Source organism: Azolla caroliniana, unplaced genomic scaffold (genome assembly GCF_043228905.1).
Source record: "Azolla caroliniana isolate FFs.n. ecotype wild unplaced genomic scaffold, voAzoCaro1.0.p SCAF_17, whole genome shotgun sequence".
NCBI classification, from domain to species: domain Eukaryota; kingdom Viridiplantae; phylum Streptophyta; class Polypodiopsida; order Salviniales; family Salviniaceae; genus Azolla; species Azolla caroliniana.
Genome location: NW_028230452.1, coordinates 1,899,535 through 2,034,661, shown reverse-complemented (window position 1 = coordinate 2,034,661; position 135,127 = coordinate 1,899,535). Strand labels below are relative to the sequence as shown.

Here is a 135,127-nt window from a genome sequence, read left to right as displayed (position 1 = left end):
GTTTACACATTGAAACTTTGTGCTTCAAAGTGTGAATATTTGTTCTTTGGAAGGAGGTGTAGGTCAAGAAACTACTTCTGTACTTAGGTACTTAGGTCCCCTTAATCAATATCGACTCTAAAAAATATCTCTCTTTCTTTTTTCCATAATTAGCTTACCTTAGTGGCAAGTTGTTACACTACTAGCGTAATGTCTTGGGCTCCAAACATAAATTTTTTACTTCAAACATATCTCTTAATTGACTAGATGCCATTGTGGAATGTAGGGGTTGAACCCATGACCTTTTGGTCTCCATCTCTATGTGTGGATGATATTTGTTCTCTCTCTTTTTCTTTTTTTCTTTTTTCTTTTATCGTAATTACCTGACCCTAACGGCAAGCTATTACACTACTACATTATGTCTTGAGTTCGAAACCCAAATCCATCTCTCTATTATGTTGTGTGTGGATGATACTTTATTTTAATATACCCCATTAAGAAATACAATCCTCATGATCAATAATCTTCGTCAAAGCAACAAAGGTACTAGATAAATTAACACGTGCAACATCAAAGAAAATGCATGATTCATGCTGGTAGTGAATGACAAATAAGGGCTCCCGCTTCCATGAAAGCAATGTATATGTCACAAAAAAACATTCATATATAAAATTGGTTGACATAACATGGACACCTTTGAGGATGAGGTTGCTTCCATTTGGTCTACATGCCATGAATCTATGGAGTGAATGTTTTGAAAATAGCCTTGACCTACTTGGAAAAGTTATCACATGTTGGAGAATAAATGGAATGTGACACTCATGAATGAGAATTCTAGTTAATGAAATGGTGGCCCAAGTCTTGCTCTATACTAGAAATGTGGGGTAGCACTATCTCACTAAATGCATGGAATGATTTGAGAAGATTCAGAAAATGTTTGTGAGTAGACAACTATACAATTGATACCAACACAAAATATTGTTTTAAGGCATGCAAGTACATCATCGCATTTAGGAAACTGAACATTAGGTTTCATATGCCTCCTAGACACGGCTATAGTTGGTGATTACTAAAGGCAGTGCTTTCTTGTGAACCCTATTTCAGGTTTGATGGTAGATGAGTTGCGGAAATTTTGCTTATTTGACGATATTAAAAAACAATCGGTGATGCACCCCAATGATGCATATCATAATTTGATTGAAGATGGAGCTTGGTTAGTGATGAATGTTTTACATTCATAGCGTATTACTTGTGGTGAGGTTGGATGGCATTCTTGTCTTCCTTCCATGCCAAGTGTTTCTTTGGTGGATGGGTTGCCTTACATTGGGGTGTGTTTTATCTGTCCAGTGATTGAGGAAGATGCCAAGCATAGATTCATTACATGCCAATTGGCTAACACAATTTGGGTACTTATGCATCATTAATTCAAGATGTTCTATCACCCTTGGTTTTTTCTTCGAGGAGCTAGAGTTTTACCCTCATCATTAAAGAAAGTTCCTTTCTACTCCATTAAATATTGGGATATGTGGTACAATTGGAGCTGGCAAAATGGATTATTATGATGGTCTCCATGGGGTCTATATGTCCTAACAACACCTAGGGTGTAATTAGGCAACATGTTAGGGAGACAATAAGCATTATTTGGATTTCTTTGACCACAAGGCATATCGGTCACAAGGCAGGTTTGAGCCCTTCTTCTAGGATGTGACCTTATTCCCCTTGAACATCAAACTTCTAAACCACAAACTCTACAACACATTGTGCCCAAGGACTTGTGTGAATATAGAATATGTCTTCTCCTCCACATAAACTTTTGAGATTATATTTACATTGATTTTACATCTTCTCTTTCTCCCCTCATTTCCCTACATTCTGCCTTTGGTTTCGCCACGTCACAACATCCACCCTCCAGACCTGCACGTCCACTTGTATGTGCCAAGAATGGCAATTGGGTTATAAGGAGAAAGTTCGCACTCACATTCTTTCTTTGTTTTGTGTTTGTTTATCGAATGTTGAGCATCGTGGTGTCGAGGGAAGCATGTATTCTAGATGCACATGTTGTACATGTAAAACTTGCCCATCCGTGTGCTCGACTTTTTGAACAACCCTTTTACATGTCGTGCATTATACTCCATCTTAATAGAAAGCGTGTTGTGCATTATCCACCCTCGAGACATGCACGTCCACTTGTATGTGCCAAGAATGGCTATTGGGTTATAAGCAATTGTAGGGGAGAACTCAGCTCTTCCCCCCAACACACGCACGCATGCACGCACGCGCACGCTACGCAGAATTGCTTGGTTGGGAGTAGATTGAAGGAAGGCAGAGTATATCTTCTAATATATAAATACCCCTGCTTGCTCAAAAAGCTTTATATCTTCATTGGCATGAACTCTCCCATGTCTACCACTACATTCCCACACACTCATATCGGCATATGACGTTTTCAAGCAAGAAATTGCACACTATATTCCCCCCACACGTATTGGCATAGGACAATAACAACAATTCTAGTACCACTTATTAGTACCAACAATTCTATATTCCCCCCACACACATCACTATTCCACCTTGACTACATCCCATTATAATACATGGTTGTGCAACAATCCAATGGATGCTATTCCTCTACAATTTGGGATTGATAGTATTCCACATGCCTCAAATGTTGCATCCAACATTGGACAATTTGTCAAGGGTCAAAATAAGGGAAGTATGAAACCGTATGATTTCTTGAATGAAGAGTTCATCCACATAAGTGCACCAATGCTAATAATCAATCCAAGGCGTGGATCCAAATTGTTAGATTTTTGAAATTGGAACTCGTTCGTGTTGTATACAATAGTGGTGGTGTAGGAGGTGTCAGGTCATGGTGCAAGGAGAGAAACAACATGGAATGGTTAGTAAAAGTAGTACTAGTAGTAGTGCGGAGTGTGTCACGGCAAATGAAGATAGATACAAAAAAGAGCAGAAATGGAAAAGTGTGGAGTGTGTGTCTGTTTGTCCCACATAGAGAGGACGGGGAGGAAGGGAGGTATAAATCGAGTGCTTTGAGCAGCAGCAGAACATACTTACCTGGGCGGGGTCTATCGGTGATCAGCAAGGCCGATGGCTTAGGGCCGGCGCCTCCATTGCACTACAGGAGGGGCTGTTTGCCCTAGCATCTCCCCAATGTGGGAGAGTGCACGTCATAATTTGTGGCAGTGGGGGCTCGCGTTCGCGCGGCCCCCTTCTCAATCAACCAAATCAAATTCTGAATGCCATACTGAAATTTGGGTGTTGCATCTGTGGACTACGTTATGTGTGTAAATGACATTAAGTTTATATAATTCAGATGTATGTGATGTAAATATATATATATTAACTATTGCAAATATGTATTAGACATAGCATGTGATGCTTCCTGCCCGACTGATCTATAGATATATTTATGCCTCCATATCCAATCCATGATCAGTCGGGTAGGAAGCATCACATGCATGTCTATACACTCATAGACATGCTAGATGCTGCCAAATTCTTATCATGATACGGGTGCGGAAAATCATGGGTATACATACCCCAACCAATAGGTGTAAAGAGAATGTAGGCAAACAGGAAGTTATCTACCAGCTAGGCCTAAACTAGGTTATTAGTCATGGCTTGTTTAGGTTCAGGTCCGCCTTCGTGGCCCCAATCAGAGAATAGAGAGCGTCCCATTGTCAAGTCTTTGCCGTGTGAATGTGACGGTCTTGGTCAGATCTATGTATATATATCTCTATTATGGGCCCTTCCCAGCAAAATACCATATTTTCCATGTCTGTCCATCATTAACCGAATGAATACCCCAAACGACTTCGAAGGTCAATTAACTTATCTTACGGAAGGAATTCTGAGAATAACCGTAATGACTACGGAGGTTCAAGTAACCTGTATTACAGAAGATAATGAATCCGGAAACACTCTCGCATTATTTATTTATTCATCATTTATCTTTCCAAGAGAAGGACAAGGACGAACATTTCGGTATTGATTGTAGTGGGGGGGCGCGCCTGTATAACCTCGGCGTTAGTGCAATACCAAGGCGACGCACGCAGCTCCCAGAGACAGCAAGCTGCCTCGAACGGGTGCTGCCCCCATGAAAGAAATTAGGTTAATATCATGTGGCCTTCCGAGAAAGGTATGATTTCTTCTGTGCTTCTACTTCCATACTTATAGGCTGAGCGTGAGCAGGATTCCCTATGTGGGATATCTTCCCCCCTCTTATTTACAGTTACGTATGTTAACCTTTTCTCTTCCCACATCAAATAACAATACCATGTATAATAACAACCTTCATGAAAGGTTAGTTACTTCTCGTGCACCTCTCTCCATACATAATCCACATTACAAAGCTCAATGTCGCCTTGCTTCGGCAATGCTTCCCCAACTCACTCCATCTCAAATCCACGTGCACCTATCCATATGTACGCCTACATAACCCCAAATCGCTTCCTCTTATCCTTGCGCTAAGTTCTTGACGATCGTTGACTTGCAAGGGACTCGTACAGTAGTAGTGACCATGTTGGTTTCATTCCCTCCCATATCGAATGTTGAGCATCTTGGTGTTGAGGAAGTTTCCTACCTCCTCTTCTTTAGCTTCTCCCCTATTCCAACTAAATGAGAAAGTTCGCACTCACATTCTTTCTTCGTTTTGTGTTCATTTGTCGAATGTTGAGCATTTTGGTGTTGAGGGATGCATGTATTCTAGATGCACATGTGCATATAAAACTTGCCCATCCATGTGCTCATACTTGATGACAATGTTGTGCTCAACTTTTTGAACATCTCTTTAACATGTCATGCATTGTCCTCCATCTTAATGCAAAGCGTGTCTCGACCAATACGAGCGCACGCAAAGTAAAGATGGACTGACATCTACTTCACCTTCCACCAATAGAAAAGATACATATTCTCCCCAGAACTCGAGAGGCAACAACACGTGGGCTAGGCCTCGACCCCATTCATCGATGTCTTAAACCACAACTACGTTTATATAGGACGTAAGTGCATCACAACCTAACATAAAGCGTTCATTAGACGACGCGACCCTTGTATGCAATTGATAGTATCGCTAGGCCTTCTTGAGCTAACATGCTATTCGGACCATTACGCATGCATAGGGACGTGACACACAACCCTTTTTATTCTCTGTGTTGTGGTTAATCATGCCCAAGACAAAACCAATTTGGGACTCAACTATGGGGCAATCCTTCGAGTTCACTTCATTATTGAAACATTCTTCCATTAAGTAATCATTCATGGTACAACACGTGATGGCATATGTCTCTTTCCTCTCGTCGTTCGGAAACTTGTCGATGCGTTGCGCAATGCATCAAATACAAATTTTGGTGTGTGTGTTAGCTGATCGAAAAAACGAGTATCGAACGCAAGATAGGTTGATCTGTTGGTCCGAATCCTAGCATTATTCCTCATCGACATCAACCATCTACGTCATGCTTTGCACGCATGTCCAACTACAACAAACTATCAATGGTGGGCACAAATTTGGCTCTATAGGTCTTAACAACCCCCGGGCTATAATCGTGCAACATGTTAGGCAGTCAATACCTATTATTTGGATCATGGATGTATGGCTTCTCTCTGACCGCAAGGCATATCGATCACAAACACAAGTTTGTGCCCTTCTTCTTAGACGAGATCTTATTCCTCTCGGACATCATACTTCTTCACCACCCGCAAACTCTACAACACATTGTACCCAATGACTTGTGTGAAGATGGCAATATATATTGGGTGGGAAGTATGTTGGGACCGTATCCCTTGCCAACGCATCAACACTAGCTCCATTCAAGAGAGACAACACTCGAAGGAAGCCATAAGGAAAACAATAAACTACCCCCATAGCCACCAAAACTTGTGCTTGCGAGGATTTTCCATATACATCATGGAGACAATGGCATAAAAGGAAATGCTTATTTAGGAATTCACATTCTTCATGGACATTGTAAGCCTTCGTTAAATCTATCCACTCAACAAAATGTGGATTGTTAAGAATAGGTAGTTAGAAGGACCATGGGTTAAGGCCTTTTGTATAACGACAAACAAAAATGACTCAAGCATGCTAGTCGTAACCCGATTTCACAATTGAAAACATTTTGGAACCAATTGTTTTACATGATTCGCTTCAATGAGACCTATCAACCATTTTTGTGAATATGATTCATTTCTTAATTAACACTACCTATGAATATAATCAAGCATCCTCGATCTTATGATATAACACCTAAAATGTCTTAGTCGTGGGTTTGTCCCCATGAGGAGTTTCCCAAATTATTCTTATCCATTCGCCCCTTTATAGATAACACCGGTGTGTAACTTTGGACATGACATATAACAATCTCATATACGCAAAGATCGACACTCGAACTAAAAAATTGCACTACAAAGAATCGGGAATTGGATGGTAAAAGCCTCAAACAATTGCATCATCAATCAAAGTCAGGTCAAGATAAGCCTTCATCGAATTCACGTCTTCGATGTGGTTTACGAGGGCACTGGGCAAATACTTGCCAAACTTCTATGTTTGATGTTGATCTTTACCAAAAGTATGGCAAGCAAGGTCAAGATAGGAAACCAGAGGCAAAAACATGAACGATCTCACCATCAATTCTAATATTGGAATATAGTTTTATGTATCAGCCTTTGGATTTTGAGCCTGAGGTAAACATGATTGAAGCCCATGTAATTAATTTGCATACAAGCCATTTTCTTTGTCTTATTGACTACGCCTCAACACACACTATTCTATGTCATAAAGAATTATTTCATCATATTAAAGATGAAGCCCCTTTCGACATCAAGATTATATTTCGTTCTTGTATTGGACAAGGAAGAGGCCCCGCCACTATCCAACTTCCAAGTGGCACTTTCCTGGAAATATGTGATGCTAACTATGCGCCTACCTCACTAAGAAATCTTCATGCATTTGCAGATGTGCGATGCAATGGATACCACTAGATCCTTATACTGGAGAGGGGGAGGAAGAAGATCAATGAATATTACATCTACAAAGTATTGCCAACAATGCACCATTTGCTTTTGTTGACATTATCAATATCAAGGTCTCCGACATTAATACTGCTATGAATGTGCTTACTCGAATTTCGATTTGAGAATCATCGGCACACGTCGTTGAATCTCAAAGGAAGCGTGGACGGCCTATTGCATCAAAAGATAAACAATTAGGAAGAGAAAACCAACAATTGAGGCTAAAATTTAGGTTCCTATAATATCAAATAGGATCATTCGTGAAGAATCTTTTATTGCTAATTATGCTAATTCTAAAGTTAATACCACTACAAGAGGTTAATGATATCTTCATTTTCTATGTCGCAACGACTTTCATGAACGAATCAGATCCTCAAACTATTCAAGAAGCAAAAGCATCTCCTTTTTGGGATAAGTGGAAAGAAGCTATTCAGGTTGAGCTAAATAAATAGTCTTCTCAAACAAGGAGTTTTTGGTAAAATTCAAGAGACGCCTATTGGTCATACACTCTTTTGAGATATCAAGCTCAACTAGTTTAATCTAGTTAGTCAACACATGTAACTTAGTAGTTACCTAGATCGAATCTAGTTAATGTGTTGACCTTAAGCCTTTAAATAGGACCTTGTACTTAAGTGGGATATTCTAGATCCTCCACTCCTTAGTACATTTAATGTAGGACTTACACATAAGTACCTATGTTCTACCCACACATGTGCACCTTTGCACATGGGTTGTATATATACCTCATTGTGGGTATTTTTTATGTTGATGACACTTTTCAATATAGTCAATCATCCCCCATTTATCTTCGCGTTCATAAGTGTAACTTCCTCTCTCTCTCTCTTCCTCTCACACACTCTCACGCGCATATCATACTAATCTCCCGTTGCTTAACGTAACCATATAATTAGTCTCTAATTAACCCTAGTTAATCACCTAATTACTTAACACACTTATTGGCTATCGTTAGGTTTTTGTGCAAAAGCGTCACGATAAAGTTATGGATGCAACAAGTTTTCGTTGGCTGATTCATTTTACTGTTCAACGAAATTGTCATATGCATCTCAGGGATGTGGTTACACCTTATCTTTATGGTGATTTGGATAAAGATATATACATGAAGATACCCGAAGAACTTTGCAACTGTATGCAGCTTGGAAAATTTCGCAATTCATCGATCAAGTTATCATAATCTTAGAGAATTTGTCATCATCACAAATTATGTTGATGATCTCAATATCATTGGGATATCCAATGTTATTGAAGACGTTCTTGTTATGCTTAGCCGCCAATTTGAAATGAAAGACGTCGGTTTAACGACATTCTACTTGGGTCTTTAGATCGAGCACCTATATAATGGAATTCTTCTTCATCAGAGCTCTTATATCCATAAAATATCAAAACGGTTTTCCATGGATCAAGCTCATTCTATTAGAACTCCTATGGTAGCGCACTCTCTAGATCCTTCTCGTGACCCATTTCGGCCAAGATCTTCTAACGAGTCAACATGGGACCACAATATCCTTACATGGCTACTGTTGGTGCACTTATTGTCAACTGTTGGGTCGTTACAAGGAATGTGAGCGACATAGTAATAGGGCAGATAATCTAATAGGAAGAAAATAGATTGTGAGTACCAAGGAGAGAGAGAGAGAGAGAGAGACTCAAGAAAATATCATTCGAATGAAAAGAAAGACCTTATGCAGCAAATTCGATGGCAAGATCTTCTAACGAGTCAACATTGGGACCACAATATCCTTATATGGCTAATGTTGGTGCACTTATGTAATTGGCCTAGTTCGGATGTGTACCCTGCCTCAAGGTGGCACAAATTCAGTGGCACACATGGTGAATGCGATGAACAAAGTGCTGAGGGATTGCATTATGGGCATCACCATGCCATTTTTAGATGACATCCCGATAAATGGGGGTTTGGAGGACAAGAAGGACGAGTCAGTAAAAGAGGATGGATGCCGGAAGTTCGTGGCCAATCACATCACCGATTGCGAGAAGATATTGCACAAGCTCAAAGGTGCGCGACTCACCTTCTCGGAGAAGTGGGAATTCAGACACTCCGAAATCTTGGTGGTCGAACACCTGTGCGAACCATACCGTCGGAAACCCCGATCTCTGGGATGGTTTCCAGATGCACGACTTCCAACCTGGCAATGCTCAGGTGGATCGCGTACATTAAGTCCCTCGATCTGGAGATTCGGCACATCTCTGGAAAGGATAATGCCATGGCCAACATGCTATCGAGAGCATGATACGACGACGAGAACGACATGGTATCAAAAGACGAGGATGTCGGCGTGGACTTCTTCGAGTCAGCTTAATTGTCGGTAAATAGGCGAAGCACTCCAACCTTGAACGAGTTCAACGAGGATGATTACGATGGGGAGTGGCTTCGTATAGGACGGTTCCTAAGCACGATGACGATTGATGTAGCGTGGACAAAGGAAGAGGTCGGTCGAATACGGAAGAAGGCTTACAAGTTCTTCTTGCAAGACAGGGTGATTTGGCGGCATTCGAAGAGGCGGAACAACCCACCATTCCGGGTGGTGACGCAAGCGGAAGACCCGTCATTGTTGTTGGAGATCCACGAGAGTCCTTGGTCCGGACACCGGGGAACGTGGGTGACTTTCGAAAGGCTGAAAGAGAAGTACTGGTGGTCGGGGATGTACAAAGATGTGCATCATTTTGTGTCAATGTGCGACAGTTGCCAGGTACATTTTGGAGTTGGCATTGGGACAAACTGCACCCGACCTACCTGTCGACCATTCACTTTAAGTGGATGGTTGATATAGTGACGATGACGATGGTGTAGGATAGATGCAGTACATGGTGCTAGCAAGAGAAGACGCGATGAACCAGGTAGAGGGTCGAGCATAACTGAACAAGACGACTACAACGGTATGCCTGTTCCAGATTGAGGATGTGAATTGTTGGTACATGTTAGAGTGATGATCTAATGTAAGCATATGATAAGGATATAAGATAGATAAATAAGAAAGGAGAGAGAGAAAGAAGGGTGCCAATCCACCTGACCACCCTCGAGCGAAGGGATCGAGACAAACTCGAGCCTCGATCGGGGTCCCTTACCACCGTCTTGGCGTCGAGTCATACCTAGTGTTGCGCACTCGCTACAAGAGTTGACCCACCACGAAACAGAGTATCGACGTAGTCAAGAGATGATGAAATGAGGGTAGCTAGGCCTCATATTTATAGCAAGACCCAAGGCCCCCAAGCAAATTCACACTTGGCCTAATGGGTTGTCTCAATCCCGAGGATTAAAAGTAATTCTCCGCATCTTTACTCTCTCGTTTAACCCTCACACTTATCCACGTGTATAGAATACTACGGTAAATTCTCACCACGGGATATTATATGTCATGCCCGTAACAGTACGGTGTCGTGTGGTTTTTCACACACGATATGAAAACTAGTAAAATAATTATTTATGATTAGCTTAATATATTGATATGGAAAGATAGATGTGTTCAAGAGCTTCATAATATATTTTACTACGCATGAATTGGATAAATATGTATCAAGTTATGTGAGTGAGAAGTTTGAAGAGTAAACGAAAAAAATACAAAACTATGAGATATCCCACATAGATAGGTCAACATTGGAACGCAGGATATATAAGGGAAACCAAAACATATTAAATCAATCAATGTGTGGAGCACAGAATGTTCAAGGTGACTTAGGCTACATTGTGTGGTGTGCACGCTTCGGTCGAACGCGCGTATGCACGGTTGCGAGGACGTTTTTGGGCGTATGAGTGTATGCACGGTCGCGTTGATGTTTTCGGGTGGCCGCATGGACGAGCGCACGGATGCGTACACGGCGTGGTTGGGACGCGCGTGTGTGCGGATGCATACATGGTGCGGGTTGGATGCACGCGCGCGTGGATGCGTACACGGCCCGTCTTGATGCTTCGGGCGTACGCGCGTATGCACGGTTGAGTGGACGTTTTCGGGCGTACGTGCGTATGCACGGTCGTGTTGACGTTTTCGGACATGGTGCGGGTTGGATGCACGCGCGCGTGGATGCGTACACGGCCCGTCTTGATGCTTCGGGCGTACGCGCGTATGCATGGTTGAGTGGACGTTTTCGGGCGTACGTGCGTATGCACAGTCGTGTTGACGTTTTCGGACATACGCGTGCGTGCAAGTTTCGGGCATACACGTGCACGACCGCGTGGACATTTCAAATGGACGCGTGTATGCGAATGCGCGCACAGATGCGTACACGGCACGGTCGGGATGCGCGTGTGTGCGGATGCGTACACGGCCCGTCTTGACGCTTCGGGCGTACGCGCGTATGCACGGTTGAGTGGACGTTTTCAGGCGTACGTGCGTATGCACGGTCGCGTTGACGTTTTCGGACATACGTGTGCGTGCAAGTTTCGGGCATACGCGTGCACGACCGCGTGGACATTTCAGACGGACACGTGTATGCGAACGCGCGCACAGATGCGCACACGACACGGTCGGGACGCTTCGGACGTACGCGCGTATGCATGGTTGAGTGGACGTTTTCGGGCGTACGTGCGTATGCACGGTCGCGTTGACGTTTTCGGACATATGCGTGCGTGCAAGTTTCGGGCATACGCGTGCACGACCGTGTGGACATTTCAGACGGACGCGTGTATGCGAACGCGCGCACAGATGCGTACACGGCACGGTCGGGACGCGTGTGTGTGCGGATGCGTACACGGTGCAGCCGCGTGGATGTTTCAGACGGACGCGTGTATGCGAACGCGCGCACAGATGCGTACACGGCACGATCGGGACGCGTGTGTGCGCGGATGCGTACACGGTGCAGCCGCGTGGATGTTTCAGACGGACGCGTGTATGCAAACGAGTGCGCGGATGCGTACACGGCGCGGTCAGGACACACGTGTGTGCGGATGCGTACACGGTGCAGGTTGGACGCGCGCGCGTGGATGCGTATATTGCGCGATCGGGACTTTTGCGCGCGGACATGTCTACGGTTTGGTTGCGACGCATCTACAGATTGCGCACGGGCTAAACTTTATGGATGATTGTGTTATTTGGCCGAATTATACGAACAGTCACATGCAACCAAAACCCAAGGCCATGCAACTAAAAGTAAAAGGCATGCATCTAAAAATGGAAGCATGCAACTAAAAGTAGAGGCCATGCAACTAAAAGTGGGCATGCAAAGTAACATTGGGGAGGAGGATCAACAAAGAGCTTGATATATGTCCCATTTTTTCCCACTGGTTTTTTTTTCTTCCTTCTTCTTCCCTCTCGGATTCGAGAAACAAATTATCTCACATATTGATATCAAACTCCTAGCTTTGTTTACTGGATCTTTCTTGTCAAAAATTATCTCTTGTATTCATATAGGACCACTCCTTGCATGGTTGTTTGCTCCTTTCTTTGAAAAATTAATCTCTCATTTCCATACCCAACCCATTCTAACACGATTCTGAAATTATAAAGAATCGATTTTCTTTTGCAATAAACTATGATTTGTCTCTCCCACTTGTCTTATGCTTAAAACTTGCTTGTGTTGTACGTGTTGCACTAAATCCTTCTAGTCCAGAACCCCGACGGTTCCGTCTCACAATCCGCACATAGTGACGGATTTTCACGACATAATAAAGTGGTGAACCCGACGTGAAAGAGGCGGTAGGGAGGATATCAAGTGCAACAATGGCTTCCACAAGCAGAACTCAAGGAGAGGAATTAACGAAAGGCATGGTGTTCGTAGTGGAATACATGCTGAAGGTGAGAGATCGAGAAGCTTTAATCGACAAAGCTGTTGATCGTACGGTCGAGATAGCTGGACGATTTGGTGGCAAGAACATCACGGATTTTCTTGCTACCTATCAGAACGAGATGCAACAAAGGGATGTCAATGATCTCAAACAAATTTCTAGCTTCAAACATGTGGTGGAACCAGGGATCCGCGAGCGCGTCATGGAGATCCAAAACGAGCATGCAACTTAGGTGGAGTTCGAAAAGGCGCTTCTCGCTGAATACATGCTTGAAGACGCATCACGGATGACTCGACATACGCTAATGTCTTGGATTGAGAAGAAAGGGAAGAATATGTGTGCGTCTGGAGTTTATGCCGAATTCGACCAGAAGTATAACCGACTTCCGAGTGTTGATCAACGAGTTCTCGATGGAGATAAAGTCCTACTATTCCTTAAGGCAGTGGATGCGAAAGATTGGCGTGAATTGGGTAACTTTTTGGAGGATGAAACACAACCAAATGGCTTGGTAGCGGACTGGGCGGCGGTGAAGAAGGCTTGTAGTCGTCTTGATAAGCGTCGACAATGGCAAGAGGAAACTGATATGGAGAATCCACAATCGTGGAGTAGGAAGGTACCTGTGACGATCGAGTCTAACAAGCCGATCAACAATTTCGACAAGAAAGCGATGGAGGAATCTATAATCGAAGAGCTCTCCAAGAAGTTTGAAGCGGTATTGCTGGCCAACTTAGGTCGATGCGGGCCGAAGGGAAAAGAAGCGTATAGATGTGTGTGGTGCGACAGCTTTGAGCACTCGCGAAGGGAGTGTACTGATTTGCAAGACGCAATTCGCAAGAATGTCGTCTATTTGGACGGCAACATGATCCACTCAAGTGAGACCCGAAAGCCACTACGAGTGAACTTCAGAAGAGGCGGGCTGAAAAAGATCGTGGAAGAGGAAGATGCTAGGCATGTGGAAGCCATGCACTACGCCGCATCGACGGGAATAAGAGTCGGAAGAGAGAATCTAAAGATGATCAAGTTGGGAGTTGGGTTTTGGCCAACAGTATTCGAGTGTGAAAAGAAAGGAAAAATAGATTTGGAGGATCTAAAACATGTTGATCAGAATGTGTGACAAGTTACCGGATGGTCGGATCCAGTTGACGAAACTCTTGTTGAAGAGAAGAGGAAAAGAACCGGTGAAGAAGATGGCACATCAAAGCGTCATAATACGAGGAATGCATGGAAAGAAGGACAAGCCCAACCTACGCCACGAAAAGAGATAGGAGAAACAAGCATGAAGCCCGATGGATCGAGCCAACCTTGTCGGATGGAAGTCGATGAATCTGTGAAGAAAGGAAAGGAACGAGTGGCACCGACTTACAAGCTAAGGTCGGACATAGAACAAACAACCAACTTGCGGAAGGTCCTTGAGGAGAAGGTTTTAGATAGTCATGTTGACCTTACTTTGAGAGAGCTATTTGGGATTGCTAAGAAGGAGTTCCACGATACTATTGCGGACTTCATTAATCGGAAGCGGCAACAATCGGATGAAGAAGAGGTGAAAACAAGTGTCATAACCATGGCAAGATCCGAAGAGGAGGAGGAAGAAGAAGTGATGGCGGACAACCATTACTCTCGGCCTCACTGGGCAAGAGCGACAACAGAGACGCCGGTGAAGATCAAAGAGAAGAAGGAGATCGTGGTAGCCTTGATTGACCATGGTTTGGAGATCAACCTCATGTCGAACGAATTCTACAAGAAAGGAAGATGGACGATCAATACAAACCACGGATGGAAGATACGAGTGGCAACGAAGGCCACAGAAGACTTGTACGGAGCTTGCCCCAATGTTAAAGTCACAATTGGAGCTGTGGAGATGGATCAACACTTCTTTGTGCAAGACTCGGCTTCACATCCCGTCATCCTAGGACAACCATATATCACATCGTCCCGGATGGAGACTAAGGTGTTCGATAATAGAGTGGCCTTCGCGCGAGTCAAGAGCCTTGACAATCAAAGATCTGTTCAATTCCTTACTGTGCGGGCTAATCACGAAAGGAACCGAGATAGCCTTGGAGGCGAATCCTCGGATTTTTAGAGCGGACTATTGAAGCGTGGGGCACGAATAGTTCGAGCAATCATAAGTCCCCACAAGGAAGCGAAATTAGTGGATTGCAAGGAGAAGCAACATGTGTGACACCTAGTGGCGCATGTAAACTAACACTACTCAACAAGAAGGACAAGCGTAAGATACAAGACTTCGAGAAGATGCTGAAAGAAGAAAGCATAATCGAAGAAGAAGAATTCGTGTCTCATATTCTAGAGGAAGCCTCATTTAATGACATCATCGGCGAAATCGAGGAAGTCGTGGACTTGAGCTACCCTCACAATCAAAATGTGATTTTGGTTAACTCCGTCAACGTGTACACTATCATCGATGAATATCATCGAGACATCTTGATGGAGGAAGCTGAAGTCAACACAAAATATAAAACGGTGGATAAGAAGATCAAGCCAGTTGCGGTTCCGCTACCGGAAGATAGCTGGCAGAAGATGAAGGAAGTTGCTAATGATCCGAGCTTAAGGGATCCAAAGGCAATAGGTCATGAATGTCTTCACCAAAGAGACAAAAGGGAAGCTACAAGTTGGAAGGGAAGATTTCCTTCTCCCTGAAGAGGAGAGAGTGTTTCGCGGGATGCTTGAGAGACATGGGAAAGCCTTCGCCTTCTCTCCACAAGAGATCGGATGCGCCGACCCAAAGATAATAGAGCCGATGGTGATTTTTACGGTGCCGCATGTACCTTGGAACCTCAAGCCGATACCGGTTCCAAGAGCTCACATTCCAAAGATGATTGAGCTTCTAAAGGAAAAGGTTAGGATGGGAATTCTTGAGCCATCCAATGCTCCCTACTCTAATAGATGGTTTACGGTGTTGAAGAAGAACGGGACCTTACGCTTTATACAAGATCTCCAACCCATCAACAAGGTGACGATCCGAAATACCGGAATTGGTCCAAGCGTGGATGAATTTGCCGAAGCCTTCGCGGGAAGATCGATCTATTCCATTGGTGATCTCTACTCGGGCTATGATCAGTTTCATTTGGCCGTCGATAGTAGAGACATAACGACAATGAGGACGTTGATCGGGTTGGTAAGGATGTGCACCTTACCCCAAGGTGCGACAAATTTCGTAGCCCACATGGTGAATGCCATGAACAAAGTGTTGAGGGATTGTATCCCTGATATCACAATGCCCTTCTTAGATGATATTCCAATCAAAGGATGCTTGGTGGAAGAAAAGGATGAATCGAAAGATGAAGATGGTTGCCGAAGATTCATCATCGATCATATAAAGGATATCGAGAAGGTGTTGCAAAAGCTTGAGGATGCAAATCTCACGTTTTCGGGAGAGAAGTCTGCATTCGGTCAACAAAAAATATTGGTAGTAGGACATTTATGTGGGTCTTATGGCCGGAAGCCATCTCCATCCAAGGTGAACGCTATTCAAGAGATGAAAGAAGAATGTGTGTCTCAAACAAAGGTGCGAAGATTCTTGGGAGCATGTGCATTCTATCACATATGGATTCCACATTATGCTCATGTCGCTAAACCATTGTATGGATTACTAAAGAAAAGGAAGAAGTTCGAATGGGAAGATGAGCATACCTACGCGGTTCAAAAGCTAAAGAAACTATTATTGGAAGCTTCGGCACTGCGAAAAGCCGACTACACCGAAGGTACCCCGATATATGTAACGGTGGATACAAGCCCAACCGGAATTGGATGGGTGATAAACCAAGAAGACAAAGAAAAGAATCGGTATGCAATCTGATTCGGTGCAAAGGTGTTAACCGAAAGACAAAGGAAGTATGCCCAAGTAAAGAGAGAGCTATGGGGAATAGTATCCGCGGTTAAAACCGATCGTGACTACCTTATCGGAACAGAGGTCATAATTGAGACTGATTGTCTGCCTATTCTTGGAATGATATCCGGTTGTGCTACACCGGATATTACTATGCTGCGATGGATTGCCTATATCAAGTCCCTCAACCCTGAGATTCGGCATATAAATGGAAAGCATAATGTGGTGGCCGATATGTTGTCAAGGGCGAGGTATGAGGGTGAAGAATATTTGCACTCCGATGAAGAGGATGTTGGCCTAAACTTCTTTACGATTTCTTGTGCTCGGGTGCTAGCAGTGTTCAAAGTAGAAGATTATGAGGGTGAATTCATCGAAATTGGCAAATACTTAAACTCTCTTACAAAAGATGAATCATAGTCAAAGGAAGACTTCTACTGAATTAGGAAGAAGGCCTACAAGTTCTTCCTCAAAGAAGGACATCTATGGAAGTTTCCAAAGAAGAAGAATGGAACTCCACTTCTAGTGGTGCGCAAGAAACAAGATCAACAAACACTGTTAGGAAACATGTCCCTCCGGATGGGAAGTGAGAAGAACAGTACTGATGAGCAAACTCGGCCGAGGCCGAAACCGGATGTGGGAGACCCGGCTACGGAAGACTCGGTGAGAACCGGATGACAAGTACTCGGCAACGGAAGACCCGGTGAGAACCGGATGACGAGTACCCGGCAAGAGCCGGATGGTGAAGACCCGGTGAGAACCGGATGACAAGTACCCGACAACGGAAGACCCAGTGAGAACTGGATGACGAGTACTCGGCAAGAGCCGGATGGTGAAGACCCGGTGAGAACCGGATGACGAGTGCCCGGCAAGTTCCGGATGATGCAGGCCCGGTGAGGAGCGCTCACTGGATGAAGGGACATATTCGTAAATATGTCTTCTGAGAGTCCATCGGGGCTATATTTGTAAATAGCCGAAAAGTCATATTAGTATAAATATGACTTAGGGCAAACTTATTGAGAGAGTGTTGTTGTCATTCTTGTTGGCGCAAGATTAGAGCGCGTAACAATGTGCAGAGAGAGAGAGAGAGAGAGAGAGAGAGAGAAGAAGAGGTCGTTGCCTCTGTTGTAACCGCCGCCTGTGGTGAAGATAGCAAGCTCGAGGTCGTTGCCTCAATGCTCTACTATTGTACATTCTGATATAGTGATAGTTTGCAGTCTATGGGCTGTCGTGGTTTTTCCCTAGTTTGGGCTTTCCACGTAAACATCCTGTGTACTCTTCTCTCCTTTGTGTCGCGTGTATTCATTCCCGTTTTCTGTGTATGATTCTAAGCTCGGTTGTGGCCGAGCATTGCACATAGAGAGCGTGTAGTTCCTGTCAAACACTAATTGCTGAATTTCATGATAGTGTGTGGGCAGGTCATTGAGGTATATGGGCAACATTTGCAAAGCTCAAGGAGAAGTATTGGTGGCCGGGTGTTTACAAAGATGTAGCAAGCTATGTTGAAACATGTGAACAATGCCAATTATACTCGAATATTCAACATAGGGATGAACTTCATCCGACATATCCATTATCAATGCACTATAAGTGGTTGGTAGACATAGTGGTTATGCCGATGGGATTGGGGCAAATGAAGTATCTCGTGCTAGCAAGAGAGGATCTCACCAACCAAGTAGAAGGATGAGCGCTAAGGAATAAAACAACTTCGGCAGTTTGTAAGTTTCTCCTTGAAGATGTTATTTGTCGATACGGATGTGTTGGCAAAATAGTAGTTGATAGGGGAGAATTAGATGTGAATGAAGCTAAAGAATTCTTTTCAAGAATAGGCGTCGAACTATCGCTCACCATGGCATACAACCCGGACGCAAATGGGAAGGTGGAACGAGGACATAGTCCGATTGTAAAAGCTCTAGCAAAGGCTTGCGACGACAAGATGGGGAATTGGCCACGATTACTACCTGTTAAGTAATTAGGTAATTAACTAGGGTTAATTAGAGACTAATTATATGGTTACGTTAAGCAGCGGAAGATTAGTATGATATGCACGTGAGAGTGTGTGAGAGGAAGAGAGAGAGAGAGGAAGTTACACTTATGAACACGAAGATAAATGGGGGATGATTGACTATATTGAAAAGTGTCATCAACATACAAAAATACCCACAATGAGGTATATATACAACCCATGTGCAAAGGTGCACATGTGTGGGTAGAACATAGGTACTTATGTGTAAGTCCTACATTAAATGTACTAAGGAGTGGAGGATCTAGAATATCCCACTTAAGTACAAGGTCCTATTTAAAGGCTTAAGGTCAACACATTAACTAGATTCGATCTAGGTAACTACTAAGTTACATGTGTTGTCTAACTAGATTAAACTAGTTGAGCTTGATATCTCAACATGCCCCCTCAAGCTCAAGTGTGAGGCGTCCAACGTCCGATTTAGCTTCCTTCGGCTTCGTCGACATCGGTGCGGCTTGTGGCTTTCTTCGCGGTGTTGCGCGACTTTCTTCGTGTTGTCGTGTTATTACGCGTGTGCGTGTAGAAGGGGCGGGACCACAGGGGTCTCGGATGAGGGAGAAGAGGGAGGCCAAGAAAACTGACACCGGACACAACCCGGTTGCAACCGAACACGAGAGGGAGAGAGAGAGAGACAAAGGAGAGGGAGAGTGTGCGTGCAACACCGACTCTTATGTATAGGAAACAACGGAGGGGAGCTATGCACTCGACACCATCAGAGACACCATTATGCACAAACAGACACGAATATATATATATATATATATATTAAGGGGAAGATACAACCCCGGCTTCGAGCCAGACCAAGGTAGGTTACGTTACAACAACAGTCTGCCATCAAGCCGCCGTCGGGGGAGCTCTCGGGCTCGTCGCACCGAGCGGGGTCTTGCACAAGAGGCCGAGTAGAAGTAAACCCCCACAGAACATACAAGCTCTTCATTGGGCCAAAACCCTAAACAAACATGGAGGGGCAAAAGAAGGAGAAGAGAGGATGAAACCCTAAACGAAATAGGGCGAAGACCCAAGTACAAACCCTAAGGGAACAAGAATAAGATGAAGAGGAAGAACTCTACCAAACCTTAGACCTAAGTGGTATACCCTCCTAACTCAAAATGGGCAACCCCTCTACAAGGGACCATCCCTTTGTTTTATAGAACAAGGAGAGGGATGCGTTACAATGTGGGATAAATCCCAACTTACATGGGATTCTTTGTCTCGACTTGAATCCTACTATTCACACGTTTTACAAGGGTAAGTGCACATGGTGCACTCTGCCGATTCTTCTGATATCCCCCGGTTTCTCACTATGGCCCGGAATCTTCACGACATCCGCCCCCACCAAACCGCACGTCCATCGGTACGTGCTGAGTCTGGCGAAAGGTGAAAGATTTGGGCCGGTCAGAAACCGGTCCTCCGTGACCTGCATCCCGGCTCGCCGCGTCGACCGTTGCTGGTTTGAACCGTCTGCTCCGGTTTATCCTTCGCGCTTGCCTCTTCGTAGGCTCGTTCGACATAGGTCGTCCACCGCGATCTCGTAGTACGCAGGCCTCGTTGTTGGTCCTTCTTTCGACCGCATGCCCGTGTTCTCGTTCTAGCACCTCCGTGTGCCGCACCTTCTCCTTTCCTTGTTCGGCACTGCCTGTGCCGAACGTCGTCCCGTACTCGTGCTTCGCTTTGGCCCTGGACGGCCACACGCACGTCTTCCGTTCCGCTTCCGGGTGTGCCCCTTTTTGGCTCAACACACTGCTCCTTAACCGGGTGCCCATGGCAGCTCACCGGGAGATCACCCTTGCCGTGTCCTGGCCCGCATGGCCTCCTTCCACGTAAGGCCTTGGCTGGTCGATGCCTCTACTGTTGCCGCCCTTGTCCCCTTGCCGCCACCTTCCATTACCCTTGGTGGCACGTTGCCACGTTGGCCGAACAGCCGGGGTCTTCGGCAGGTGTGAAGGATCGTTCTCAAGCCTCCGTTTTGTTGGGTCACCGACTCTCGTACCAAACGCATCTGATCTTTGTCTTGCGGACTCTGCCGGTTGGGTCCGTATCCGGTTCGTGGCCGCCTCACCGGCCTTATACCTCCTTTCGCTCTATTTTTCGTCGTCCGATCACGTTCTCCTGCCACCATCGATCTCTCCTATAGGACTCACGTGGGCACACGGGCCAACCGCCGGATCGGTGTGAGGATCTTCGTGGGACCTTCCCCGTTTGCAGTCTCGGTTGCCCGCCTTGCCGCCACCACCATTCTTCCATCTCTAGGTCTCACGCCGGCTCTCGTTGCTGGCTGCCGGAGTGTCTAGAACCGGTGGCTAAGGTCGTGGCAACACCGCTCGCCGTTTTCCCCGACCTCCGCGTCGGCCTCATCAACTGGTCACGTTCACCTGCCGCCACCGATCTCTCCTATAGGACTCACGTCGGCACTCGAGCCGATCGCCGGATCGGTGTGAGGATCTCCATAGACCGCCCTTTCCTCCTTCGGTTGCCTTCATCCCCTCGCCGCCACCGTTAGTATCTTGGTCTTACGTCGGATTCGACGCCGACCGCCGAAGTCTCTAGAACCGGTGTGAAGGATCCTCCTCGGGCTCTTCATATCTCAGACCCTTATCCCGGGTCGTCTCTCTCCACATGTCGAGAGGGTGGCTCGCTCCACACCCTCTCCCGTGGTACCGACGTACCGTGTTCCCGGCCTCTTCGTAGGCCTGCTCTCTTCCTCCCTTCCGGAATGGTTATCCAGAAGTCCGCTCCGCTCGGTTCTCATCTGGGTTTGTCTGTCATTCTCTGGATTGCCGGGTCCTGTTCTCTTGCCACCACTGTTAGTATCTTGGTCTTACGTCAGATCCGATGCTGACCACCGAAGTCTCTAGATCCGGTGTGAGGTGACCCATAGGACCGGTCTTCGTTCTCCGCATCCGTCCTTTGTACTTCTCCCGAACTCGTTGTCACTCTCCTTGTTGCGTTCCCGCCTCCATCTTCCATCTCTTTCGGTCTCACGTTGCCACGCCGACTGAACTGCCAAAGTCTCCGGTCAAGATGTGGGGACACCGATTTCGTAACGACTCCCGCCGACTCATCCAGGGCCACCGACCCTTTTAGTGGTGTTGGTGGATAACATCCGCTCTATGATCGATCAAACCCCGCATGGGCTTGATTCTCTAATGTCCGGAGTTAGAACTCCGATGCCGATCCTGCCAAACTCGTTTTGTACCCTCGATCATCTCCTTCCCAATTCCCGACCTTTGCCCGATTGGTCTTTCTCCCCATGTAAAAGAGGGCGGCTCGTTCCGCACCCTCTCTCGTATCGGCACCCTCATGCCGATTCTGGCCCCGGTCGGAGAATCCACGACCGGATCGCGCTCCAACTGAATCAGAGTGTCGCGTTGTTCGGTCCCCGGTCGGGTCGTTTCTTGGTCGACCTTCTCGCGGGCCACCTCCCATCCTTCTTCGTTGGCATCATGCCAGGACTCCTCGATACCGTCATCCATCTCTTCGGTCTCACATGGGCGTAAGGGCCCGAATGCCGAGTTCTCCGGAATCGGTCCCGAGGGCTCTTGTCCGTTCCTTCCCCGTATCGTCTCGCCGGTGATTCTCGGTCTCTCACCGCCACCTTCCTCCTCTTGGGACTCACGTGGGCACTCGGGCCCGACTGCCATCGTCTCAGGAGCAAGTGTGGGAAGACGCGTAGAATCGCCCGTCCTATTTACGCCCTTGTCCGTAGCCACCGGCTCCTCCTGTTCGGTGGTCGTCTTCTTACCGATCACGCAAGCCTCGCCTAGGCTTGCTTCTCCAATGTCCGGAGCCTCGGGTTGACGCGCCCGAAACCGCCGGTCCCAATGTTCCGATTCTGCGATCGGTATCTCGACCTTGTCCTCGGCCGTTCTATCTCCACAAGTCGAGAGGGTGTTTTGTTTCGCACCCTCTCGCCTGGTACTGTGGTACTGATCTTCTGCCTTCTCGTGGGGCAAGTTCGTCTCCTCGGCGCCGGCTTGCGGCCTCGATCTTCCCTCTTCCTCGAGCATTGCCTCGTGAGCTGTGTACGCCTCTGCAATCCTGGCCGCGAAGCCAAGCCTTGCCGACTCTCTTTGTCGTTCGGCCTCTTCCTGCTGTGATGGCGCGCCGTCGCGCACCTTCCTCCTAGACGTTTCGGCTCGCTCATCATCTAGCCGTTGGCATACCCTTCCGACCTTCGACCAGTCCTCGGTAAGGCCATTCGCTCCATCCTCGTCTTTGAGCTGAACCCCGATGGCCTCCCATTCCGCTTGGTTGATCGACTTAACGAACAACAAGACTTTGTCCGCCCCCACCAAACCTTGTTCCTGCTCCGGGAGCCGAGCAAGCCGTCGCTCGAACTCTCGGAACGCCTTCGTTGCGCCCTGGTGGGTCTTCACCGATGCAAACCACTGGTCGAAGTCGCGTCGTCCCTGGCTCTTCCGCCGTCCCCCATATGCCTGTAGGAACGCCTCTTCGAAGGCCTCCCACGAACTATGAGCTTCTCGGAGCTCCTTCACTTCCGCGTGCATACAGACGACTACTACCCAGCAGAAGAACTCCAACCTCAACGCCTCGTCTACGTCTCGCTCCTCCATTTCCGTGTTGTAGGCTTCCAAGTAGAATGGGACTTTGTCCCCATTGAAACGACCGACTCTTTCGACCACTCGCTCAACCACTTGCTGCGCTGTCTCTCCTCTTGTTGTTGCTCGTCCAAACTCCCTCACCGCTTCGACAAAAAGTTGCGCGAAGTCGTCTTCCTCCACCTCCATTCTCCCGTGCCGCCCTTCACGTCGGGTTCACCAAATATGTCGCGTTATTATGCGCGTGCGTGTAGAAGGGGCGGGATCACAAGGGTCTCAAATGAGGGAGAAGAGGGAGGCCAAGAAAACCGACACCAGACACAACCCGGTTGCAACCGAACACGAGAGGAGAGAGAGAGACAAAGGAGAGGGAGAGTGTGTGCGCAACACCGATTCTTATGTACAGGAAACAAAGGAGGGGAGCTATGCGCCCGACACCATCAGAGACACCATTATGCACAATCAGACATGAATATATATATATATTAAGGGGAAGATACAACCCCGGCTTCGAGCCGGACCAAGGTAGGTTACGTTACAACAACAGTCTGCCACCAAGCCGCCGTTGGCGGAGCTCTCGGGCTCGTCGCGCCGAGCGGGGTCTTGCACAAGAGGCCGAGTAGAAGTAAACCCACCCCCACAGAACATACAAGCTCTTCACTGGGCCAAAACCCTAAACAAACACGGAGGGGCAGAAGAAGGAGAAGAGAGGATGAAACCCTAAACGAAATAGGGCGAAGACCCAAGTACAAACCCTAAGGGAACAAGAATAAGATGAAGAGGAAGAACTCTACCAAACCCTAAATGGTATACCCTCCTAACTCAAAATGGGCAACCCCTCTACAAGGGACTATCCCTTCATTTTATAGAACAAAGAGAGAGATGCGTTACAATGTGGGATAAATCCCAACTTACATGGGATTCTCTGTCTCGACTTGAATCCTACTATTCACACGTTTTACAAGGGTAAGTGCACATGGTGCACTCCGTCGATTCTTCTGATATCCCCCAGTTTCTCACTATGGCCCGAAATCTTCACGACAACGTCTTCGCGGCTCTCCGCAGCTTTGTTGCACAGCTCTTCGCGGCTTCATTGCGCAACTCTCCACGGCTTCGTGGCGTGGCTCTTCGAGGCTTCGTTGCGCGGCTCTCTGCGGCTTATTCTTCCCCTCAAGCTTGTGACGAAGGCTTGGATCCTTGGGCTCTTGTTTGGCGACTACCTTCATTGCGAGGGCATAGTGATGGGCCATATACTCGTTGTAGGCGTAACGAGTGACTTGGGTCTTCGCTCGTGATGAGTGGCGGAGTTTCTCGTTTGTCGATGTGAGCGCCTTCTTTACTCCGGGTGTCCTCATGATGGGTACACTGAACTCACTGTCTAGTGAGCGAGCCGAATCATCCGAATCACGGTCGTTGGGGTGGACCTTGACTTCGTATTCGAGCATCTTACCTTTGCCTTTGTCCGATGTCGAACTTGGCCGCAACGTGTTTTCATCACGTGGAGGCTCTTGTGGGCCAATTAGCTCAGTAGAGCTTGGATTGTCCTTCGGTGGAGGGCTTGGCCGAGTTTCATCATCCGTGTTGGCATTCAACTCTTCCTCGATTGGGTCGGATGGAGTCGCATCGGGCTTATACCAAGATGCTGATTCGTCGAAAACGACGTCGCAAGTTATCCGCACCGCTCGGGTCGAAGGGTTGAAGCACTTGTACGCCTTTTTCGAGGACAAGTATCCTATGAGGATACATTCTTCCGACTTCGCGTCGGGCTTCTCTCGACTTTCGTTCGGGATGCGTACATTCACAATGCTTCCGAACACCTTGAGGTGCGAGTGGATGGGCTTTCTTCCAACGAAGATCTCGGATGGGGTAAGCTCGTGCACACTATTTGTGGTTCATCGATTCATGAGAGAAACGGCCGTGGATGCCACTTCCGCCCAATAGAAGTTCGGCATGTGCTTCTCATGCATCATGGCGCGTGCTACCTTGAGTATTTGCCGATTCTTCCTTTCGGCGACTCCATTTTGTTGGGGACTGTATCGGCATGAGAATTCTCTACGAATGCCTTCACCTTGGAGGTAGAAGGTGAACTTGTCGGAGAAGTACTCCTTTCCTCCATCCGATCGTAGGCATCAAATGTGCCGACCGGTTTCTTTCTCCACTTGACTTTTGAGCCTTTGAAAGTGGGAGAGCACTTCACTCTTCTTCTTCATCGGGTATATCCACGCGTAGCGCGAGTGGTCGTCGATGAAGGTGATGTAGTAGCGGCATCCGCCAAGCGTCTGCGTTTGAGCCGGTCCCCATACGTCCGAGTGGATTATGTCAAGGAAGCCTTTGCTTGCGAAGCTCTCCTTTGGGAATGGGAGTCGATATTGTTTGCCGAGTTGGCATGCTTCGCACACTCGGTCGACTCGTTTCGATTCGAAGGCCAGAAGTCCGATTACGACTCCCTTTGATTGCATTCCGCGAAGCCGTTGGAGGTTTATGTGGCCGATTCACTTGTGCCACAACTCGGTCTTGAGACCTTTGGCGTACATGGCTGATTTTACCTCGTTTGAGTCGAGGATGAACAAGCGACCGTCTCTCCGTCCCTTGGCTATGAGTCGGTCGTCTTTCTCGATGAATCAACCTTCTTTGTTGAAGCGGACTTGCATGCCTTGCTCCACGATTTGGCCGACCAAGACCAAATTCTTTGTTATTGTGGGCACGTGCAAGACATTCTTGATGTAGGTTTGCTCGCCTTCTTTCCCGAATGGGACATCACCAATGTGCCGAATGGGATGCAGAGTGTCGTCTTCGGTCTCTATGTAGCCGGGTCGATCCGGCGTTCGCTCTTGGTGCGACATCATGTGGTGCGAGGCGCCGGAGTCTACGAACCACGAGTGTTCAGAGTTGGAGGTGCTTGCGGAGTTTGCGGGATCGGAGGCCATCATAGAGTTCGCTCTATGCCTCATCACGAAGAGTCCGTCGTAGTCTGCGTATTTTGCGTTTGCGACGTAATTCGTGAGTTGCCGGCTTGTTGAAGTCGACTGGCTTCATCTTTTTCGGCACTCCTCTTCGCGATGGCCGATTTTTACACAATAGTTGCACGTAGGTGGCATCGTTCGCTGACCTTGTTCGGCGTGGAAGCTCCCCCTTCTTGTGAATGTTCCTCGATGGCTTCCGTTTCTTTGCCGAAATTGTGAATTCCCTTTGTGGGATAGGTCGAATTGACCTCTTCCGCTTCGACCTCGTCTATGGGCACCATCCATATCGGAGAAGAGCATTTGTCCTTCTGATGTGTTGGTCTTTGATTGAACGTGGTTTTCTTCGACCAATAACATTGATTGGAGGGTGAAGAACGAGGGAGGGGTATCTCTCGCCAAGATTGCCGTTCTCAATGGGTTGAATCGTTGTGTGAGGCCGCCCAAGCATACTTGCACCATCTCGTCTTCATCGATGTTGACGTTGATGGAGCCAAGCGAGTCACAAATGCTCTTGATCTTGGCGGTGTACTCCGTCACAGACATTTCTTTTTGTCGCATGTTGTTCAACTCTTGCCGGAGTTGAAGCTTGCACGCGGATGTGTCTGCGGCGAAAATCTTCTTGAGATTTTTCCACGCCTCTTTGGGCGTCTTGGCGTCACAAATGTGGCTAAGCATGTGGTCGTTTACACATGTTGCCAAGCAATACATTACCCGACTCGCGCCTTGCTCCCACGTTGGGTAGTTGGCGTGTGTGATTTCGGGTTTGTTTTCTTGTGCGCCATTGATGTAGTTCCAATACCCTTGGCCGACGAGGTATTGATTCATCTTGTACTCCCAAGATGAATAGTTGCTTTGGTCTAGCATTTCGCTAGGGAGTGAGCTTCCCATTTGTGTGTTCATGTTAATTGTTGTGTCTTCCGTTTTGTTTTTCTTCTCTTGGTCACGTACACGTCCTTCGTAGCACTACGGTAGCGGATAGCGAATAGCCGAGATTTGTCGTCGACGTCTCGAACACACAATCACGAATAAGTGGTGGGCTTAGTGGATTTCCTAAACCACGCGCTCTGATACCATGTTAAGTAATTAGGTAATTAACTAGGGTTAATTAGAGACTAATTATATGGTTACGTTGTCGTAGTGTAATTCGCACACTACGTGAAAAATTACATTTTTGGTTTCTCCGAATAGGATATGGAGTACCCAGTGAGAACCGGAAGGAAGAACCGGTGAGGACTGAAACCGGTAAGGAGACTGACAAGAGCCGGATGAAGAAGGCCGGTGAGAGTTGGTGAGAAATGGACGAAGAGGACCGGTAAGAAGGATTCGGTAAGAACCGGATAAAGAAAACCGGCGAGAACCGGATGAAGCAGAACCGGCAAGAGCCGGATAAAGAAGGCCAGTGAGAGTCCCTCACCAGATGAAGAGACATATTTGTAAATAGAAGAAAGTATAAAATTATATATTACATGCATAGGGCAAGAATCGAACCTTGCACCTCCATGTTAATAATGTAAAGCCTTATCATTATACTAGCGTATTATGAATTTTAAAGTTATACTAAACTTTATCCCATGTAAAATTTCTAGACATGCATGGTACAAAAAGTTATTCATGCATAGACACTCGAGTTAAAAGAAAAGATGAGATAGAAAGCTAATCATGCACATGCAATGTGCATGAAAACTAAAAATAGGAAAAGCATGATGCTTGCATGTGATAAAATTAGACTCTTCCAACACTATATAAGGAAGAGAAAAAGATATATAGAGTTGTTGATTATTTTACAAGGGTTGATTAATAAAATATAATCGTGGGATCCACGAGTTTGCTAACTATTTTTCTCTCTTAATTTGAGTACTCACTAATACTCTATACTCGTGGGATTCACGAGTTTTTCATATCTTCCTTTCTTACAATATATTTCATATTCTTAATTGCCTTAGAATTTTCTTTCCTCCTAGTCCAAAACCCCAGCGGTTCCCACCCGACTCACGCAACGATCCGGAGCCGTAAGGCACGACAACGTTAAGTAGCGGAAGATTAGTATGATATGCACATGAGAGTGTGTGAGAGGAAGAGAGAGAGAGAGAGAGAGAGAGAGGAAGTTACACTTATGAACACGAAGATAAATGGGGGATGATTGACTATATTGAAAAGTGTCATCAACATACAAAAATACCCACAATGAGGTATATATACAACCCATGTGCAAAGGTCCACATGTGTGGGTAGAACATAGGTACTTATGTGTAAGTCCTACATTAAATGTACTAAGGAGTGGAGGATCTAGAATATCCCACTTAAGTACAAGGTCCTATTTAAAGGCTTAGGGTCAACACGTTAACTAGATTCGATCTAGGTAACTACTAAGTTACATGTGTTGTCTAACTAGATTAAACTAGTTGAGCTTGATATCTCAACACTACCTTATGCATTGTAGGCAGATAGAACTACAGATAACATGACTACGGGATATATGCCCACCGAACTCATATTAGGACAAAAACCAATAATGCCTATTGAGCAAAGTGTTGCTTCATGGACATCTTTGCCATGGCAATAGGAAATGAGTCGGGAAGACTTGCTAGCCACAAGGATTCAACAATTAGAACGAAGGCCCGAAGATGTCGAGTTGGCAATAGAACGGTTGCGCCAAGCTCGATTGAAGAACAAGGAGAATTTTGATAGAAAGCATCGTCTTCGACAAAGAAAAATTGAAGAAGGAGATTGGGTTCTTGTCTATGATAGTAGTCTCGATAATCAATATAGCATTGCTCGAAAGTTCGCAAAACGATGGTTTGGCCCGTATATGGTCAAGAAAATAGAAAGCAATGCAACCTATTTTTTAGTGGAGTTAGATGGAACTCGACTTGTATTTTACTACGCATGAATTGGATAATAAGTATCAAGTTATGCGTACACGACGCGGTCAGGACGCGCGCGCGCGTGGAGGGGTACATTGCGCGCAGACGCATCTACAGATTGCACACGGGCTAAACTTTATGGATGATTGTGTCATTTGGCCGAATTATATGAACAGTCGCATGCAACCAAAAGCCAAGGCCATGCAACTAAAAGTAAAAGGCATGCATCTAAAAATGGAAGCATGCAACTAAAAGTAGAGGCCATGCAACTAAAAATAGAGGCCATGCAACTAAAAGTGGGCATGCAAAGTAACATTGGGGAGGAGGATCAACAAAGAGCTTGATATATGTCCCACTTTTTCCCACTAGTTTTTTTTTTCTTCCTTCTTCCCTCTTGGATTAGAGAAACAAATTATCTCACATATTGATATCAAACTCCTAGCTTTGTTTACTGGATCTTTCTTGTCAAAAATTATCTCTCGTATTCATATCGGACCACTCCTTGCATGGTTGTTGGCTCCTTTCTTTGAAAAATTAATCTCTCATTTCCATACCCAACCCATTCTAACACGATTGTGAAATTATAAAGAATCGATTTTCTTTTGCAATAAACTAATGATTTGTCTCTCCCACTTGTCTTATGCTTAAAACTTGCTTGTGTTGTACGTTGTCGCGTTGTTACGCGCGTGCGTGTGAAAGGGGCGGGACCACGGGGGTCTCGGACGAGGGAGAGAAGGAATGCCAAGAAAACTGACACCGGGCACGACCCGGATGCAGCTGAAAACGAGAGAGAGAGAAAGGAGAGGGAGAGCATGCGACACCGACTCTTATGTACAACAAAACAAAGGAGGGGGTTATGCACCCGACACCAACAGAGACACCATTACGCACAAACAGGTATGAGCATGTATATTACAAGGGAAAGAATACAACCCCGGCTTCGGGCCGAACCAAGGAAAGTTACAGCAGCAGTCTGCTGCCAAGCCGCCGATCGGGGAGCTCACGGGCTTGTCGCACTGAGTGGGGTCTTGCACAGGAGACAGAGCAGAAGCAAAACCTAAACAAAACGAACACTCAACCGTCACGACGAGGAAGAAGAAGAAGAGAACCTCCAAGTTAAAACCGCTAACCCTAATCTAACTGTATACCCTCTAACACAAAATGGGCAACCCCTTTCACAAAGGGCGCTCCCTTCCTTTTATAGAACAAGGAGAGGGATGCATTACAATGTGGGATAAATCCCAACTCACATGGGATTCTCCGTCCCGACTTGACTCCTATTATTCACACGTTTTTACAAGGGTAAGTGCACATGGTGCACACCGCCGATTCTCCCAATATTCTCCAATTCCGCATAGGGACGGTTTTCTCCACGACAACGTGTTGCACTAAATTCTTCTAGTCCAGAACCCCGACAGTTCCGTCTCACGACCTACACATAGTGACGGATTTTCACGACAACGGGTGCGTGTGGAAGATCGTAGCCAAGGGGAGCTTGATGCACAAGAAGCCAATGAACTATTCGACCGACTAGGGGCCAAGCTCTCCCTTACGATTAGGATGTGATTTGGCGAACGGGAAGGTCGAACGAGGGCACGAGCCGATTGTCAACAAAACGATAATACGAGCATGCGATAGACGAGTCACAAATTGGCTGAGACTTCTTACATATGCGCTATGTGTTGGGGAAAGGGTCGTCAGTGCAAAAGAACAAACAACATCTGTAATGTTGAAGGACCTGTGTATGAGAATGAATAAAATACAGAGAGAGAGATAGGCACAAAGAAACGCTTTATTTCTTAATAGCAACAGTTACAAATGACCACCACCTTCACTAAAGGTTACAAAGTCACTTTATATAATGACTATCCTAGGGCAACTGCCCTTTATGCTATTTACAAAAATAGCCCAAACTTGGGATGTGCAAAGGAACAATGTGAATATGGCCATTATACACTCGTATTCAACACTACCTCGTAATGGGCGTATACATGGGTTATCTGAAATTACAGGTATATAAAAGGTTTATCGGACATATCAGTTTTGTTCGAGTCGGCAAGATCTGAAGACAGAAGACTGAACCAGTCGGGTTGGAAGAGCTGAAGCCAATCCTCAAAGAGCCGATGTTAGTTGTCCGAAACCATCATGTGCTGTGTGTCCAACTTTAACCAGACCGATTTTTCGTTGCGCCCATTTGGTGCCGAAAGGACCGAAAGCGATCCGCCGAAAGACACTTGGTCATTCCATCTGCGACATCATTGGTTGTGGATATCTTCTCGAGACCGATTTTCCCTGAAATGACGCAGTCCCGAACAAAGTGATATCGAACGTCGATATGCTTGGAGGCATTGTGGTGAACCAGATTTTTTGACAAAGCAACAACACCCTGACTGTTGTTGTAGACAACTGGAGCCGAATCGAAGTTGACTTGTCGAAACGTGTGCACCAGCCGACCGAGCCATAAAGCTTCTTTTGCCGCGTCGGACGCAACTACATATTCCGCTTCGGTCGTTGAGGTGGTTGTGCACTCCTCAAGTTTCGACTTCCACGAGATTGCTCCATTGCCGAATTTGAAACAGTATTCGGTTGTTGATTTCTGATTGTCCACACAGCCGGCGAACTCCAAGTCGGTCTAATCGACTCCGCCTTAGGTTGAGTTCGGGCCAAAAAGAATGTCGTGGTCTTTTGTGCCAGTTAGATATCTGAAAACATGCTTGACTGCGTCCCAATGCGATTGGCCTGGATTGTGCATGAATCTGTTGACGACTCCTACGACGTGAGAAATATCAAGTCGTGTCGCGACCATCACATACATAAGGGAGCTGACTGTCGGTGCATACAGTACTGATTTCATATCTTCCCCCTCCGAACCAGATGTCGGACAGTCTCGTTGAGACAGTCGAAGGTTAATGGGGAGTGGGGTCGAAGTAGACCTGGTCGAGTGCATGTTGAAGCGTTCCAAGACACGTTCGATGTAGTCGGTTTGAGATAAGAAAAGTTGTCGTTTATCGCGATGCCGACTAATCTTCATACCAAGTATGTGTCTTGCCGGACCGAGGTCCTTCATGGCAAACTTCAACCGCAGTTTCCAAACGAGTTCGGTGAGCTCTCCGGCATGTCGGCCGGAGAGTAGCATGTCTTCCACGTAAATGATGAGGAAGACGGGAGACCCGTCTTGAGCTGTTTTGGTGAAGAGATAGTGGTCCTCATCACTCTTGGAGAAGCCGACCGACTGGATGAAGTCGTCGAACTTCTTGTACCACTGTCGGGGTGCCTGTTTCAGGCCGTATAAACTCTTCCTAAGTCGGCAGACTAGATGTTCCTCGCTGGATGGCACAAAGCCTTTCGGCTGCTCCATATAGATTTCCTCCTGTAGGTCACCGTGGAGGAATGTCATTTTTACATCTAGTTGAATCAGCTCCAAGTTGTCGGTGGTCACGACGTCGAGCACGAAACAAAGGGTTGTCATTTTCACCACTGGTGAAAAGATTTCATCGAAGTTGATGCCATGTTCTTGTCGAAATCCCTTCGCAACTAATCTGGCCTTGTACTTTGGGTTGGTCGAGTCGGACGTCTCTTTTAGTCGATAGACCCACTTACACGGAAGAACACGTCGATTCTTCGGTAATTTGACTAAGTCCCAAGTCTTTTGCACGAATGGAGTGCAATTCCGACTCCATCGCCAAATGCCAGGTGGCTGAGTCGGCAGATGCCGATGCTTCTTCATAAGAGTACCTTTCTAGAGGTTGCGGCAGTCTATCGGAACTTCAAGGTATGACTGGATTGGTCGCACCGGGTATAGGTGTCGGATGGTTGGAAGCTGAGTGGCTCGGCTGTGCTGAATCGGTGGATTCAGGACGGGAGGTGTCGGTTGCCCGTGGTCATGATATGGCAAGACTCGAACCCATGACCTTATGCTACATGGGTCGAGCTCTTACCATTAGACTATGAATTGTAATACGTAGGATATTATTTTCATTTATGCTTTATCATAGAAAATTGATGTATATTCCAGATCTCTCTGGAACATTCTAGAAGCTTCAGGATTATTCCTGAGAACACTATAAAAGAGGGCACTAGGCATTATGTTGAACCAAATTGGTTCAACGCCAGTCTTAAGCCTCTTAGCCATTTTGTACTTATCCTTCACATAATATATTGGATGTTATCATCATCTCTCTCTCTCTCTCATCCTCACTATCTCTCTTTTCGCTTCTCTCTTTCTCTCTCTTGGGAGTCTTACGTAGTCCCGTCCTCTTAGTACTAATAGTACTGCTCTTCTTTAGTACTAGTTCCATCTCTGCTTAGTACTATTCCTGACAGTTTGAACCAATTTCTTCCTCCAACCTACTTGTCATTCTCCCTCATCCTCCTACCCTTTTCCCTATACTATGGCTAATGTTAGCGCCCAAGAATATCAATCCGTTTTCTCCGAGCTACAGTGCTTAAAAGAAAAATTTGTTGCCTTGGAACAAGAAAACCAACGGCTAATAGGGGATCTGCAACAAATCGCTCTAGAAAAACAACAAACGCAGCAACAACATGGGGAGTTACCATTACGGGTGCAACAACTCGAAGCGGCATTGCAACAACAAGGATCAAGTCCCCAAGGATTTCATAAAGAGCCAAAGATTGGACTTCCTGTGAAATTTGATGGAACGCGATCGCAATTCAGGGGATTCCTTAATCAGGTACGATTAGTCCTCCAAATGCATCCTTCCCGATACCCCACTGATGCATCCCGAGTCGGCTTAATAGGCACGTTGCTTAGCGGCTCAGTCTTAGCATGGTTCGCTCCGTTTCTAGAAAAACAATCGCCCTTGCTTAATAACTTTGAAGATTTTATTAGTGAGTTTAAAGCCTGCTTTGAAGACAGCGACAACATCAAGACGACGATCAACAAGATCCGGCGATTGCGTCAAGGCGATCGTCCAACCTCTGCCTACGCGGCGGATTTCCGCCTACTCGCTTCAGATATACCCTGGGATGATCAAGCACTAATGGAGCAGTTTCGCTATGGCCTGCGAAACGATGTCAAAGATCTACTTCTAACTTTCCCCGAAGAACCAAAGTCTCTTACGGAGGCAATCAGTCGAGCGGTCCGATGTGACAACCGCCTTTTCGAACGACGTTCGGAACGTCAATTATAGATACCACGCTCTAGGCTGGAGCCCACTTACGTCGCAGTCGCGGGTTAAACCGTTTGCACGAGACATACCTCAAGCAAATACTTCGACACCGATGGAGATCGATACCATGCATCGACTCGGCCCGTTATCGGAAGAAGAAAAGCAACGACGACGTGCAAATCGATTATGTCTTTATCACAATCAATTGTCCCCATAGGCCAAGAAGACAGGTAAATCAAATTGTAGCCTGTAATAACCCGAGTCAATTCTTCCCTTAGGAGTGTCTGATAGTATTAATAGTACTAATAGAGTGTTTGATAGTATTAATAGTACTAATAGCCCAAGTATCTCAAACAAATTTGAAATCCTTAGTCAATTAGATGAAGAGTTAAACGATTGAGTCCAACCAAAATAGGAGCCGTTTGGTTGGACAACCCTAGATCTGTACAACCCATTAGTGGTTCCATTCCCTCCAAGCAAGTTACCAATGTGTTTCTAGCCCGATTCATGGTTAGTACTAAAAGTACTCCCCCAGTACATGTCCTAGCACTTCTAGATTCCGGAGCTAATTCTTGTTTTCAAGAACTACACGCTCCCGATGAACAACGCTCGGTCACAACCGAGCTTAGAATCAAAACACAGAAAAACGGGGAATGAATGCTCGACACAATGGAGAGAAGAGAACACAAGATGTTAACGTGGAAAACCCAAACTAGGGAAAAACCACGGCAGCCCACAGACTACAAATTATCACTATATCACAATGCACAATAGTTAAGCACCGAGGCAACGACCTCGAGCTTGCTATCTTCGCCACAGGCGGCGGTTACAACATAGGCAACGACCTCTTCCTCTCTCTCTCTCTCTCTCTCTCTCTCTCTGTACACAATTACGCACTCCAATCTTGCACCAACAAGAATGACAACAACTCTACATACTAAGTTTGCCCTAAGTCATATTTATACTAATATGACTTTTTGGCTATTTACAAATATAGCCTGATGGACTCTCAGAAAACATATTTACAAATATGTCCCTTCATCCGGTGAGCACTCCTCACCGGGCCTGCATCATCCGGCGCTTGCCGGGTACTCATCATCCGGTTCTCATCGGGTCTTCCGTTGTCGGGTACTCGTCATCCGGTCCTCACCGGGCCTGCATCATCCGACGCTTGTCGGGTACTCGTCATCCGGTTCTCACCGAGTCTTCCGTTGCTGGGTACTCGTCATCCGGTCCTCACCAAGTCTTCCGTAGTCGGGTACTTGTCATCCGGTTCTCACCGGGTCTTCTCACTTCCCATCCGGAGGGACCTGTTTCCTAACAAACTCCCCCTTCACTTCGGCATAGGATGTCTTACTAGTCCGATCCGCTTCCGGCATGCATCCAGCTTGTCGGGTATCAGTACTTTGGTCAACATATCTGACCCATTCTCGACCGTGTGGATCTTCGTCAACGCGAACTCCTGGTCATCTACTCTTTCCCGGATCCAGTGATACCTTCGCTGGATATGCTTTGTCTGGGAATGGTAGGCCGCATTCTTAACAAGGTGGATGGCACTTTGACTGTCGCAATAGAGCCGATATTCATCTTGCCGGATACCGAGCTCACCGATGAAGTCCTTCATCCATAATATTTCCTTGCCGGCTTCCACAACCGCCATGTACTCCGCCTCCGTGGTTGACAACGCAACCGTCTTCTGCAGTCTCGACTGCCACGAAACAGCTCCCCCTGCATATGTCATTACATACCCGAATGTAGACTGGCTGGTATCCACATCGGCCGACATGTCCGAATTAGTAAAACCGTCAAGTTGAGATTTTCCGGAGCCGAATCGGAGATACATATTTGAAGTGCCCTTCAAGTACCGGAGTATCCATTTGACCGCGTTCCAATGCTCCTTGCCGGGATTGCTCATAAACCGGCTCACCACTCCGACTACGTATCCTATATCCGGTCGGGTACACACCATTGCGTACATTAAGCTCCCGACGGCAGAGGCATATGGAACCTTCATCATGTCAGCCTTCTCTGCTTTCGTCTTCGGGCTTTGCTTACCGGATAATCTGCAGTTTGCCGGGAGTGTCGATCCGACCGGTTTCGCTTCTAACATGTTGAACCGTTGAAGCACCTTTGTCACGTACTTCTCCTGTGACAGCCACAATTGCTTCGTTGACCGGTCCCGGATGATATGCATCCCTAGCATCTGTCTTGCCGGACCCAAGTCTTTCATTGTGAAAGTTCGGTTTAGAGCCTTCTTCAGCATCCGTATTTTGGCTTGGTTTCGTCCGACGATCAACATGTCATCCACGTACAGAAGGAGTATCAGGAAGTCGCCTCCTTCGAACTTCTTCACAAACATGCAGTGATCGGCCTGCGTCTTGTGGTACCCTTGATCAGTCATGAAGGAGTCGAACTTCCGGTACCATTGTCGGGGAGCCTGCTTAAGTCCGTACAGGCTCTTCTTCAACCGGTAAACCAGGTGCTCCTTCCCTTTCTCCACGAATCCTTCTAGTTGCTGCATGTAGATCTCCTCTTCGAGGTCACCGTGAAGGAATGTCGTCTTCACGTCCAGCTGCTATACCTCGAGGTCCATGCTTGCCGCTATACTTAGCATCGTCCGGATGGAGGTCATCTTTACTACCGGGGCAAATATCTCATCGAAGTCCACGCCCTTCTTCTGTTGGAACCCCTTCACCACGATCCTGGCTTTGTATCTCGGGGGGTTGCCGGCATCTCCCGATTTCAACTTGTACACCCACTTGTTTCGGAGTGCCCGCTTTGCTTTCGGCAACTCCACCAATTCGTACGTATGGTTCTCATGCAGGGAATCCATCTCATCCTGCATGGCACTTAACCATTTGCGGTTGTGGGTGTCATCCTTCGCCTCTACGAAGCTTTCTGGCTCCCCCTCATCAGTTAGCAGCACATGCTCTGCATTTGGAAATCTCCGGGGGGCCCTTCTCTCTCTGTGAGGATATCTCTGTCTTTGGGCTTCGGTAACCGGGCCCTCCATTCACTCTTCATCCAAATCCGATTCGGGGTCTTGGCCGGTTCCGGTTTCAGCTTCCTCTACTTCTTCTTCTGCCGGTTCGGTATCCTCACCGTAACCGGCTGGTTCCTCGAGTGCTAACCGGTTTCTTGCCGGTTGGGTCTGCTCATCGTAGAATTGATCCTTACCGATCGACTCAAAGTTCATTATCTTCTTCTCCGATTCCTAGTCGGCGACCGTCTTGTCCTCCATGAAGATAATATCTCGACTCTGGAATACCTTCTTGTCGACCGGGTCCCACACTCGGTAGTCGAACTCATCGTCGCTGTAACCGAGGAATATGCATGGACGGGTCTTTGGATCTAACTTTCCTCTCTGGTCCTTAGCTACATGCACGTATGCGAGACACCTGAACACCTTCAGATGCCGGTAGGACACTTCCTTACCGGTCCATACTCTCTGTGGCGTGTCTCCGTCCAAGGGTACTGAGGGTGATCTGTTTATCACATATGTCGCCGTCGACAGTGCCTCAGCCCAAAACTTCTTGGGTAGTTTTGCATGCGCCAGCATACTCCAGACCCTCTCTATTATGGTCTGGTTCATCCTCTCGGCCAACCCGTTTAGTTCCGGCATCTTCGGCACAATAAATTTGAGCCGGATTCCCTTCGAGCGACAGTACTCCTCAAATTGCCCCCAGTATTCACCTCTGTTATATGCTCGAACCCCCTTCAGCTTCCGGCCGACTTCTCTTTCCACTCTCGCGTGGAGCTCTTTGAAGACGGATAGCACCTGATCCTTCATCTTCAACGGTGTGACCCACAGCTTTCGGTTGTGGTAATCTATGAACGTCACGAAGTACTGCGATCTTGCATGTGACTTCGTGCCCACTTGACACACATCAGTATGCACCAACTCCAGTGGTGCATTACGTCTCATTGGTGGCCTTGGTCGGAAGGAGGTCCGGTTTTGCTTACTGGCCAGACAATCAGTGCACTTCTCCAAGTGCACGTTCTTCACTGGAATGAGGTTGTCATCTGCAGGCCTCTTCATCCCCTTCTCGCTCCTGTGACACAACCTTTTGTGCCACAGCTCATTGGCAGTGTCGGATGCCACGTTCACTTCCTTCGGACATAACCGGGCATTCATCAGGTACAACGTGTTTACTTCCGGGCCCGAGCCACAATCAGGCTCCCTTTGCTGAACTTCATAACGCCGTTCCGGATGCTACCCGTGTAGCCTTCATCATCTAGCCAACCGGCTGATATCAGGTTCAGACGAACCTCTGGAACGTGTCGGACATCCTTCAGCAGCATCTTGCATCCGGTTGGTGTTGTCAGCCACACGTCTCTTATGCCGACAATTCGGCATGTACCTTCATTCCCCATACGGACACTGTCGTGATCACCGGCTAAGTAGGATGAGAAGCATTTCCGGTCCGGGGTAAGGTGGAACGACACTCCGGAGTCGACCACCCAGGTCATCTCGTCGCCGGCAAGGTTTAGCTCACTCTCCTCGGTGATGAGCATCAATTCTTCTTCACTTGCCACGATTGTCGTCGTTCCCTTCCAGTCCGGCCCCCTACGGTCTTTACCGTTCCGGTCCGGTGTCCGCTTCGAATCGGTACCGTCGGTTTCCTTGTCCTTTCGGAAATGCCGACAGTTCTTCTAGAAGTGACTCGCCTTGCCGCAATAGAAGCAAGTAGGCCTCCCCCTTGACTTTGACCGTGTCCTCGACTTTTCCCGGTTCTAGGGACTATGGTTCCTTTGTCTTCCGCGTTCCGATTCGGTAAGGAGCGCTTTGGAGTCGGAGCTCGTATCCTTATCTTTCCGACGCGCCTCCTCATCTAGCAAGCTCGACTTCACTCTTGCTAGGGATAACTGTTTCCCTTCCGGCCCGGCGTTGCCCAAGGTGACAACCAACGTCTCCTAGCTATCTGGGAGGGAACCGAGCAGGAGTAGTGCTAGTACCTCATCGGAAAGAGGTACTTCCAATGATGTTGCCTAGTGGATCAGCCCCTGGAAGGCATTCATGTGCTCCGCCATGCTGGAGCCATCTTGGTACCAGAGTCTTACTAGCTTCCGGAATACCGAAACCTGGTTAACAACATTTTTGTTCTGAAATATAATGCCGATCTTCTCCTAGAGCTCATGAGCCTTGCTCTCTTCATTGAAGTTGTTGTATAGGCTCATGTCGATGAAGCACCGTATGTACGCCGTTGTCTTCATGTGCATCACCTCCCATATCGTGGCGTCGATTTTGTCCGGTCTCTTGTCCCCGAACTGAACCGACAACCAAAGATCTTTAACCACGAGCATGTCCCTCATCTTCGACTTCCACACTGAATAGTTGGAGCCGGTGAGCTTGAACATGCCTCCCAACGAATCGTCCATTTTCTGTGTCGTTTCGCTCTGATACCACTTTGGCAGGAACTACACGCTCCCGATGAACAACGCTCGGCCACAACCGAGCTTAGAATCAAAACACAGAAAAACGGGGAATGAATGCACGACACAATGGAGAGAAGAGAACACAGGATGTTAACGTGGAAAACCCAAACTAGGGAAAAACCACGGCAGCCCACAGACTGCAAACTATCACTATATCACAATGTACAACAGTTAAGCACCGAGGCAATGACCTCGAGCTTGGTATCTTCGCCACAGGCGGCGGTTACAATAGAGGCAACGACCTCTTTCTCTCTCTCTCTCTCTCTCTCTCTCTCTCTCTCTCTCTCTCTCTGTACACAGTTACGCACTCCAGTCTTGCACCAACAAGAATGACAACAACTCTACATACTAAGTTTGCCCTAAGTCATATTTATACTAATATGACTTTTCGGCTATTTACAAATATAGCCCGATGGACTCTCAGAAAATATATTTACGAATATGTCCCTTCATCCGGTGAGCACTCCTCACCGGGCCTACATCATCTAGCGCTTGCCGGGTACTCTTCATCCGGTTCTCACTAGGTCTTCTGTTGCCGGGTACTCATCATCCGGTCCTCACCGGGTCTTCCGTAGCTGGGTACTCGTCATCCGGTTCTCACCGGGTCTTCTCACTTCCCATTCGGAGGGACCTATTTCCTAACAGTTTTATGGATCGAAATTTTGCCCAAGCTTCTCAGATACCCTTAAGAAAACTTCCTTGCCCCGCATCTGTAGTAGTCATTGATGGTCGTCCCATTGCTTCCGGGAATATTGTAGAAGAGTCTGAACCCATTCAAGTTGTCCTAGGTAGTTTTGTGTGTGTAGTAGCATTTGATATAATTAGTAGTCCAAAGCATCCCATTGTCCTGGGATTACCTTGGTTTGAATTACATAATCCAGACATAGATTGGAGAACAAGAGAAGTCCGACATCGACAGCCCCAAGAATCTACTCATCGAGTTTCGACCATTTCACTACGTCAATTACGCGAAGAAGGACATAAGGAGGCAATGTTCCTATTTGCAATATCAGTACATCCTTCCAGCACTATTAAGGAGGAATCCTTAGTACAACTTCCGGTGAAATATCATCCTTATGCTGATGTATTTGACAAGGTAAAAGCCAGTACTCTTCCTCATCATCATCCCTATGATTGTCCCGTCGATCTACAACCGGGAGCAGAGCCACCATGGGGACCCATTTACAACTTGTCCCCCACCAAGTTAGAAGTCCTTCGAGCCTACATAGAGGAGAACTTGGCAAGCCGGTGCACCCATCTTCTTTGTCAAGAAGAAAGATGGCTTACTTCGTCTCGTCGTTGATTACCGCGGCTTAAATAAAGTCACCATCCGTAATAGGTATGAACTTCCTCTTATATCAAGTCTTTTAGAGCGAGTTAATGGTGCCAAGTTTTTTACAAAGATCGATCTACGAGGAGCGTATAACCTCGTGCGGATCCGACCGGGAGATGAATGGAAGACCGCCTTTCGCATGCGGTATGTGCATTTCGAATATACAATTATGCCGTTCGGTCTAACCAATGCATCCGCAATCTTCCAACACATGGCAAATGATATATTTAGAGACCTCTTGGATATCTGTTTGATGATCTATCTAGATGATCTATTGATTTATTTGAAGACCCAAGAAGAGCACAATTCTCATGTACTAAGCGACTCCGCGAGAATGGTCTTTATGCCAAGCTAGAAAAATGTAGCTTTGACTGCAAGCAAGTGGAATTTCTAGGCTACGTTGTCGCGTTGTTACGCGCGTGCGTGGAGAAACGAGGCGGGACCACCGAGGTCTTGAACCGAAGAGCAGGTGATAGAAGGGGAAAGAGAAGGAGAGAGACGCCCGGTCACGTATGAGCAAAGAAGCACAGGGGCGTGGGCCGTCAACACAGAAGACACGAATGGACACAGAGACAGGGAGAGACAAGTGTTTGTATATTAACGAATAACAAGTACACAGCAGAACGCGCGAGCAGCTACAACCGAACAGGCCGGCGAACAGATGCCGATGCCTATTCGTCTGCGCACGAAATGGGGATAGGATGGAGGTGCTGCCGGAAGCACACGGGCGTTCCTCGAAGCAGCGCGAGCCTCCCGAGACTTGCAGAGAAGAGCAACAGAGAACAGATAGAGGAGAAGCGTTCGGTTCCGGTCCGACAACACTTCGTCCTCCTCAATGCGCGATCCCTTCTCCCTGCGTCTCCCTCTCCTTTATAGCGTCAAGAAGGGAGCCGTCTCCCTCATTTACTTCCTACCTACCGAATCTAACTACCCCGGATCTCTCTCTGTACCTAATTCTTATATTATATACACTAAGAGCGCGCACACGTGAAGGGCCGGTTCATGTGCGCTATTCACCGATTGCGCCAGGGCACGGTTTTCTTCACGACATCCGCCCCACCTGACCGCGCATCCACCGGTATGCGCCAAAATTGGCTTCTGGTTGGAGAAAACCGGTCTGGGTTCCGTTTCTTCGTCCATCGGTTCACCCTCCGTTTCGGACTGCTCATCTTCGTTGTCCAGGCCTCTTAGATCCGGTTCGTCGTCGTGGCATTTCTTGAACGCTTTCACTCGCTTCCCTGCTACCGGCATCGCCATCCTTGTACCGTCGAGTTCCGCCAGGTGATACGTCCCGTTGTCATTGGCGCTTGTTACCACGTAAGACCCGAACCACCGCTTCGCGAACTTCCGTGTTGCTCGGTGCTGGTTGTCGAGGCTGCTGTCGTAGACTAGCACCCAGTCGCCTTCCTCGATTTTCTTTGGTCGGAGCCGGTGCGTCCGGTCGAACCGGGCTTTGTTCTTCATCCTCGCCGCCCGAAGTCTCTCCGCCGCTCGTTCCACGTCCTCTCGCCTCCGCTCGAGCTACCGTATACGCGCCGCTAGCAGTTCTTCCCGACTCATTTTGTTACTCCAGTCTACTGTCGCCCAAGAGGAGATCATCCGTTCCATCGGCATGATCGGCTTCTGTCCGAACATGAGCTCTGACGGCATGAACCCGGTTACCGAACTGTGCGTTGTCCGGTCCGCCCACAAGGCGTAAGGTAACAGCCGTGGCCAGATCCCGACCTGGTCTCCGCAACTCCGCATGCCCGGACTAGCGCTTTGACGATTGGCCCGTGCCCGCGCTCTACCTTCCCGTTTGCCTCCGGATTGTACGCTGTGGTGAGCGAGAGCTTGACCCCCAACCGGTTGAACAGCTCCTCGGCCTCTTCGGTGTCCAACTCCCCGCAGTCAGCCACGATCTTTCCGACGCACCCGTACCGGCATATCACGTCCTCGATCAGGAACCGACACACGGCCGCGGTCGTTTTGTTTTGCAGGGCTCAGCCTTCCACCTGGTTCGTTAGGTCCTCCTGGGCCAGCACCAGATATCGCATCTGTCCTACGCCCATCTGCATCGTCACCAAATCTACCATCCATTTGAAGTGGATGGCCGGAGGGTATGTGGGGTGAAGCTCGTCCCGATGTCGGACTATGGAGTGCACTTGACAGCTCTCACAAGTTGTCACGAACCGATGCACGTCCCGGTACAGTCCCGGCCACCAGTACTTCCCCTTCAGCTTCTCGAACGTGGCCCACGTCCCACGGTGCCCAGCCCAGGGGCTGTCGTGATAGGCCTTCAGCAATTCCTCTTGTTCCTCCTTCGTCGCCACTACTCGGAGCGGGATGTCGTTCCTCTTCTTCGGGTGCTTCCACAAGTATCTGCCCCAGAGAAAGAACCGGTACGCTTTCTTCCGGATCTGGTTGGCCTCGTCCCTTGTCCACGATGCGTCCGGCATCATTGTCCTTAAGAATCCCCCAATCTGCAGCCACTCCCCGTCGTACTTGCTCTTGTTAAAATCGTTAAGCGCCGGGGTGCTCCCCCCTTCGGTTGTTACGTAAGCCGCCTCGAAGAAGTCTACGCCGACTTCCTCGTCCTCCGAAACCATGCTGCCCTCGTCGTTGAATCGCGTCCTCGAAAGCATGTCGGCCATGGCATTGTCTTTCCCCGAAATGTGTCGTATTTCCGGATCCAGGGACTTGATGTACGCTATCCACCTGAGCATCGCCAGGTCCGGGGTTGCGCATCCGGAAACCATGCCGAGGATCGGCAGGCAATCCGTCTCGATAATCACCTCTGTCCCAATCAGATAGTCTTTATCGGCCTTTACCGCCGAAACGATACCCCAGAGTTCGCATTTAACCTGGGCGTATCCTCGCTGTCGCTCGTTGAGGACCTTCGCGCCGAACCAGATTGGGAACCGGATGTCATCCTCGTCTTCTTGGTTGACGACCCATCTGATCCCGGTTGGACTCGTATCTACCGTTATGTAGACGAGAGTGCCCTTCTCGTAGACAGCCTTCTGGAGTGTCGGAGCCGCAGCAAGAGCCTCCTTCATCTTTCACACTGTCTCCGTATGCTTGTCTCGCCACTCGAATTTTCGCCCCTTTTTTAGCAACCCGTACAGCGGCTTGGCAACGTGGGCGTAATGTGGGATCCATATGTGGTAGAACGCGCATGCTCCCAAGAACCTCCGTACTTCCGTGACCGAGTTACAGTCGGGCTTCATTGCGGAGATGGCTTCCACCTTTGCTGGAGACGGTTTCCGGTCATACGGTCCGCATAGATGTCCGACGACCATGATCTCTGATTGCCCGAAGGCCGATTTTTCCCCGGAGAAGGTGAGCCTCGCGTCCTCTAGCCTCTGCAGCACCCTCTCGCAGTCGTCAATGTGTGTCGCCACGAATTTCCGGCATCCGTCCGGTTCGATCGTTTCGTCCTTTTCCTCCACCGGACATCCCTTGATTGGGATGTCATCCAAGAATGGCATGGTGATGTCCGGGATACAATCCCTCAGCACCTTGTTCATCGCATTCACCATGTGGGCCACCGAGTTCGTCCCTCCCTGTGGCAGGGTACACATCCGCACTAGGCCGAGAGGAGTCCGCATCGTCGTAATGTCTCTGCTTTCTACGGCTAGCTGGAACTGATCGTATCCCGAGTACAGATCACCGACCGAGTAGATCGACCTTCCGGCAAAGGCCTCCGCGAACTCGTCTATCGTTGGTCCGATTCCTGCGTTCCGAATGGTCACTCTGTTGACCGGTTGCAGGTCTTGAATGAAGCGCAATGCCCCGTTCTTCTTCGGTACAGTAAACCACCGGTTCGAGTATGGGGCACTCGACAGTTCGAGGATGCCCATATCAACTTTCTGCCTTAATAGCTCCATCAGCTCCGGGATGTGAGCTCTCGGTACCGAAATTGGTTTGAGATTCCACGGCACATGCAGTACCGTGAATATCACCATCGGCTTCACGATTGTCGGGTCTACGCACCCGATCTCTCCCGGCGAGAATGCGAAGGCTTTCCCGTGCCTTCCGAGCATTCTCCGAAACCGGTCTTCTTCCACCGGCAGTAGGAACCCGCCCCCACCGACCTTGAGCTCCCGTAGCGTTCTGTCGGTGAAGGCGTGCCCTATGCAGGCCGGATCTCGTAAACTGGGGTCCGACGCGACCCCCTTGATTCGTAACTCGCTGCCCTCCGGTAAGGGTGCCGCGACTAGCCTTACCTTCCGCTCCACAGTTTTGTACTTCGTGTTAACCCGGGCCGTTCGATCCGACTCGAGCCCTCGACTGAAATCCGCGATGACTTCATACATCTCTTCTGAACAAACCGGTATCATCCGGTCTTCTTTAAGGCCCTCTCCGACCACCTCTCGTAGTATTCCGAAGGTATCGTCGAAGGAGACCGCCTCCACGGCTCTGTTGATTTCCTCGCTGGGCCCGAGAACTCCGCACGCCCGAAGTCGCTTTTCCGTTCTTGTCTTTTCTCGGCCTACGACGCCAACTATCGTACACCCTCCGTTGTCGGAGAAACAAAACTTCCTACTTATGGTACAAGGTTTCTTCGGTTTCGCTTCTATCGTACATTTGTGGGGTTTTCCCGGAGTGTCCGGACTGTCGCGGCCCCACGCCTTGGCAGCCCTCTCTAAAACTCCTCTTGGTTCTCGCCACCGAGGGACTCGCGGTTTCGCTCGTGGTTCGGTCGCACCGTCAGGAACTGGACCGAATGACGCCCGTCCTGACTTTTGACCCTCGCGTAAGCCGACCTGTTGTCCAGCACCTTGGTCTCCATTCGTGCCGCCGTAATGTACGGTTCCCCTAGAATGACCGGGTGCGAGGACGTTTCCTGCACAAAGAAGTGTTGGTCTATTTCGACGTCGCCGATCTTGACTCGCACGTTTGGGCAGGCCCCGTGTAGTTCCTCGGTGGCTCGCGTCGCTGCCCGTATCTTCCACCCGTGCTTAGTGTTGATCGGCCATTTCCCCTTTTTGTAGAAGTCCATGGACATCAGGTTTATTTCCGAACCGTGGTCCACCAGTGCCACCACCGGTTCCTGAACATCTCCGATCTTCACCGGGGTTTCCGTGGTCACTCGGGCCCAGTGTGGCCTCGAATAGTGGCTCTCTGCCCACTCGTCTTCCAGCGCCATGTCCTCTATGTGCGTCGTCCGCACTTCCACCAGCCTTTCCGGTTCTGCCTCTGTCGACAGCCTCTTCCTCTTCACCAAGTCCACGATGGAGTCGTGGAATTCCTTCTTGGCTATCCCGAGCACCTCTCGCAATGACAGTTCCACCTTGCTGTCGAGGATTCGTTCTTCCAGGACCTTTCGCAGGTCCGTGGTCCTTTCGATCTCCGTGCCCAACCGGTATCCGCCCTTCTTGTGGTTATCCCGGGCACTGGACTCACCGGCCTCGATCCGTTTCCGGTCCGACAACACTTTGTCCTCCTCAATGCGCGATCCCTTCTCCCTGCGTCTCCCTCTCCTTTATAGCGTCAAGAAGGGAGCCGTCTCCCTCATTTACTTCCTACCTACCGAATCTAACTACCCTGGATCTCTCTCTGTACCTAATTCTTATATTATATACACTAAGAGCGTGCACACGTGAAGGGCCGGTTCATGTGCGCTATTCACCGATTGCGCCAGGGGACGGTTTTCTTCACGACAACGTCATCTCCTCAAAGGGCATCGCCATGGATCCAGCTAAAGTCCAAACTGTACTAGAGTGGCAAATTCCACGGTCGGTACGAGATGTACAATGTTTTCTAGGTTTTGCTAACTTCTACCGTAAGTTTATACAGGATTACTCGAAGATTATTTTACCTCTCACACAACTTACGAAGAAGGGACAAGCATTTCTTTGGTCCATTGAAGCAGATATGGCTTTTCGGCATCTTAAGAAAGCCTTTACATCAGCACCGATTCTAGCTCATGCGGATACAAGCAAACCATTCATCATGGAGGCCGACGCATTAGATTTCGCCCTCGGTAGCATCCTTTCTCAACAAGGAGATAAAGAAGAGTTGCATCCTGTGGCTTTCCATTCGCTCAAATTCGATGTCGCGGAAATCAACTACGAAATACATGACAAGGAATTATTAGCCATCGTGAATTAATTTGTGCAATGGCGGCATTTCTTAGAGGGCTCTCCACATCAGGTCATTGTCTTTAGTGATCATAAAAATCTTGCTTATTTCCAGAACGCTCGCGTACTAAATCGATGGCAAGCTCGGTGGGCGCAATTCCTCACGCGTTTCGACTTCAAAATCACATATTGACTGGGGAAGCAACAAGGAAAAGCAGATGCACTATCACGACATTCATATCTTGCACCTCGTCCTGGTGATCCAGCATTTGATAATCAAAAGCAAGTAATCTTGGGACCAACACGACTGCACACGACGTGGATTTTTCACACCCCGATGGATTCACGGATTACCGATGACATACGTGCAAACTTGAAGACGGATAGTTTTGCTCAAGACATCCTGGCGCACATTGATACTTCTCGGGCATCCTGTTCTCGGTCTCAACAACCAGGTATTGACTACCGACAATTCGAATATCATGATGGTTTGTTATTCTTTAAAAAGCGCGTATATGTCCACGATTGCTCCTTTCGCCTTCAAATCGTCCAGAATTGTCACGACACCCATACGGTGGGACATTTTGCTAGTACTAAGACGTTGGAGCTAGTGCAACGATTTTTTTGGTGGCCCCACATGCGCCGTTTTGTCGACGACTATGTTCGGACCTGTGATGCTTGTTACCGAGCAAAGATGCCACGACACCATCCATATGGCTTGTTGGAACCCTTACCGATTCCAAGTAAGCCGTGACAGTCTATTTGTCTTGATTTTAACACAGATCTGCCGGTCTCGAAGGGGTTCGATGCTATCTTAACCATCGTCGATCGATATACAAAGATGGCACATTTTGTGCCGTGTACTAAGGCCATCACTAGCGAGGAAACCATCGCCCTTGTCATGTGTGAGGTATTTCGGTGTCGCGTTGTTACGCGCGTACGTGTAGAAGGGGCGGGACCACGGGGGTCTTGAACGAGGGAGAAGAGGGACGGCAAGAAACCCGACACCGGACACGACCCGGATGCAACCGAACACGAGAGAGAGAGAGAGAGAGAGAGAGAGAGAGAGAGAGAGGAGAGGAGAGGGAGAGCATGCGCGCGACACCGACTCTTATGCACAGGAAGCAAGAGGGGTTGTGCTCCCGACACCACCAAAAACACCAATATGCACAAACAGATACGAGTATGTATATGACAGGGGGGGAAGAATACATTCCCGGCTTCGAGCCAGACCAAGGTAGGGTAGGTTACAACAGCAGTCTGTTGCCAAGCCGTCGTCCGGGGAGCTCTCAAGCTCGTCGCGCAAAGCGGGGTCTTGCACAGGAGACCGAGCAGAAACAACCCTAAACAGACATGAACCCTCAACCCACACGGCGAAGAAGAAGAAGAAGGAAAAGAAGAAACTAACCCTAAATCTAACGGTATACCCTCTAACACAAAATGGGCAACCCCTTCACAAGAGGCGCTCCCTTCCTTTTATAGAACAAGGAGGGAGACGCGTCACAATGTGGGATAAATCCCGACTTACATGGGATTCTCTGTCCCGACTTGACTACTCTTCAGCGCCATAAAGGTGCCCTCGTTATTCACACTAAATGTACAAGGGTGATTGCACATGCTGCACCCCGTCGATGTAGCCAATATTTCCCGGTTTCCGCCTCTAGCCGAAATTTTTCACGACATCCGCCCCCACCAAACCGCACGTCCACCGGTACGTGCCAAATCCAGTGAAGGGTGAGAGATTTCAGCCGGTGAGAAACCGGTCTTCTGTAATCCGCATCCCGGCTCGCTACCAGTTTGAACCGTCAACTTCGGTTCTTCCTTCACGCTTACCTCCCCGTAGGCTCGTTCGACCCGTCGATGGGTCCTTCGCCGCGATCTCCGTAGTACGCGTACTTTCGTTGGCCCTTGTTCGGTCGTATGCACGCCCTGCTCTCCGCCGTATGCCCGATGTCCTCCGCTTGAGGAACGCCCGTAGTGGCCCGCTTGGCCTCCGTCGACCATTCGTGTTGTCCTGATTGCCGTCCCATGTTGTTTCGCGTTGCCTTCATCCTCTCGCCGCCACCTTCCTTCTCCATGGTCTTACGTCGCCACGTCGGCTCGAACCGCCATGGTCTCCGGAACGGTGTGGAGGATCCTTCTCTGGCCTTCTACGCGCTACCTCCGAACCGCGCAACCCATCTTCGCGCTCGCCTTTCCGCTCTGGCACCTCCGTGTGCCGCATACCCTCGTCCGTTGTTTGGCACTGCCTGTGCCACACTTCGGTTCATTGCACGGCTTGTCGGCCCCTTTCCCAGCCAAATCATGCATCGCCGCTCATCCGCATACCAGTGTCATCCGCATCTGAGGAACACCCCGTAGTAGCCCACTTGGCCCTTCTCGTTTTGCGCTGCTGCAACAGGTCCTGAGTCTTCAGCTTGCCGTCGTCCCCTCGCCCCCACCAGCTTGTCATCCCAGGCTTGCCGTGTCAGTCTTCGCTACTCTTACTGAGCTGCTGAGATCTACGAAGCGAGTGTGGAGGATCCTCCTCCGGACTCCCTTGTCATCCCCTGACTCCGACCATGTGCAGTCCACTATGCACTCGTCACCTCGTTCCCGGCACCTCCCTTGTGCCGTCTTCCGCTTCCTTTGTTCGGCACCGCCCGTGCCGAACACCGTCCCGTAGTCACGCTTCGATCCGGCCCGCGATGGCCACTTGCGAGACTCTTGTTCCATCCCAGGTGTGCCTTTCCGACCCGACACACCTCCCCGTGTTTGCCCCTACCGGCTCCTTCCGAACCGTAACTGGCCGGTAAGGGTTTCGCACTTCGTTCGCCCCCGTCTTACCGACTCCCGATCCGCTATCTCGTGTCGTCGGGTCTCATTCCCTGCCGCCACCGTCCTTCTCCCTAGGTCTCACGTTGCCACGTTGGCCGAACTGCTGGAGTCTCCGGATCGGTGTGAGGGTCCCATAGGACCGGACTCTGTTTCTCTACTTGCCGAAATTTGGGTGTCTTTTGTTGGAGTCCTTCGCGACTCTCCTCGTGTCTTCCGCGTAGCCGGGTCCCGTTTCCCGCCGCCACCAACCTTCTCTCTCGGTCTCATGTTGCCACGTTGGCCGAACTGCCAGAGTCTCTGGTTCGGTGTGGGGATCCCGTAGGACCGGACTTCCTTATGCCCACTGACCTTCCTGGAAGATCCGAGATGGTCCGTAGCCGCATCGCCGGCCTAATACCCTCCTTCTCTATTGTCCGTTGTCCGATCACGTTCACCTGCCGCCACCGTCCTTTCCTATAGGACTCACGCCGGCTCTCGGGCCGACCGCCGGAGTCTCTAGAACCGGTGTGTGTAAGGTCGCTGCAGCACCGCTCGCCGTATGGTCACGTTCACCTGCCGCCACCGACCTCTCCTATAGGACTCACGCCGGCACTCGGGCTGATAGCCAGATCGGTGTGAGGATCTTTGTGGGACCGCCCATATGTAATTCTTTGCCTTCGTCCCCTCGCCGCCACCGATCGTCCCTCTTGGTCTCACACCGGCTCTCGGGCCGACCGCCGGAGTCTCCGGAACCGGTGTGAAGGATCCTCCTTAGGCTCGTCGTATCTCTGACCCTTATCCTGGGTCTTCCTTCTTTCGCAAGTCGAGAGGGTGGCTCGCTCCACACCCCCTCCCGTGGTACTAACGTACCGTGTTCCTGACCTCTCCGTAGGCCTGCTCTCTTCCTCCCTCCCAGAGTGGTTATCCAGGAGTCCGCTTCGCCCAGTTCTTGTCTGGGTCCGTCTGTCTTCTCTGGATTGTTGGGTCCCGTTCTCCTGTCGCCACCGATCTCTCCTATAGGACTCATGCCTGCACTCGGGCCGACAGCCGGATCGGTGTGAGGATCTCCGTAGGACCGGTCTTCGTTCTCCTCTTCCGTGCCGGCACTATTATATCGAACCGAGCCCTACCGATCGGGCCCTATAGCCCGTCCTTGGTCTTTCGCACCTTGGGCCGGTTTCGGTCGAGTCATCCACATCCAGATCACGCTCCATTCGAATCGGAATGCCGATCTTTCCGTGCCGCCTCTATCCTTGGCCTCCTCGCAGGCCGTTTCCCATCCCTCTTCGCTAGCATCGTGCCAGGACTCCTCGTCGGCGCCTTCCTTCTCTCCGGTCTCATGTCGGCACATGGGCTTGACCACCAGAGTCTCCGGAATCCGCGTGGAGGGCTCTTCTCCGCTCTCGACCTTGTCCTCGGTCGGCAATTCTCCGCAAGTCGAGAGGGCGTTATGTTCCACACCCTCTCCTGTGGTACCATGGTACCGGTCTTCCGCCATCACGTGGGGCAAGTCCGTCTCCTCGGTCTCCGCTTGCTGCCTCGATCTTTCCTCTTCCTCGAGCATCACCTCGAGAGCTGCGTACGCCTCCGCAATCCTGGCCCCAACGCCGACCCTTGCCGACTCTCTTTGCCATTCGCCCTCTTCCCGCTATGATGGCACGCCGTTGCGCACCTTCCTCTTAGCCTTCTCGGCTCGCTCGTCATCTAGCCGTTGGCACACCCTTCCGACCTTCGACCAGTCCTCCGTAAACCCATTCGCTCCGTCATCGTCTTCGAGCTCCATCCTGATGGCCTCCCGTTCCGCTCGGTCGATCGACTTAACGAACAATAGGACTTTGTCCGCCCCCACCAAACCTTGTTCCCGCTCCGGGAGCCGAGCAAGCCGTCGCTCGAACTCTCAGAACGCCTTCATTGTACCCGGGTGGGTCTTTGTCGATGCTACCCACTGGTTGAAGCCGCGTCGTCCCCGGCTCTTTCGCCGTCCCCCATACGCCTGCAGGAGCGCCTCTTCAAAGGCCTCCCACGAACTATGAGCTTCTCTGAGCTCCTTCACTTCCGCGTGCATACGGACGACGACGACCCTACAGAAGAACTCCAGCCTCAACGCCTCGGCTACTTCTCGCTCCTCCATTTCCACATTGTAGGCTTCCAAGTAAAAATGGGACTTTGTCCCCGTTGAAACGGCTGACTCTTTCGACCACTTGATCAACCGCTTACTGCGCCGACTCTCGTCTTGTTGTCACTCGTCCAAACTCCCTCACCGCTTCGACAAAAAGTTGCACGAAGTCGTCTTCTTCCAACTCCATCCTCCCTTGCTGCCCGTCACGTCGGGTTCACCAAACATGTCGCGTTGTTACACGCGTACGTGTAGAAGGGGCGGGACCACGGGGGTCTTGAACGAGGGAGAAGAGGGACAACAAGAAACCCGACACCAGACACGACCCGGATGCAACCGAACACGAGAGAGAGAGAGAGAGAGAGAGAGAGAGAGAGAGAGAGAGAGAAAGAAAGAAAGAAAGAAAGAAATTTGGCCCATGAGACAATTGGTTTACAACAAAAGAGTATTTATCCAGTCATCATAACTAAAATAAAATTAAGTAAAAAATAGAACTTAAACTAAAAGAGTTCTAGTAGTGTACAATATGTAGTATAATCGAAAGTGACTATACACTAAGCCTAATTTTATTTCCACCCAAGCATCTCGAAAAGAAGTGGGGGGTCAAAGGGTCTCGATGTGGGTTCCAATGAAGAGAGTGCCCTAGCCATGGCTTCTAGGCGGTGTAGCTCACGTTCCCTTATTTTCAATATTGCTTCCACATCACGTCGAGTTGCTTTGAAACCCGGCACCCGAGGACGTCTGGTTCTTCTCTGGTTTTTTGCCTCATCAATGGAAAGGCCGAGTGGTGCAAGTGTGTCGGCATTCGTTGTCTCCTCATGTTCCTGAAAAACTTCATTTGTTACATGTTCGTGATCATTAGCAACATTATTGTCAACATTTTGTAACTTATTCTCTCTGTGTTGTTTTAGCTCTAGAATGTATTTGCCTAATTTCTTTATATCTAGAGTATCTAATAGTTTGGGGAGGGTGGGAGACGAACCAAGTATGTCTTGGTATTTTGCCCTTATCTCGGCATAGGTTGGACACATGCATGTAAAGTGTTACTCATCCTCTATCTCTATGTGACATAACCTACATATCCTTTCCTCCCTAGGGACTCCACTAGTACGGCCATTCTCAATCTCAAGTTGGTGAGATGATATTCTAAGTTGTCCAATGGCAACCCTTAGTGCATGTGGTAAGAATACATCTAGTGATGGAAATAATCGAAACTTTCCAAACTTCACCGTCTTCGGCCACAACCAAAGAAAACACACGAATCGTTGTTGCAGAAAATGGGAAATGCAGTGGACACACGATTTAACGTGGAAAACCCTGTACGGGGAAAAACCACGGGAGTACAAGACTCCGAACCAAAACTATGCACAGAGAAGTATACAATGGCGAGCTGCAAGGCGACGACCTTGAGCTTGCTGTCCTCGCCACAGGCGGCGGAAATACACAGAGGCGTCGACCTCTTCCTCTCTCACGCTCTATCTCTCTCACGGCTGCTCTCTCTTCACTCCTCTTGAGTGGAAAAACAGAAAAATGAGTAGCAACAACAAACTATTTGCCCTAAGTCATATTTATACACATATGACTTTCGGGATATTACAAATATAGCCTCAAGGGCCCTTGGCAAACATATTCACAAATATGTCCCCGCATCCGGATCTCTCTCCGGGTACATTCGTCATCCGGCTCCGTAGCCGGGGTCTTCAGCATCCGGCTACGTAGCCGGGGTACTCTTCATCCGGCTTCATGCCGGGTACTCTTCATCATCCGGTTCCGAAACCGAAACCGGGCTCGTCGGCATTCATCTCCGACATCCGACCATCCCATCCGAAGGGACCGTAATCCCAACAAACTCCCCCTTCACTTCGGCATGGGATGTCTTTCCAATCCGATCCTCTTCCGGCATGCTTCCAGCTTGTCGGGTGTGAGCACCTTGGTCAGCATATCCGACCCGTTCTCGTCCGTGTGGACCTTCGTCAGCACGAACTCCTTGTCTTCTATTCTTTCCCGGATCCAGTGATATCTTCGCTGGATGTGCTTCGTCCGGGAGTGATAGGCCGCGTTCTTCGCAAGGTGGATTGCACTCTGACTGTCGCAGTAGAGTCGGTACTCCTCTTGTCGGATACCGAGCTCTCTAATGAAGTCCTTCATCCATATTATTTCCTTGCCGGCTTCAACAGCCGCCATGTACTCCGCCTCCGTGGTTGACAAGGCAACCGTCTTCTGCAGCCTCGACTGCCATGAAACAGCTCCCCCTGCATACGTCATCACATACCCTGATGTGGACCGGCTGGTATCTGCATCAGCCGACATGTCCGAATCGGTGAAGCCGTCGAGTTCGGGCTTACCGGAGCCGAATCGGAGGCACACGTTTGTCGTGCCCTTCAGGTATCGGAGTATCCACTTGGCTGCGTTCCAATGCTCTTTGCCGGGATTGCTCATGTACCGGCTCACCACTCCGACTGCATATCCGATGTCCGGTCGGGTACACACCATTGCGTACATCAAGCTTCCGACGGCAGAGGCATATGGCACTTTCATCATGTCCTCCTTCTCAGCCTTTGTCTTGGGGCTTTGCTTGCTGGACAGCTTGCAGTTTGCCGGGAGGGTCGATCCGACCGGTCTTGCTTCCGACATGTTGAACCGTTTAAGCACCTTTGTCACGTACTTCTCCTGTGACAGCCACAACTGCTTCTTGCTCCGGTCCCGGATGATGTGCATCCCTAGTATTTGTCTCGCCGGACCCAAGTCCTTCATTGAGAAGGTTCGGTGAAGAGCCTTCTTCAGCATCCGTATCTTGACCTGGTCTCGTCCGACGATTAACATGTCATCCACGTACAGGAGGAGTATTAGAAAGTCTCCTCCTTCGAACTTCTTCACAAACACGCAGTGGTCGGACTGCGTTTTGAGGTAACCTTCGTCGGTCATGAAGGAGTCGAACTTCCGGTACCATTGCCGGGGAGCCTGCTTCAGTCCGTAAAGGCTCTTCTTCAACCGGCATACCAGGTGCTCCTTCCCTTTCTTCTCGAATCCTTCTGGTTGCTGCATGTAGATCTCTTCTTCGAGGTCGCCGTGAAGGAATGCCGTCTTCACGTCCATCTGTTCTACCTCGAGGTCCATGCTTGCCGCTATACTCAGCACCGTCCGGATGGAGGTCATCTTCACTACCGGGGCAAATATCTCGTCGAAGTCGACGCCCTTCTTCTGCTGAAACCCCTTCACCACGATCCTGGCTTTGTATCTCGGGGGGTTTCCGGCATCTCCCGGTTTCAGCTTGAACACCCACTTGTTTCGAAGTGCCCGCTTTCCTTTCGGCAACTCCACAAGTTCATATGTGTGGTTCTCATGCAGGGAATCCATCTCGTCCTGCATGGCACTCAACCACCTGCGGCTCTGGGTGTCATGCTTTGCTTCTTCAAAGCTCTCCGGCTCCCCGTCGTCGGTTAGCAGCACGTGCTCTGGTTCCGGAAATCTCCGGGGGGCCCTTCTCTCTCTTAGAGGATATCTCCGTTTCGGAGCTTCGGTAACCGGTTCTTCCGATTCTTCTTCATCCGAATCCGTTTCGGGATCGGGGCCGGTTCCGGTATCATTTTCATCTTCTTCGGCCGGTTCTGTTTCTTCACAGTCTTCGGCCGGATCCTCGAGTGCTAACCGGTCCCTTGCCGGTCGGGACTGCTCCTCGTAGAGTTGATCCTCACCGGTCGACTTGGAGCTCTTCATCTTCTTCTCCGACTCCCAGTCGGCGAGTGTCTTGTTCTCCATGAAGATGATATCACGACTCCGGAATATCTTCTTGTCGACCGGGTCCCATACTCGGTAGCCGAACTCGTCGTCGCCGTAACCGAGGAATATGCATGGCCGGGTCTTTGGATCTAGCTTTCCTCTCCGGTCCTTTGCCACATGCACGTATGCGAGACACCTGAACACCTTCAGATGCCGATAGGATACTTCCCTACCGGTCCACACTCTCTGCGGCGTGTCTCCGTCCAAAGGTACTGAGGGTGATCTGTTTATCACGTATGTCGCCGTCGACATTGCCTCAGCCCAAAACCCCTTGGGTAATTTCGCATGCGCCAGCATACTCCGGACCCTCTCCATTATGGTCCGGTTCATCCTCTCGGCCAGCCCGTTCAGTTCCGGCGTCTTCGGCACAGTAAACTCGAGCCGGATTCCTTTCGAGCGACAGTACTCCGCGAACTGCCCTCGGTATTCCCCTCCGTTATCCGCTCGTATCGCTTTCAGCTTCTTGCCGGATTCTCTTTCCACTCTCGCGTGGAGTTCTTTGAAGACGGACACCACTTGGTCCTTTGCCTTCATCGGTGCCGTCCACAGTTTTCGGCTATGATCATCTATGAATGTTACGAAGTACTGGGCTCCGCCATGTGACTTCGTTTCTACCTGACACACATCAGTGTGCACCAACTCCAATGGTGCGCTACGTCTCGTCGGTGGCCTTGAGTGGAAGGAGGTTCGGTTCTGCTTACCGGCCAGGCAATCGGTGCACTTCTCCAGGTGCACATGCTTCACTGGAATAAGGTTGTCTTCTGCAAGCCTCTTCATCCCCTTCTCACTCATGTGGCACAGTCTCTTGTGCCACAGCTCACCGGCAGTGTCGGCTGCCACATTCAACTCTTCCGGACACAACCAGGCATTCATAAGGTACAGTGTGTTGACTTTCCGGGCCCGAGCCACTATCAGGCTCCCCTTGCTGAACTTCATTACGCCGTTCCGGATGCTACCTGTGTAGCCTTCATCGTCTAGCCTCCCGGCCGAAATCAGGTTCAATCGAACCTCCGGAACGTGTCGGACATCCTTCAGCAGCATTTTGCATCCGGTCGGGGTTGTCAACCACACGTCTCCTATGCCGGCAATCCGGCACGTACCTTCATTTCCCATCCGAACACAGCCATGCTCACCGACTGTGTAGGATGAGAAGTATCTTCTCTCCGGGGTCAGGTGGAACGACGCTCCGGAATCGACCACCCAGGTAGTCTCATCGCCGGCAATGTTTAGTTCACCTTCTTCGGTGATGAGCATGATTTCTTCCTCACTTGCCGCGAGTGTCGTCGTTCCTTTCCGGTCCTGCCCTCGCCGATCCGGACCTCTCCGGTCCGTGGCTCCCCGGTATGCACCGTTTCTCTCCGGTGACTTCTTCGAATCGGTGTCGTCGGCTCCGTTGTCCTTTCGGTAATGCCGACAATTCTTCCGGAAGTGCCCCGGCTTCCCACAGTGGAAGCATGTGGGTCTTCCTCTTGACTGCGACCGGGTCCCCGACTTCTCCCGTCTTTGCGGACTCCGGTTCCATTGTCTTCCTCGTTCCGATTCGGTAAGCAGCGCCTTCGAGTCGGAGGCCGGTTCTTTATCTCTCCGACGCGCTTCTTCGTTCAAAATACTTGTCTTTACCGTTTGTAGGGACAAGTTATCTTCCGTGCAGGAGGTGCTGAGAGTCACCACCAAGTTCTCCCAGCTTTCCGGCAATGTACACATCAGAATGATGGCTTGCATTGCATCCTCCAGCGGGAACTTGATCGCCGCAAGCTGGTTCACGAATCCCATGAACGTGCTTACGTGTTCCACCATACTCTCGCCGTCCCGGTACTTGAGGTTCACTATCTTCCTCATCAGGGAGGTTCGGTTCAACGCATTCTTCCTCTCGTAGAGGCCCGACAGCTTCCGCCACATCTCATATGCGTTGATGTCGTTCGCCACATGTTGTAGAACGCTCACGTCGACGTATTGCCGAATGGTTGCAACGGCTTTCCGGTTCAGAAGCCTCCATTCCGACTCAAGTACCCCCTTCGGTATTTCCGACCTGTCAATCGGTTTGTACAGGTCCCGAACAATCAGAAGATCCTCCATCTTGATCTTCCAGTCGGCGTAATTCTGAGCATTCAGCACCATCATCCCCGGCTGCCCGCTGCCGCCGCCTTCCATTTTCTGCAGCAGCTCGCACTGATACCAAATTGATGGAAATAATCGAAACTTTCCAAACTTCACCGTCTTCGGCCACAACCAAAGAAAACACACGAATCGTTGTTGCAGAAAATGGGAAATGCAGTGGACACACGATTTAACGTGGAAAACCCTGTACGGGGAAAAACCACGGGAGTACAAGACTCCGAACCAAAACTATGCACAGAGAAGTATACAATGGCGAGCTGCAAGGCGACGACCTTGAGCTCGCTGTCCTCGCCACAGGCGGCGGAAATACACAGAGGCGTCGACCTCTTCCTCTCTCACGCTCTATCTCTCTCACGGCTGCTCTCTCTTCACTCCTCTTGAGTGGAAAAACAGAAAAATGAGTAGCAACAACAAACTATTTGCCCTAAGTCATATTTATACACATATGACTTTCGGGATATTACAAATATAGCCTCAAGGGCCCTTGGCAAACATATTCACAAATATGTCCCCGCATCCGGATCTCTCTCCGGGTACATTCGTCATCCGGCTCCGTAGCCGGGGTCTTCAGCATCCGGCTCCGTAGCCGGGGTACTCTTCATCCGGCTTCATGCCGGGTACTCTTCATCATCCGGTTCCGAAACCGAAACCGGGCTCGTCGGCATTCATCTCCGACATCCGACCATCCCATCCGAAGGGACCGTAATCCCAACATCTAGATATTTTGGCCGCGTGATAAAACCTAACTCAGAGAAGTGCATGAAGTGTTTCTTATAGTACAACATTTTAGATGGGAGTGGCTCTAGTGGGGTGATCCATTTACACCAAGTGTAAATTTGCCATATTTCTTGGCGTATTACTTTATTGCGGTCCTCATGAGAGATTAAAGTGTTATCACTCGTGTGGTTGTACCTAAGGAGAGGTAGGTTATTAATGTCTAGACCATTCGCAAGAAGCTGTTACCGGCCGGCAAGAAGTCCAAAATACGGAGTGAAGGAATTAATTAAGTATGGTTGTAAATAAGCATAGTATGGACAGACGGACTGGAAACGGTATGCCGTTCCAGATCCGGACGGATCCCGAATAGGTGCGATAGGCACCGTTTTGTACTATGGACCGGAAACCTATTTAAAGGCCCGGAGCCCATTGTAATCGCAGCGGATAATTAATAGAGCGTATGGTGTTTATACTTCTGTGTTGATTTCCGTTCTGTAATTACTGTTATATCTTACGCGTGTAATTAACAAAAGCGCTCTAATCGTGTAACCTACGTAAGTCGGTGTAATCGTTGAGTCATAATCCTATGCCGTAACCACCCTTTGGTGAAGTGTCTCCGCGACACCTTGTGTTAGGCCTTGTCCGGTCAGAGAACAACACAGTTTTGGCGACCACGATTCCTGCTTTCTCGCAGCGAACGACGGCTTAATGGATGACGAGACCAACGCACGACCTGGTTACAGACCGAGCTCGACGCCTCGCCGAACAGCAAAGACGGTGTGAGACTTTCCAGCAAGCAGCGCACGAAATTCGCTCGGATCGTTCGTTCTCCAACGAGATCCGGAGAGTCGCGGAGGAATCTCTTCGGTTACAGCAAACTCGCGACCAGGACGACGGAAGCGGTCTAAGTAGTCTCCGGGAAACCGAACGCCTCCTCGAGGCGCTGGCAAGCGGAGAAAACGAGGCAGAAGCCTTTTCAGCCTACGAATCGGATTCCGAAGGGGGATACAGTGTGCACACGAACTACCGGAGCAGCAACGATACCCCCGGCGGCCCGGAGGACGACGGGTCGGATACCGTGCTGACTCCAGAACTGGAACCGTTCGACCAGGGCTATCCGGAACCGCAAACGGAAGCCGTCAACCCACCAACACCGGAAGTGGAAGAAGCAAAGCCACCGACACCAACGAAAGAGCCGGCGAAGGTACCGGAAGAAGAGCCGGTGAAGGAACCGGAAAAAGAACCGGAAGAGGAACCGGAAAAAGCACCGGCAAAAGAACCGGAAGTGGAACCGGAGAGAAAACCGGAAAGATATCAACAAACGCCACTAAACCGCGGCCTAATACTGGACGACGACATGCCGTTCCAATACTCAAAGTATCGCGATGATCCGGACGCGGAAGCGCATGTTCATGCCTTCGAGCAGACATGGGAAGCAAATCACGCGTCCCAGCGACTGACACCGGAGGAAGAAGAACGCTCGAAGATAGCGGAATTCGGGGTCACGTTGGAAGGACCCGCGGCACGATGGCGGCGGACGCAGGACCCGGCGACCATCACAACCTTTGCAGAATTAAAAGCAAAATTCTTGCATTTTTTCCACAATGAGGTCGACCAGACGACAATGGTGGGCCTGTTTTATACGATCCGACAGGAGGCAGGGGAAAGCATTCCCCAATTCGTCATCCGTTTCCAACGAATGCATAGCCAGCTTGCCCGTGCACCCCCGGAGGAGGAATTACGGACGATATTTTTAAACGCACTCTGGGAACCGTTACGCACGGTGTGTACGGTGATCGACTTTCGAGGAAGCACCATTGACCAGGTCATTGACCGGGTCAGAGAAATGGAAAAGTCAAGCTCATGGCTTACACTGGGAGCACTGCAACGGGCGTTACCCACAGATGAAGATCTCCGGTTCCGGCAGGCAATTCAATGCACAATCTGCTTGAATGCCGGACACTCGGCAGTGGAGTGCACCATGCGAACCCAGTGTGTGATTTGTCAATCCAAGAGTCATACAACGGACCGGTGCGAGTATAACCTGTTAAACCGACAAGCACCACCCGTCCGACGGATCGAGCCAAGAAGCAGCCGAGACGAAGATGAAGATCGTTGGCAAAGAATGAACCGGTACCGACAGGCACAGGATGTCCGGTACGGAGACAGACAAGAGAATGATGGCCGATACAGGGATCGGCATGATAACTACGACCGGTATGAGCGATCGGACCGTTATCGGGAGTCCAACAGACGACACGAGCAATACGACAGAAACCATTCCCCTGGTTACCGAAGGCACCAGGAGGACTACGGCCGATTTTACGATCCACCACGACAGGACTACCGAAATAAAAATAGGAATAATAAGAAACGTAATTTCAAGAAAGGTGGTCACCCTAGGGACCCGGAACATGGAACCCCAAGGAGCCAACCGGCACAGAACGCACCACTCACTACGGGACCGACTCCGGCTACCAGCAATGCTGAATCCAGCAATACCCGTAAAGAGTACTGCTACTACTGCAGGCAGGAAGGCCACTACAGTAACCAGTGCCCGGCAAAGAGCTACGATAAACGACCAACAGTTAATATGGTGGTTCCGGAAGTGGCGGATGTACAGCAAGTAACCACACGGTCGAAAGGCATGGCCAAAGAGTGGGAAACACAAGAGGCCATACGAAAACAGGCGACGGAATGGGTGAAGGAAGCCAATGAAAGGAACGTCGCAGACGCGGAACAGCAAAAGGCGAATACCATAGGGAGTGCCGGCGGTAGCCACGCAGAAAACGAGACATGGCAAGCACTTCAAGAATGTCAGATCACGTTGCCATTAGGAAGACTCTTGCAGCTCGTGCCGCGATTTACGGAAGGACTAAAAACGGTCATGACAGACGGTATAGCCCCACCGGCACCAGTCCTCTTCTCGAATCCGGAGGAGGGACCGACGGTGGTGGACACTAGTAGTCCGGTGATTACAGCTATTGTCAAAGGGCACGAACTTCCCGGCACAGTAATCGATGGAGGTTCCGGGGTGAACGTAATAAGCCTCCGCACGTGTGATGCCTTGGGTATACATGAATGGGAGCCATGTCCGTTCTGGCTACGGATGGCGGATACGAGCTCTGTACGGCCGACGGGCTTAATACGGAAATTGGAGGTCACCATAGGAGGTCACACATTTCACATCTCGGCTGTAGTGCTGCAGCTACAGGCGCAAGGCGCGTACCCACTGTTGCTGGGCAGACCATGGTTGAAAACATCACACATCAAGCAAAATTGGCGGAAAAATATGATTACCTTCCGGCGCGGAAAAGCCAAGGTCCGGGTACCGACACAACCACGGACGAGCAACGGTAAGGAATGCACACCGCTGTATGCGGAATGCGTGAACATGCTTGAAGGGTTGGCAGACGACGAAGAAGCCTAGTACTTGGAGGAACACCCGAAGATCGTACCACTCTTCGAGATTGACGTAGCTGAAGCCGTAGCGCCATACTTGCCGCAGCGGGACGAAACCGAAGCCGAACCAGACAAAGATTCGATTCGGGAATTACGGCAAGCACAGGAAGCGTTGGAACGGGAAATGGCCGTTTCCCAACGGGTAAAAACATCCCAGCTCGACGAAGTGAACCTAGGAAGCAAGGACGAATCAAAGCCGGTACACATCGCCAAAGAAATGAAGCCGGAAGATAAAGCGGCGATGATCAAACTTCTCACGGAGTTTCGCGACGTATTCGCCTGGTCATACGAAGACATGCGAGGGCTGGACCCTCAATTATATCAGCATCAGATCCACTTAGGCAAGGACGCGAAACCAGTGGCGCAAAGACGTTACCGAATGAACCCCAACTACGCCGCCAAAGTGAAGGAGGAAATCGACAAACTCCTAAGAGTGGGCTTCATCCGGCCGGTAAAGAAAGCGACGTGGCTGAGCCCCATCGTCGTCGTCCCAAAGAAGAACGGTAAAATCCGCGTGTGTGTAGATTACAAGAAACTAAATGCAGCCACAATTACGGATGCATTCCCTCTTCCGTTCACGGATGGAGTACTGGATGTCGTCGCCGGCCATGAAGTTTATAGCTTTTTAGACGGGTTCAGCGGATACAATCAAATCCGGATGCACCCTGACGACCAGGAGAAGACAACGTTCGTCACCGAATGGGGGGTGTTTGTGGCCGAAGTAATGATGTTCGGACTAAAAACGGCACCAGCAACTTTCCAGCGAATCATCATGGAGATCTTCGGCGAATACATTCCAGCCTTCATGCAGGTTTTCCTGGATGACTTTGCAGTCTATAGCCGGGAAAAAGACCATTTGCAGCACCTACGGTTATGCCTTGAAAAGTGTAGGTTATACCGGCTAAGCTTAAACCCAGCAAAATGCATCTTTGGGGTTTCAAGTGGAATATTACTGGGACACATTGTAAGTAAGGAAGGCATTGCGGTCGACCCGGACAAAGTAAACGCGATACTAGGGGCACCGGCGCCGAAAACGGCCAAAGCACTAAGCCGATTCTTAGGACAGATCCGGTGGCACAGCCGGATGCTCCGTCACTTGGCTGACTTGGCTACACCATTACACACCGCGGTACATCGGACACCGTTCCAATGGACGGATACGGAGGATAAGGCATACAATGCCCTGAAGGTACTTTTGTCGCAAGCACCCGTCGTGCAGCCTCCGGATTGGAGCAAGGAATTTCATGTGTTCGTTGACGCTTCCGACATCGCTATCGGCAGCGCCTTAATGCAACTTACGGAGCCTAAATGGTACCGGCCGGTATATTACGCCAGCCGGAAGCTGTCCCAAGCGGAGAAGAACTATTCGACGACGGAACGGGAGGCCCTGGGCATGATCTACAGTGTAACAAAGTTTCGTCATTACCTATTGGGAAGGAAGTTCTCCTTTCATGTGGATCACTCGGCGCTCCTGTACTTAGTGTCCAAGGCGTCCCTGACCGGTAAGTTGGCCCGTTGGACCTTGCTGTTGCAGGAGTTCGAATTCGAGATCTTCCACCGGCCCGGTATCCAGCATGCCGTAGCAGACTACCTGAGCCGGTTAGAGTCCGGAGAATCAGGCGACGGAGTATCGGATGAATTCCCGGACGCAGAGTTATACCGTATCACCCCGGAAACGGCAGCGGACGACACGGTGGCATCAGAAGATAGGTGGCTGACAAACATGCACCAGTTCCTAAGCACGGGCCTGCCACCGGAGGAAATGAACCGGGACGAGAGGAAACGACTGGCGGTGCAGAGCCGCAATTTCTGTCTGTTACGGGACACTCTCTACCACAAGGGAGCAGATGGAATATGGAGACGGGCAGTCCGTAGTGACGAGAAACAAGTAATCTTACGGGAAGCACACTGTGGGGTTGCCGGAGGACACTATGCCGGGGAAGCGACGACAAGGAAAGTATGGCAGAGCGGCTTATGGTGGCCCACGACGTTAAAAGACGCCGTCAAGTATGCTAAGGAATGTGACCTATGCCAACGAATGGGCCAGCCTACGGAGCAAGCACGGATGCCACACCAACCGGTACTACCACTAGAGCCATTCCAGAAGTGGGGGTTGGATTTTGTCGGACTGTTCAAGCCACCGGCAATGAGAACGGGTAATCGTTATGTCATCGTGGCAACAGATTATTGCACTAAAGGGGTGGAGGCTAAGGCCTTGAAAGACAACACCGCGTCATCCACAGCAAAATTCCTGTACGAAAACATTTGGTGCCGATATGGATGTCCGATTGAATTAATCAGCGACCAAGGAGGGCACTTCCTCGGCCAGGTAGTTGAAAGCTTAACAACGTTCTATGCCGTGGTCCATAAACGGAGCACACCGTACTACCCACAAGCAAACGGGTTAGCAGAGTCAACCAACAAAACGCTCCAGAACATTCTCCGCAAAATCGTCAATGAAAACCGGACGGACTGGGATACAAAGCTCCATAGCGCGCTATGGGCGTACCGAACGGCATACAAAACAAGTATCCGGACAACGCCGTTCCGGTTAGCGTTCGGCTTAGAGGCGGTCATGCCGGTGGAATTTCAGGTACCAAGCTTACGGATCCAACTACGGGAACGGCTGAATGAAAAGGAGTCGGAGGAAATGCGGCTAGCAGCACTATGCAAACTGGAGGAGCAACGGCTGGCCAGCATCCTACACATGGAACTGGAGCAACGACGACGGAAAGCGTTCGTTGACCGTCACCGGAAAGGTAATGAAAAGATGTTCGAAATCGGAAAGCCGGTGCTAGTATTCCAAACGAGGATGGGCAAGATGCCGGGTAAACTCCGGTTTAGATGGACAGGCCCGTATTGGCTGACACGGGAATACAACGGGTCCTATCAGTTAGGGACACTTGCCGGTGAAGTGCTAGGCAAGTGGGTCAACGGATTTAGACTAAAGCCCTATAAAGGACCGATGCCAAATAACCCGTTTATGCAGCCCACCGGCACTATACCGGGAACGGTAACGGATGGAAGAAAAAGACGACGGGGAACCCGTAGCAGAGGCGAAGAAAGACACGACAACCCGTAAGGAAAACGGTAAGGGTCCGAAGGGACCTACGGAGGTGTAAGATCACATACCGTCATTTATAAAAAATAAAAAAAATAATAAAAAAAGAGAAATCATTAAAAATCGAGGTATGAACGGACGTGAAAGCAAGGAGCGAAAAGGTACGTTGTCGGGGTTGCTACGCCCTTGCGTGTAGAAAGGAGGAGGGACCACGGGGGTCTCGAACCGAAGAGCAAGAGAGAGAGGAGTAAGAGAGAGAGACCCGATTACACAGAACCGAAGATCCGATTGCGCAGAACCGACGATTGCACAGGGACACGGCCCAACAAACAGAGATCACAAATAAACGCCGACACAGATGGACGCAACAACGAGAGATAAGTACTTATGAATGCAAGAAAATAACAGACTAAAGTATTACAACCCACGGTGGGGCACAAAATAGATATTAACGAAAACGAACAGGGCGGCGAACAGCTGCCGACCCCTGTATGTCGCGACGCACAGAAAGGGAAAACAGGTCGGAGGTGCTGCAGGACGCACTCGGGGCGTCCACGGAACAGCGCAAGCCTCCTCGAAACCTGCACAGGTACGCGATGGAGCAGAAGACAGAGAGAGCAGGAGTGAGAGAGAAGCTCCGAAATCGGTTCGGCAGCACTTCGTCCTCTCCGCGGGAGATGTTTTTCTTCTATTCTTCCTCTTCCTTTTATAGCCCGTCAAGAGGCCGTTTGGCATTAACTGCATACCAACCGAATCTACCCACCTAGGATCCTCGTATGTACCTACTTCGTCCTTAGGTACTTCTTGGCGCGCGTGTGTGTGTAGAGCCGTTTCCCACGCCTTGTTCCTCCGATTCCTCTTGTGGGCGGTTTTCTTCACGACATCCGCCCCCACCTAACCGCGCATCCACCGGCATGCGCCAAATTAAGTTGGCACGGAGAAAACCGGCCCGCCTCTACTCTTCGCCTGCCGGCCCTTCCTCGGCCTCGGATCGGTCGTCGCTGCTGTCCAGGAGAATCGGGTCGGGTTCGTCGTCGTGCCGCTTCTTGAAAGCTTTGATCCTCTTCCCGGCCACGGGTATCGCTATTCTCGTACCGTCGAGCTCCGCCAGATGATACGTCCCGTTGTCGTTGGCGCTCTGTACCGTGTACGGCCCGAACCATCTCCGTGCGAACTTCCGCGTTGCTCGGTGCTGGTTGTCGAGGCTGCTGTCGTAGACGAGCACCCAGTCACCTTCGTCGATTTTCTTCGGTCGTACCCGGTGCGTTCGGTCGAACCGGGCTTTGTTCTTTGTCCTCGCCACCCGGAGCTTCTCCGTAGCCAGTGCCACGTCCTCCGGTCTCCGCTCGAGCTGTCGTATACGTGCGGCCAACAACTCCTCCCGGCTCATCTCGTCCCTCCAGTCGACCGTTGCCCACGAGGAGATCGTCCGTTCAATCGGCATGATCGGCTTCTGGCCGAACATGAGCTCCGTCGGCATGTACCCGGTTACCGAACTGTGCGTGGTCCGGTCTGCCCACAAAGCATAAGGTAGAAGTCGCGGCCAGTTACCGACTTGGCCTCCGCATGCCCGAACCAGCGCCTTGACGATCGGCCCGTGTCCGCGCTCCACCTTTCCATTCGCCTCCGGGTTGTACGCAGTGGTGAGCGAGAGTTTGACTCCCAGCCGATCGAACAGCTCCGCGGCTTCCTCGGCGTCCAACTCCCCTCGGTCAGCCACGATCTTCCCGACGCACCCGTACCGGCATATCACGTCCTCGATCAGGAACCGACACACGGCCGCGGTCGTCTTGTTCTGAAGGGCTCGGCCTTCCACCTGGTTCGTCAGGTCTTCCCGCGCTAGGACCAGATACCGCATCTGTCCTACCCCCATCGGCATCGTCACCAGATCTACCATCCATTTGAAGTGGATAGTCGGAGGGTACGTAGGGTGAAGCCCGTCCCGGTGTCGGACTATCGAGTGCATCTGACAACTCTCGCAAGTTGACACGAACCGATGCACGTCCCGGTACAATCCCGGCCACCAGTACTTCCCCTTCAGCTTCTCAAACGTCGCCCACGTTCCACGGTGTCCAGCCCAAGGGCTGTCGTGGTAGGCCGCTAGTAGCTCCTCCTGTTCTTCCTTCATCGCCACCACCCGGAGCGGGACGCCGTTCCTCTTCTTCGGGTGCTTCCACAAATGCCCATCTCGGAGAAGGAATCGATATGCTTTCTTCCGGATCCGGTTGGCCTCGTCCTTCGTCCATGACGCATCGGGCGTCATTGTCTTTAAAAACCCGCCGATCTGCAGCCACTCCCCGTCGTACTTGCTCGCGTCGAACTCGTTAAGCGCCGGAGTGCTCATCCCGTCGGTCGTTATGTATGCCGCCTCGAAGAAATCCACGCCGACTTCTTCGTCTTCCGAAACCATGCCGCCCTCGTCGTCGAACCTCGCCCTCGAAAGCATGTCGGCCATGGCGTTGTCTTTCCCGGAAATGTGTCGTATTTCCGGGTCCAGGGACTTGATGTACGCTATCCACCTGAGCATCGCCAGGTCCGGAGTCGCGCATCCGGAAACCATACCGAGAATCGGCAGGCAATCCGTCTCGATGATCACTTCCGTCCCTATCAGGTAGTCTTTGTCGGCCTTAACCGCCGAAACAATACCCCAGAGTTCGCGTTTAACCTGGGCGTATCCTCGCTGCCGTTCACTGAGGACTTTCGCGCCGAATCGGATCGGAAACCGATTGCCGTCCTCGTCTTCCTGGTTCACGACCCATCCGATCCCGGTCGGACTGGTATCCACCGTTATGAATACCGGGGTACCCTTCCCGTATACCGCCTTCCGGAGTGCCGGTGCCGCTGCAAGGGCCTCTTTCAGCTTCCGGACCGATGCCGCGTGCTCGTCTAGCCATTCGAACCTTCGCCCCTTTTTCAGCAACCCGTACAGTGGCTCCGCGAGGTGTGCGTAATGCGGGATCCATATGTGGTAGAACGCGCATGCCCCCAGGAATCTCCGTACTTCCGTGACCGAGCTGCAGTCGGGCTTCATCGCGGAGATGGCTTCTACCTTTGCCGGAGACGGTTTCCGGCCATATGGTCCGCACAGGTGTCCGACCACCATGATTTCTGACTGCCCGAAGGCCAACTTCTCCCCGGAGAAGGTGAGTCTCGCATCCTCTAGCCTTTGCAGCACCTTCTCGCAGTCGTCGATGTGCGTCGCCACGAATCGCCGGCATCCGTCCGGCCCGATCGTCTCGTCCTTTTCTTCCACCGGGCATCCCTTGATCGGGATGTCGTCCAGAAACGGCATGGTGATGTCCGGGATACAGTCCCTCAGAACCTTGTTCATCGCATTCACCATGTGGGCCACCGAGTTGGTCCCTCCTTGCGGCAGTGTACACATCCGAACTAGGCCGAGGGGAGTTTGCATCGTCGTAATGTCTCTGCTCTCCACGGCTAGCTGGAACTGGTCGTACCCTGAGTATAGATCCCCGACCGAGTAAATTGACCTTCCGGCGAAGGCCTCCGCGAACTCGTCTATGGTCGGTCCGATCCCTGCGTTCCGAATGGTCACTCGATTGACCGGCTGCAGGTCCTGGATGAAGCGCAACGAACCGTTTTTCTTCGGTACGGTAAACCATCGATTCGAATATGGGGCGCTCGACGGCTCGAGAATTCCCATATCAACTTTCTGCCTCAGCAGCTCCATCAACTTCGGGATGTGAGCTCTCGGAACCGGGATTGGCTTGAGATTCCATGGTACATGCGGTACCGTGAATATCACCATCGGCTCCACGATCGTCGGGTCAACGCACCCGATTTCCTCCGGCGAGAATGCGAAGGCCTTCCCGCGCCTTCCGAGCATTCTCCGAAACCGGTCTTCCTCCGCCGGTAGTAGGAACCCGCCCCCACCGATTCTGAGCTCTCGGAGCGTCTCGTCGGTGAAGGTGTGCCCTATGCAGGCCGGATCTCGTAGACTAGGGTCCGATGCAACCCCTTTGATTCTCGACGCGCTGTCCTCCGGTAAGGGTGCCGCGACTGGCCTTACCTTCCGGTCCACAGTCTTGTACTTGGTGCTTACGTGGGCCGTCCGAACTGACTCGAGCCCTCGACCGAAGTCCGCGATGACTTCGTACATCTCCTCGGAACACACCGGTATCGTCCGGTCTTCGTTAAGGCCTTCTTCGACTACCTTTCCCAGCATTCCCAAGGTGTCGTCGAATGAGACCGCCTCCACGGCTCCGTCGATTTCCTCGTCCGGGCCGAGAACTCCGCACGCTCGAAGTCTCCCCTCCGCCTTTGTCTTCTCTCGGCCGCCGATGCCGACCATCGTACACGCTCCGCTGTCGGAGAACAAAAATTCCCTACCTATTGTACAAGGTTTCTTCGGTTTTATCGTACAGGTGTGGGGTTTTCCCGGGGTGTCCGGACTGTCGCGGCCCCACGCCTTGGCAGCCCTCTCTAAAAATCCTCTCGGTTATCGGAACCGAGGGAGTCGCGGTTACGCTCGTGGTTCGGCCTAACCGTCAAAAACTGGACCGAATGGCGCCCGTCCTGGCTCTTGACCCGCGCATAGGCCGAACCGTTGTCCAGCACCTTGGTCTCCATTCGAGCCGCCGTGATGTACGGCTCTCCCAGTATGACGGGGTGCGATGACGACTCCTGCACGAAGAAGTGCTGGTCTATCTCGACATCGCCGATCTTGACCCGTACATTCGGGCAGGCCCCGTGAAGTTCCTCAGTGGCGCGCGTCGCCGCCCTTATCTTCCACCCGTGCTTGGTGTTGATCGGCCATTTGCCCTTCTTATAGAAGTCCATGGACATCAGGTTGATTTCCGATCCGTGGTCCACCAAAGCTACTACCGGTTCCTGGACATCGCCGATCTTTACCGGGGTTTCCGTGGTCGCTCGGGCCCAGTGTGGCCGCGAATAGTGGCTCTCCGCCCACTCGTCTTTCAGCGCCATGTCGTCTAGGTGCGTCGTCCGCACTTCCACCGGTCTTTCCGGTTCTGTCTCCGTTGACAGCCTCTTCCGTTTCACCAAGTCCACGATGGAGTCGTGGAACTCCTTCTTGGCGATTCCCAGCACCTCCCGTAGCGACAGCTCCACCTTGCTGTCGAGGATCCGTTCCTCCAGGACCTTTCGTAAGTCCGTGGTTCTTTCTATCTCCGTCCCCAGACGGTACCCGCCCTTCTGGGGTTTATCTTGCGTACCGGCCCCGCCGGCTTCGTCCCGTCGTGGCCCGGACCGGGTCTCGTATCGTTGTGAGGGCCCGGTCGTCCCGGGTTTCCCCACCCGCTTCTCTTCTACCAGAGCCTCGTAGTTCCGGCAAGCGGCTTCCACGAAGCCCGTCTTTTCCTCGACCGGGTCGCTCCACCCGGTCATCTCCCGTACCCGTTTCTCCGCACGGTCCGATTCCTCCCTTTTAAGCCCTGCACCGGCAAGGCCTTCCAGCATCGTCGGCCAGAATCCGGCTTTGCTTTCCTTCCGGGCCTCGCCGCCCCCGACTCGAATACCGGCCGACGCCGAGTAGTGGACGGTTTCCGCATGTCGGGCCGCCGCCTCTTCCATCAACCTCTTCATTCCGCCTCGCCCGTCGTTTCGGTTTAGGGCCCTTCTCGTGTCGTTGGCGTGAACCCGGCCTTCCCATAGGTACACCACCCGGTTCCTCAGCGCCTCTGCGAAATCGCCGCAGTCTTTTCGGATGTGGCCGACCCCGTCGCACCACATGCACCTGTTCCCTGCCGCCGGCCGTCGGTCACGAGCAGGTCCTCCGCCTTCTCTGCGGGCTTGTGCGATTTGGAGGTCTTTTATCGCCCTCGTCAGTTCTTCCAACGCAGCTCCTCCAGTCGGGCCTCTGATCACGCCGGTCGGAGCTGAACCGGATTCCAGCCACTCCCGAGTCTCTTCCCTTCGCACCGGCTGCGCCGGCTCGAGTTTCCTCGCCGCGACTGAGCCCGACCCGGTTGCTCTGTCATCCTCCCATTCTCGCCGTTTGTCGAAACGGCCGCAGGCTCTCCTGACCGCCGCCCAGTCGGCTGTCAGCCCGTCTTCGGTTTCTAGCAGGGCGCCCACGTGACTCCGATCTCTCTCGTCAACCGATTTGACGAACAGCAGGACCCGGCTTGTATCCAGGACCATCCTGTCAAGCGCCGAAAGGCGCGCGAAGTTCTCCTCGAACTCCCGGAGGAGTGCCGACGCATTCCTTCCCTTCCCGGGAGACTCCACCCACTCCATGAAGCTTCGCTTCGAAAGCCGGAGCGCGTCGTCCAGTCCGTATTTTTCCAGGAGCCGACCTTCGAACTCCTCCCAGGTACGGCTCTCCGCCCGCACCTCGAGCACCTCCGCGTGGATGCTCGGCATCGCCACTCGGGGAAAACCGGCAAGACGCCTGTCTTCCGGAATGTCCCGCATTAACATTTCCGCACCGTAGGACGCCAGGTACTTCGTGGCATCTTTTCCGGTGAATCGACCGATCGTTCCGACGACCGCCTCAATAGCTCTATCGAGGGCGTCGGTGCCCTCGCGCGCGCTTACTATCCGATCCACGGCCGAAGCCATGGCCTCTGCAAGATCCGCCCCCTTCATTTCCCACTCTTCTGCCGCCTCTTTCACGTCGGGTTCACCAAGATGTCGGGGTTGCTACGCCCTTGCGTGTAGAAAGGAGGAGGGACCACGGGGGTCTCGAACCGAAGAGCAAGAGAGAGAGGAGTAAGAGAGAGAGACCCGATTACACAGAACCGAAGATCCGATTGCGCAGAACCGACGATTGCACAGGGACACGGCCCAACAAACAGAGATCACAAATAAACGCCGACACAGATGGACGCAACAACGAGAGATAAGTACTTATGAATGCAAGAAAATAACAGACTAAAGTATTACAACCCACGGTGGGGCACAAAATAGATATTAACGAAAACGAACAGGGCGGCGAACAGCTGCCGACCCCTGTATGTCGCGACGCACAGAAAGGGAAAACAGGTCGGAGGTGCTGCAGGACGCACTCGGGGCGTCCACGGAACAGCGCAAGCCTCCTCGAAACCTGCACAGGTACGCGATGGAGCAGAAGACAGAGAGAGCAGGAGTGAGAGAGAAGCTCCGAAATCGGTTCGGCAGCACTTCGTCCTCTCCGCGGGAGATGTTTTTCTTCTATTCTTCCTCTTCCTTTTATAGCCCGTCAAGAGGCCGTTTGGCATTAACTGCATACCAACCGAATCTACCCACCTAGGATCCTCGTATGTACCTACTTCGTCCTTAGGTACTTCTTGGCGCGCGCGTGTGTGTAGAGCCGTTTCCCACGCCTTGTTCCTCCGATTCCTCTTGTGGGCGGTTTTCTTCACGACAACGTAGTGGGCATCTAAGAGCCGCCACATTACTTAATACTAAATTGGTACACGACGTGCGCATGCTCGAAAAAAGCGCCAAGACGCACAGAGAAAAAAGCAGAACGCATGGAGACCTTTTCATTTCGCGAGCCAAGAAGCACAGAAGCACCAAGGCAGTGGAAGCTTAGCAAACACGAACCTGCACTCAGAGAACCCCCACGTTCGGAACTCTCTCTCTCTCGTTCTCACTCTCATCACCACTCTACCTCGCCATCTTTCCTCGACCTCGAAGCAGACATGGACCCACAAACGCTGTCGGAAGCGGCCAGGAAATGGCTCAGGCAACACGGACTGGATGGGTTCTTGACCATCATGGAGGCACCACCGCACAAAGAAGCCGACCGGGTCATCAAGGAGCTCGACACAGAAGTCATCACTGAGGAAGCGATCCGTGCGCTAACAGGCCTTCCGGAGGGAGGTATTTTTCAGATCGATAACCCAACCTCGGAGCAACTCATCCGATATTTCGGTGAGTACTCTCTAGCCGGCAAAGGCTATCGAACGCAGGGCGGCAAAGATCCGCTATTCAGGGAGATAGCTCGAGTGCTCCATGAGTACGGCCACGTGTACCCCCGACCCCCTGTCATGCCAAAAAATCGGGCAGGGATGATCATAGCCACCTATGAAGGGATCAAGGTGGATTGGCCGGTGTTGATTGCAGACGGTTTGTGCGCGGCAATCGACACGGTACGAGGAAAGGACGGCAAGGAGGGCCGGAAGCTGTGGCATGCCGTAGCTCAGTGGATAACATTGCTCGTGCCGCCGGTCGAGACCATCCAGCCAAAGAAGCGGCCAAGATTATCGGAAGGAAGCACCTCGAAACCCGCGTCCAAACGACAGCAGCTGCTGGCGTCGAAGGCAACGAAAGGGAAGAAACGGCTCCCAGAACCGGAGGAGGTGTCACCGGTCCGACCCGTTAAGATAACCATACGGCGACCGGGACAGAAGGAACCGGAACCCTTGACGGCACAGATACATGCCGTTACCCAGGAAGAGGAAACGGAGGAGCCAGTAGAGCACCTCCAACGACGGTCAAGAAGTAGGACCGCCGGGACAGTGGGGGAGCGTTCGGACCTGCAAAAGGAAGAAACGCCCCCAACTCAACCTGAGCAAACCACAAGGGAGGAACCGGAACCGGTGCGTATAGAACCAGCCTTGTCGACTTCTATACAAGAAGTCATTCCAACGGCTCCGGAGACGGCGAGAACCGGAACTCAACAGCCGGCGAGCCCAGCCAGCACACACAACAGCCAAGGAGTAGAACCAGAACGGCAGATACAGGCACTCAGGCCAGACAATTCCACAGTGAATGAGCCGACCCGACCAGTACAGCAGCAAGGCACCAGTAGCATGTGGCTACGGTGGGTAGGCGAGCAGATCGTCGGAGCGGTCGAGTACATAGAGGCGGAGGAGAGAGCGCACCACGAACGGTTGCTCGTCACAACCGTAGATCTAGAGACGGCCCGGTCCAGAATCCGGAGCCTTGAACAAGACTTGGACAGGGTCACAAGGGAAATGGCTCAATTGGCTTTGACAACACAAGTCCAAGCACCGGTGACTCCGGGCAATGTACAGAATAAAGCGTCAGATCAACCTGTACATAGCAATCAGACCCCGGCAACAGAAACCGTTTCGGAGAGAAATGCGGCACAAGCCCAAGAGCTTGCGGACTTAAAGGATGAGCTAGCTGCCCAAGAAGCGCTGAGGAGCCGCGAAAGAGAGTTGAAGACGGCAGCGGAGGCAGAACTCAAAAAGACTGCTGAGAATCTACGCCGGGCCGAGGAGAGCTTACGAAAAGGCCACCAAGCGTACGACCGGCTCAAGGAGGAAAAGGAGAAAATGCTGCAAGAGAAGGACAGGCTCCGGAGAAACGCCGAAACAGAAGTAGAGCGCCTGAAAGAGGAACTCCGGCAGCTAAAGGACCGGGAGGACCGGAACCATCGCCAGATCAACGGCAAGCTCAAACAAAAAACGGAGGAATTTGAGCACTTGCACCGGGAGTATAAACGGTTGCAAACGGAGCACAAGGAACGGACGGATGAGCTCCGGCAAGCAGTTGATCGGACCGCAACGGCATACGCTAATGAACAAGCGGAAACCAGAAGACGGTTGGAAGAGGCGGAGAAGGTTCGGACAGAGCTCCTCAGGCAACAGCAGGCGGAAAGAGAAAGAGCGGCGGAGGTACTGCAGAGGCTGCAGACAACATATCAAGGGCAGCTGACGCGCTACAGAGAGCAGGCGGAGGATACGGCTAATCTCATCAAGCAGTTGAAGGAGGAACGACAAGTTGTGGAAAGTAGAGCGCAAATGGGAGCAAGTCGCATCCAGGATATCATGCGGGCCTGGTTGAACCAGACCAAGAGCTTGATTGACAACGGTTCCGTCAAATGGTGGACCAAGTGGGCCCCGAACGCGGCGGAACTCCAATTGCTCCGGGCCGACGTAGAGAACCGGCGGAAGGAGGGAGATGATTGCTATATGCTGACTTCCGAAGACTTCACCGGCATAAGAGATGAGATGGCCGAAGACTTTCAAGCCTTGGCAGAGGACCAACTAGGGCAAGTCCGGCAACTTGTAGCTCAGCTGGACGACGACAGGCTGGAGGCGCAGATCCAGTTTGAAAGCTACGAGAGGTCCCGGATCCGGGAAGAGAAAGCACGAGAACCAGTAACGGTCAACCTCAGTGATGAGGAACCGTTACTGGAAGGAGACCGGACCGGAAGCAGTCAAACGGGGATGCCGGAGTCAGAGAAACAAACGGAGCAGCCGCCTATAGAGCAGCCGGAGCAGTCTCAGTCCCAACCGCAACCACAGCAGCAGCAGCAAGCACAGCCGCAACAACCACAACCGGAAGAACAATTGGAAACTCTGGAACAAAGTATTTTGGACAATTTGGGTGAACAATGAAGGGGCCGAGAAGGGTTCGACGTACAAGGTACTGTCCCACGGGCGTGCCATGTGTTACCGGCCGGCAAGAAGTCCAAAATACGGAGTGAAGGAATTAATTAAGTATGGTTGTAAATAAGCATAGTATGGACGGACGGACTGGAAACGGTATGCCGTTCCAGATCCGGACGGATCCCGAATAGGTGCGATAGGCACCGTTTTGTACTACGGACCGGAAACCTATTTAAAGGCCCAGAGCCCATTGTAATCGCAGCGGATAATTAATAGAGCGTATGGTGTTTATACTTCTGTGTTGATTTCCGTTCTGTAATTACTGTTATATCTTACGCGTGTAATTAACAAAAGCGCTCTAATCGTGTAACCTACGTAAGTCGGTGTAATCGTTGAGTCATAATCCTATGCCGTAACCACCCTTTGGTGAAGTGTCTCCGCGACACCTTGTGTTAGGCCTTGTCCAGTCAGAGAACAACAGAAGCCAACTCACCATCATGCCATACCATGAGCTAGTATAGCCGGACTCATACAATGATCGAGAGGCCTTAAAGGCTTGATGAGATATTCTATCATGTGGTTGGCTATGTATCCTGTGAATGAAGACTACAAGTTGAAAAAGTGCCTCTACTAACATTGGGGGTAACGTGAACTCAGCCCTAATAATGTCATGTGGTACAGTCGATTTGCTTCGGAGTTGGCGTGATAGCATCATCACCAATGGTCTCTCTAATTGTGTCCACATGAAAGATGGTAATCCTGGAACCCAAACCGCTGATGCATACATGAGGGAGGGGGTCACTAATGAGTCAAAGAGCCACCCTTTAGTCCGTGGCTCTTGAAAGTGTGCTTGGTGGCATTGTCTCTCTAGGAGTGAGAGGGATGCATGTCCTCTCGTGAGTCTATCCTTCGTTGCCTGTGTCATCGAAAATTTACCTGAGCGGGCACTAAAAGTGACTCCGAGATAGACGTATGATCCAACCACCTCGACTGGGCTATGGGAGATAGTTAGGTGACACTTAGCTCTAACTTGGGCCGATGTGTGGAAGATAAGGACTTTCGTTTTCCCTAGATTCACTACCAATCCTCGTTGTACACAAAAGTCATCTAAGGCATTAAGGTGCCTTTGTAGGTCGTGTTCGGATTCAGAGAGCAAAACTATGTCATCCGCATAGAGCAAGATACGAACCTGCGTATCCCCAAGGACCACTCCGGTGCCTCCCTCACGAGCAATAAATCTGTGATCTCATCAATGTAGATCCCAAAAAGCGTCGGTGATAGGGGGCAACCTTGTTTTACACCAATATTGCTAGTGAAACGATTAGATAGGCCACCTGGTCATCGGACACACCCGGACACTTGTTCATATAGTGCGTAGATGGCCCATACCATATCATCTGGTATCCTCAAGCTTTTAAGTCTATCAAACAACCACTCTCTAGGGACTGTGTCAAAGGCTGTGCGGAAGTCCACAAAACAACAGTATAATTTCTTCTTGCGAGCCTTAGTTTGGTCAATTAGGCATCTAAGTGTGAAGATATGATCAATAGTGGAGAAGGCTCGTCTAAAGCCAGCTTGTTCAGGTGCACGAAGGTTTAGGGTCTCCATATAGTCGCTAAGCTCTACTTCCATCACTGCACCATATAACTTAGCAAGGGTATGGCCTATCATAATGGTCCTATATGTATTTGGGTCCATGGGGTCCCCCCCTTTATGTATGGGGGCCACATTATTCATAGTCCACTGTGGTGGAAAACCCTCCGCAAGGGCACGATTGAAGATTAGAGTTAGCAAGGGAGCTAGGCACTCTCTCGCATATATAATGTGTTCTACTCGCAATCCTGTGTGGTCCATGGACTTCCTATGTTGTAATTTCTTTATGACCTTCACAACCCTAGAGGTCGTGAAAAGTGTCCCCGTGGTAGGCCGGGGTGTGGAAGGCATTGGAATGGGTGGTTGGTTTGGGATTTGGTAAAGTCTCTCTGTATATGTGTGCCAAGTTTCGGGATCTTCGATGGGTGTTTGTGGTCTTGGCTCCCGTAGTCTCTTCCATGCCGTGGCGCAATCGCTACTCATGAGCATATGGTAGAGTTCCCAGTATTGGGATGCCTCCCACGATCGTCTCTTATGACGTGTCATCTTACGCATTTCTTTGCGGGCTTGTATGGAGGTAATACTACCATTGAGTTGCGATACTGTAAGTTGTCTATGTAAGTCCCTACAATCCTCGTCATACCATTTATTTTGTGGCATTGATCCTGATCTACCTTGATTTGAGTGTTTTGTATATGGGAAACTGTTAGCTGTTGCGGAGTGAAGGATGTGTGTGAGTTTTGTACTAAGGCTTTCTAACGGTAGGGAGGGATCAAGGGAGGGGAGATGGGCCTGAACATGTTGAGAGTATATGTCAGAGAGCTCATGTGTGAAATGTATTGTGGTGTGATGGCATGGTTGACTAGACTTGGTGACCTTAGAGATATCACATTTTAGCTCGAAGTATAAGAAACTATGGTCTACGCCAATAGGGCATGGGGCCACTCGGAAGGAGTTAATCATGTGGGTAGCTTCAGGGCGCCCTATTAGATAGTCAATTGTGCTTTCCCCTCCTCCATGTGGGAAACATGTGAGCTCTTCCGAGCCCGGCCACTTAGCTAAACCATTATATATGACCATCCGGTGCCGACTGCCAAGTTCGAGCAGATGATGGCCAAAGCTCGTGGCGTCCGCACCTTGGTCCTTTGATCTACGTGTGGTGCCTATGTCTAAAGGATCAACATTTACCATTTCTAGGTTTCTATTCATCTTAAATACTGTGCATTGTCGGGATTGGGTTCTCGCATTGAAGTCTCCTACAAGAAATACTTCTCCTTGGGAAGAATATCGGATTATGTCATCCGATAGGGGTTCGTATGGAGAAGGCCCATGTGGCATTCCTTCATCGACTAATCTCGTCAAGCCACCAATATTATAACGGGATCCTTTTGGGGGAAAGTAACAAATGGCGAAAAATACTGCCTGGTCTTTGCTTGTGGAGACTTCACCCACATAAAACGAGCTTTTGGGTCTATCTTCATTATTTCTATCCTATTATGTAGCTCTCTACGAAATAGTATCGCGACACCTCCAGATCCCCTAGTAGTGTGTCGACGTGAGGTTTGTCTAAAAGCGGACTCCCAACGAAATCCTTTGACCCTTGGGAGTCCTCTATTTGGGCTCTGATGTGTTTCTACCAAGAAAAGTATATCAGATACCTTTAGTATCTCCTCTAGGCGGTCGGGGTGTGCCTAGAGTGCGCCATTACAATTCCATAGGGTCATCCTAAGTGCATTTTCTGTCACATGGGCCACACGCCGTCAATTAGTAGTGCAATCATTTATGATCACTCGCCCGTCTCGGTAAAAGGCGCGATGGCCTTCTTTACAAGCTTGCATAACTCGTGGCATACAACTCTTGCGATGCTCAATTTGCATCTTAGTGAGGTCTTCATCGAGATAGATGGGGTCCCCATCCATTCCTCGAAGGATTGGTCTCTTCTTAAAGAAAGTGATTCTAGAGTCTAAGTCTTTAAATTGAAGGACTAAGGCTCTCTTCCTAGTTGTGTCACGCCCGGCCCTCCATGCTTTGGTGATAGGTAGGGCCTCTGTGTACCCTAACATTTTCCCAAGTGTTTGTTCGTCCTCATTTGGGGATGCACCTTCCTTGAGCCCAGTGACACGTACATTTAAGCGTCGGGCCTGACGCATTTTCTCTTCTTCAAGGGTGGTATTAACAATATATTCATCTTTTATTTCTTTTTTAATGTTTCTTTTAACCACATCTACCCAACCCGTTTTAGCTAACTCTATGTTATTATTAACTTCCTCTTTAACTTTTTTAATTTCGTCCTTTATATCCTCTATAAAGGATATTTCACCGTCTTCTCGAGATACCTCGATGTCCTTAAGTTGTTTTTTAAGGTTGGTGTTTTCTACTTTAAGTTGTTCTATTTCGGCCTTGAGGGCGTCTTTTTCTTCTCTATCTTTTTTCTTGTGGGTTTCGGTGTCTTTCACTCATTTTTTCATATCCATCTCTATTTTTGTTAAACGATTAAACATATCTAAAAAGTCCTCCTTACTTATAGCCTCGTCTTGTATATCCTTATGTTCCTTAGTTCGTTTAGACGTCATTGTGGTGTCAATAAGAAAAAAAGGTAAAATAAATGGGTTCGAGACTTAGCCGAGTTTGTGTGTATGTCGCAATCACATCGGCATTTTGTAGCACGCGACGAGCACACCAAAAGAACCCACCCACGAACTCGTCAAGAAAATGGCACTTCACAACGTCAAGAGAAAACGGAGAAGAAACACCCCGTGACGGCGGCGGTCGTCAGACGACGGCAGACGGCTGCAGACAGTAGCAGACGGCGACGGCCGCAGACAGCGGTAGTCGTCGGACAACGACAGCAACAGACGACGACGACACTAACCGGTGACAACAACGGTAGAGAGAGCCGTTACACAAAGGCGAGGAAGCGAGAGAGAGAGAGAGAGAGAGAGCAGATGGCAACGGCTGCAACGGCGGCAGACAGTGGCTGCAGACGACGGCGACGACAACGACAGCAACGGCAGAAGAGAGAGAGAGAGAGAGAGAGAGGAGAGGGAGAGCATGTGCGCGGCACCGAATCTTATGCACAGGAAGCAAGAGGGGTTGTGCTCTCGACACCACCAAAAACACCAATATGCACAAACAGATACGAGTATGTATATTACATGGGGGGAAAAATACATTCCCGGCTTCAAGCCGGACCAAGGTAGGGTAGGTTACAACAACAGTCTGTTGCCAAGCCGCCGTCCGAGGAGCTCTCGGGCTCGTCGCGCAGAGCGGGGTCTTGCACAGGAGACCGAGCAGAAACAACCCTAAACAGACATGAACCCTCAACCCACACGGCGAAGAAGAAGAAGAAGAAGGAAAAGAAGAAACTAACCCTAAATCTAACGGTATACCCTCTAACACAAAATGGGCAACCCCTTCACAAGAGGCGCTCCCTTCCTTTTATAGAACAAGGAGGGAGACGCGTCACAATGTGGGATAAATCCTGACTTACATGGGATTCTCTGTCCCGACTTGACTACTCTTCGGCGCCATAAAGGCGCCCTCGTTATTCGCACTAAATGTACAAGGGTGATTGCACATGTTGCACCCTGTCGATGTAGCCAATATTTCCCGGTTTCCGCCTTTGGCCAAAATTCTTCACGACATCAGCATCATGGCCTCCCAGACAGTATCATCAGTGACCGAGGACCGCAATTTGTCTCCAAATTTTGGCAGCATCTCTTCAAGATGCTCAAGGTCTCTTGCAACCTCTCCTCTGGCTACCATCCTCAGACCGATGGGCAGGCGGAATGAACAAACCAAACGTTGGAGCAATATCTCCGGTGTTTCCTGAGTTATCAACAAGACAATTGGGCCGAGATTCTCCACTTTGCGGAGTTTGCGTATAATAATGTTGTTCACTCCTTGACTCGAGTCTTCCCCATTCTACACTTATATCGGTTCTCATCCTCGCTGGTCGGTGATCAACACCCTGGAGCTACCTACCAATCCTCGTGTCGGGGATCATTTGGAGAGACTACGCAAGATCCAGACAAATCTCTCGACTCATCTTCGTCATGCTCAACAGACACAGAAGACTTACGCGGATCGTCATCGGCTTCCCTCCTCTTTTGCCATCGGAGATTGAGTATGGCTCTTACGTCGTCACATCAAGACTACTCGACCGTGCGACAAGTTGGATTATCGACGACTCGGTCCTTTCCGTATTACGAGTAAGGTTAATGATGTCACATTCCGCCTTGATCTCCCTCCGCAGCTTCAGATGCATCCGGTTTTCCATTGTTCTCTTCTTGAACCTTATAAAGCAAACACCATTCCCGATCGTGTTACACCATCGCCGCCCCCGCTAGAGTTGGACGTTGGCCCGGAGTATGAAGTTGCTGCCATCCTCGATTCCAAACTTGTTCGCAACAAAATTTATTATTTGGTCGATTGGCTTGGTTATAGTTTGAGCGAACGTACTTGGGAACCCGTCGAGCATGTTGCCAATGCTCAGAATCTTCTTGTTGATTTCCACCGAGAGTATCCGGACAAACCCGGTCCGCAATCAGCGCCGACTCGTTCCACTCGTCATCTTTAAGGGGGAGATAGTGTCATGATATGGCAAGACTCCAACCCATGACCTTATGCTACATGGGTAGAGCTCTTACCATTAGACTATGAATTCTAATACGTAGGATATTATTTTCGTTTATGCTTTATCATAGAAAATTGATGTATATTCCAGATCTCTCTGGAACATTCTAGAAGCTTCAGGATTATTCCTGAGAACACTATAAAAGAGGGCACTAGGCATTATGTTGAACCAAATTGGTTCAACGCCAGTCTTAAGCCTCTTAGCCATTTTGTACTTATCCTTCACATAATAGTTGGGGGCTGGGCCTTCATTAAGGGTTGGCACTTCGGAAAATATTACCCTTCGGACTTCATGTCGGGAACTTGACGTTCCTTATGCGCAACGCTCGGCCACAACCGAGCTTCTTTTCATACACAGAAAAAACAGGAAACGAAATGCACGCGACACAAAGAAGAGAAAAAGGGTACACAGAATGTTTACGTGGAAAACCCCAAACTAGGGGAAAAACCACGGCAGCCCACAGGCTGCAAACTGTCACTATGTAGGAATATACAATAGTGAGTTCACTGAGGCACCGACCTCGTGCTCACAAGTCTTCGCCACAGGCGGCGGTTACAACAGAGGCAACGACCTCGTCTCTCTCTCTCTCTCTCTCTGTACAGTTACGCACTCTCGTTTCTTCTTGCACCAACAAGGAAGAATGACAACAACAGTTAAAAGTTTGCCCTAAGTCATATTTATACTAATATGACTTTTCGGCTATTTACAAATGTAGCTTCGATGGGCTCTCAGAAACATATTTACGAATATGTCTCTTCATCCGGTTCATACCGGGCCTGCACCATCCGGCTCTCCGTAGCCGGGTACTCCTCATCCGGTTCATACCGGGCCTGCACCATCCGGCTCTCCGTAGCCGGGCACTCCTCATCCGGTTCATACCGGGCCTGCACCATCCGGCTCTCCGTAGCCGGGTACACCTCATCCGGTTCATACCGGGTCTGTACCATCCGGCTCTCCATAGCCGGGTCCTCCTCATACGGTTTCGGTCGAGGCTTGTTCATCGGCACTGTTCTTCTTCCTTCCCATCCGGAGGGACCTGTTTCCCAACACTTCAATAGGCCTTTCGGTTGTTTTATGCATAGCCGACTCGTTGAACACAACATCCGAACTTCGGACGATTTGTTTGTGCTCATGGACCCAGAGTCGGTATCCGATCTCGTCGTCGGGTCCATATCCAAGGAAAACGGATTTCCTTGATCTTGGTTCAAGTTTCCGACGGTCGTCTTTCGGTATGAGGGCATACGCCTCGCAACCGAAGATCCTCAACTTGTCATAATTCAACTTACTACTGGTCCATGTTTCCTGAGGTATTTTAAGTCCTAGAGGTCTACTTTGCAACATATTTATTATGTGTACAGCCGTAAGTAAAACCTCAGCCTAGAAGCCATCAGACAGTCCAGAGTGTTGGAGCATGGATATTATGCGTTCTTAAATCATCTGATTCATGCGTTCAACAATTCCGTTCTGCTCCGGACTATAGGGTGTTGTATATTCACGTCGAATGCCGCGTTCTCGGCAAAATTTGAGAATTCGTCAAACTTGAATTCTCCTCCATTATCGGTTCAGAGACATTTTAGTTTCCGACCAATCTGGTTTTCGACCATTGCAAGCCATTCATAGAAGATCGAGAACACCCGATCTTTGGTTCTAATGGGGTAAGCCCACACCTTCTGAGTCGAATCGTCAATAAAACTGATGAAGTACGAAGCACCGTTGAGAGACTGATGTGGCATCGGGCCACAGACGTCCGAGTGGACCAAATCGAGGGGACTCGATTATCTTGGTGCTGATGTCGGGTGTGATGCGGCTACATGTTTGTCGTACTGGTAATGCTCGCAAAATTGACAATCTGAGAAGGAGAGCTTGGGGATGTAACCGGCTCTGGATAGGTGCGTTATGCCAGCCTTGTTGAGGTGTCCAAGTCATTCGTGCCATAACGATGACACGGGGATATCAACCAAAAATAAGTCACCCTCTTTGAGTGTGACATATAAAGGGTACAAAGAGTGTACCTTTGGTCCTTGAGCAAGCAGGAAGTTCCCTTTGTGGAGTGTCCACCCTCCTGATGAGAACCCGGCACGGATGCCGGCTTCGTCAAGTTGTCCGACTAAGATCAAGGGACTTGAAAGCTCATGAACGTGTCGGACCGAGTATTGCCGAAACTGAGATCAGTGAGGTGTCACATGATATGATGCGCCCGAGTCCAGGAGCCATGTGCTCAATTCCTCAGTCGTAAGTAGTACTTCTGATTCGACTGGGTTCTCTATGGACAATATGTTCGGGTCGATCGTCAAAAATTCGGCTGAAGAGCCGATGTAGTTGACCTCTTCATGCTGGCTACTCTTCTGATCCGCTCTCCGAGCTTTGTCGGTTTTTGCTTTGAGTGCCCGACAGTCAGCTTTGATGTATCCCGGTTTGTTGCAGTAGTTGCAAATTCGGTTGTTCCGAGACTTGCTCTGGCTTCGCTGATTGTTCGGTGGTCGGGAAGAACTTCTTCCCTAGTTGTTCGATTGGTCGATCGAACCTTGTACTACGTACGCTTCATCTGCCGAGTCTTTGGCAAAAGACTTTCTCCGAGTTGCTTCAGTCAGGATTGCGCTCGTGATTTCGGAGTACTTAATGGCAGTTGTTGAAGCATTGCACACAGTTGTGACGAAAGTTTCCCAAGAAGAGGGGAAACTACTCATGAGTATCATTGCTCTGAATTCATCCTCTATTGCCGTCCCCTGAGACGATATTTGGGAGCTTAGGCTTTCGTACTCATTGTAATGTGCTTAAACCGAATCAGATTCTTTCATCCGCAAATTGTAGAGGCACCGCATCAGATACATCTTCGTTGCGGCGACCTTCTTTTCATAAGTTTCCGACAGTGTTTTCCAAAGTTCAAAAGTTGTCGAGCATGATTGCACTGTGAAGTACACTGACTCCGACAAGTGCATCTGAATCGTGGCGCGGATGATTCTGTCAAGCTTTAGGCACTCGTTTGCCTTGTATGCTTCTAGAGGATTTTCATTCTCAATCGGGTCTATCTTACCCTTGACTATGAGATAGTCCTGCATTTGTTCCTTCCAGAAGTTGAAGTTTGAACTGTCAAACCTCCTTAGACTCATCTCCGATGAGCCGGATGTTGATGCCACCTGATTCGGTTACGGTTGGTAAGACTCTGTTCAAAGTTGACTAGGAGCCTTAGTGGGGTGCAGCCGGTTGGCTCACCCGATATCGTTCTAGTCGGTCTTGAACCCGAGTAGGTTTGGTTTCGGATACTTGTTTGTTGAACCTTCTTGGAGTGAATCCGATTAACTTCTGATTGTATGCCGAATACCGATCACAAGAAATCGATTGTTTAGGCCGATTCTGCTTCGGATGACTGCAACGATGAGAGGGACGGATCCAACTGATCCTCCCGAATGTCGATCAGCCAAATGAAGCACGAATTTGGTTGTTGCCTGGAGACCAATCTCAAGTGGTTACAATCACAGGAACAGAGTACAACCGGCTAGCTTACTCCAATTAGTGATTTAACACAGTGAGATGCAGACTTCTTGTTTGTCTTCTCTCTTCTCTGTTCTTCAAGAAAAAACAGAAACAGAATGTTGTGTGGTGTACTATGACGGTCGACAGCGGGTTGAAGAACCTCCAACGCTCTGATACCAAATGTTGGGGACAAGGTCGTCAGTGCGGAAGAACAAACAACATTTGTGATGTTGAAGGACTTGTGTATGAGAATGAACAAAATACAGAGAGAGAGAGAGAGAGAGAGAGAGAGAGAGAGAGAGAGGCACAAAGAATAGCTTTATTTCTGAATAGCAACAGTTACAAATGACCACCACCTTCACTAAAGGTTACAAAGTCATTTTATATAGTGACTATCCTAGGGCAACTGCCCTTTATGCTATTTACAGAAATAGCCCAAACTTGGGTTGTGCAAAGGAACGATGTGAATACGGCCATTATACACTTGTATTCGACACTATGGGCCGACTGAACTACGCACAGTTTGGTAACCGGAGACATGCCGCCCGAACTCATGTTCAGACAAAAACCGATCATGCCGGTGGAGAGAACAATAACACCATGGACGTCGATCGATTGGTTAGATGAAATGAGCCGAGAAGAGCTATTGGTTGCGCGGATTCGCCAACTGGAGAGGCGGCCAGGGGACATGGAATGAGCCAAGGCAAAGTTACATGAGGCGAGGATGAAGATTAAGGATCGGTTCGATAGGACGCACCGATTGAAACCAAAGAAGATCGAAGAAGGCGATTGGATGTTGGTCTACGACAACAGTCTCAACAATCAACACAAGTCGACTTGGAAGTTCGCAAGACGGTGGTTCGGGTCATACGTGGCGACGGGCGCCAATGACAACACGACCTACCACTTAGTGGAGCTCAATGGAACAAGGATAATGATACCAGTTGCGAGGAAGTAGATAAAGGCCTTCAAGAAGGGACACGAGTCGGAGCCGGATCCGGAGGTGGAGGAAGAGGATGCCTACAAGGACATGGAGTCGGAAGAGGACACACCAACCACGGAGCTATAAGTGACAAGGCTAGAAACTCGGGAAGTTGGGGGCGATGAGATGAGGAACTTAAGAAGTTGGGCACGACACAAGACTATGAAGACAAAGATGAGAAGATCAAGGAGACAAGATGGCGCGAAATTAGAATACTAGATTGATGTGTCAATGACTGGTGTTGAATCCCTTGAAAGGGACCAAGGAGGTTATAAGTATTTATACAAGTTCTGAGATTGAGTATCTCTAGAATATACCTGACAAATATCTCTAGATTATACCCGTTCAAGATACACCGTAGAATATTTCTAGAATACGCTAAGGGCTCTAGAATATTCTAGGATGTATATATACTAGAATACACAATACTCTATTATATGCAAATACATGCTCATATCTAGATGGTTGAGCATGATGTTTTGTAGATATGAGGTTGCAAGTTCTCAATCCTCACTATCTAAGTATTTGATGTCATTGTGTCGTGACAACAATATTCCTATTACCAAAGTGGCCCAGGGACACTACACCTCCACAACTAGTACGATAATTGACTTTGTATTGCTAATACCTTTCTAGATTTTATTTCCATTGATTTTCTTACATCTTCCCTTTTTCCCCATATTTCCCTGCATTCCTCCTTTGGTTTCGCCACGTGACGACATCCACCCTGCGAAACCCCCACGTCCACCCGTATATGCCAAGAATGGGGGGACCGAAGGTGGTCACTCGTGGCTGTCATCGCTTTCCAATGCTTGCTCCTCGTCTGAAGGTTCAGCAAACAAGTATCTGAAACCAAACCGACTCGGGCTCAAGACCGACTAGAATGATATCGGTTGAGTCGACCGGCTGCACCCCACTAAGGTTCCTAGTTAACTCTGAACAGAGTCTTAACAACCGAAACTGAATCACATGGCATCAACATCCAGCTCGTCGGAGATGAGTCTAAGGAGGTTCGACAGTTCGAACTTCAACTTTTGGAAGGAAGAAATGTAGGACTATCTCATAGTCAAGGGTCAGATAGACCCGATTGAGAATGAAAATCCTCCAGAAGCATACAAGGCAAACGAGTGGCTAAAGCTTGACAGAATCATCCGTGCCACGATTCGGATGCACTTGTCGGAGTCAGTGTACTTCACAGTGCAATCATGCTCGACAACTTTTGAACTTTGGAAAACACTGTCGGAAACTTATGAAAAGAAGGTCGCCGCAACGAAGATGTATCTAATCTGGCGCCTCTACAACTTGCGAATAAAAGAATTTGATTCGGTTCAGGCACACCTCGACGAGTACGAAAGCCTAAGCTCCCAAATATCGTCTCAGGGGACGGCAATAGAGTAGTCTCCCCTCTTCTTGGGAAACTTTCGTCACAACCGTGTCCAATGCTTCAACAATTGCCATTAAGTACTCCGAAATCACGAGCGCAATCCTGACTAAAGCAGCTCGGAGAAAGTCTTTTGCCAAAGACTCGGCAGATGAAGCTTACGTAGTACAAGGTTCGACCAACCAATCGAACAACTGGGGAAGAAGTTCTTCCCGACCGCCGAACAATTAGCGAAGCCGGAGCAAGTCCCAGGACAACCGAATCTGCAACTACTGCAACAAACCGGGATACATCAAAGCTGACTGTCGAGCACTCAAAGCAAAAACCGACAAAGTTCAGAGAGCGGATCAGAAGAGTAGCCGGCATGAGGAGGTCAACTACGTCGGCTCTTTTGACGAAATTTTGACGACCAACCCAAACATACTTTCCATAGAGAACCCAATCGAATCAATTCTGCTTACGACTAAGGAATCGAGCACATGGCTCCTGGACTCGGGCGCATCGTATCATGTGACACCTCATTGATCTCAGTTTTCGCAATACTCTGACCAGCACTCCGACTCAGTTTGAGTCGAGAACTCGCAACACGGTGCCATAATAGGAATCAGCACTGTAGAGCTCAACCTTTCGGGTGGCTCTACACTCATACTACACAACGTCCGACACGTTCCTGAGCTTTCAAGACCCTTGATCTTAGTCAGACAACTTGACGAAGCTGGCATACGTGTCGGGTTCTCATCAGTAGGGTTGAGCTCCACAAAGGAAACCTCCTGCTTGCTCGAGGACCAAAGGTACACTCTTTGTACCCTTTATATGTCGCACTCAAAGAGGGTGACTTATTTTTTGTTGATATCCCAGTGTCATCGTTATGGCACGGACGACTTGGACACCTCAGCAAGGCCGGCATAACACACTTATCCAGAGCCGGTTACATCCCCAAGCTCTCCTTCTCGGATCACCAATTCTGCAAGTTTTGCCAGTCCGGCAAATAGGTAGCTGCATCACACCCGACATCAGCACCAAGAGAATCGAATCCCCTCGATTTGGTCCACTCGGACGTCTGTGGCCCGATGCCACATCAGTCTCTCGATGGTGCTTCGTACTTCGTCAATTTTATTGATGACTCGACTCGGAAGGTGTGGGCTTACCCCATTAGAACCAAAGATCGAGTGTTCTCGATCTTCTCTGAATGGCTTGCAGTGGTCGAAAACCAGACCGGTCGGAAACTAAAATGTCTTCGAACCGATAATGGAGGAGAATTCAAGTTTGACGAATTTGTCAAATTTTGCCGAGAACACGACATTCGATGTAAATATACGGCACCCTATAGTCCAGAGCAGAACGGAATTGCTAAACGCATGAATCATACGATTCAAGAACGCATAGTATCCATGCTCCAACACTCCGGATTGTCGGATGGCTTCTGGGCTGAGGCTCCACTTACGGCAGTACACATAATAAATATGTCGCCAAATATACCTCTAGGACTTAAAATACCTCAGGAAACATGGACCAGCAGTAAGCCGAATTATGACTAGCTGAGGATCTTCGGTTGCGAGGCGTATGCCCTCATACCGAAAGGCGATCGCCGGAAACTCGAACCAAGATCAAGGAAAAGCGTTTTCCTTGGATATGGACACGACGGCGAGATCAGATACTGACTCTGGGACCTGAGCACAGACAAATCGTCCGAAGTTCGGACGTCGTGTTCAATGAGTCGGCTATGCATAAAATGATCGAAAGGCCTATTGAAGTCCGAAGGGTAATATTTTCCGAAGTGCCAACCCTTCATGAAGGCCCAACCCACAACACGAGATCGGTTTCACGGGTAACCAACACCTCCCGTCCTGAGTCCACCGATTCAACACAGCCGAGTGGCTCGGCTTTTGACCATCCGACACTTATACCCGGTGTGACGAGTCCAGTCATACCTCGAAGATCCGAGAGACTGTCGCAACCTCCGGAAAGGTACTCTCCCGGAATTTTCTTTACCGACGCCGGCGAATCAACGTCTTACAAAGAAGCATCCGCATCTGCCAACTCAGCCACTTGGCATCTGGCGATGGAGTCAGAAATGCACTCCATTCGCGCAAAAGACTTGGGACTTGGTCGAATTACCAAAGAATCGACGTGTTGTTCCGTGTAAGTGGGTCTATCGACAAAAAGAGACGTCCGACTCAACCAACCCAAAGTACAAGCAAGGCCAAATTAGTTGTGAAGGGATTTCGACAAGAACATGGCGTCTACTTCGACGAAATCTTTTCACCAATGGTGGCCGCCGACAACTTGGAGCTGATTCAGCTAGATGTAAAAACAGCATTCCTCCACGGTGACCTACATGAGGAAATCTATATGGAACAATCGAAAGGCTTTGTGGCATCCGGCCAAGAACATCTAGTCTGTCGACTCAAGAAGAGTTTATACGGCTTAAAACAGGCACCCCGACAATGGTACAAGAAGTTCAACGACTTCATCCAGTCGGTCAGTTTCTCTAAGAGCGATAAGGACCACTGTCTCTTCACCAAAACAACTCAAGATGGGTCTCCCGTCTTCCTCATCATTTACGTGGACGACATGCTACTCTCCTGCCGACATGTCGGAGAGCTCACCGAACTCATTCGGAAATTGCAGTTGAAGTTTGCCATGAAGGATCTCGGTCCGACAAGACACATACCTCATATGAAGATTGGTCGGCATCGCGATAAACGACAACTTTTCTTTTCTCAATCCGACTACATCAGACGTGTCTTGGAACGCTTCAACATGCACTCGGCCAAGTATTCTTCGACCCCACTCCCCATTAACCTTCGACTGTCTGAGCGAGACTGCCCGACATCCGGTCGGGGGGGGGGGGGGGGGGGGGAAGATATGAAGTCGGTACCATATGCACCGGTAGTCGACTCCCTTATGTACGCGATGGTTGCGACACGACCTGATATTTCTCACGTCATAGGAGTCGTCAACAGATTCATGCACAGCCCAGGCTGATCGCACTGGAACGCAGTCAAGCATCTATTCAAATATCTAGCTGGCACCAAAGACCACGTCATTCTTTTTGGCCCGAACTCAACCTCGGGCGTAGTCGGTTACACCGACTCGGACTTCGCCGGTTGCGTGGATAGTTGGAAATCAACAACCAGATATTGTTTCAAATTCGGCAATGGAGCAATCTCGTGGAAGTCGAAACTTCAGGAGTGCACAACCACCTCAACGACCGAACCAGAATATGTAGTTGCGTCCGACGCGGCAAAAGAAGCTTTATGGCTCGGTCGGCTGGCGCACACATTTCGACAAGTCAACTTCGATTCGGCTCCAGTTGTCTACAGCGACAGTCAGGGTGTTGTTGCTTTGTCAAAAAATCCGGTTCACCACAATGCCTCCAAGCATATCGACGTTTGATATCACTTTGTTCGGGACTGCATCATTTCAGGGAAAATCGGTCTCGAGGTCCCATTAGGGATAGAGGGGCTCGAACCCTCACGGTTAAAAAACCAACGGATTTTCTTTCTACCACGATTTGTTCCGTAATCATGATATCTAATAGGTTTTACCTACTATTGGATTCGAACCAATGACTCTCGCCGTATGAAAGCGAAACTCTAACCGCTGAGTCAAGTAGGCTTTTTTTACGTGACTGCATCCCACGCTTACGTATATATATTATACTCGGCGAGGTATTTGGAAACAACTACACGTTCTATCGAGAACAAAAAAAATCATATATCTATTTTTTTTGTTCAAAGATTAGTTATATCCAATTGCCTCGAGTATCTGACTTGACAAGGATCGATCGGTATTGAGAGATAACTAGACGGAATGATTTAACCTCTCGGCTTGGAAGAAGTGAAGATGCATCATTAACCAACTCGAGTTTTTTTTTTCAATTTCTATCAGTTTGAGAAGCAAAAAAAGCAAAGGATTCGTTTTTTATTTGTATAGTCTTAGAAAACCGCTAGGGCTTTCGTAGCCTGGGAGATATATAGTCCCCCATATCCATTTCATGGATTCAAAGGGGCAAACATCCATCCATATCTAGATAGATATATCTAGATAGATACCTGATTCAAACAGAAATGTTCCATTCTGTCTCATCCCTAGTCGCAACCATGGAGATTAGATCATGCTCACCCTAAAGCTATTTGTCTATACAGTAGTTATCTTTTTTGTTTCCCTCTTCGTTTTCGGATTCTTATCAAACGACCCTGGGCGAAACCCCGGACGTAGAGATTGAATCTCTTTCTTTTTTTTTCTGAAGACATGGAAAGAGACGTTTTTCTGTCAGCGGAAGAAGCCCAGGATTGACGTCATCCCCACCTTCCTCCGGCTTATCACCGGCAGTCTGTCTAGGGTTCCAAACTTAGTAGTGGCAACTAAACACGAGGGTTGCGCTCGTTGCGGGACTTAACCCAACACCTTACGGCACGAGCTGACGACAGCCATGCACCACCTGTGTCCGCGTTCCCGAAGGCACCCCCCATCTGGGTTCTAGTTAAATCCCTAATAAATTCGAGAATATATTCAATGAAATTTTGGCCACCAGTCGGTACAGTTTCGAGATTACGGGTAGTCACGATTGGTAAAGCCAACGAAATGGAAGATGATAGCCGCACTGATCACAAATACTCTTATTCTGTTTAAGAAATTTCACATGAAGCGTATTCTCACAATTGTCACACCGAGCCCATAATCCCTTATGAGTATTGATATTAAGTTTTTTCTCCTTGTCTTTTCCATTTTCACTCGAATCCTCCGAAGTGTCTTCTGGAAAAGCTCCGATGATCAACCCACCGAATTTGCGTCTATCTTCAAACCAATCTGTTAGAGACATAAATTTATCCTCGTCTACTTTTCACCCCTAACCCAAGGAATTTTTTGTGGTGTTTAGATTACACCTATCCCCTCAACAAAATAATTGAATGGATAAATTTATGTACCATCAAAAATATTTCATTAAATATTATCTAATTGGCATAGTTCCCAGCTGGATTTTTTAAGCTGTTGACGGGTTTGATGGCCCAAGAAACTAAAAGACAGTCGGAGGATTTATTCTACAACCGATCACTTATATGTTATGAATTCGAGAGAAAATCTCCAACGTATTGTCGAACAATATGTCACAACATTTTTAATACTGATCCAGTAAATCGTTGATTCGATCTAATCAGCCTGTCCTCGCCCTGCCCTCTACTTTTGAGTTTGAATTGATGGGGGATCGAACCCCTAGATCCATGGTACAGGACCATGTGCCTTCGTCCAACGAGCGACCAATTCTATTTCCGTATATGGGGAAGGGGTACGGTAAAGATAGATTCTCTCCCGATATCCCCTGCCCATTCCACGGGTCCCGCAGGATCGCTTAGTGGTATCAAAGATTTCTGAAAATCGATTACAGGGTATCGATTGTCTCAAACTCAAATTTGATCTCTTTCCATACTTCACAAGCGGCAGCTAGTTCGGGACTCCACTTACTAGCCTCACGAATAATCTCGTTACCTTCACGAGCAAGATCACGGCCTTCGTTACGGGCTTGAACGTAGTGGAAAGAACATCATTCGATAATCTTGTTCGGGTAGATTCGATGTGGGGTAACCCAACGAGAGGCGGATTCCCTGCGGGTTCTAACGAGATTGACGAGCCTATGGATTTTTTATCAACAATCAACGATCTAGACTCAACGATTAAACCATTTTTTCCCTCGAGAATCCTTCTTTTGAGGAAGGATATCTGTGCTGCCTTAGTTTTAATACCAAGTAATTTCGATAAGCGATTAAGCTTCGAAAGACCTATAGGATTCAACTTCTCGGTGTAATAATCGATCGTATCTATCACAAATTTTTGGCGAGTAACTTCGGTAACAATCGTTTTGTAAAGAAGTAAAACATTGAGAAATCGATGAGGATACTTCTCGTTATTCCGAGTGATTTTGTTGATACTAGTACCAACACTACCCTTCACACTCATAATCAGTCGAGTTTCCGCTTGCTTCTTTCCTTCCCCCGACGAACCTTTCAACCTCACATTAGTCCGTCCCTTTGGGTAAGCTAAAGAATCTAATAATTTCTAATATGAGGGATGATTATCACAATGAAGAGCAGTCATGGATCTTTTTCTTATTCTAGGGACTTTATGATGAGTCAGTGGATCAATTTCAACAAAGAATGTTTTTTGTATTCATTTTCCTTCAAAGAGGATTGTTATTTGGTTGCTTGCAAATACGCTTCGTGTGCACCAAAGATTGATATAGTACTTCAAGCATGTAGTATTATATCATCGAAACGTATGATTGATAGAATGCGCCATTAATAGCTATTAAGGTCCTTCGATTGATACACATACATATTTGTTGTGTATATAACGAGACAATGGGAAATCCGTGGAATGAGGGATATACCCCCAACCCAATCTATTCAAACGATTGGTAGATTACAAGCATTCCGTGAATTTTCATAATATTTTTTAATACCTATACACAGGAGTATTCTAAATATTCTTCAGAATCCAAGAGCCGACGGTTGTAGGATCGTGACAAACCTCTGGGAATGCATTCGAGCCGTATGAAGGGAAACTTTCACGTACGGCTCAGAGGGGGGGAAAGCCCTAGAAGGGGCCTACCTATCCCAACCGGGAGTATGCTGGGATTTGTGAAAAGCAGCACCTCACGATGTTCATGACTAATCGGATTCCGAGTCCCATATTTTGGACGCAGGAAGCAATCCTGCTTTCCTGTTTCGACGCTTCAAACGCTAGGATTGCGGTTGCCTGCTGTCCGGTTCAACTTAGGCTTAGCCTTCGGGGATGCAGTACCGCCACTCAGCACTCACCTAGACAATACCCAAAGTGTTTCATTCCCACCCTGTCTCCCAACGAAAACAAAGAAGGGGCAGATATCGTCACGCGCGCCCTTGCTTGAGATTCAAAGTTCCCCACTTTCGCCGGGTTCTGAATCCCTTTCATGCCCAGCTTCATGCCTTTGGATGCCATTCTCCCAGCACGTGGGCACGCTGTTACCCTGTTCCCGAGGGAGAAGGACTTTCACCTTCATGGAAACTCAGTTCACTAACTCCGCCATCCGAGCGCGAATGAATGCAAAATGAGTGCACAGACGCGACGGTTGAACGTTTTTATCCAATCACTACCAACTGAGCTATATCCCCTGTGCTTGGGCCAAGTGAAGCATGCGTGAACTGATCAGATGCTTCTCCTGATTCCCCTTGGCGCAGCTGGGCCATCCTGGACTTGAACCAGAGACCTCGCCAAACCGAAGCCTCTATCTAAGAGTCAGGGGTAGACAGAATATACCTCTAAATCGAATTGATCAGGATTTGACTCTGGGAGGAATGGAGGAAGAAGCAGCCGAACTCGCCCGCTTCCTACGCGTATCGGTTGAAGGTTTATGAAATTCCGCCGAGTGGATGAAGAGGTAAATAATCAACCAAATCGGGATAGGACAGGTACTAGGGGTTTCATAATACGATTCGTAAACTAATGAAGATTAATTCGATTAGTACTCCACCTTGTGGATCCTCTCCCGAAATCGAAATGACATATGAGATCATATATTTGGATTGTTCTTCGATGGTTTCGTAGTTTTTCATATCGTTCCCTGGATAGAGCTTATCAGGCTAGTAAGCGCCTAAAGTCTCTAAGGACAAAACTTTTCAAACAAACAAAACCGTTTCCTTTGGGAGAGTCACTGCCAATCGTAGAAACTTTTACAGATAGGGATTTCCATAAAAGTAAAATTCGAATATATTGGAGTCTCCTAGAGTGTAGACTAAGCCTATTGGTTTTAAAATTTGAAAGATTTTTGCAGTTTTTTCTTGAGATGAAGCATTCTGGGTCGTCTTCGCTAGTTCAGGCTCATACCATAAAGGATTTTTTTGCAGAAGATTATCCGGATCTGTCTTCGTACCGGTCGTCGAATACTCTAAATACTCGATCACTAACCCTAGGGTTCAAAAAGAATCACAGCAAAGGTAAGAGTACGGGCGAGGAACAAAAAAGGCATGGTAGAACCCATCAACGCACGGTTTGCGTCGTTATGCTCAATGAATGGAATCAGAGAAGCTCCGATAGAGAAATGCTGTAGGGGATCAATGCTTCGTAAATCTACTTGTTCCCATAGAACACTTAAAGATTCTTGGCGATAGCGAACTGGTATAACTTCTTTTTCTTTAGTTCTCCACTCTGATACTAATAGGTTTCCGGTGGCTACTCGGTAAAAATCATCCTCGGCGGGAGATAAATCTGGTTCAAGGCTGGATTCTTCCAGCTTTGGCGAGCCTCCGGAATAACTAGTGAATTACAACTGTACTGCACAGCAATCGGTGGGTTAGTCTTTGCAGGATTAATGTTTTTCGCTGGTTGGTTTCATTACCATAAAGCTGCTCCAAAGTTAGCCTGGTTCCAGAATGTAGAATCCATGTTGAATCACCACCTAGCAGGTCTTCTGGGTTTAGGTTCTCTCGCATGGGCGGGACATCAAATACACGTTTCGCTACCGATTAACGAGTTATTAGATGCAGGAGTTGATCCCAAAGAGATACCCCTTCCTCATGAGCTTATTCTAAATCGCGATCTTTTAGCTCAAACCTTTCCTAGCTTCGCGAAGGGGTTAATACCATTCTTCACTCTCAACTGGTCGGAATACTCAGATTTGTTAACGTTCCGCGGGGGGTTAAATCCGGTGACAGGAGGATTATGGCTGACTGATACCGCGCATCACCACCTAGCAGCCGCGGATCGTCTAATAGAGATAAGCTATGGAATAGGTAGTCTCGATGACATAGATCATTTGAAGAATCGACGTGTTCGATCTGTAGCGGATCTGCTACAAGAACGATTAAAGCTAGCCCACGCGGGAAGGGCTCGTGCAGCTGCAGCCGGGTTTGAGAAAGGAATTGATCGTGATACCGAACCCGTCCTTTCAATGACTCCCCTTAATTAAAGAACAAAACGCGGGAAAATAAGAAAGTTCAAATTCTCGGAAAAAGGAAAGGATTCTCCCTCTACTGCTACTGGTAGTAAGTCCATATGCGCTTGATGAATGTACATTTCTGTCGGCGGATTCGTTACCTATTCCATTAAATCCAAGTAGATTTATATTGTCTATCCATCTATTCGGATGGGTAGACACCAACAACTTCGGAGTCTAGCTAGCTCAACGATATGGGCAACCTCAAAATGATAAATACTTTAAGTTTTTATGCAGTAATGAATGTATATGTGTCAGAAACGACGATTTCTTAGGAGCTACTTTTAGGTAGACTGTCAGAGCGGAGGCGGTTGGTTGCTATAACTCTATAACTGGAAATCTAAATTTCCGTCGAAGCGGGAGACTAGCGTCAACCCGATTTATTTGTACTTGGATTGGTTTTTCGACGCATCATAGGCAACAAATCCCCTCGTCAACTACTTTTTTTTCTAAAAGTCATTTTTTTTTTTTTAGAGACCACCCACATACCATATAATGCTGACGTCTCTCAATATTATTATTATGGCTTAATCTTCGATATTGAACTGCGCCGAAGATGAACGGGACTAAGCGGTCTGCCGAAGCTGTGGGATGTCGAAATACATCGGTAGGGGAGCGTTCCGTACTAGGTAAAAGCACCAGTGCAAGCAGGTGTGGACGAAGCGGAAGTGAGAATGTCGGCTTGAGTAACGCAAACATTGGTGAGAATCCAATGCCCAGGCTGCTGTTAGTTTCCGCTAATAGAAAGTTACCTAATTCGGTCCGATGGATTCTACCCTACGTGCGCCGAAGAAGAGCTTGATTAAACAGAATAGATAACGAAAACTTTTGTCGTTTGTGATTCGGACCGAAAAAAGGCGCTTGCGAACTCTAATCTAAAAGGTATAGGATCTTAACTTGTTACAATTTTGACTATATCTCCTCCCTTTGGATCATTTTTTTACCCCGACGGTTGAGCCATAAAATAGTTCTTTTTTTATGGGTAATTTTTTTGTATTTGGGTGCGGGGGGAATGTATGCGTCCTAAAAACCGTAATGCTTTAGACTCATAAAGAACCCGATTGGGTATGTATATAAGTAGGGTTTCACGGAGCCTCTTAAACCCGATCATGGGGAGAGTCCCACAAAGATCTCTCCTGACTAAGTAGAGAGAATCTTAAATCTATCCGAGTTTCAAATCCTAGTACTTAAACTAGGAAAAGCTGGAAGATATCCACAACCGATAATGTCGCAGATGGAATGACCAAGTGTCTTTCGGCGGATCGCTTCCGGTCCCTTCGGCACCAGATGGGCGTAATGAAAAATCGGTCCAGTTAAAGTCGGACACACAACACAGGATGGTTTCGGACAACCGACATCGGTTCTTTGAGGATCGACTTCAGCTCTTCCGACCCGACCGATTCGGTCTTCTGTCCTCAGATCTTGCCGACTCGAACTAAACCGATCCATGTATACGCCCATTACGGGGGAGTGTCGAATACGAGTGTATAATGGCCGTATTCACAATATCCCTTTGGACAACCCAAGTTTGAGTTATTTCTGTAAATAGCATAAAGGGCAGTTGCCCTAGGATAGTCACCATATAAAGTGACTATGTAACCTTTAGTGTGGTGTGGTCATTCTTGTAATTGTTGCTATTAAGAAATAAAACGTTTTCTTTGTGCCAATCTCGCTCTTTCTCTCTCTCTCTCTCTCTCTCTCTCTCTCTCTCTCTCTCTCTCTCTCTCTCTCTCTCTCTCTCTCTCTGTATCTTGTTCATTCTCATACACAGGTCCTTCAACATCACAGGTGTTGTTTGTTCTTCCGCACTGACGACCTTGTCCCAAACAGCCCTACCGCTTCTTGAAGATCATACCTTTTTTCCCCTACTATCTAGTTTAACGAGGTCGTCGACGACGTTTTCATTCTCGTTGATCACACATACAACCCAAACCACGACCGCACGAACTTCCTCTTTCAGTTGTATTGGTTGTTGGGGCATGCATGGCACACGATCGCCCAGTCTCCCTCATCGATCTTTCTTGGTCGTAGTTAATGCATATTGTGAAATCTCCCCTTGGTAGGACATTGCCACCTACGATGTGATCGTCTCTTCTTTGTGCGTTAACAACTTTAGACCGTACATGAGCTTTGTTAGCATGAACCCTTTCAATGAGTTGTGGGTGGTCCTATCGACCCACAAGGAGTACACTCTCCAACCCTACATTCACAAGCTCGACAATAGGCTTGTTTATGGGACCGTGCCCAACCTCTATCTTCCCATTGGCTTATGGGCTATAAGCAATCGCAAGGGAGAGCTCAACTCCTAGTTGCTCGAAGAGCTATGTGCCTTCATTGGCATTGAACTCTCACATGCTTGGCACTACATTCTCCACACACCCGTATAGGCATATGACATTTTGAAGACATGACTCGCATGTTGTTGTCGTAGTACAAGGAAACCATTCAACGACCAAGCAAGGCCCATTAACTATTATCGATAACAAGAACAAGTTATAATACAACAAATTATGAGAGAACGTTGGTATTCCGCATTGACTACTTCCCATTATGATATGTTGTGGTGTAACCCATGTTAAGCATCAGATTAGTGCGATGGGTGCGAATGCTGTACGAATTGGGATTGACAGTATTCCACGTGCCTCAAATGTTGCATACAGACATCGGAGAATTTGTGCAGGGTGGGTCGAAATGATGGAAGTGGGAATCCGTATGACATACGCTCAGGTAACATGAAGCTTTTTGTTCTAGACCGATGGTTGATTCTTTGATGCTTCTAAGAACACGGCCCAAAGTTCATTATATGCTTTTTTATTCAACCATTGTCCATGCGAAGGAAGTCTTGTGCAACAAAGTGCCAGGATGTGCCATCGCAAGTGAATTTGCCCAAGGAATGAAGACCAAGCGTGGACATTTTGTTGGTGTTGTGGCTTGGAGGATAACTGTAAACTTCCTTGGACAGAGGAGTCATTCAGTCGAGACATTGAAGGCACATTTCTCCGCATTGGAGGGAGCCATGCATTCGACAGATTTTCCCTAACGCAACTCCACATGCGTAAACTATTTGTCGACCACGTGGAAACACCATGAAATAGTTGAGAAAAAGTTTCATAATTTGTAGGCACGACACCCATGTCGACGTCTCCAAGCACATTAATAATGCATTTAAAGTACAACGGCGCCTTTGTCAAGTCTCGGGTGGTTTTTGGAACATCCACACTTTCATCTTGGCTTGCTCATCCTCCGCATTCTTCTTTCGTTTCTGTCGTCTCGGTAGCTATATACATAGAGGAACCAACACAACAGGAAGGGGCTAAACGGAGACAAACCCACCGAGGCATGGTGGTGGATCATGTAGAGGAGTTATGGGATCATGGTGCAAGGGATGGTTCGTGGTGGTGACTAGTGGTAGTGCGTGTGTAATGGGCCATGGCGAGTAAATAGATACAAAAAAGAGCAGAAATGGAAAAGTGTGGAGTGTGTGTGTCTGTGTCTGTGTTTGTCCCACATAGAGAGGACGGGGAGGAAGGGAGGTATAAACTGAGTGGTTTGAGCAACAGAAGAACATACTTACCTGGGCGGGGTCTATCGGTGATCAGCAAGGCCGATGGCTTGGGGCCGGCGCCTCCATTGCACTGCCGGAGGGGCTGTTTGCCCTAGCATCTCCCCAATGTGGGAGAGTGCACGTCATAATTTGTAGCAGCGGGGGCTCGCGTTCGCGCGGCCCCTTTCTCAATCAATCAAATCAAATTCTGAATGTCCGATTGTAAATTGGATGTAAATTAGCTACGTAATGTGTAAATGACATGGGGTTATATATAATTTAGATGTAATGTGATGCAAATAACAGAAGATGTGACCGGGTAGAGAGAGTACATGTATGTGATGTAAATAGCACAGATGGGGTGGAATGGTCATGGATATGTATATATACAGAAGAGATAAACAAACAATAGGGGGGGGACATGGAGGGGGACATGGAGTAAAAAGAGTGGAGGCAAATATATATATATAATAGAGACAGACAGATACAGAATCATGGATTGGATATGGAGGCATATAAATATATCTATAGATCAGTCGGGTAGGAAGCATCACATGGCATGCCTATACACTACTGGACATGCTATAGATGCCGCCAAATTCTTACCATTATACGGGTGCGGAAAATCACTGGTATACATACCCCAACCAATAGGTGTAAAGAGAATGTAGTAGGCAAACGGGAAGTTATCTACCAGCTAGGCCTGCCTACACTGGGTATTACCCATTCATTTCTTGTTTAGGTTCAGGTCCACCTTCGTGGCCCCAATCAGAGAAGAAAGAGCGTCCCGTTGTCAAGTCTTTGCCGTGTGAATGCAACGGACTTGGTCAGATCTATGTATTATCTATTATGTGCCCTTCCCAGCTAAACACCGTACCTTCCATGTCTATGTCTATACATCTTCAACCTATTGTTCGGATCCCGCGCATCAGTTTGGCTTCCACACAGATACATATTCCGTCCACATTCATCTGGTACCCCAAACGATTAGGAAGGTTCAATTAACTTCTCTTACGGCTTATGAGGAATTCGGAAACCCACTCGCACTATTTATTTAATCATCATTTATCCTGAAAGGAAGAACTTTTTGGTCATGATTGTAGTGGGGGGCGCGCCTGTATGACCTTGGCGTCAGTGCAATACCAAGGCGACGCACGCAGCTCCCAGAGACAGCAAGCTGCCTCGAACGGGTACTGCCCCCATGAAAAAAATTAGGTTAATATCATGTGACCTTATAGGCCACGTATCAGATATTAAACTGATAAGAACAGATACTACACTTGATCTTAGCCAAAAGGCCGAGAAAGGTATGATTTCTTCTGTGCTTCTACTTCCATACTTATAGGATACACCAAAAAGTGGCTTTGTATGTGGGATATATATATATATATATTGTCTCAAACTAGTACATTGACCTTACTTCCCCTCTTCGAACACGAGACAACAACAACAATTATAGTACCATACAACCCACTAACCTTTCCGCAAGCTTTTACACTCCAAAGCTCATGTCATGCTTCGTCCATGACGTCACCACTTATCTCCACACTAAAGTGCCTTGATCTGTTTTCAACATGTGGCATATCACATTTTTGCCTCCCAACTCAAGAATGGAGTGAATCATAAGTAAATTATTTATGTTGCAAGACCACTAGAGGGACAATCAACGAATCATGCCAACTGTGGTAAGGGATGTACTAAACAATTTGTAGAGAATCTTGGTTTTATGTGAACCCATTTAAATTCCACATTTCGGTTAAACATGTGTCGATACTCCTTTATCCTCATTAATATTCTAAAGCTCAAATCTTAATTTTTTGCAGTTAACCTCTTTGCATGAGAGAGTGGGTGGCTTCACAAAGTGGTTAAATTGATAGAGATGGTTGTTTTTGAATGATTTTGTGCATGTATGTATCAATTAAGTCATTAATTAAATGTGTATGCTACCTAGGTTAAGTCTCGGTGCCAATAACATCTTATAATTTAATTGTGTTACAAGTGAATATTTTTAGGTGAGACAACTTTTCTACGAGTGAACTAGTCTATCCGTCAATGAGCTCAAGGGTGATTGACACTCTCTTGCCCAAATCGTCATACAAAGGGCATTAATCTACCCAAGCCTCAAAGTGATGAACCAATGAGGTAGATACTTCCTACCATAAATAGTAAAAAAGAAACTTCAAATTTGGCACCATTTCTTTGTGGACTCAATAAGAAGCATTCACTTGTTTATCAATGGACATGCCCTAATTAGAATAGCCCTACATTTGATTATTGTATGTCTTCTTCTCCAAACAATTTAATTAAAGGCATTGTGTTTATGCTCATCAAACCTAATTACTTGACGCTTCACAAAATGACAATTGTGTAATGATCAAGACCGTTGCGGTGCCAAAAAAGCAAGGTTGATGTTGTGGACTTAACTACCAAATGGAAATGAAAGGAGGCTAGATAGAAAGGAAGAAAGCATTGAAACCTGAGAGAAGTTGATTGATGACAAGTTTTGATTATATTTAAGTACATTCGTGTTGATTCTATTTAAGTACTTTCATTTATCTCTCATTTACATTTGTAACGATAAGGTCTTCCCCCTAAGGTTTACAAGTTCTCCACCTTGTCATTCCTACTAATCAATGGTTGGTTCAATGTTGGTATTGCAGATAGTATCCAAATAAGGTGTCACTATTTAAATGATAAGGTTTGTGAAGAAAACCCTTTTTAATAGATGTTTCATGAGGATACTCGCTGCTAAACTTAAATGAGGAGATGAGACTCCATTACTATGCACTCCAAATATTCCCACAACAATTAGAGCCTCGAACAAAGTTCTATGGGTTTTATCGATGCATGTGAAGTAGCAATCGGAAGCATGTTCATGTAACTTTTTTGCTTTGAAGTGGTACTTAGGCAAAAGTTGTCCTAAGTGAAGCCAATGTTTCAATTCATTAAATTGACTAAGGACATTACAACACCATATAAAAAATGGAATAATGCGTGTGTAATGGGCCATGGCAAATAAATAGATACAAAAAAGAGCAGAAATGGAAAAGTGTAGAGTGTGTGTCTGTGTTTGTCCCACATAGAATCCGAGGAAGGGAGGTATAAATGGAGTGGTTTGAGCATCAACTGAACATACTTACCTAGGCGGGGTCTATCGGTGATAAGCAAGGTCGATGGCTTAGGGCTGGCGCCTCCATTGTATTGCCGAAAGGGGTTGTTTGCCCTAGCATCTCCCCAATGTGGGAGAGTGCACACCATAATTTGTGGCAGCAGGTGCTCGCGTTCGCGCGGCCCCCTTCCCAATCAAACTTCAAGTCAAACTAACTATAATGGTAATGGATGTATCATGTATATATAATAGAGAGAGCATCATGGAATTGTAAATGGATGTATATATAATCAATATCCAATTCCCAACGGAAATCTTTGGTTGGGGCAGATGTTGGGTTATCTGATTGTCATGGAGAAATGAATGTATATATAATAGCGAGAGAATCATAAAATTGTAAATGGAGTCATATATACAAATAGTCTGGGTGGGAGGAATCACATTCAATGTCTATACACCCACAATCACTCCTAACATGCTAGACGCCACCGAATTCTTACCATGATACGAGTGCAAAGAATCAAGGGTATACATACCCCAACCAATAGGAAGTGTAACAAGAATCGTAGGCAAACAGGCAGTTATCTACCAGTCCTACACTACCCATTGCTTGAGAATTGTGGGTAACCAGCCAAATCGGGAGTTATCTACAAAGCCTACACTACCCATCGCTTGTTTATGTCGTGCGTTGGGTTTGCTAGTCTTTCGTGCTAAAATACTAGTGGATTTTGTAGACATATCCATTACTGATAACATTTTTAATGCGGAAAGAGTCACTCGAACTTTAAGACACTTTTATATAGTCTCTATTAATGCCCTAAAAAGTAATGGAAAGAAATGTATGCCTTCAATTAAGTTCTCACCTAGGTCCTAAACCTATCTAGGACGTTACTTTTATGTGTATCACCTTTTGTAGCACACCGTAAAATGGAAATCTTTCTTTTTTCTCTTCCATAAATTTGGAAATTTTGGATAGTTATTGCTATACTTCTCAAAACCATTGAGACCATAGTAACAAGATTAGCAATCGGCAATGGTTCGGTTCGAGAGGTTCAAACTAAAATCATTTAAAACAGAATCATTTAAAAACATTGAAACTTAAACCATACACGAAGCATGAAACCATTTCAAACTGGATCGTTACAAAATATCCAAACTCAAACAAAATTGTTTTAGAGATTTCAAACCATTAAATTGTTAAGACTGTGGTTTCATGATTCAATTTTGGTTTTTAAGTCAAATCAAAATTAAAAACAAATTCAACACTTAAAATTTAAATTTTTTAATATTTTAAAGATATTTTCCTAAAATGTCAAATTTTGGTTTAAAAATGAAATTTTGTTCGAAAAAGTATTAAAAAGAATAAAAAGAACCACGTGAAAACCCTAGACCATTAAGCTAATAAAGACTCAAACCAAACTGAATTGAAACTAAACCATTGACAAAAACTTAAACTTGAACGGAACCGTTAAAACCATTAAGTTATTAAGTTGTTGTTTCGTGATTCGGGTCGGCTCAAACCAAACCATCGTCGATTGCGGAACATGATATAAAAACTCAAATGCAGTCACAACCATATGATGTTTTGGAATTCCATACTCAATGTAGACGGAATCTTAAGTATAGCTATAAGGAAATGGAGCATAAATTTTTTTAACCTTAGAAAATATATTATGTGCATCACTTTGCGATTTCAAAGTCTTCATTAATGGTTTGTACACATTGCATACCCTTGTAATAGCACCATGATGACTAAGTCATCATCATGTCTTCACAATCCCAGGAACAAATGTGTGTATGTTAATGCATCTTGAATTGTAGCCAATTCACCCTAGCACATTGAGCTCCTAGAGAAATGTGTAGGCACTTGATTCACGAGGGCATCTAATATTTCAATGTTCTTTGAAGCTTATTGCACACAAAAGTTTTTCAATTTGCATAATAATGCCCGGAAGGCATAGACTTAGAGCATCATCTTTCTAACATCCAAATTCCATGTTTTTAATAATGTCAAAATGCTTAATGTATTTGTTGTACCATCCTCCACTTCAAGTAGTTCAATAAAGGATTGAGATCTTGGTTACATTTACCATAAGCCAAAACCAATGACATTTCCTTAACTTATCATAAATTTCAGCTTCAAGAGCCTTGATAATGTGGACTCTGGAGGATAAAGCTTGCACAAGCCCTATTATCTATGCAGAAGGCCTTCCACATCACATTCTTTTAATAATCTTAAGAGGCTTTCGAGTTTCCTGAATGGTAGATCCTCTTTTGCCATACAATATGCACCTTTAAACAACTTTTCAATTACTAAATATACATTGGCATTTTTCTTTGAAGCATATATTTTAAGACCATTTTTGTCTCGTTAGCAACAAAATAGCATCTTGATGAGGGTGCCAATCCAAGATGTTGTATCATGGACTATTGTATATGTTTAGAATGTGCTTTATATTATAACACTCGAATGCTTTGAAGAGATGCAATAGGTTGGTAAAAGGAAAACAATGTGATTCTAAGGAACTTACCGAGGAAAATATCATAGTTGAAGCAGTCAAATGATGAAGCCAAGGTACATTTGAAGTGTCACATGCAACAGGCAATTGTTGAGTTTCAAGTCTTGAGTCGTAAAGCACAAGCATTCAATGAGCAATGAGGAATGAGTAGAAGGAAATATCGATACATAGGTAATGGTGAGCATTGTTGTGAGTAGTGAGCAAAAGAGGGAGAAAAAAGAGAAAAGAGTTAAGCAAGGAAATATAAAAAATTGTTTTTTTTACCTTTTTCTTAACTAGATAAATAGCTAATTCAAAAAATATGAATAGGCTAGATTCCGTTTTTTGGAAAAGTATGGCCAAAATCACTTCCGGTTATCCCCCACATTGGCTAGCAAAAGTCCCGACCTAACTCAAACAATTACACTATTTATGGGACTTTACCCAACACTACTCTTAACCCACTAGCTAATACACACATATGCTAGGATTAAGACCATCAACAAACTTAACCATCTAAAAAACCAAATGCAAGCCCAATAGGATAAACGATCAAAAGCAACATACACCTTTCCTCACACCATTAATAAAGTTAACCATTAGGCCGTTGACTTTTATTCAATTTTTTATTTACACATTCGGTTAAGTGCACACTTTTTCCTTGAGATTAAAGTGTGTAGTTAGGGTTTTTTACCTAAAACAAAAAAATCCCCCTAAATGTTTTTCTCTACACATTTTCAGAAATCACAGCCCAAATCCATTCTAATCACTCCATGATTATGATCAGGCCCACGTTGCTACTGTAATCATTCCCACGTTGTTGCTCCCCACGTTGATGCGTACATTGCTGCAGTTGCATATGTGAAGGTTTTTAATGTACTATGTATAAAGCATGTTTTCTAAAAATATGCATAATTATAGCAAAGATTTCTATAAAGCATGTTTTCTGAAATATGCATAATTATAGCAGAAAATTGTGAATATTTGGAAAACATTGTGAAGGTTAAAAAGAAGAAGAAGTGATTTGCAACATAATTTTACGAGTGTTTTTAGAAAAAATTGTGGAGGTTTCTATTAAAAATTTATTTGTATTACAAATTTGTGAAGTTTTTTTATAAACATTTGTGAATCTTTCTATTAAAGCATTGATTTGTAACAAAAATTAAAAAATGTAATAGTAATTTCCAAACATTGTAATTGTAAATTGACTAAATTGTAGTTTCTTTTCAAAGATTAATTTGTAAAATTTTGTCAATGCTTTTTTGTAGAAATCATCTGATTTATATGTAAATTTGCTTCTCTTACGTAAGAAATCATGATTTTTTTATGCTGATCGGGCTTTTAAATGAAATTAGCTCCTCTAACATAAGAAATCGTGAATTCTTTGATGATTATCGAGCTTTTTACATGAAATTAGCTCCTCTAACATAATAAATCATGATTTTTTTATGATTATTAGGCTTTCTACATGAAATTAGTTCCTCTAACTTAAGAAATCATGATTTTTTTTTATGATTATCAGCCTTTTTACATGACATTAGCTCCTCTAACATAAGAAATTGTGAATCTTTTTTATGAGGATCGGGCTATTTACATGAAATAAGCTCCTCTAACATATAAAATCAGGATTTTCTTTTATGATAATCAGGATTTTTACATGAAATTATATCCTCTAACATAAGAAATCATGAATCTTTTTTATGATGATCGGGTGTTTACATGAAATTAGCTCCTCTAATAGAAGAAATCAACCTTCTAATAAAGCATTTTGCTTGTTGTGCATCAATTGGCTCCCCGAAATCAACCTTCTAATATGGAATTTTGCTTGTGCATCTAATTGGATTGCACTTATTGTAATATGGAATTTTGCTTGTGCATCTAATTGGATTGCACTTATTTCTCAGGTTTTTTTTCCTAGTGCTTTGGCATTCCTAATGAATGGAGAGCTAGAAATAGTTTTTGAATGTTTGGAACATAGTTTCAGTTTTGTTTGATTTAACTTTGTCATGAAAAAATGTAATTTTCTTGATCTAGGTTTTGACCTTTACAAAAAGGCCCACTTAATAGAATAGCACACTTAAGTGGCCACGCACTTAACCGAATAGTTACTGTACTTATTTACGGTTTTTTTTATGTTTGTCCCTTATAAGGAGATGGTACGAAGAACAAAAAAGCCAAGTGCAAGCCCAACAGGATAAGCTATTAGAAATGCCCAGGTTGATACGAACTCATTGAAGCAAATCAAGATCGATTGTTGGCTTTGCCTGGCTGTGCTGCCCATATCACTACTCGCATTGCTGCTTGTGTTGCAGGAGGTGGAAAGAGGGTAGCCACACAGCCCCGGGTTGTTCTCAAAGCTGGCAGACGTGTACCTGGTATTGAAGTTGTTCCGTGTGGGAATGGCTCCTTCCAGTTGGTTGTGGGCCAGGTTTAGAATACCGAGGTTTAGAGACGTGAGATCTTGTGGGATGCCACCGCTGAGCTGGTTGTAGGACAGGTCCAACTCCTCCAATTGCATCAACCTGCCGAATGTAGCCGCAGGTATAGTGCCCCTGATTCGGTTGTGCGACAGGTTGGCTCCTGTCAGACCTTGCAGCTCCCCGAAGCTCTCCGGAATTTCGCCTCCCAGATCGTTCATGGACACATCAAAGTAGATACGGGTACTCAGAACATACTTGAGAATGTAGACAGTGTTCTTCAGCGTGACAGGCACATCCTCGTAGAGGGTGCTCTGGTTACTGTTTGCGGTTTGATTGAGCTTGAAGTAGGAAAGGTGCGTGAGAGACGCAGGGAAGCGACCGCTGAAGCGATTGTTAGAGAGGTCCAGTGCCTGCAGTCTGGGAAGCTTCCAAACCCAACCGGGGATATCTCCGCTTAGCTGGTTGTAGCTCACCGAGAGCACCCTGAGATTGGATAAACCAGTTATGTCAGCAGTAGTAGTATTGCCTAAGGATCCGTTCAGATATTTGTTCCCCTGCACATCGAAGATGACCAGTGCCTTACTTTCTATTAACCCAGCAGGAAGGCCCCCTTCTAAAGAATTTCCATAGGCACCGAAAGTCTGGAGGTCGCGCATCTTGGACAGGTCCAAGCTCTCTATCTTCCCACTCAAATTGTTTTGAGAGAGCCGTAAAGTCTGAAGATCCCTCAGGTTATGTAAAACGTCAAGAGGGACGATCCCTTACAGGTTGTTTGTGGAGAGGTCTAATACCTGCAGCTTTGTCAATTCCCCGATTTCTAGAGGAATGTGTCCAGAAAGCTCATTGTTATTTAATGTTAAGCTCTCTGTCTTTAATAGGCGGCCGAGAGATGGAGGAATGCTTCCTGTGAGGTTGTTGCGTCCAAGATCTAGGCTTGTGAGACCTGCCAAGCTCCCCAAGCACGCTGGTATACTGCCATTAAAGCTGTTGAGACTCAAACCTAGCGCTTGCAGGCTTGTGATGCTGCAAAAGGAGGAAGATATGGATCCCTCCAGAGCATTGCCCATCGAGATCGAGAGTAGTGAGTGTGCTGTATTGTGCCAGGCCTTGGAGGAGTTGTTCTGGGATTGTTCCATTCAGATCATTAAAAGCGAAATTGAGTAGTTCCAGGTTGGGAAGCTGACCCAACTGTGGTGGGATTGATCCTGTTAACTGGTTATACCTGAGGTTCATATGTTTTAGTTGTGGAAAATTCCAGTCGAACTCAGGGGGAAAGGTGGTGTCCAACCCGCAATAAGAAAAATCCAAGTATAAAAGCTGTGTTAAATTCTGCAATGCCTTCGTAGGAAATCAGCCAGCAAGGTGGCTGAGATCCCATGCCAGCGTTTGCAAGTTTGCCATTCTACTGAAACACTCAGGTATGCTCCCTATAAGACCCTGGGATAATACGGGGTATCCTGATGGAAGGTAGTTGAAGAGCTCAGATTGGGACATCCACCCCACATCGAACCATTCCATTTGGGTACAGTTGCAAAGCGCAACGGGAACTGGACCCTCGAGGTTGGCCGTAAAGAGAGAGAGTTTCTGGAGGTTTATGAGCATTCCCAGCTCACTGGGGATTGAGCCCCTGAGAGGGTTGAAACCTAGCCCAAGCTGGATGAGTTGTGAGCAGCTACCGAGTGTGGCTGGTATCTTCCCTGTCAGGTTGTTGCTCTGGAGGTACAAGGTCTGTAGCTGGGTGAGGTTGCCGAGTGTAGACGGGATGGGGCCTTCCAGGCTTGTGTGAGAGAGATCCAGATGCTGCAGAGAGGTACGGGTGCAAGAAGCGGGGTCGTGGGTGATGGCATCCTTAATTTTCATGAGAGGTTGTGCTTGTGCTACCGCCTTGTCATCGGAGGAGAAGGTGGGAGAGGGAGCGGGAGTCACAGCCACAGCCAGAACCTCCGCAGGCATTGCGGAACGTATGATGAGAATAAGGATTGAGAGAAGAGGGAGAGTGCATGGGAGGGGGTCAGCATCTCGTGATCGGAATATGAAGGATGGTGGAAACCAACCGAGGAGGAGTGTTGGATAAGAGGATGGAGGAGGGGAAGTGAGTGAGTGAAAGAGCTGGAAATTTTGGAGTAGAGGAAACCAAAACAGCAACTAACGTAATTAATACGCTTGACGATGGGAAGGAGGGGAGTGATAAAGAACGATGGATGATGGCTTAGAGTAGTTGATTATGTCAACAAAGAAGGAGTCAATCATCTACTGAGTAACTTTCGACCCGGACCCATGATATGACAACCTAATAAAAGGTTTGCGTGAGTTTCATGGTCTAACTTATTGTATATTGCATCCGTTCAATATGGTTGTAAAACTAAAATGAGCCTTGATATAACAATCTAATAAAAGGTTTGCGCAAGTTTCATGGTCTAACTTATTGAAGTTGGTCTTCCGCAAGTTGTTCCATCTTGATAATTTGACAATCTAGAATACAATCATTGTGAATGTCATATAATATGAATTCCCAAGCATTTGTTGAAACTCTCAATAATTCACTACAACAAACAAGCCACATAGCGATATGCCGTGTTTTCCTAAAAGGATTGCTAAACGACACAAAGAACATGCAACACTTAGTGAAACTTGCTAAAATTTAATGATTTTACTTGCTGGAAAGCATCATGCTATAGTATAAACTAAGCAAAAGTTCTTCACTTGAGCACTCCCTGCTTCCCAATAGGGATCGGCAACGGCTCGGCTCAAGCCTAAACTGTTGGGCTTAGCCGACTTAAAGCGGCTTAGCAGCTCGGCTCGGTTTAGGCTTGAAGTTGCCTTAACGGTTTGAGGTCGGCTTGGCTTGAGCCTCGCCAAACCAGCTTAAGTTGTTTATAAACTTTAGAGAGAGGGGGAGAGAGAGGGAGGGAGACAATAGACAAGGGAAAGAGAGAGTGTGTGAGTGAGGGAGACTAAACAGACGATGGGAGAGAGAGAGAGTGAGGGAGGGAGAACTACACAGACGAGGAGAGAGAGAGAGAGAGTCGAGACCACAGACATGAGAGAGAGAGTGGGAGGGAGAGCTTGTACAATGTATACTATATAGTATATAGTGGATCATCTGAGAGAGAGAGGGAGGTAGGGAGAGAGAGAGAGAAAGAGAGAGGGAGGTTTCCAAGCCGTTTACTAAACTGGTTCAGCCTAAACCAGTTAATGAACCGGTTCGGTTTGGTTCAGCTCAAGTTTGAGATCTCGTAAACAGTTTAGGCTTAGCCGGTTTGGCTTGGATCAGGCCAAACCGGCTAAGCCTAAGCCGAACTGTTGCTGATCCCTACTTCCCAATGCCACAATCTACACATACACACACACACACACAAAGCATATATACACATATATACATACATACAATCAATCATACACACATATATATACATTAATACAATTATACACACATACATTAATACAAACATTTATACATATGCATATTCATTAAATCATACACATATATATACATATTCATACAATCAATTATACATACAAACATTCATTCATACACACGCAAACATACATCAAGTGTTCCATGTTAACACAAATATATTAAATCGTACTCGTACACATACATATATGCATTCATTCATACATTTATCCACATTCATAAAACAATACACACATCCATTCAATCATACTCATACGTACATATATACATAATACAACTATAGGACACATGCTCATTCAAACAACCATTGATACACATTCATACATATATTCATTCATTCATACATACAACCATTCGTTCAACACACACACATACATCCACACAAATACAACTATTCATTTGCATACATACATGCTAACGGACTTACTGATATATTTTTTAGCAAATATTATAGATCAAACTAATGATGAGCAAAGAAACAAGAGACGAAGTAGACGAATAGATTGAGAGATCTTAACCATATTGGCCACCACTGAATATTATACGTTGAACATTGAAATACCAGATCGGACGCAGTGAACTTAACATCTTTCTAAACAATCAAACATCGTGTCCATTCCTTGGCATAATGTTAGGTGGTTATTCTTTTATGGCTTCCTTGGCAGGGGGTGGGAATGTACACGTGTGGTGTGGCAAAGGTAAACATGGGTGTAACAGGAGTAGATATATGTGATCTGAATAACAAATAGATGGGGTAGAGGATTCATGGATGTATACAGACTGTAGAGAGAAACGATAGGGACATGGATAAGGCTATATATATAATAATATAATAATATATATATATATATATATATATATATATATATATAGAGAGAGAGAGAGAGAGAGAGAGAGAGAGAGAGTCATGGATTGTATATGTAGGCACATTATGTAGGTCAGTCGGGTAGGAAATATCCCGTGGCGTATCTATACATACACCTCGACATGCTAGATGTGGCCAAATTCTTACAATGAGAATCATGGGTATATATACCCCAACCAATGTGTGTATGTGGGTACCTAGGGCAGTTATCTACAACCCTACACTACCCATTGCTTCTTCAGGTAACAGGTCGTGTATTATTTACACTTGCGTGTTGGGTCCACATTAGTGGCCTAACCAGAGCATAGAGATGTATCTCTGTATCTATAATATATATATACAGTATTTCCCATGTGTACGTCGCCTCCAACGTAACCTGTTCCTGCGCAGATCCCTCGACTCAATAATTCTACTTTCCCATGTGTTGGCTTCCACTCATATATTCGTCCACATTCATCAACTGATCCCCCGGTGAATTACAAATTTCCAAGTTTAAACAATTCGTATTGTACTTTATATAGAAGAAATTTGGGGACTCTAAATTATTGCTCCTTCTTGAAGAAAACTTTCGTTAATTGTAGCAAGAATTCCAGATCTTGATCAATGTGAGATGTGGGATTGCGGTAGCAGCCTATATGATGCATACGAGATCGTTTCTTTTTGTTGGGGCCTGTCCACTCAAGTGGAGCCCACAATGTTAAGTCGGCTAAACGCCGAATACAACTTAAAACTAATTAGTTACATTTAAATAAATAAATAAATAAATATATATATGTATGTATGTATGTTTCCTCTCTTTCTTTTTTGTATGTTTTTGGGCGTGTGTCTTTTTTGTTTTGTTTTGTTCAGGTGTGAAAACAGATTCGAAAAAGGACGTTGCCCTACAAGGCTGAGGGAAGAGGGGCAGACGCAAAAAACGGGGACAACGAAAGAGAGTGCAGAAAAAAAAACAGAGAATATACAAGTGTGATACAATCTGATTTTGTGAGTGAAAAACAGAGAGTAAAAACAGAAAACTGAGAGGGAAGTCTTCGAGAAAGACAGAGAAAGATAGAGAAAAACGAAGTGCATAAGAAAACATATCTAAGAGGCTGAAAACAGAGATTCGACAAAAAGAGGTGTGTAAGAAGACACAAGAAATCAGAAGTGAACAAGTGAACAAGTGTGAAGGGCTCGAGAACAAGGTGATCGAGAACGAGAAATCGTTGCAAGTGTAAAGACGGAGATCTAGTGAGGTGCTGTTTGGACCACAACAACTCTTCCGTTTACTCGTAACAGGTTTACTTGTTTGTGTTTCTTTTGGGTTTTTCTTTTGGTTGTTTATCTTATTTGGTAGGGTGAACATTGTATCCAAGGCGGTAGCCTTGAAATATAAGTGCATATCTCTAGAGTAAACTCTTGAGGCTATATACGCCTTGTACACTCAGAAATTAGTGAATTTGTTTTGGAACCTAAGGTTCCCGTGGTTTTTCCCAATTTTTGGGTTTTGCACGTTAAAATTTGGTGTACTCTCTTTTTGTGTTGTGGTGTTGTTTATTTTGATTCTTGAGTTGGTATTACGAATCATCCCGATTCTGCTCCATATCCCCATCACTTTCAGCAATCGGATCAAACGCAGCGCAAACTATTGGTGGCTCGACATCTTCAGTGACCATGACCACACAGATAATCATCATCATCATCACAAGCAATCTATGATCCCTACCATTACATATATATATAAGGAGTAAAGAATGGAGGCAAATATATATATATATATATATATATACAGAATCATGGATTGGACATGGAGGCATAAATATATCTATAGATCAGTCGGGTAGGAAGCATCACATGGCATGTCTATACACTCCTGGACATGCTAGATGCCGCCAAATTCGTACCATGATACGGGTGCAGAAAATCACGGGTATACATACCCCAACCAATAGGTGTAAAGAGAATGTAGGCAAACGGGCAGTTATCTACCAGCTAGGCCCTTCCCAGCGAAACACCGGTATGTATATATATCTATTATGGGCCCTTCCCAGCGAATCACCGTATTTCCCATGTCTATGTCCCGCGGCTCAGTAATTTTACTCCCCCATGTTTGGATTCCACACAGATACATATATCCATCCCGCCCACATTAATCATCCGATACCCCAAACGACTAGAAAGGTTCAATTAACTTATCTTACAGAAGATAAGGAATTCGGAGACACTCTCGGAATATTTTGTTATTCATCATTTATCCTTCCAGGAAGAACATTTTGGTCATGATTGTAGGGCGCGCCTTTATGACCTCGGCGCTAGTGCAATACCAAGGCGACGCACGCAGCTCCCAGAGACAGCAAGCTGCCTCACACGGGTGCTGGCCCCATGAAACAAACTAGGTTAATATCATGTGGCCTTATAGACCACGTATCAGATATTAAACTGATAAGAACAAATACTACACTTGATCTTAGCCAAAAGGCCGAGAAAGGTATGCCTTCTTCTGTGCTTCTACTTCCATACTTATAGGCTGAGCTTGAGCAGGATTCCCTATGTGGGATATCTTCCCCCCTCTTATCTACAGTTACGTATGTTAACCTTTTCTCTTCCCACACACCAAATAACAATACCATGTATAATAACAACCTTCATGAAAGCTTAGTTGCTTCTCATGCACCTCACTCTATATATAATCCACATTACAAAGCTCAATGTCGCCTTGCTTCGTCAATGCTTCCCCAACTCACTCCATCTCGAATCCACATGCACCTATCTGTACGTACGCCTACATAACCCCAAATCGCTTCCTCTTATCCTTGAGCTAAGTTCTTGACTATCGTTGGCTTGCAAGGGACTCGTACAATAGTGGTGACCATGTTGGTCTCATTCCCTCCCATATAGAATCTTCAGCATCTTGGTGTTGAGGAAGTTTCCTACCTCCTCTTCTTTAGCTTCTCCCCTATTCGAACTAACTGAGAAAGTTCGCACTCACATTCTTTCTTTGTTTTGTGTTCATTTATCGAATGTTGAGCATCTTGGTTTCGAGGAATGGATGTATTCAAGATGCACATGTACATGTACAGGTAAAACTTGCCCATCCGTGTGCTCATACTTGATGACAACGTTGGGCTCGACTTTTTGAACATCCCTTTAACATGTCGTGCATTGTCCTCCATCTTAATACAAAGCATGTCTCGACCAATACGAGTGCACGCAAAATAAAGGCGGATTGACATCTACTTCACCTTCCACCAATAAAGTAGATACATATTCTCCCCAAGAACTCGAGAGGCAACAACACACGAGCTGGGACTTCGACCCCATTTGTCGATGTCTTACACCACAACTACGTTTATATAGCACGTAAGTGCATCACAACCTAACATAAAGCGTTCATTAGACGACATGACCCTTGTATGCAATTGATAGTATCTCTAGGCCGTCTTGAGCTAGCATGCTATTCGGATCATTACGCATGCATAGGGACGTGGCACACAACCCTTTTAAATCTTTGTGTTGCGGTTAATCCAACCCAAGTCAAAACCAATTTGGGACTCAACTATGGGGTGATCCTTCGAATTCACTTCATTGTTGAAACATTCTTCCATTTTAAGTAATCATTGATGGTACAACACATAATGGCATATCTCTTTCTTCTCGTCACTTGGAAACTTGTCAATGCGTAGCGTGATGCATCAAATTAAACTTTTGGTGTGTGTGATAGGTGTTCGAAAAAACGAGTATCGGACACGAGATAGGTTGATTTGTTGGTCCGAATTCTGGCATTATTCCTCTTCGACATCAAACATGTATGTTATGCTTTGCATGCATGTCCAACTACAACAAGAGTGTCAATGGTGGGCACAAATTTGGCTCTATAGGTCCTAACAACCCCTAGGCTATAAATCGTGCAACATGTTAGGCAAGCAATACCTATTATTTGGATAATGGATGTATGCCTTCTTGTTGACCGCAAGGCATATCGATTATAAACGCAAGTATACGCCCTTCTTTTTAGACGAGATCTTATTCCTCTCGGACATTAGACTTCTTCGCCACCCACAAACTCTACAACACATTGTGCCCAATGACTTATGTGAACATAGCAATATATATTGGGTGGGAAGTATGTTGGGACCGTATCTCTTGCCAACGCATCAACACTAGCTTCATTGAAGAGAGATAACACTCGAGGAAGTGTTAGAAGGAAGCCACAAGGAAAACGATAAACTACCTAGATAGCCACCAAAAGTTGCGATTGCGAGGATTTTCCATATACATCATGGAGACAATGGCATAAAAGGAAATGCTTATTTTGGAATTCACATTATTCATGGACATTGTAAGGCTCCGTTAAATCTATCCACTCAACAAAACGTGGATTGTTAAGAATAGGTAGTTATAAGGACCCTGGGTTAAGGCCTTTCGTATAACGACAAACAAAAATGACTCAAGCATGCTAGTTGTAACCCGATTTCACAATTGAAAACATTTTGGAACCAATTGTTTTACATGATTCGCTTCAACGAGACCTATCCACAATTTTTGTGAATATGATTTGTTTCTTAATTAAGCCTACCTATGAATATAATCAAGCATCCTCGATCTTATGACATAACACCTAAAATGTCTTAGCCGTGGGTTTGTCCACATGAGGAGTTTCCCAAATTACTCTATACATTCGCCCTTTTATAGATAACACTGTTGTGTAGCTTTGGACATGACATGTAGCAATCTCATATAAGCAAAGATCGACACTCGAACTCAAAACTTGCACTACAAAGAATGGGGAATTAGACGGTAAAAGCCTCAAGCAATATTTCAGAATTTGGGAGTTTCAAAAATATGTAATGATCATGCAGATGAAATCCCACAAACAAATGTGGACCTTTCCCATTTGAACAAGATTTGACCGCATGCCCTTCATTGTAAGGTAAAAAAAAATCCATTATGCTAGAACCAAACTAGTAAGGTAAATAAAATCCTTCGAAGGCAAGCATAGAGTTGAGACCCTTTAAATTCTTAGTGTTGCGCTTAACCACACCCATGATAAAACCATATTGGGACTTGACTATGGGGTGATTCTTCAAGCTTGCTTCATTGTGAAAACAATCTTCCATTCAAGTAATAACTCATGGTAAGATACATTGTGCCCACATTGTAACAATTCACGGTAAGACATATTTATGTAACGCTTTAAATCTAAATCCTAAATGCACACACATGAGTTAAAACCTATTCAATCGTTTAATGTTGGGTATTAAGGAAAGATGCAAGAAAGGAAGATACAAACACGATCCATGGCATTAGAGAGTCTTTCTCCAACAACTTACAATAGACCCTAACACTAAAAATGGAATATACACGTTTGGGTCTTACAATAATATTATAGCCTATAAAGTGTTGGGGCTAATAAGAAACTCAATGTCATTGGCATAATCTTATGGAGCAATTTTATAGTTAATTTTAACGGTTTAAGAGTAGGTTGTTGAGAAACCGGTTATCCTAACAACTAGGACAAACACATAAGGACCTATGACATGCAGGAACGTGGACATGGTTTGGTAGTCTTGGGTGTTGGGAGCATTTCATGGTATGATTTTTTATGCATGTACCATGCAAAGCAACACATGTCCAAACGAGATCATGGTTGCATAGAAATGCCATATCCCACTTGCTACAAGACTTATAATATCTATAACTATGATTCTTTGTACCTGATTGTCAATGTATGAATGAGGAAAGTTCAGTCATCATCAATCCCATCTCTACCTCGAATCCCAACATCAATTCAAAGTTGACAGACTTAGAAAACCCCACGTTTACCATGTTATACACCAATCTCTCAAATCGTTCAATCTTCAAGTATTTGAAAGGGGTCACGCGAATGCGAACCCCAACCACCACAAATTATGGCATGCATTGTCCTGCTTGGGGAGATGCTAGGGCAAACAACCCCTCCGACGGTGCAATGGAGGTGCCATCCCCAAGCCATTGGTCTTATTGATCACCGATAGACCCCGCCCAAGTAAGTATGCTTCACTACTGCACAATTGCCTAAACTTATAGCTCTTCTAACATTCATTCACCACGAGACATGCACCACTATTGCTACTGCTAACCATCTCATCCCATCCCATCATGTTCGCACGTTGCACCATCTTGTAGGTCCTCTACATGATCAAAACCACCACCACTATTGTTATTATTTAGCTAATGTGCGTGTTGTCGAGTACAGTGATATTGTAAAGAATCAGATATGATTATGTGCAGCGGAAGAGATGTGTGTTATATGTGTGTGAGAAGAGGAGAGGAGTGGCGAGGAGAGAAACACAAGATAGATGAGCAAGAGAAATGAAACACTCAAGGAGCTTGTATATTAACAAGGAGAATACCAATTACAAAAATGTAGCATTACAAGGGAGGACAACCGACACTCTATGAAGTAGGAGGAGGGTGCTTTATATAAGGTCACCCTCTCTCTTCATTAACTCACTACAACAACCTCTTGCTCTTGGGGAAATGGAGACTCATTAGTCATGGGGAATATGAAACTCGTTAGTTATGTGTCATAAAATATAATTCTATGACACACAGTTAATGTGTAGACAGTAGTGGTGTGACTTTTTACCTTAGAGTGCTCATAGATTCTCAAAGGGTGTGTTCACACACTGCACTAGGTTGAACTTGATTCTCAATTGATATAATGGACGTATTCACATTATCCCATTGTACAAACTTGTATAGGTTACTTTAGTGAACAACACAAAGGGCAATTGCCCTAGCTTGTTTAGTATATAACCAAGTTTGTAACCTACTTTGAAATGGATGTTTCCGTTGTGGTAGTTGCAATTTTAGAATAATATAATGTATTCTTGGTGCCTCTGTGTTGTTCTCTCTCACTTTCTCTTTTGGTGCAAGTTCTCTCTATTACATTTTTGTTCTTTTTCTCTTTTGATGAACTTGTACTCTATTACCATGTAGTGTATTGTTGTAGACCCCACTTCCAACAGTTGGTATCAGAGCTCGAGTTTTGTGCTGCTTATGGTCCGTTTGCTTCTACAACATAAGCACTTCACTCTACTTGTTAAAGAATTCAAGCTCGATAGATCTTTCTTGAACATAATCTCCAACATTTCAATTGCATTGAAATCTTTTGTCTGGCAACTGTAGATATATGTTTTGTGACTGGAAGAAGCACTTTGTCAAGTTTGTGCTCAATCCCGGTAGATCACGTCTCAGGTAAACTAGATGGTTGTACCCTTTCCCTGATTGTTGCTACTTCGAGCAGAACTTCAAACGAATCGGCTCTTGTCAAAAATGGCTTCCACATCTAGCTTGTCAAATATGAACCTTCAGAAGTTCGATAACAAGAAAGTCAAATTCTAGAGGGAACGAATACAAGATTATTTGATCGTGAAGGGTCAAATAAACCTAATCGAAAACTAAATCCTACAAAAGAGTATAAGCCGAATGAGTGAACGAAGATCGATTGCGTAGCTTGTGCCACCATTCGGATGCACATGTCTGAATCAGTTTATTGTTGCAATCTTGTTTGACAACATATGAACAATGGAAGACATTGTTGGAGACGTAAGTGAAGAAGGCGACCACCACAAATATTTATTTGGTTCGGCGCCTGTACAATCTTCTGACGAAAGAATTTGAATCTGATTTGTTCCAAGCACACTTCAATGAATACGAGAGCATTAATTCCCATATTTGAGCCCAAAGGAAACATTTGTCACGACCATGTTTAACGCGTTGGCTACGGTCATGAAGTACTATGAGATCACAAGTCATCAAGTGCTTACATGTTATTAGGACCATTGCACATGAAGAGGAACATGCCTCACCACCTTATTGTTGCATTTAACAGTGCACGTGCTAAAACTTGTTCAAGGCTCAACCATGGGGAGATTCTTCAACTTCACTCCATTGTGGAAACATTCTTCTGTTTATGTAATATTGATGGTAAGACATGTTGTCGCCAAGAACCTAAACCGGGGAGGGAGTTGTCGTGGAGGATTCCGGCCACTAGGAGAAAGGTTTGTCGGTTGCAATGAAACGGGGATGTGCACATTTGCATAGGAAAAGTCCCCTTTGTATTAAAACAAATGTAAATATGGGGAGTATTGATAAGTACAAGACAACATAGTTAATGAGTACATTATGATCCCTCGAAAGAAGGGGGAATGATAGCGTGTGATGGCAACAAATCATGGGGAGGATCTCTGCAGAAAACGGTTGTGATAACAACATGATGTAACGTCGACCTTCCTGCTCCTTGGATTTATAAAAGGAAGGGAAAGCGGTTGGTGGAACATCCATCGTTTTGGAAGGGGAGGTGTTGTCAGTTTGTGCTCTAGAGTATTTAGTTTTCAGATCTATGCATTCTGTTAGGTAGGGTGAGGCCTCTGCTCACGTAGGATGCATGTGTGCTCCCGACCAAAGGTTAAATAGTCCATGGGTGTGTGTTGAGCTCGAAGCTTTGTTGGCCTATTGTGGAACAAGACCTTAAAGTCGACGGAGGGAAAGATGTTTTGCTAGAGCAAAGGGTATGTCGTGGGCTATATTGCATTGTGCAGGGATTCATTCAATGGTAGATTGGATACGGTTGTCCGCTAGTAATTAGGATAAATTATATGAAGACACGAGAAAGTTCAGAAATGACAGGAAGATGCTTAACCTAGTTGATACAGTGGTTTACTTTGTTCCTATTAGTAATTGGGAAGAGGGTGAATTGTTCGGAAAATGTGATGATACGGGAAAAATTATCGATGCCAAGGGTCTAGGAAAGAATGGGAAGATCACCCTGCTGGGATCAATAGATGTAGGTGCTAGTTGGTCCCCGACTAGAATTGTGGCACGAGATGGTTTGGTTGGATGGAGAGTGAATTATGTCACTCTAGATTAGACCGCATCTATGTGAGCCCCATAATAGTGGATTGGAGTGGTGACACATCCATTCTAGCTGGCTTTACCTACTCTGATCACCTTCCAGTTTCCTTGACTCTCGATCCTATTTATAAGAAGAAGAGTGAGTGCAATTTGAGGATTCCTCCGAAGATTTTTGGTATCCAGAAGGTTAAGGATGCAATAAATAACATCTGGGTGGCATCTCCATCATCCGACGACCCGATACAGGTACTAGAGGAAAAGATTATTATTTCTTCACATGTTCTTTGGAAAGCGGCTAAAGAGGAGTTGATAAGGTGTCAATACCAGTTGCAATGCTTGAGGAAGGCAGTCATCTCCACTCAAAATCTTATGCAATTGGGTTATCCAACATCTTGATGCCCTGATTCCCTTGCCTTCTCTTTTCTTCCAATACAAAGGGCAATGTTTGGCCATATGGCCCATCTCCTTACATGCAAAGCACTGACCCAACAAGCCTTCAGGACCAACCTTCAACACCCTTAGGCCAAAATCCTCCGTGTGAACTCTAATATCTGTTGGTAGTTCTTTTATGTCTCTAACCAACACCTTAATCTTGTGGATTTCTGCAACCTTGTCTGCAAATGAGGGTTTCTCTATACACACCATCCCTATATTTTGTGTCAACTTTGGGATCAAATGATGGATTTGGAAGGGTAGGTCTAGGAAGCATACGGTAATGACCACTGGTGTGCCCTTCTTTTTTATGCTCCTCCATTGCATCAAAGTTTGGACTCAATTCCAAAATCATAGCTTTGTCATACTTGAGCGTAGTCCATTTGTGGTCTAGATTATCTTGCACATTATGACCTTCTTCTAAGATCACATGGTGGTAGTTAAGGCCCATTCTCAAAATGTTCTAGAAAGGTGGCATTTTATCCAAAAGGGATGCTTGCAACATGTCCCTTAAGAACCCTTTACTAGGGCGCTCTCCTAACAACTGATATATGAACGACGAACACTTCAACCTACCCACTTCTTCTACCAACCTTTGATTCTCTGACAGAGAAAGATAAAGGTCAATTCCTTTTCTTTCGTCAATGTCCTCCTCCATCATCTTCTCTTGGACTGGACCAAAGTCAATATCCTTCTTTTCCATCATGACATTGTCCATGATTTCGTTGGTATTCATTTTGGCATGTGCCGTGTTCAGCTCCCCCCTTATCTACTTCTGGTCCTAACAATCTGCAACGGTTCGGTTTGAACCGAACCGAACCGAATTGCGAAACCGCGGTTTAACGGTTTCAACGGTTCGGTTTCAACAGCCAAAAACCACGGTTTAAACGGTTTAACATTTTTTTTATTTTTAATTAAAAAAAAATTCTAAAAAAAATTAAAAATTGTTTTTAAACAATCTTTTCATTTTTACACCTTATTCTCACATTTTAGGAACATCTTAAAAATTCTAAAAATTCTAAATAATGAAATATTATAAATTTAAAAAAATTAAAAATGAAAAATTAAAAAATTAGATGTATGTTGAAAACCGAAACCGGACCACAAAACTGCGGTTTTTACGGTTTAATGGTTTAATGGTTTGAACAAAAAAATAATTAACGGTTTCACGGCTCAGTTCAGTTTGGTTCAGGTTTCAAAATTTTTAAATGGTTCGGTTTAGACCCTTTCAAACCGAACCAAACCATTGCCAATTGTTATCTGGTCCTTTGGGTCCGAATGCATACAAGTACCTAATCTTTCAGCTGGAGGAGGGTTCAGATCCATACATATTCTTACTATGTCCACTAGAGGAAGCTTGACCATCACTATCTCCAAAATATTGCCACATCTCTCTTTGATTTGGGCTTGCATCAACATTTGTTGCCTTCCAACCGTCTTGCCCCCTGCTGTCGAAGAACTGTCCCTGTCAAATGCCTTCATTGCTAGTCCCGGTCTGGAGCACGCGATCCGACGAGAGGTTAGCTGACGCAGGGGAAGAGAGGGCCAACTAGGACGATGGAAGGAAGCTTTTCCTTTTGACGGAACTCCTTCATCCATTTTCCACGTTTTCCCCCTCGTCTATTTTTCCTCCATTGCCTCCTCGTCCAGGATGTTACTTTTATGTGTATCACCTTTTGTAGCATATCGTAAAACGGAAAACATTCCTTCTTCTCTTCCATGAATTTAGAAATTTTGGATAGTTATTACTATCCTTCTCAAAACCATTGAGACCCATAGTAACAAGATTAGCAATCGACAATGGTTCAGTTCTAAAGGTTCAAACTAAAATCATTTTAAAACATTGAAACTTAAACCAAACCAAACCGAAGCATGAAATTGTTTCAAACCGAACCGTTACAAAATATCCAAACTCAAACCAAACTGTTTTAGAAATTTCAAACCATTAAATCGTTAAAATGTGGTTTCACGATTCAATTTTAGTTTTTTAAGTCAGAACAAAATTAAAACATTCAACATTTAAAAGTTAAAATTTTTAATAATTTAAAGATATTTTCCTAAAATATCAAAATTAGGTTTAAAAATGAAAATGTTGTTTAAAAAAATATTAAAAAGAATATTTTCAGAAAATAATCAAGTGTAAACCCTAAACCATTAAGCAAATAAAGGCTCAAACCAAACCATTGACAAAAACTTAAACTAGAACTGAACCATTTAAACCATAAAGTCGTTAAGTTGTTTCACGATTCGGGTCAGCTCAAACCAAATGATCGTCGATTCTGGAACAAAATGTAAAAACTTTTCTTTTATATCCCTAATTGCTATTGTACACAAACCTCAAATGCAAACATATACATATGATCTTTTTGGAAGTCCATACTCAATGTAAACACAATCTTAAGTATAACTGTAAGGAGCATATACACTACCTTAAAGTTTTTTAAACTTAAAAATATATTATATGCATCACTTTGCGATTTCAAAGTCTTCATTAATGGTTTGTACACATTGCATACCCTTGTAATAGTAGCACAATGACCAAGTCATCATGTCTTCACAATCCCAAGAACAAATGTGTGTATGTTAATGCATCTTGAATCCTAGCCAATTCACCTTGGTGCATTGAGCTCCTAGAGAAATGCGTAGCCACTTGATTCAGAAGGGCATCTAATATTTCAATGTTCTTTGAAGCTTACTGCACACAAATGTTTTTGCAATTCGCACAATAATGATTGGAAGGCATAAAGCATTATCTTTCTAACATCCAAATTCCACATTTTTAATAATGTCAAAATGTTTTATGTATTTGTTGTACCATCCTCCACTTCAAGTAGTTCGATAAAGGATCAAGTTCTTGGTTACATTTACATCGATAGATTCATTTACCATAAGCCAAAACCAATGACATTTCCTCAACTTATCATAAATTTTTAGCTTCAAGAGCCTTGCTAATGTGTGTTGTCCGTAGGCCAAAAATAGAAATTAGTTAAATATAATACGCCGGAAGTAAGGCGAGTAGGTAAGAGAGAATTAGGTAAAACGCCGAGTTTCGAGCCTCACAGTGAGCCGACCGCTCGACGCTGTATGAAGGAAAAGAAGTATATAAACCAAGGTTTACGTACCTCGGCAAGGGGGAGATATCTAGAGCCTAGGGAGGTCGGTTCATAGTTATAAGAGCTTTGTAAGGCTACCGACTGTGGGCCATGTTCTTTTGTAATCATCGCTAACTATTGCAGTAATACATATCTATAGCTCTTGTTGTTTTCATCTATGTATCGTCGCTTTTAAGGTCTCAACTACGTATACGACCCGGGCTCTATTCCGGGATGCTCTTCGTGTTCTCCCCCTAACGACACCTCCGTGCACCAGTCTTCACGATTACACTTCCCTTGATACCGATAGCTTGTAGGCATATCGAAGGTGTTTCCGACAGAACGGTTAACACAATTTGGCATGCCCGGTTACAGTTGTGAGATCATAGCGAACTACGTTGAAGAAAACCTTCAGCCGCCATTACGGCGCCCAATCGCATCAAGCGGTCTCGGCCATCTGGTCGACACCTTGAGCCAATCGAAGGCACTTCCGACTCGGCGGTCATGGACTAGTCCTTCCCAGAAACATCGGAGGCTCACCGGTTGCAATCCTCGGCACCTGCTACTCGGTCGCGAGTCGAGTCCACGCCAACCTCCCCACCAAGCCCTCCAGAGGTCACCCACCCTTTTCCTAACCCTTTTCTGGCTTTACCGGAAGACTCTGAATTCGATACCATGCCGTATCCTTACCCACGATACACCGACAACCCCGACGCGGAGTCGCACGTCCGTGCCTTCGTGTCCACCTGGCAGGCCAACCACTCAACCCAGCGCCTCTCGCTTGCCGAAATCGAGGCCTCAAAAATTGCCGAGTTTACACTATCCCTCAATGGACCAGTTGCGCGATGGTATTCTGGCCTCGACACAAGGGAGTTTGGCACCTTCCACGACGTTCGCACACAGTTCCTAGAACTGTTCCATCGCAAGGTGCCCAAACGAGAATTGCTTCGGCAGTTTTTCTCCATGCGACAAGAACCGCACGAGACGGTCGCACAGTTCACGATCCGGTTCCGGGATGTCTACAGACAAGTGGCCGACGATGTCTCTGCACAGCACATTCCGGACGCATTCCTGTCCAGCCTACGGGAGCCTCTATGAACGACTCTTGCACTTACTAATTTTGACAACCAAACGATCGAGCAAGTCATAGCACACGTCCTCGCCCTCGATCGGACTCAGCAAAGCACGACTTTCACTATGAGTTAACTACAAAGCGCCCTTCCCCAGGAGGACAATCGCTTCCGCCACGCCCTCCAATGCACAATTTGTTCGGGATTGGGCCATCTAGTCCTCAAATGTCCTCACCGACCACAATCTCCGATCTGCCAGTCCCGATCCCACACTGTCGAACACTGCGAATACAATATGCTCAACCGCACAACGACGATTCCGGTTCGCCAGATCGAGCCTCGGGATATATACTCTCGTCAAGACGAGCGCCAATCCTACCGGAACCAGGATAACCAACGACTGCAATCGCCAGATAGACGGCTCCGTAACGACGATTACCGTCGGGACGACGACCGTTACCAAAACGACAAACGATGGAGATCGGACGACCGCCGTGATCGCTATCACGATGACCAATATTGGGCAAATGACGATTATGATCGGAATGAAGAGGATCGGGATGATCGGCGCAACTCTCTCCGAGGATCGTGCAATAACTGAAGGAATAACGGCAACCGTCGTCGGGACCCACCACACAATGAACCGCACAACTTGACCGCGCCCTGGACCAACCCACAAACACACGAGGCCGGGAATCAACCGCACCCCACGGATCGGGTTGGCACCAACAACTTGGCCGACGTTACCTGCTTCAAGTGCAACCAACTACGCTACGCAATGCCCAACAACAGACCACGGAAAGGCTCCTGCCGTGAATAGTATTATGGCTGACGTACAAAACGTCACAACACGCAGCAAAGCCCAGGCTACCCCATGGCAAGTTCAGGACGGCGTCCGGCAACCAGTCAAAGAATGGATGGATACGACCAACAAAAACAATGTGGTGCGGATGCACACGGAAATGGGAGACGCGACCATCGGAGCAACACAGTCCTCGGCTCCATCCACAACGGCAGAAGATGACCAGCTGTGGGACGCCCTTACCAGTTCTAGGATTTGCTTACCTCTGCATAAACTCTTACCACTCATGCCGCGTTTAGGGACACCTTGGCTTCACTCACGGCCAACAACCAATCCACCACACCACCTGTGCCCCTGACCGAGCCAGGAACTAGTCCACCTTTCATGGATGCGCAGAATCCAGCCATAAAAACTATGATTAAAGGGAAGGACCTGCACAAGTGTATAATCGACGGCGGCTCTGGCGTGAATGTCATCAGCGAGGCTACCTGTCGTAAACTCGGCCTGAATCAATGGGAACCTTGCCCCTTTTGGCTTCGGATGGCCGACACATGATTGGTTCGCCCCATCAGATTAATCCGCCACCTCGACTTTACTCTAGGAGGCCACATGTTCACTATCTCAGCCGTTGTCTTACGACTCGAAGCACAAGGGGTTTACCCAATGTTACTGGGCAGACCATGGTTGCGCACATCCAATATCAAACAACATTGGCAACGCAACATGATCTCGTTTCGTCGAGGAAAGACCAAGGTCTGGATCATAACCGAAGAACGCGTAACCACGCCCCACAACACCTCGCCATTATACGCGGAAGGGGTGCACATGTGTTGATGACCTTGTCGTCAAGATTGAAGATCAAATAGCATTCGATCCGTGCTGATTACCTGCGTATGGCAGTTTCCAAGATCGTGCACAGAGAGAGAGAGAGAGAGAGAGAGAGAGGCACAAAATAACTTTTTATTCAATAGAAACAATAATACAACACCCAACCTTACAAAGAGGTTACTAGGTCACTTTATATAGTGACCGACTTAGGGCAACTACCATTTACGCTAATTACATAAATGGCCCAAACTAGAGCTATACAAGGGATAGTGTGAATACGTCCATTATACACTTGTATTCGACACTCCCCCGTAATGGGCGTATACATGGGTTATTTAAGATTACAGGTATGAACCTAGGTTCTCGGACATATCCGTTTTGTTCGAGTCGGCAGGGTCCGAAGGCAGAAGACCGAACTGGTCGGGTCGGAAGAGTTGAAGCCGATCATTAAGGAACTGATGTCGGTTGTCCAAAACCATCCTGCGCTGTGTCCGGCTCTAACCGGACTGGTTTGTCGTTACGCCCATCTGATGCCGAAGGGACCGAAAGCGGTCTGCCGAAAGACACTTGGTCATTCCATCTGCGACATTGTCGGTTGTGGATATTTTCTCTAGACCGATTTTCCCTAAAATGACGCAGTCCCGAACGAAGTGATATCGAATGTCGATATGTTTGGAGGCGTTGTGGTGAACCGGATTTCTCGACAAGGCAACAGCACCTTGACTGTCGCTGTAGACAACTGGAGCCGAGTCATGGTCGACTTGCCGAAACGTGTGCGCCAGCCGGCCGAGCCACAAAGCTTCTTTTGCAGCGTCGGACGCAGCTACATATTCTGCTTCAGTCGTTGAGGTCGCTGTGCACTCCTGAAGTTTCAACTTCCACGAAATTGCTCCATTGCCGAATTTGAAGCAGTATCCGGTTGTTGATTTCCGACTGTCTATACAGCCGGCGAAGTCCGAGTCGGTGTAACCGACTACGCCTGAGGTTGAGTTCGGACCGAAAAGAATGCCGTGGTCTTTTGTGCCAGCCAGATATTTGAACACATGCTTGACTGCGTTCCAATGCGATCGGCCAGGATTGTGCATAAATCTGCTAACGACTCCTACGGCATGAGAAATATCAGGCCGTGTCGCGACCATCAGGTACATAAGGGAGCCGACTGCCGGTGCATACGGTACCGACTTCATATCTTCCCCCTCCGGATCGGATGTCGGGCAGTCTCGCTGAGAGAGCCGAAGATTCATGGGGAGCGGGGTTGAAGCAGATTTGGCTAATTGCATGTTGAAGCGTTTCAAGACACGTCCGATATAGTCGGTCTGAGACAAAAAAAGATGTCGTTTATCGCGATGCCGGCTAATCTTCATGCCGAGTATGTGTCGTGCCGGACCGAGGTCCTTCATGGCAAACTTCAACCGCAGTTGCCGAATGAGATCGGCAAGTTCGCCCGCGTGGCGTCCAGAAATTAGCATGTCGTCCACGTAAATGATGAGGAAGATGGGTGATCCATCTTGAGCTGTGTTGGTAAAGAGACAATGGTCCTCATCGCTTTTTGAGAAGCCGATCGATTGGATGAAGTCGTCGAACTTCTTGTACCATTGTCGCGGTGCCTGTTTGAGGCCGTATAGACTCTTCCTGAGTCGGCAGACTAGATGTTCTTGGCCAGTTGCCACGAAGCCTTTTGGCTGCTCCATATCAATTTCCTCTTCAAGATCACCATGGAGGAAGGCTGTTTTGACATCTAGCTGAATCAGCTCCAAGTTGTCGGCTGCCACTACGCCGAGTAGAAAACGAAGGGTTGTCATTTTCACCACTGGTGAAAAAATCTCGTCGAAGTCGACGCCATATTCTTGTCGGAAGCCCTTCGCAACTAATCTGGCCTTGTACTTTGGGTTGGTCGAATCAGACGTCTCTTTTAGTCGATAAACCCACTTGCAAGGAAGAGCACGTCGATTCTTAGGTAATTCGACCAGATCCCAAGTCTTGTTTGCCCGAATGGAGTGCATTTCCGACTCCATCGCCAGATGCCAGGTGGCTGAATCGACAGATGTCGATGCTTCTTCGTAAGACGTCGGTTCGCCGGCGTCGGTGAAGAAAATTCCAGGAGAATACCTCTCCGGAGGTTGCGACAGTCTCTCGGATCGTCGAGGTATGATTGGACTGGTCGCATCGGGTATCGAGGTCAGATGGTCCGAAAGCGAATTATTCTGCTGTGCCGAGTCGGAGTTGTCCGAGTCGGTAGTGTAAGGTTCAGCTACCCGTGAAGCTGACCGTGTGTTAAGAGCGGGGCCTTCTTGAAGGGTCGGCACATCGGAAAATGTTACCCTTCGGACTTCGGTCGGTGTTTCGACTGATGGAGTCATAGCCGACTCGTTGAACACAACGTCCGAACTTCGAACGATTTGTCTGCGTTCGGGGTCCCAGAGTCGGTATCCCATTTCGCCGTCTGATCCATATCCGAGGAAAATGCATTTCCTGGACCGAGGTGCAAGTTTTCGGCGATCATCTTTCGGAATAAGGACGTACGCCTCGCATCCGAAGATCCTCAGCTTGTCGTAATTCGGCTTACTGCCGATCCATAGTTCCTGAGGAATTTGAAGTCCTAGAGGTCTACTTGGCGACATATTGATTATGTGTACTGCCGTGAGTAGAGCCTCTGCCCAGAAGCCATCTGACAGTCCGGAGTGTTGGAGCATGGAAACTATCCGTTCTTGGATTGTCCGATTCATTCGTTCTGCAATCCCGTTTTGCTCCGGACTGTGTGGTGCCGTAAATTCACGTCGGATGCCGCGTTGTCGGCAGAATTTGACGAATTCTTCTGATTTGAACTCTCCCCCATTGTCGGTCCGAAAGCATTTCAGTTTTCGGTCGGTTTGATTTTCTACCATAGCGAGCCAATCGGAGAAGATCGAGAAGACACGATCTTTGGTGCGAATTGGATAAGCCCACACCTTTCGAGTCGAATCGTCAATAAAACTGACGAAGTAAGAGGCACCGCCGAGAGACTGATGCGGCATTGGGCCACAGACGTCCGAGTGGACTAAATCGAGAGGTCTCGTTTCTCTTGGTGCTGATGTCGGGTGTGATGCTGCTGCTTGTTTGCCATACTGGCAATGTTCGCAGAATTGATGGTCCGAGAAGGAGAGTTTAGGGATGTATCCGGCTCTAGATAGGTGCGTGATGCCGGCCTTGCTGAGGTGTCCTAATCTTCTGTGCCATAGTGATGACACAGGAATATCCACCAAAAACAGGTTACCCTCTCTGAGCGTAACATGTAACGGATACAGTGAGTGTATCTTGGGTCCTCTAGCAAGCAGGAGGTTCCCCCTGTGGAGTGTCCACCCTCCCGAAGAAAAACCGGCACGAATGCCGTCTTCATCTAGTTGTCCGACTGAGATCAATGGCCTTGAGAGCTCGGGTACATGTCGGACATTGTGAAGTACAAGTGTAGAGCCACCTGCAAGGTTGAGCTCTACTGTGCCGATTCCAATGATGTCACAGTGTTGCGAGTTGCCGACTCGAACTGAGTCGGAGTGACGGATCGTATATTGCCGAAATTGGGATCGATGAGGAGTCACGTGAAATGACGCGCCCGAATCTAAGAGCCATGTGCTCGATTCTTCAGTCGTGAGCAGAACTTCTGATCCGACTGGATTTTCGATTGATAGTATATTCGGGTCGTTTGGTAGCACATCGGCTGAGAAGCTGACGTAATTGATCTCCTCATGCCGGCCACTCTTCTTGTCTGATTTCTGAGACTTGTTCTTGAGTGCGCGGCAGTCGGCTTTGATGTGTCCGGGTTTCTTGCAATAGTTGCAGATTCGATTATCCCGTGACTGGCTCCGTCTTCGCTGATTGTTCGGCTGCCGTGAGGAATCTCTTCCTCGTATGTTCGATCGGTCTGTCGAACCTTGTACTACGTAAGCGTCGTCTGTTGAGTCTTTGGCGAAAGACTTTCTCCGAGCTGCTTCGGTCAGGATTGCGCTCGTGACTTCGGAGTATTTAACAGCCGTGGTTGACGCGTTGCACACGGTTGTGACGAAAGTTTCCCATGATGAGGGAAGGCTGCTCATGAGTATCATTGCTCTGAGTTCATCCTCTATTGCCGTCCCCTGAGATGAGATTTGGGAGCTTATGCTTTCGTACTCATTGAGATGTGCTTGAACCGAATCGGATTCTTTCATCCGCAAGTTGTAGAGGCGCCGGATTAGAAACATCTTCGTTGCAGCGACCTTCTTTTCGTAGGTGTCCGACAGTGTTTTCCACAGTTCGAATGCTGTCGTACATGATTGCACCGTAAAGTATACCGATTCCGATAGGTGCATCCGAATCGTGGCGCGGACGATTCTGTCCAGCTTCTGCCACTCAATTGGTTTGTATCCTTCTGGAGGTTCTTCATTTTCGATGGGATCGATTTGCCCCTTGACTATGAGATAGTCCTGCATTTGCTCCTTCCAGAAGTTGAAGTTCGATCCATCGAACTTTCGTAGACTCATTTCTGACGAACCGGATGTTGATGCCATCAAATTCGGTTTCGGTTGACGAAGCTCGGTTCGGAGTTGACTACGAACCTTGTTGGAGTGCAGCCGGTTGGCTCACCCGATATCGTTCTAGTCGGATTTGAACCCGAGTCGGTTCGGCTTCGGATATATGTATTGTTGAAGTTGCTCGAATTGACTCCGGTAACTTGAGGGACAGAACCAACTGGTCTTCCCGAATGTTGCCGAGTCGGAGTGAGCCCGGTTCACTTCCGAATATCTATGCCAAATACCGATTATTGAAACCGATTGTCTGGACCGATTCTGCTTCGGGTGACTGCAGCGACGAGAGAGACGGATCCAACTGATCCTCCCGAATGTCGATCAGCCGGATGAAGCACGAATTGGGGTTGTTGTCTTGAGACTGATCTGCACCGAGTGGTTACAATGAGCGGCGAGCAGCGTTTGATGACCTCTTCGGATGCCGTTTAACCGAGTGGAGCACGATCGTGTCAATGTTGCACAAGGGGATTTCACCTCGAGCGGTTACGATCACAAGGAATCAGAGTACAACCTGCTGGTTTACTCCAAGCGAAGATGATCTAACGCGATGAGATGCAAGCCTCGTTTTTCTTCTTCTTCTCTCTTCTTCGAATGACGCAAGAAACCGAATGTTGTGCAGGCTGAGACGACGGCCGACAGCGGGTTGAGGAACCGAATACTGTGCAGGCTCTGATACCAAATGTTGATGACCTTGTCGTCAAGATTGAAGATCAAATAGCATTCGATCCGTGCTGATTACCTGCGTATGGCAGTTTCCAAGATCGTGCACAGAGAGAGAGAGAGAGAGAGAGAGAGGCACAAAATAACTTTTTATTCAATAGAAACAATAATACAACACCCAACCTTACAAAGAGGTTACTAGGTCACTTTATATAGTGACCGACTTAGGGCAACTACCATTTACGCTAATTACATAAATGGCCCAAACTAGAGCTATACAAGGGATAGTGTGAATACGTCCATTATACACTTGTATTCGACAACATGCTCGACAGATTAGTCGATGACGAGGTGGACGATTTCCTAGAAGACCATCCCACTATCATACCTCCAGACGAGGAGGTCACGGTGAATACACCTCCCTAGGATGAGCCCGATCCCACCACCATTGCCGAATTACAACACGCTCACGACGCTTTTGAACGTGAACTCACCATCTCCCAATGCGTTGTCGTGAAGAAAACCGTCCACGAGCGGAATCGGTGCACCGGAGCGTAGAAACCGACTCTTCATGCACGTGCGCCTTAAGTTGTACATAGGAGATCCTAGGTAGATTCGGTAGGTAGGAAGAAAAGGGGAAACGACTCCTTCCTTACCTATAAAGGGAGGGAGATGAGGAGGGGCGAAGGATCGCGGAGAGTCGAGGACGAAGTGCTATCGGTTTGTGTGCGAAGGCTTCTCTCTCTCTCTGGTTCGCAAACTCCATAGCTTCCTTCTGTGCAGGTTTTGGGAGGCTCGCGTTGCTCTGAGGAATGCCCGAGTGCTTCCGGCAGCACCTCCAACCTACTCCGTCCTTTCTGAGCGTTTACGAACAGGTATCGGCATCTGTTCGCCGGCATGTTCGGTTGTAACCAACTTCGCGTTTTGTTGTCTGTCTTTGTTAATACATACATACATTCATGTCTCTCTGTGTCGCTGCCCCACTCGCGTCTTTGTTTCGAAGGGTCGTGTCCCTGTGAATCTACTCTCGCACGTAGTGGGTCTCTTTTCTTTTCTCTCTTGCTCTTCGGTACAGGACCCCCGAGGTCCCGCCTCATTCCACGCATCCGCGAGGAATACCTCGACATCTTTGGTGAACCCGACGTGAAGGAGGCGGCAGAAGAGCAGAAGATGAAAGGGTCGGATCTTGCAGAGGCCATGTCTTCGGCCGTGGATCGGATATTGAGCGCACGCGAGGGCTCCGGTGCCCTCGACAGAGCCGTTGAGGCGGTCGTCGGTACGATCGGCCGGTTCAGCGGAAAGGATGCCACGAAGTATTTGGCGTCCTACGGGGCAGAAATGCTGATGCGGGACATTCCAGAAGAGAGGCGTCTGGCCGGGTTTCCTCGAGTGGCGATGCCGAGCATCCATGCGGAGGTGCTCGAGGTGCGGGCGGAGAGCCGTACCTAGGAGGAGTTCGAAGGCCGACTCCTGGAAAAGTACGGGCTTGACGACGGGCTCCGGCTTTCGAAACGAGACTTCATGGAATGGGTGGAGTCCCCCGGCAAGGGAAGAAACGCGTTGGCACTCCTCAGGGAGTTCGAAGAACGCTTTGTGCACCTTTCGGCGCTTGACCGAACCGTTCTGGATACGAGCCGGGTCCTACTGTTCGTCAAGTTGGTGGACAAGCGGGACCGGGATCAAGTCGGCTCCTTGCTGGAAACCGAAGACGGGCTGACGACCGACTAGGCTACGGTTAAGAGAGTCTGTGGTCGTTTCGACAAACGGCGAGAATGGGCTGATAACGGGGCGGCCGGTGCGGGGTCTGTCACAGCAAGGAGGCTTGAACCGGCACCGCAAGGGCGAAGGGAAGAAACCCGGGAATGGCTCGAAACCAGTCCGGCTTCGACCGGCATGGTCAGTAGCTTGTCCGGAGGAGCAGCGCTGGAGGAGTTGACGCGGGCGATAAAGGATCTCCAGATCGCCCAGACTCGAAGGGAAGGCGGCGAACCGGCTCGTGACCGACGGCCGGCAGCAGGGAACAGGTGCATGTGGTGCGACGAGGTCGGCCACATCCGGAAGGACTGCGGCGATTTCGCATAAGCGTTGAGGAACCGGGTGGTGTACCTATGGGAAGGCCGGGTGCACGCCGGCGACACCAGAAGGGCCCTAAACCGAAACGACGGACGAGGAGGAATGAAGAGACTGATGGAAGAGGCAGCGGCCCGACACGTGGAGGCCATCCACTACTCGGCGTCGGCCGGCATTCGGGTCGGGGGCAGCGAGGCCCGAAAGGAGGGCAAAGACGGATTCTGGTCGGCAATGCTGGAAGGTCTTGCCGGCGCACGACTAAGGAAAGACGAAACGGACCGCGCTGAGAGACGGGTCCGGGAAATAACCGGGTGGAGCGATCCGGTCGAGGAGAAGACGGGCTTCGTAGAAGCCGCCTGCCGGAACTACGAGGCTCTAGTAGAAGACAAACGAGTGGGGAAAGCCGGAGCGGCCGGGCCTTCACAACGGTACGAGACCCGATTCGGGCAACGACGGAACGATGTCGGCGGGCTTAGCTCGCAAGATAACCCCAGGAAGGGCGGATACCGACTGGGGACGGAAATAGAAAGGACTACGGACCTACGGAAGGTCCTAGAGGAACGGATCCTC

General features: G+C 47.6%; 1 protein-coding gene, 6 non-coding genes and 2 pseudogenes across 7 annotated transcripts; 4 read left to right on the top strand and 5 right to left on the bottom strand.

Moving 5' to 3' along the window:
• The first annotated feature begins 3,046 nt into the window (after positions 1 to 3,046).
• Positions 3,047 to 3,211, top strand: LOC147852748 (U1 spliceosomal RNA). The gene has a single exon (XR_015531340.1). It is a non-coding gene; the product is annotated as a U1 spliceosomal RNA (small nuclear RNA).
• Positions 3,212 to 15,205: 11,994 nt separating this feature from the next.
• On the top strand, positions 15,206 to 17,024 carry LOC147852747 (uncharacterized; annotated as a pseudogene).
• A 1,424-nt stretch (positions 17,025 to 18,448) lies between these two features.
• Positions 18,449 to 78,225, bottom strand: LOC147852746 (uncharacterized). Its single transcript, XM_087333287.1, has 3 exons — positions 76,896 to 78,225; positions 71,241 to 71,317; positions 18,449 to 18,565 (listed from the first exon to the last, which is right to left on the bottom strand). Exons 1-3 carry the CDS (start codon positions 78,223 to 78,225, stop codon positions 18,449 to 18,451), a joined length of 1,524 nt encoding a protein of 507 aa, XP_087189413.1.
• A 21,675-nt stretch (positions 78,226 to 99,900) lies between these two features.
• LOC147852745 (U1 spliceosomal RNA) lies at positions 99,901 to 100,065 on the top strand. Its single transcript, XR_015531370.1, has one exon. It is a non-coding gene; the product is annotated as a U1 spliceosomal RNA (small nuclear RNA).
• Positions 100,066 to 100,982: 917 nt separating this feature from the next.
• On the bottom strand, positions 100,983 to 101,189 carry LOC147852744 (U2 spliceosomal RNA). The gene has a single exon (XR_015531355.1). It is a non-coding gene; the product is annotated as a U2 spliceosomal RNA (small nuclear RNA).
• A 1,821-nt stretch (positions 101,190 to 103,010) lies between these two features.
• Positions 103,011 to 103,176, top strand: LOC147852743 (U1 spliceosomal RNA). The gene has a single exon (XR_015531374.1). It is a non-coding gene; the product is annotated as a U1 spliceosomal RNA (small nuclear RNA).
• Positions 103,177 to 107,628: 4,452 nt separating this feature from the next.
• On the bottom strand, positions 107,629 to 109,858 carry LOC147852742 (uncharacterized; annotated as a pseudogene).
• Positions 109,859 to 114,452: 4,594 nt separating this feature from the next.
• LOC147852741 (U2 spliceosomal RNA) lies at positions 114,453 to 114,659 on the bottom strand. The gene has a single exon (XR_015531362.1). It is a non-coding gene; the product is annotated as a U2 spliceosomal RNA (small nuclear RNA).
• Positions 114,660 to 118,036: 3,377 nt separating this feature from the next.
• LOC147852740 (U1 spliceosomal RNA) lies at positions 118,037 to 118,200 on the bottom strand. Its single transcript, XR_015531376.1, has one exon. It is a non-coding gene; the product is annotated as a U1 spliceosomal RNA (small nuclear RNA).
• Between the last annotated feature and the right edge of the window lie 16,927 nt (positions 118,201 to 135,127).

What these genes read in the sequence shown, in the direction of transcription:
- LOC147852746 (XM_087333287.1), bottom strand. Translation starts at nt 78,225, where the DNA reads ATGCCACATGGGCCTTCTCCATACGAACCCCTATCGGATGACATAATC. An exon ending in GCTTAGCGACTATATGGAGA is followed by an intron (nt 71,318 to 76,895) that starts CCCTAAACCTTC and finishes AGCCGTACCTGG; the next exon opens with GAGGAGTTCGAAGGTCGGCT. An exon ending in TCGAAGCGAAGCTTCATGGA is followed by an intron (nt 18,566 to 71,240) that starts GTGGGTGGAGTC and finishes ATTACTTAACAG; the next exon opens with GTAGTAATCGTGGCCAATTC.